The sequence below is a fragment of the Saimiri boliviensis genome, chromosome 8, assembly GCF_048565385.1.
Source record: "Saimiri boliviensis isolate mSaiBol1 chromosome 8, mSaiBol1.pri, whole genome shotgun sequence".
NCBI classification, from domain to species: Eukaryota; Metazoa; Chordata; class Mammalia; order Primates; family Cebidae; genus Saimiri; species Saimiri boliviensis.
Window position 1 is genome coordinate 48,942,525 of NC_133456.1, and position 144,179 is coordinate 49,086,703.

The 144,179-nt window shown below is 43.3% G+C and overlaps 2 protein-coding genes and 1 long non-coding RNA gene across 9 annotated transcripts in view; 1 reads left to right on the plus strand and 2 right to left on the minus strand.

Annotated features, from left to right (window-relative positions):
* Window positions 1-959: 959 nt before the first annotated feature.
* Window positions 960-33,472, minus strand: FAM3D (FAM3 metabolism regulating signaling molecule D). Its single transcript, XM_074404458.1, has 10 exons — window positions 33,096-33,472; window positions 22,150-22,200; window positions 20,293-20,400; window positions 17,259-17,279; window positions 13,496-13,613; window positions 11,689-11,747; window positions 8,196-8,246; window positions 4,398-4,482; window positions 3,252-3,378; window positions 960-1,378 (listed from the first exon to the last, which is right to left on the minus strand). Exons 2-10 carry the CDS (start codon window positions 22,160-22,162, stop codon window positions 1,289-1,291), a joined length of 672 nt encoding a protein of 223 aa, XP_074260559.1. The 5' UTR covers window positions 22,163-22,200; window positions 33,096-33,472; the 3' UTR covers window positions 960-1,288.
* Window positions 33,473-51,764: 18,292 nt separating this feature from the next.
* Window positions 51,765-73,224, plus strand: LOC141585377 (uncharacterized). Its single transcript, XR_012518795.1, has 4 exons — window positions 51,765-52,100; window positions 61,044-61,182; window positions 64,482-64,621; window positions 68,930-73,224. It is a non-coding gene; the product is annotated as an uncharacterized LOC141585377 (long non-coding RNA).
* Window positions 73,225-91,330: 18,106 nt separating this feature from the next.
* CFAP20DC (CFAP20 domain containing) overlaps window positions 91,331-144,179 on the minus strand; it is a 287,993-nt gene continuing 235,144 nt past the window's right edge. For 4 of the 7 annotated variants that reach the window (XM_074404464.1, XM_074404462.1, XM_010330936.2 and 1 more), the window contains 2 exons: window positions 104,250-104,392; window positions 91,331-93,397 (listed from right to left, as the gene is read on the minus strand). In XM_074404464.1, coding sequence (XP_074260565.1) covers window positions 93,285-93,397; window positions 104,250-104,392 — 256 coding nt within the window. In that variant the 3' untranslated portion in view covers window positions 91,331-93,284. Of the gene's footprint in view, window positions 93,398-104,249; window positions 104,393-120,614; window positions 120,676-144,179 lie in introns of all 7 variants that reach the window. The other 3 variants (XM_074404463.1, XM_074404460.1, XM_003943106.3) reach the window with 3 other exon arrangements.

The window sequence follows — 144,179 nt, forward strand, 5'->3', positions numbered from 1 at the left end:
TCTCCGGGAGGTGCAGTGCCCCCAGCACATGCTCCGGGAGGCTGAGTAGCAATGTTTTCTGCCCCCATGCCCCCCTTTCAAGACTTAGTCTAGAGCATGGGAACTGGGCCCTTCTCAGAGACCTCAGGCAGGTCTTGGCACCGTATCCCTTGGCCTTCCCATTTCAATGTGCTTCTGCGGCCTGCCAGCAGCTGGCATTGCCCTCTCTTGGCTGGGGGGTTGCTATGAAGCCACAGAGGGCCATTCTTCCCTAGGCAGGGGAGACAAGAAGCGCCTAGGAATTCACATTATCCCCAACATCAGAAGCCCTCAACAAACCACTGGTGGGAGTTGGTGTGTAAATACCCCAGCTCCCTCACTCTGGGATGGAGTGTCTCTAAGGTGCCGGGTTCCACCCTGACTCCTAGAGCTTCAGGTGGGAGTCAGCTCCAGTTCCCACTGGGATGGCTGGGTTGAAACCACACCCTTCACTGGCTGCCTTCCCCTCCTTCCCTTCCCATCTCTCTTCCCTACTTCCCTATTGGTGTTTCCCACAATCACCTCCCAAATATGCTGGCTGCCTTTGAGTCCTTGCCTCGGGGTTCACTCCTGGGGAGGAGACCACCCGGCTGCCTTCCCTGAAGCCCACAGCACAGCCCGGCTGCTCCTTCCAGTGGGGTTCAGACCCACCCCATCTCCCTCTCCTGCTCCGGACTTGCTCCAGCTCTCCTTCAGACAGCGGGTGATGACGGTACTTCTGGCGTCCTGTCCCTGAGCTCCCTCTGTTCCCGTCCATCTCACATGATGGACGTAACCGAGGATTCTCTCAGGCCCATGGGAAATCCCAAAAACACAGCTCCCACCCAGCTGCCTAAGGGGGAGCCTGAAGTTGTCACCAACCTGTCCAAACCCGTGGCCCATGTTGAGTCTGGAGCAGTTCAGTCCCAGGGAGAAACATGGCCACTTGAGTGATCAGAAAGTTCACTGAAAACCAGCAAAAATAAAATTTAATTGGGCTCAATTGTGGGCAGTCAGTCCTAGGCCGTCAGCAGTCCCTGATGACAGCACCCTGTTCTCACCACAGACAGCTGGTTCCGGAAGGACCCTCTGAGGCTGGTCTCCTAGGTGGGTTGTGCTGTGGGAGGATTCTGCTTCCGAGGAGGGGAAGCGCGACCCAGTGCACAAGGACCGACAAGACAGCGCCTTCCACGCAGCACCCTCTGCTCCTTCTCCTCGGCTCCTGCTGGGCTCTGACTCCTAAGTCAGGAGCTTCTTCAGGCCTCCAAGCACAAGAAGAGCCACAGTCACCCTAAAATGGTCTTGGGGGCACACAGCCCTCCATCTCCAGCAGCTCTGGCCATCCCTCATATTTGTTGGTGTTTGGGTTGTTCTTTAAGAACTAGAGAGAGAAGACAGAGAAATATAGATGGTGGATGAGGCCCTTTAGAACCCACACCCGCATGGGCACTGCACTCTAAACCTAAATGGTGTGCAGGATGTTATTAACCCACTTCACAGATGGGGAAACTGAGGCTCAGAGCAGGGACGCAACTTGCTCAAGGTCTCAGAGATGGGATCAGAGCCCAGTTACTGCTATCACGCCATGAAGGGTAACTAGTTGTTGGAATGATCTAGCCCTTCCTCCTAAATTCTCTGTGTCCCTCTAGGATACCTCAAATAACAATAATAATAGCAACAATAAAAAGAAGACTCCTAGCCCGTCTTGAGTGCCTGCTGTATGCCAGGAGCTGTTCTGTGGTGCCTTATGTATTTAATCTGCACAGTGGCCCCAGGGAGTGTGCACTGTTTACATCCCATTCCCCAGATGGAGAAACTGAGGCACAGAGGGTCACTGCCTGTAGTCACTGGCTGGTAAGTGGCAGAACCACAATGTGATATTAATTAATATTAATAATAAAGGGCTGGGTGCAGTGGCTCACACCTATCATCCCAGCACTTTGGGAGGCTAAGGAAGGAGGGTCACTTGAGGCCAGGATTTCAAGACCAGCCTGGGCAACATAGGGAGACCGTGTCTCTACAAACATAAAAAAATTAGCTGAGTGTGGTGGTGCATGCCTGTGGTCCCAGCTACTCAGGAGGCTGAGGCAGGAGGATCTCTTGAGCCCAGCAGGTCGAGGCTGCAGTGAGCCAAGATTGCACCATTGCATTCCAGCCTGGGTGACAGAGTGAGACCTTATCTCAAAAAATATCCATACTAGTAACAAGTATATAAGAGAATAAAATCACTTAGGATTGTGTCTAAAATGCTCAGGATTAGTTTATGAAGAAAAAAAATGTCAATGGCAAAATTTGCTGTTAGGGTCGTCGTGGCTGACTCTCAGGAATTAAAAAAGAGAGTCTAGACGCTGCCTGTCTAAAACCCAGTGTCCCAAGTGTGGGGACAGAGAACAGATTGGCTTAGTCCCATCGGGGTGCTTGGTTCATTTTGGGGTGCTGGGTCCCAGCCAGCCGGTGGCTGATGAGTGTGGGTGGTGCCGGGCTCCCTGTGCTCCAACACTCCTGCACCTCCTCTGTCTGGCCGGTTCCCCTGGGTCTGGCGTCCACACTTTGGGAGAGAACACCACCACCTGCCTATGCAGCCTCAGGCCTCTCCCTAGGGCCCTGCCCTGGCACCCCCATAGGACATTTGCCCCCCCCCGCTGGCAGTCTCCCGTGTTCTTCACTGCATTCAGGTAATTTCTAGTTACCTGAATAATTCTCTTAGAAACACGCGCATACAGACCAAGCCCACATTTTCTATCGTAGAAATCCCCATTGAGGTGCCCTCCCTGGAGCTCAGCACACAGTTCCCCACACCTGCCTGCTCCGGCCCCTCTTGTCTGATGATGGCATCGGCCCCCTCCCCACCTCTGAGTTCCCTCCTGGTATTCTCCATGCCCAGCCAGGGAGGCTGAAGGGACAGGGAAAGGCATCCTGCCCCTTTCCCCAGCTCTCCTTCCCCATCACACAGCTTCCACGTCTCCACTTCCTTCTCGCTCCTCCATGCCTCACTTACCCATCATCCCTCTGTTCTCCTTTTCCCTTTTCATTTTCTGGTACTTACCCATATACCTGGCTATCTTTATATGACCTACCTTTTACGAAATGGCAAGGCAGCTTCCTGCCAGGGGCTGGCCAATCAGACCACCCTGACCTTTGGAGTGAATGACAACCAGGGGCCTCTCCGCAGACACTCCCACTTTTAATGCCCTTGGTGGGTGACTGGGTGACTCTCCTTCCTTCACAGGGCCAGGTTGTGGCCCAGAACCCACCTGCTCAAAGGGGCTTTTATCCTTTAGGTTTTTGGCTCCTATGAAGACCCAGCTGTCCCGGAAGCCCAGCTGTTTTGCGTAGGAACTCCCCAGGTTGGTGAAGAGTTTCCTGGCTTCATCATTCATTCTGCAGAGGACCAGAGAGGATGATCAGGATGCAGGAATGGGTTGGGGGGGCATTAGGTGGTGGGATTCCCATGGGGCGGGGTTCCTACTCTTCTTCCTGTTCAGCATCTGCCCTGGAGGTGCCCAGAGAATGTGGCTGCACTCAAGAAGGACAGGTAAGAGGGGTTCAAGACTTCCTCTCTAAAAGGGCCTCAGATGGGGCTGGAGATGTGTTAAAACAGTACCGCTCTGTTTACAAATACATGTTCATCTGGAAGACATGGAGCATCACAAAGAAGTAACTGAGAGGCCAGGTGCGGTGGCTCACGCCTGTAATCCCATCACTTTGGGAGGCCGAGGCGGGTGGATCACGAGGTCAAAAGATCGAGACTATCCTGGTCAACATGGTGAAACCCCGTCTCTACTAAAAATACAAAAATTAGCTGGGCATGGTGGCGCATGCCTGTAGTCCTAGCTACTCGGGAGGCTGAGGCAGGAGAATTGCCTGAACCCAGGAGGCGGAGGTTGCGGTGAGCCGAGATGGCGCCATTGCACTCCAGCCTGGGTAACAAGAGTAAAACTCCGTCTCAAAAAAAAAAAAAAAAGAAGTAACTGAGAAATCCTGTCTCACCCCTCCTTCCCTTGACCTGATCAGTGTATCTATTTTGATATAGTGTTTTTCCCCTCACTAGCACTAGAGGGTGAGCGCGTTTTCCACATGCTTAACTACTTCCTGCCCATCGTTTTTGATGAGTCTATCTTCATCTGTGTATACATCATATCCTGTGTTACTATATGTCATAGTTTCTGTAGCCAGTCAGCCATTATTACTGGACAGGGGGAGTATTTCCAGTTCTTCACGGTGGTAATGGAGGCTGTGATGAACCACCTAGAACATTTCTTTGCATCCTTGTTTGATAATCTCCTCAAGATAAGTTACCAGAAAATGGCACTGGCGAGAGAGCAGAAGAGGGCATGCAGGGTTTGGAGGTGTTCAGCTCACATCGCTTCGCGGCCCGGCAGGTAGATTTTTCCACTTACTTGGTCCCCGGGTCGTCGTAGGAGGCCACCAGCACCAGTGCACCCTCTGGAATTTCTTTAAGGAATTTCACCAGGTGCTTAATATCTGGGGGAGGAAGGAAAAGGCGGTGCTGGTGATTTAGGGGAAATGAGCCCTGCTCATTCTCATGTTTGTCTATTGACACAGGAGCCAGCTGGGTCCTGCAGACACTGGGCTGTGCTCAGAAGCCAGGAGGAGGAACATCCCAGTGGAGCCCCCCCATAGCCCTTGTCCTAGGGGAGGGCAGAGTGAGCGGAGTGAGGGGGACTCACCCAGGTGATCTGGGGTGGCTTCTGAACACTGGAACTTAAAAGTTCCCCAGGTGACTGCAACGTGCAGCGGAGGGGGAGCACCACTGGCAGAAGGGCCCTTGTGTGCCTGCCCCTCAGGGAACCATAATCTCTCAGGTGCTCTGGGACCTTTGCATACTCCAGACCCCATTCTACACTGGACAGTGCGCAGATTATCTGTGCTGACTTTAGATGGTGTAGCACGTGGTCTCGAACAACTGAGATCCCTGGGAGAGAACTTGAGTCTACTATTAATACACCTCTCCTGCTGTGTCAAGGAGCAAGTCTCTGCATGTGTCTTTAACACCTCCCTAACTTGCCAAGCTCTCCATTTAACAGGCAGCAGCTCTAGGCTTAGCACCTGTGGGAGGCATCAGCATCCAGCTCCCTGTGAAGAGGCTAATTTGTTTCCATTGTGATTATTTTTATGGCCACCTTTCCTGCATAATGAGTGATAATGGCTTTCTACTTAAGGCAGTGATATAGTTTCAAGATCTATTTACTTAGGTAAGAAAAAAGTGACACAATTTAAAGGAATATATGAATAATGCAGATGTTATTCTAGATATGGTACAACCTGAGGGGGCTGAAGTTTGGGAACAAACAGCCTAGTGGTTAAAGTAGAGACTATATCTGTCAAATGAGGCTGAGTAATAGCCCTGCTCATAGGCTCTTCATAAAGTGCTGTGACAATAACCTTGGGGATACAGTAAGCATACTCTAGTGGAACCAAAAATTATTAGCAGGACTGGCTGCATAATTTGCCGGGCCCAGTGCAGAATGAAAATCAGGGCCTTTTAATAAAAAATTATTAAGTATTTCAAGACCACGATGGCAGAACATCAAGTCAAGGGTGAGATTCTTCCAAGCACGGCCCCTGTGTGAATGCCCTTTCTCCAGGTCACAGCTGGCCTTGATTATTAGTATTCCAGTTCAGACCCCTAGGACCTTGTGGAAGAAGCCACTGTCCCAACTAAGGCCAGCTGCCAACGAGGTCAGTAACAGTGGTTTCCAGTCAACCACCACAGTCACTCTTCTAAAGAAATGGCCCTTGACCTTTCATGAGGGAGGGAGCCCTTAAATCACCGTTAATTTGTGTTGTTAGCAGATATTATGGTCCGGCGCTTGCCTGGATGGACGGTGGATATTTGGAAAAACTAAAGTGTGCCTTCTGCTAATGATCACCTCACTTTAAAAAGCTGTCATCTCCTTTTGTTTCCTGAAGGAAAGGGCTGCTTGCTCACAGTGCTGCTGTGTCTGGACCCCCATCTGCCATGGCTACATTCAAGTTTATAACAAGACATTTTAAAGCTTAGTTTTGTCTTAAAATTTGTTTTCCTTTTCACTCTGACAGATGATGTCCTTGCTTCTGAGTCATCTGGATGGAATGAGGGAAGCGGGAAGGGAAGACGAAGAGGAGGGAAGGGAGAGGACTAAACTAGCTTGCCCGGGTCCCCCGACCAGGGAGGCTGGACACCCTTCCGCCAGTCATTTCAGCTTATCATCGAATCCTCACGTCAGTTGTATGGAGTGGAGACTGTGGCTGCCTCTATGTTACAGATGAAGAAACTGAGGATCAAGAGGCGCCACCTGCCTCAGGTCATGCCGTGGGGAGCTTCTGACTCTGGAGACTGGATCTTTTTCGTAAAACTGGCCCCAGGCCATGCTGAACATCAGCAGACCCCGGGTAGGATGTCTGGTCCTCAGCCCATGGCCTGTCCCCATCTCCTGCCACCCTGTCCCCAGCTCTATCCTGTACCAGCAGGGACCCTGTACACTGCACGTGGAAATGCCAGTGTGCCTGTCCAAGCTCCGTCCACACCACCCTCCTGTCAAGCAACGGCCACCCCCTGGTCACCCCTCCATCCTGGGGAGTGTCTGAAGCCTGGGGGTGGGGCACACCTGGGAAGAGGCCTGTGTGGGCCCTGATACAGGCTCCAGGTCAGCACATCCCTGGCTCTGTGGACTCCTCACCCATGAGCTGGCCAGAGCTGGAGGAGGGCTGGGTGGGGCCTTATGAAGCCCTGGGTCCAGGACAGGGTCCCAGCTGCCCATCTCTGAGAATGGCCCTGCAGATCATGCCCCCAGTGTTCCCCACCTCCCACCTTTCAGCCTCTTCCTTTGTTTGCAAAGCCAAGAGGGCTTCCTGCCTTCGGCTGCCTGGTAACTCTCACCCCTCCTGGACTCACGTGTGTAGGTGGGTGTAGGCACGGTGGGCTTTCCCTAGAGGTTTAGACAAGGGCAGGGGAATTCAGGAGAGAGAAAGCCCAGCTGTTTGGCAGCAGCTTGGCATCTTCTGCTCTGTGAGGGGCTCTCTGGGGTCTGTGGTCACACACGCTGTACATCCCAGGATGGCCGAGCACAGAGATGCCCTGTGGTCTCAGGGATACAGAAGGGAAATTGCATCCACCTGGGCTCTGACACCCCCTCTGATGGAAACCAGTCCCTGAAGGGCCCAGGTCTGTGCTGCCTGCTGCTTTGTCACTCCTTGTCGAGCCTCCTGTGTTGGAGGAAGGCGGGGTAAGCAGCTGGGCAGCACGGGTGGCAGGCGGCCTGAAATTGATCCTGCTACGTTTTGAAAGCTGTTGGGAATGTTGGGTCAGGGTTCCATCCTCACCCATAAGCAGCTGGTTGGTGAAGAGGCTGCTAGTGGGAACTTAGATGCCTGGGATTTCTGCACAGCTAGGTCAGTGGCCTCTCTTGCCCGGCCATGCTAAAGGCAAGGAAGGCAGTGACTTGCTAAGGGGCAGCTGTGTGCACAGAGAAACTTGCAAAGCATGTAGGTGCAGAGAGGACAGGCGTCTGCCAAAAGATGCAGAGAGCTCAGAGTCTAAGGTCCAGAAAGGAGCCCCGTCCTGTCCTTGGGTCCACAAGAGATCCCTGTGACCTTGAAATAAAGTACCTTTACCTAGCAGAGCTTGAGTGTGTATGGCCGACGGGCCACACGCCCTCATCCATAGCACTGCAGTGACATCAACAATGGCATTGCTTTGCCTCATGGTCTTCTCCAGCCTCCAGAGTTCACTTTGCCCCGAGGGCAGGCCAGAAGTGCATGCCAAGGAATTAGAGGCATGGGCACCCCGGTTCCCTCGCTTCTCTGGGAGATCTCTGGGGCATGTATTCCACACTGGCTCCAGGGTTCCAAGTTTGATTAAATGGCTCAGTAACATATTCTGCATTGGCTTTCTGCCTGTCCCTGTCTGCTCCCCACTCCCCTACCGACATTTCCTGAGTTCACCTCTTAAATAAGTATTGCTCTTGAATCCCTGTCTTAGGATCTGAAGCTGGGAGATCCCACCTGAGATGGCCAGAAGGAGTTTTGAAAGCAGCAGGAGACCCTCAATCCCCCACCGCACGTCTTTCTGGGTACCTCCTGTGGAAATGAGCACCAGGTACCTTGAGCCACCAGCTCCCTTGCCACATGAAGAGGCTCAGCCCTCTGCACTGCACCCCCCCCCACTGTGATGTCAGTTCAGCAGAGGCACCTACCTCCAGAGTACATGTCAAATGTGCTCTGACTCAGCACTGCTCCTGTGGTTCCTAGGGGTTAAGAGGAGAACGATTATCCCCTGTAACACGTGTCCTTCTGCTGAAAATGGCTAATCCGTAGTCTAAGATCCAAAAACAATAAGAATCTAATGAAATCAGGCCCTACAGAGGGCATGCAGGACTCAAGTAGGGATGGCTGGGCTCATCTGAGAGGTTCAAGAATATAATGGCTGAGGGTGTCTCTGGAATCGAATTGAGTCTACCCAGTCTGAGTCTGTGCTCTGTCCTACCACTTCCTAACGCAGGACTTAGCATTTTGACCCCAATTTTTGCATCTGTACAATGGGTTGTGGGAACAAAATGAGATACATTTGAAATATCAATAGCAGTCATACAAGATGAATTTTAGCTGCAAAATCAAAATCAAAATGACAATCGTCATCATCATTCCCACCTAAACAGAAAATCTACAACTGGAGTCCTCTAACTCTTGAAGGCAAAGGGATTTGTGTTGGGCTAAGCAGTACTCAGCTTCCCAGGGTCCAGTAACCTGGATTGCGTTGGTGAGTTTTGTGGGAGGAGGCGGCCGAAGGCCAAGCCCTCCAGGGAACCGGGTCTTATGGAGGAACGTTGCAGTTCGCGCTCTTCGTCACTAGATGGCGGTGTTGCAGAGGGGATGGCAGCGCCGAGGCTTCCGGAGGAGAGTGGGGACCGGGCCTGGGAAGTGGCGCTGTCCAGGGTTGCAGGCTCGCCTAGCAGCCCCTCCAGGATTCTAGGGAGCCACGGAGCGACCACGGAACGCTTCACCTGGGGCCCGTGGAAGGAGTCTATGAACCCATGACGCTGCTTTTATGATCGCGTGCGCTCATGTTTCTGCAATTGGAGCGTGGTGGGGGTGGGGGTCGGGGTAGCAGCCAGCATAGCTTGAAGATCCTGAGGAATCTGCCCACTAAAGGTTAAAGACTATTGGACCCTTAGCAATCCTTGTGTTGTTCTGGGTCGTGCAGATGAGGACCCTGAGCCCCTGACGTGATTTGTTGGGGTTCCCCATAGCTGGCATACACAGCACGTATGTATACAGTAGGTGCTGTATGCATGGTTGAGACGTTTCTAGTCTAGGGAGGTAGTTCAGCTGAATGACTAAGACCTGGAGTTAACTCAATCCAGGTTCAAATGTAGGTGGTTTTCTAGGCTGTGAGACCTTGCTTAACCTTTTTTTTTTTTTTTTTTTTTTTTTTTTGAGACAGGGTCTCTCTCTTGCCCAGGCTGGAGTGCAGTCGTGTAAGCTTGGCTCACTACAGCCTCGACCTCTCAGGCTCAAGCAATCCTCCCACTTCTGCCTCCTGAGTAGCTGGGACTACAGGCGTGCACCATCACACCCAGATAAATTTTAAAATTTTTTGTAGAGAAGGAGGCGGGTTGTGGGGTTCACCTTTACTCAGGCTGGTTTTGAACTCCTGAGCTCAAGCAGTCCGCCCGCCTCTGCCTCTCAAAGTGCTGGGATTACCGGCATGACCCACTGCACCCAGCCTGCTTAACCTCTTTCGGCCTTGGTTTCTTACCTGGGAAATGGGGATATTGAGCATAGCTCCATCCTGGCATGGTGATGGGCACAGTAAGGGCCCAATAAATGCTAGGGCTTATTGCCATTGATGGTTATTTTCATCCTTTTGGCTTTGTGAGAGGCAGGGAAAGAGGTCTAGTCTGGGGCCATCTCAATGGAGAATATTCAAAAAGCTTATCTCAGGTGGGGCCCATTTAGGGGAGAAACCCAGTAGATTTCATCCAGGTCAGTTGCAGCCTGGGCCGTTTCCTGCCCACTTCCACTGTGGGGTGAGGGCAGATGGGTGTGAGTCTTGATGTAAGCTGAAGCTCCTACCGTCTTCTGGGGTCTGGCACAAACACAAAAGACCAGCCTGGGCATGCCCTCCCTGCAGGAGGGAGCCGCCATCCCTGTAGCCACTTTGCTGAGGCTGGAGTGGAACAGGCCTGGGCCCTCCTCAAAACTGCAGAGGAGCGGCTCCACTCAGCCCTCCCGCCTCTCCCTGCCCCGGCCCTTCCTGGGCTCCTAGGAAGCTGGCCAGGGTGGTCCGCTGACTCCTGTCTGTCCAGGAACAGCCCCATCACTGCTCCAGGCCTCAGCTTCTCCCCCCCAGCAGGGTTTCTTGACAGAGCGGGAAAAGTCTTCCTTTGGAGCAAAGTGCAGGGGCTTGGGCCTGGCAAGGCCGGGGCTCCTATCCTACTCTGTCCATTCCTAAGCGTGCTTATGTGGTCCTGCCACACACAAGCTCAACAGGTTCCTTCCTGAGCATCCTTTACACTTTTCCCTGAGCTGCCCTGACCTTGGTCCCAGAAGTGGCCCTTACAGCCAGGGAATGGCCCTTGTTTTCTAAGAACAGAGTTCCGAGAGGAGGTCTTGGCTAGAACCAGACCACCTAGTCCTTACCTGACCCTGTTAAGTCCACTCCCTCCTGAAACATGTCCCTCCTTTAGGCTTGGCGGCCCTATGGCCTCCGGTGTAAGTGTGTGTCCTGCAGGAGATGCTGGGTTATCAAGGCCATGGAGTCCCTTGTGGTTGCCCTGCCTCCAGCCCCGTTACTCCAAGCTGGAGGGAGGATTCTGGAATGCAGGGCTGGCCCCTCGTGCCCTGTTCAAAGCAGTTCCATGGCCCCCTACTGTTCTCGGCTTCCAGTCACACTTCTTAGCAGGATTGCCAGCTCCTTATCCTCCGGCCTTTTACTCTCCCCAGCCTCACCTCTCCATGTTGACCTGCAAACTTCTCTCCCTCCCTCTCCCTTCCTCCTCCCTGCACTGTGCCGCCTCTGCCTGGAAGGAGGCTTCCTTGCTTTTCTCCTGGCCAGCACCTACAATCTTTCAGGCCTCAGCTGGCCATCGCTTACCACTGGAAGCCTCCTCTGAGCTACCCGGGGTCCGTCCCTTGCTCTGCATTCCCGTAGCTGTGCTTCCTGCTCCTATCCGAGAGGCTTACCACATTGAGATTGTTTGTGAGCTTCACAGCTGAGCCAGGGCCTGTCTTTCTAGTTCGTGGCTGACTCCAGTGTCCTGTACAGGGCCTGGCCCACAGTTGCTGCTGCCTGCATTTGTTAAGTGAATGAATGAATGAATGAACGAATGAAAGTGTATACTCAGCACGCGATCTTGCACTGTCATTGGTTGTCCCCATGTCCTCATGTGTGTTGGTTTGAGTGGGGTGGCTTTGAGGAGGGAGTCATGTTTCATTCATGTTCCATAGCAGAACGGTGTCCTCCTGAGCCAGGAGCACGTGGCAGGGGCCTGGCTAGCACTGCGTTTCTACAGTGTTGCAGATCTTTGAGACCTTCCGTTCCCCCAGGCCAGCCACGCCCCCACCGTCCTGAGCTCTACCTGCCGCGAAGTAGGAGCTGAGCCACTGTTGGTTGAATGAACATGCTGCTACCCCCTACCCTCCCCAGCGCTGCATGGGAACTGTTGTGGGGATGGATCTGCAACTCACCGTTCACCAAGGCGATGTTCAGGCCTCTGCCAATGTTGTTTTTCACAGGACTCATGATCCTGAAGACAATGAAGAAGAAATATGACACTCATTCCTGAGCGTGGAATGAACACTCTGCTTCCCGACTGGGGAACTCGGAGAGGGCCCACAAGCAATGCAGAAGCGTCGGGAAACTCATAGAATAACTGGGGCCGTCTGTTTTCTCTTGAAAACTAGTGGTGGGCTGGAGTCTCTGAAGAGTTTCTCAAGGCATGTTGGACCAGAACAGCCTTCTCAGAGAAAAGGCGAGGTTCCTGCCTGGGCTTCTGAGGTGCTGGAGGCAGGGCCAGCCCACCCCCAGGCTGTGAGGCCTGGCTGCTGGGAAGAGGCCGAACCCTGAAGGTTGCCGGCACCCTGGGGTGTCAGTCCCCATGTGGCTCAGCTGTGTTCCTGCTGGCCCAGCATCCACACCCCTGTCTACAGGTGTGCCGCAGGAGAACTGTCTTTCTCTACACACAGGCCAGGTGGTTCCTGAGATTGACCTCTCTCTCCCAGGCTTGGACAAGCAGAGCATCCTGTGTCCCCAGCTACAATGACTGGCTGATATGGTTTGGCTGTGTCCCCACTCAAATCTCATCTTGAATTCCCACATGTTGTGGGAGGGACCTGGTGGGAGGTAATTGAATCATGGGGGCAAGTCTTTCCCATGCTGTTCTTGTGATAGTAAGTCTCACGGGACTTGATGGTGAGCTCTCTCTTGCCTGCTGCCATTCATGTAAGATGTGACTTGCTCCTCCTTTGCCTTCCACCATGATTGTGAGGCTTCCCCAGCCACGTGGAACTGTGAGTCCACGAAACTCTTTTTCCTGTTTAAATTACCTAGTCTCGGGTCTTTATCAGCAGTGTGAAATCAGACTAATACACTGGGCTAGGCATGGTCATGTGAACCGGGCCAGTCAATGAAACACAGGCTTGGGACTTTTGCAGGGATAATTTAGACAGGAAGGCTCTTTTCCCATTAGGGTGCTAGGCTGGGCTAATATGTCAAACCAGCTGGTGGTCTCTCTCCTTAACCACATGGAGAAATCCGTTGCAAGTAGAAAAGAAAGCAAAGCTATTAGGCAATGGATGGTAGAGCTGAAGATGGGGTGAGAGACAGCCCTGACGACATGATTTGAATCCCTGGATCCAACTGGTCCTGAAGTCTGCCTACCACCTCTGGTCTTTTAGGTATGTGAACCCTTCAGTTCCTTGTTTTCCCTGAACAAACGGTGGTTAGGTTCAGAATCCTGGCTTAAACACCCATCTCTGAGTTCTTTCATAGAATGCACTTGGTGTCCTGGGGCCTTTACTATCTAAGTTGGATGATGGGTACACAGCCTTTCTCCCGTACTGGGGTGGAAGCCCTGGTGCCTGCTACGTCTGGGCTTTGATGCCTGGGTCAGGATCTTGAACCTTCTTTGCAGGCATCTCCTTTCACGGGAAGCCCAGCAACTTGGCTGTTAGACCTGAGGTCACATCCTGGCCCTGCCACTGGACAGGTGACCCTGTCTGCACCCCACTGCCCTCATCTTTACAATAGGGATTATAGCCCCACCTCCCGGGATGTTGGGGGAGTGAATGAGAAATACTGTGACGCACTTGGCAAGGTGCTGGCAGATGCGGGAGCTGTTTGAATTCTTGTTATTTGTGGCTCACACACCCAGAGTAAAAGGGAAGCTGTGGGCTGGTCTCACAGGCCAGCTCCTGCAGCCTCGGAATTTTAAAAATGAATAAATAAAAGAATAAAGTAAAATAAAATAAACATAGTTTCCCCTCAGGTACTTACATGTGGTTTTCAAAGCACATAGTAGGGCCCACGACGTTGGCAGCCCCGCTGCCGATTTTAAACGCAAAGTGGTTGGCTGGGCAGGGCTTGATGAGGCCACATTTGTGCTTCGCGACCTCTGGGGAGGAAACAGACCAGCCTTGGTGGGCAGCAGCTCAGGAGGTGCTTGTGCGAGGAAGAGGGGAGGGCCAGGGCTAGGGCCAGGGAGCAGCTTGGAACGAAGCTCAGAGCCTCTTTCTCGGGGAGCCTTTGCTGACTGCAAGTCTGGGAGATGTGCCCTTCTATGCTCCACAGTGCCCCCAACAGCCCCCACCAGAGCACACAGGACCAGCCCAGAATTAATTTTTGGGCTTCTCATCATAGCTCCAGCCCCAGTAGAGCACCCTGGGTAAACATAACCAGAGTAAACCTGAGTCACCATGACGAAGGGACTCTCCTGAAAACCTCTCATTTGGGCCATGGCAGCCTTCTGAGTCCCCAGAGCCCCCTGTTGAGAACTCCCAGGGGCCCTGGTGGGGTGGGTTGGAGCATATTTCTCTAGCCACGTTCCCTTGGGCAAGTCCTCAGCATCCTTGCACCTCATCTTATCTGCAAAATGGAACATCTGTGGTGCCTCCCGCACCGGGTTCTTGTGAGGAATACATGAGTGTGGTTTAATGCTCAGTACACGCTGGCTATTCTTCTTCTCATCATTCATTCATTTATCACTCATTTCCTGAGTATCTACTATGTGCCTAACGCTGGGATACAACAGAGAACAGGCAGGTGGTTCTGCTTCTCCCACTGGGAGCTTAGCATGGTGTTGGGAGCCCACTGGACACTCAGTAAATGGCACCTCTGGTGATGTTGTCTGTTTCTAAGACCTGTATCTTCTCCATGCAGCCTTCACAGGGCAAACTGGGGAGCTTCGTGACTGGGGGAGATGCTGGTGGGGCCTCAAGATGTGGCTGGGCAGCTGAGCCCTCAACGTGCTCTTTGAGAGAGGGGACGACATCCACACTTGCAGCCTGGCACGTTCTAATTCATCCTAATGTGTGCTTTTTAGCACCAGCTGACAGTTTGGAAGGCAGCATTTGGGAGGATTGGGTAAACATGGATTTGGAGAATGCTTACCTGCAAAGGGACAGCGGGGGCTGGGCAGCCTTTCCCTCCCCAGCCCCTGTGCCAGGCGTCTGGCCAAGGTCTGCCGGCGTGTGCTTTGGAGCAAAGCTGCAGGTTCCTTAAGGAAGCTCGCACACGCCAAGGCCTTGATGTATGCAGGGCACTGGGGCCAGGATCTTATGTTTATGATCTTGTTGACTCATCCCGATAACTCCTGTGCCTGGCACATAGGAGGCGCTGGATAGTCTTCACGCATCACATGTATAGCATTTGGGCCAGGATGCACCTGAAGCCGGAAGGGACCATGTGGTTTCCAGGGCCCTCCCTGGTCTACTGGAGGGGCACAACCACTGGTACCAGGCTTGGCGAGCACCTTGGAGTAGGTAAATGTGCCCTTTCTAGGAGCAAATGCAGCCCACACCAGGGAACCCTGCTGGCTTTGGTTCCCTCTGCTGAACAGGCAACCCTGAGGATCTGAGAGGAAATGCCTGTCCAGGGCTCCCCTTCCTTGTTTCAGCACATACACCTGCTGGGTGGGACTGACCTCAAACCACAACATTGTCATTCAGAGAGCGGGCAGGGGCAGAGGCATCTGTGAAGGGCTGTTCAGGAGAGAGTGGGCATCTAAGCCTGTGGCTTAGGGGAGAGAGGGCTGGGCTGGGAGTGGACCAGCTCCCCTTCTCCTCCTGGGCAGGATCCCTGTGAAGGGGCTCACCCCCACCTTGGGACTGGCTGAGGAGCAATGCTGGGGAGGGAAGCCAGGGCACGGCTCTTGGTCTCCTACAGCCTTGGGGCCCCACCTCCAGTCACATGTGCCTTTCACCCAGAGGGTCTCACCTATGCAGGGAGATCATTCCCAGCCCTGGGGACCACTTCTGGAGTTTGCCCACAGCCTAATCAATTGCAGCTAAGTCTGCTAAACCCGATGTCAACAGGCTGGCTTAAGCAGGCTTTTCCGGAATTGATTTTCTGACCATCCAGCCTTCATAGTCACGCTGCTAGATGAAGGGAGATGAGGCCAAGGAGGCCTCAGCCTCTGGGAGGCAGGAGGTTGCTCTCTGGGTTCTGGCTTAGAAGTCTGCTCCCATCAGCTGCCTCGGTCCCTGAGGCCCGACCCCTGTGGGAACCCTTCTGCTGTTGCTCAGGGCATGGAGCTGGTGTGCTACTAAGCGCGCTGGGGCAGCGGTGCATCCAGGAAACAGGCTGCTCTTTCATTTATCTGCTCTGTGGCTTGGCAGAAACTGCTCCCTTTATCTTTGCCATCTGTGAAATCAGGGAGTTGGTTTAGATCAGGGTTGTCAAACAGCTTTCCTCTTAAATGTCAATGTGGACTTCCTGTTAAAGACTTAATAATAAAGCTCTCAAGGCTGCCTATGTGGTTGGAGGGAAAGAATGCTGGGATTGATTGGTGATGTCTGCCATGGGAGCAGGCAGGGTGGAAGGCGGCATGTGTGCTTGAATTTGCCGTCCCCCTAGCAGGTGATGTCTAAGTGTTTGACAGCAACAAGATGCTGTGACACTCTGGGTCCACTTCCGAATATGACTACGGAGGCATCAGGGAGCGAGGGTAAAGGGTGTGGGGTGAATGATTTGTGCTACTTCATATTGTCTTTGCTTTCTGTCATCTCGCAGTGTACTGGGGCACCCATGCCCTTCTTAGTCAGGTAAAATCCTATTTTGGGAGCCACAGCTCTCTTCAGAGTTACCACCATGTTGAGAAGGAAATGGAGAGGGCCTGGAGGTGTTGCCTCTTGCAAACGGGTTGAGAGGGTGGGCTCTGGAATAGATGGTTGAGGGGATTTGACTCCTGCCTTACGGCTTACAGCTGTATGATCTTGGCCAAGAGATTTTGCTACTTGGTGCCTTAGTTTCCTTACCTATAAAAGGGGCTAATTATAGCACCAACATAGGGTTGTATGTAGGATTGCATGGGATGCTTGTGACGTTCTGAATCCAGTGTCTGGCAAGCAACAGGCACACAATCATCATTACTATTGCCATCACCGCAGCTCTCCCTCTGCTTCTCTGTCCCTGACTCTCTAGTCAAGGCCTTCACTGGAGCGTTCTTGCCTCTAGGCCTTTGCAGAGAGGTCACCACCTTCCCTGATCTGCCCATTGGAAGGGGCTGCCCCTCCTGGAACCAAGAGCCCTTTCTCCACTTCTCTTGGCAAGTCTGACATTTCTACCCCAACAGACAATCAGCATCCACTTCTGTTTGTCTCTGGAGTGCCTGTAGTGCCTGACATGGTCTCTGGCACTTTGTCGCAGGAACCCTGAGCCAAGCCTGGGGTCACTGCAATAGGGTTAGGGAGCACTGGCCTGGCCCTTGGGCTCCCAGCTGTGTGGGGTTGTTAGAGAGGGGAGGCAGACACAGGGTGTGGTCCAGACTGCAGCAGGGAGACTGGAGAAGGGGCAGAGTTGAACTGTGTCCCTACAGTCCAAATGGCTGAGAGGGGGCCAACCCTGCCACAGGGCTTAGGGGCTTCAGAAGGCACCATTGGGACATGGGAGGAGAGGATCAGGAAGAATCTGGAAGCCCAGGTTTCTCTGGGAAACTGCAGGACTTGGAGCAGGGGCCCTGGGCCTTCTTGCCCTAGAACAAATGGGAACAGGAGGTGAGTGGATGAGGTGGGAGGAGGTGTGGAGCTGCACAGATACTCACGGGTCTCCTTGGTGGACGAGCCTGTTGGAGAGAAGACAGAATCTGGTTAGAGGAAAAGCACTTCAGACACCCCTGCAGGATGGGGGTTGGGGGCTGGGGGCTGGGGGCTGGGGAGTGGGAAGACGGGGCTTTAAATTGGCACTATTGGAACGAACTAAAAGTCCTTTGCCACTGTCACCCCTTCGCACACATGTACATACACACAGCACACATATACACAGATACACATGTGTATATGCACACACACATGCACGCAGATATATGTGACACTCATGTATGCATACAGACACACATATGTGCACACACAGACATGAGTATACTCACACATCCTGACATGCAGACATACATACACCTGTGTGCATATATACACATACACATGTATAAGACACACACACGACTCACCCTTGGTTAAAAAGAAGCTGGGCTCTTTGAAACCCATTGGAGTTTATGTCCTAGCTCCTCATATATGGCCTCATGAGACGTTTAACCTCCCTGGGCCTCAGTTTCCTTGACGGCACATGGAGACCATCAGAGCCACCCTCACAGGGCTATGGAGGGGGCCCAGTGATATCACTCCGTGAGGGCCAAGCCCAGTGCCTGGCTCCTGGGCCCCAGTGAAGGGTAGAGCTGTCCTGCTGTGGGTGTCTGGCCCGTATCGGGGCATCTCTTTCCCGACTGCCTGCAGTGTGCACTGTCTGCACTGGCTCTAGGGCCCCCGGCTTCTTCCTGACATCTTATTCCATGCCCTGCTTGTTTCTGTGGTTCTACGTCGTATCTGCCACCACAGCAGCAGATAGAGGCGCCTGGAGGACAGGGCCTCCACAGGAAGCAGAAGTGCTAGCGGAAGAAGCTCTCCTTTTTTGGGGGAACCCCCAACACTTACACACTTTCCGTTTACTTACACACTCCGTTTATTCCAGGGCCTGTCCATCCAGGAATGTTCCCATCCCTTGCCTCCAAGGCCCCAGGAGTGGCATGAGACCCAAGCTAGGCCAATCACAGTGTTACATTCCTCTGGAGACGACCCCTTCCCCACTTCCCTATGTTGATATATAGCTGGGGGTGGAGAGAGGGAGAAAGAGAAAGAGCCAGTGGAGAAGATGAGCATCAGGGAGGAGCCATCGTGCCTGCCTTAGAGAGAAAGCTGCCCATGGAACGAGGCCCTAACCCGCTGGGGTCAAGTAGCAACAGCAGGGGATAGAGAGATGGGAGGCTGGCTCTGGGGCCCGTCTCCTTCGTGGGAGACTCCTGGATTCAGCCACACCTGAGGCCACGAGATGCCCATAGTGGACCATCAAGACATCATGTTTTGTTGAAACCAGTTAGAGTTGAGTTGGTGACTCTCACCTGAAAGAACCCTGCCTCACTTTCCAGGCACAGGGGTTCTTAATCTGGTTTCTGTGCCATGGAGCCCTTTGGTGGTTTGGAAAAGCCCATGAACTCCCCTCAGAATAAAATTATTCTCACTTCCCTTGAGACACTTATCACTTTCTACTCCAACAGACTGTGTTATTAAATGCATAAAGAAAAACAGATTGGAAACCAATTCTGCATCAATACAGTGGCAAAACCCAAAACCAAATTTGTGCTGTAGTAATATATGTGCTTCTGTATCAGTACATTAAATTATAAAACGAGGGTATGTGTGCCCAGGTTAGGAACCTCTGAGGTAAATGAAAATTACCCCCTCAGTGCTGAGACACAAGTAGCTTTTCCTGGCCATCATTCCCACTGGTTACATTTCTTGCCACTGTAAACATTTCTTGAGACTCTGCCTCATGTTAATGCACTTCCATTCTTCTACATGCTGTAATCAAGTCTGTTTGTTTCTCTGAGTCAGACCATCAGCAGGGCCATGTGTTCCTCATTTCAGGGTCCCTGGAGCCCAACACAGGGTTCAAAACCCAGTAGTCACTTGATGATGGTTGATTGGAGGTGTTGACTTGTCAAACCCCAGGTAGTTGAGTACTGAGAGAGAAATGATTACTGGAGTCTCTTTTCAATAACTGCCCCTCTCCCACCTCCGGCTGGGGCCCTCTTCTCTAGAGGACACCCCTGAGCCTCCCCTGGGTCCCTCACCTCTGAAGCCACTAGTGCAGCCACGTCACTGTCTAGTTTGTAAAAGCAGTGACCTGCTTTTACATTCATCCCTTCTCCACCAACCCACCCATCTACTCATCCCTCCATCTACCCATCCAACCATCTATTTATCTATCCACCCACCCACGCAGCCATTCTTCACTCATCCATCCATTTATCCATCTCTCCATCTACCCATCCATCCATCTACTCATTCTTCCATCCACCCACCCATTTATCCATCCATTCATCTGGTTTTTTTTCCCACTCATCAAATGTTTACTAGAGACACATTTGCTCTGTGCCAGGTGCCAGAGAGGTGGATGCACACAAAATAAAATCCTTGTCTTCAGGAAGCTCACATTCTAGGGGGTGGGGGCAGGCAATAACCAACGAAACATAAAAACGATAATGACAGATAATCATGGTGTTCTGAAGGAAAAAAGCTGACATGAGAGAAGCTAAGCTAGCAGGAAGGGGTGCAACCTTAGCTGGGCAACCTTAGCTGAGCCTCAAAGGCTGAGAAGGAGCCAGGTGGGAGGGCGGGTAGTGGGTGGGGGGATCTGCATGAAGAGATCCAGGGAGAGGGAGCAGCAGGTGCAGGTGAAGACACTCAATACCTGACTTTCTTTCTTCCTTTCCTCCCACCTCCCTTCCTTCTGTTCTTCCTCCCTCTGTCCTTCCTCCTTTCTTTCCTTCCTTCTTGGGGTCGCCTCTCCAAAGTGGTCCTTGATGTGGGCACATGTGTTGCCCAGGGCCTTGCAATGCATCTCTGCTCCCCATGGACTCCACCCTTCCTGGAAGCCTGGGGATCCCCCCCTCTCCCTGCTATGGCTGGGCTCCCAAAGGCAGGTGCACAGCTTGTCCTGGGTCGCCTAGGGATGGAGGGAAGAATATGTCTTCGGCCCCCAGGTCTGGTCTGCAGTTCCTGCCCCCAGCAGTGAGCCCCACTCACCCAGCCAGCGCGGCAGACGGATGGTTTTCATGCTGAAGCTCATGTAGTTTCGAATAATGATCCACGTGGTGACCGTGGCAAAGATGAGGGCCAGGACACGAAGCACACCTGCCAAGCAAGGGGATGCTGCCAGCAGACCACAGAGCCAGAACACATGGCAAGACCACATGTGAGTCCTTCCCGGATCCCCATGCTATGGGCTCGGACCGCATCCATGCTGGGGACCAGACCATGAGGCCATGTGGTAAGACCACGTGTGAATCTGTGCAGTGGTTAGATGGTGAGATTGTGCTGCCAGGTCATGTGGTAACATTCCCCCAAGTGGGTTTCTTGGGAGACAAAGTTAAAAATGTACCTGCGTGGGCTCCACTTAGCCCTCCAGAGAGAGAGAATGTCTAGGAATGAGGCCAGCACTCTGGACCTTTCTCTAGCCCCTTAAGGGGAGGCCTGAGAATTGCAGTGGGAGGGCAGGACTCTGGGAGGGATCCCTGGAACAGGAGTCAGGAAGGCTGTGGCCAGTGCTCAGGGCAGCTGGCAGTGCTGTGTGACTCTGAGCAGGAGCTCAGCCTCTCTGAGTTGGAGTCCCTCAGGCACAGAGGTAACGCCCTTGCCCCTGAACTTCTTGGCAGGGATGCTGTAGTTGTCAAAAGTACGCAGCCTCCAGGGTGGCTTGGGGGTGGGGCTCCCCTCCCACAGTTTCCATCAGTTCTCCCTCAAGGCCTCCACAAATAACCGTAACCTGGAGTTGCCGTGCAGCTTCTAGATAAGCCACAGCTCCCTGGCCTCTGCCCCACGGCCAGAATGCTTTCTGATTCCCTCATGTGATTACAACCCCACACATGGGATGAGCCATCTGGGGTTCCCTTTCCTTACAGGGACCAGAAAGTGGGCACCATTTCACATCCCTGCTGCTTTCTGAATCAGATCCACCCATCCTGCTCTGACCCTCGAGGCACAGGCCCAGCTGTGGCACCCCTCCCTGTGACCTTCCTGTCAGCATCTCCCCTGCTCCTCAGCCTGAATTCAGCTCTAGAGCCTTGAACTAGTCTCTGACTACTCAGGTTGGGGAGAAGGGCCGCTGGGTCCTGTGGGGTGGGATGCAGCTCTGTGGGTATCCCTGGTCTTCAATGGCACAGCATGGCTCTGGGCACCCAGAATTCTTCTTGGGTATCAGCTCATGTTCACACAACACTCAATTTTGTGCCAGGCACTGTGTGAGCAACTTTTGAATACGTCATCTTGGTTCATTCTCTGAGTAACCCTGTGTGCTGGGTACTATTGATTATTCCCATTTTACAGATGAGGAAACAGAGGCAGTCACTTCCCCACTGTCACTTGGCTAGTAAGTGTCAAAAGTGGGGTTCGAACCCAGAGAAGTAAGCTGACTTCAAAACCCTCTGCCCCTGACTCCTTACGGTGATTCTGGAATGTAAATGAGGCAGGTGCATTTCCTGTTTGCTGCCTCAGTTTCCCTATGTATACAAAGGGGCTACAGTATAAGGGTGTGGACTGGAAGGCCTTTGCCTTTCTTGTGCCCAGCACTATGCTATAAAAATTCTAGCATAGCTCTCCTTGAGGTAAATATTTTGTCTTTAATTTCCAACCAGGCCAAGTGTGTCCAAGATGGGCACTGTCAATGATCCCAGCCAGGTAGGGCCACTGTGCAAAAGTTCCTCCTGCCCTTCAGCCTAGAGACAGGAAGTCACCTCTTCTACTCTTCCGGGCTCCCCTGGATTGCTTTCCTTCTGGAATTCTGGCCTAACCATTTGAGAATAGATACAGCCAAATCACTGTGAGCCCAGGACGGGTGGACATGGCTGACAGAAAAATGACTCCAAAAGCAATTCCAGAGCCTACCTGATGCTCGCATCTTGTCCAGGTGAAGGGTGGCGTGGGGTCAGCTTTCACCTAAGGAGAGAAGAAAATCCAATTGGAAACTGGCATCAGGTCTGCAAGTGACCAAGCTTGAAGATGAGGGACAGGCACCTGTAACTATGGAGAACATAATTCTTTCAGTTGGGTTCCTCACAACCTGCCATATGGACAGGAGGGCAATTTTCCTCCTTTTCTGTCTGCCTCCACCTCTCCTTCACTCTTGCCCCTGGAATTTTATATTCAATTCACCATGTTTTTTTGAAGTGCAGAGATAAGAATGTAGAGGAAGGGGTAGTCTGTAAGCCACTGTTTTTTGGAAGATTTGATTTATTCACTTATCCATCTAGCCATTTGTTCATCCATCTGTTCACTCATCCATCCATCAGTCTGTCAGTTGATTTATCCATCCATCCATCCAGCCAGCCAGCCAGCCATTCGTCTATCCTCTATCCATTCATTTTGCCACCCATCTATCTATCCTTTATCTACCTGTCCATCTATCCTTCCACCCATCTATGTGGCCCTCCTTCCCTTCCTTCCTTCCTACAGCCAGCCAAAAGATGTTGAGCTAGGTAGCTGCAGTGAAACCATCAGGGAGCAGAAGTCCAAGCTATCTTTGCTTATTGTGTGGAAATAAACAGTAATCAGAACTCACATATTACAGGTGACTTTGTGCCAGGTGCCATCTATGCATTATCACAACCCCCATGCTAGGGAATAGTAAGCAAGACCCACCATGGCTAAGCATGGGGTTATTCAGCTTGCAGGGGTAAGAGTCAGAATTTGGATGCAGGTTTCCAGCTGCTAACACCCCCTGATACCCCTCTTCCCTTGCCCCACTGGGGTCTCAGTGCCAAGAATTTTTATCTCAGAGGAGGGTTGAAGTCCAAGTCTCCTCCCTTATTCAGTTCTGGGCAGGGCAGGGTCATCCTTCTCTCCATCTCTCCCCTGTGTCACCTCCCAGTTGCTGGGCAGTTACCAGTAATTTGCAGCTTTGAAACCCCAGGAGGTCTGTGGAGGCTTAGGGGACAGAAGGCAGGGTTGGAGGTCTTTGGTCTCAGACTTCCCACACCAGCTCCAAGGTGGCAGATAACCTTCTCTGACTGCAGTGACCTCTCCCACAATGCTTCTTGCCCCCTCTCCACCCCAGAATCTTCTTTATCCTAAAAATCCAACTCAACAGATATGATCTCCAAAGTCCAACTGCTGAAGGCTCTGACCTGAGACAAGAGACAGCGCTCATGCCTGGCACAGCCCCCAACACCCTCTTCAAGCTTGGGCAAGTCTATTCGCCTCCTCGGCCCTCCCCGTATGTACACTGAGAGGTGCTTGGGCTGGACCAGTCCTTGATGTTTAAGCAACAATAACAGCAACAGCAACAGCAAAACCACATCTCCTCTTGTGAATTGGAACAGTCCTCCCGCCGCCCTGATCTTACTCTAGAGACTACCAGTGAAAAAACCAAGCTGTCACCTGGCTCCACCCACAGAAAGATTGTGGAACTTTAACTTCCTGAAATTCCGATTACCAGCATTTTGTTTCCAGATTTAAAAAAGTATATTGTGATCATGACTGTGCTTCCGATGCGACCTACAGTCCAGGAGCCTAGGTCCCCAGATGACACTCAAAAGACATTTGGGAGGAACCCCATGTTGGAGGAGCCAGGAGAGTCAGTGGCTGGACAGGATGAAAGGGCAAGGACACGGTCAGATAGATGGGGTTGGATGGACAGACAGAGATGAATATTCACAGAGGCTGTGCACAGAGCCATTCCAGTCTGGGATAGAGATGAAGGGGGAGAGGGAGAGAGAGAGAGGGAGAGGAAGAGGGAGAGCGAGACAGAGAAGGAGAAGAGGGAGACAGAACAAGTACTTTTGATATGTGCACACAGAGATTCAGAGAGAAACACTCAGAGACAGAGATAGGGACAGAGACAGAGGATATGGGACACACACCTGGGCAAGGGGCTACCCTCTCACTGTCCTGTCTGTGCTGAGCAGGAAATCTGGCTTCAGGGCAGTGGGGTGGAGAGGAGCAGGGGCCAGCGGCCAGTCCCAGATGGGCTGTGAGGGCTCCCCAGGCTGCTCTTCCTCTGGGCTGAGTCCCTGGCTGCCCACCCAGTACCTGCAGGGCTCCTTGGTGTCCTGAGTGTCCAATCTGCTTGTCCTGGCAGCCTGTGGGTGCTCTGGAGCTGGGGTCCAGGACTGGCCTGCTGGGGTGGGGAGCGGGAAAGACACCCGGGGCAGGTGGAGCAAGAATCCCTCTGTAGCCACTCAAACCCAAAACAGTGTGTTTTCTCCTTCTTCCTGTTGGAGATTGTCCCAACCTGTTATTCAGGTTACAAAGTTGTTCAGCAAAGGAATGAGGAGAAACGTTCTATTGCCCTGGATGCCTACTTAGCCAGTGTGGGTAAGTTGGCTTCGGGTGTTGTGGCAGTGGAAGGGGAGGGGCCAGGACTGGGGACAAGGTGGGGTTGGTGAAGGCATGAGTCACTGCAAGCCACCCCATTCCTCCCATTATCTGTCCTCGCTGTCCTTGGACCTCTCCCTCTGCCCTGCCCTTCCCCACGGCTCCCTTCTCATTTCTGGCTGCAGGTCAGCCGTGTGCATGAGCCCCAAGCCTCTCTTCGATGGCAGGCCTAAAATGCAGGGCATTGAGGAAGTGCTCGATGAACATTTGGAAGCTGAATGAACTGAATTCTTGCATCATCCTGGAAGGTTAGAATGATTAAACCACCAGATAGAGAAGGAACCTGAAGTTCAGGAAGGGCAAGTAACTTGTCTAAGGCCACACAGCCAGTTGTGGAGTTCATTTCTGAAGCATTCTCTGAGCATCCCTGGGAAGATCGGGGGAGACATGGCTGTAAGCAAGACAAGCTCTGGAGCAGCCCAGGCCTCTGCACTTTCGAGTCCCTCTGTCTCAACACGGTTCTCCTACTTCTTTGTCTGGAGTACTCCTACTCGTCCTTCAGGTCTCAGTGAAGAAATCACTTCTGGGAAGGCTTCCCTGAGCCTTTCAGTCAACTTTCAACACCCACCTGTGGTCCTAGATGGGAGCACTTCCATCCATCATGGCAGCCCACCCTGTCATAAAGGGCTGGCCAATCAGAGCTTTGCAAGTTCCCTGTCGTTGGTTCAGGAGTGAGCATGTGGCCCAAGCAAGGCCAACCGGACCTTTCCCTGGAATTGATGTAAGGGAAACTGAGGAGAGCGAGGCACTCTTCTCCCTGGAGGTGCTAAGCTAGATGCGATAAGTCTGGGGCTACTGGAGTCCCGTCCTCAACCACTACGGTGCCTTCCTCCGGTGGTAGACATGTCCTGCCAGCAGATGCACACACAGGGGCAGAGCAGCTGGGGCAGTGCATGGGATCTTGGTCTTAAAATCATCAGGCAGTGAAAGGCTGTGGTATTGGGAAAAGAGGGTGGATGTTTGGATCAGACAGACCTGGATTAGCCACTTACTAGTTGTGTATTTTTTCGCACATCTCTCCAGCTTCGATTTCCTCCTTTGTGAAAGGAAGGTGATGCTATCTACCTGTCCCGGAAGGGGGTTTGCCTGCCTGGCAGCATCCACCTGTCTCTTCTCTGTTGACAGGCCCCATTCACTCTGCTGCTTCTCGCTAGCGCACCTCCAGGGCAGGATTCCTATACGGATGTTTGTTCTTTCTGCAGACCCAAAACGCCATCACAGTCTGCTGGTCTGTGACATTTCTTAAAGGCCCTACAGAAGCAGGGATGTCAGCTCTTCCTGTTGCCTGCGGCCCTCTGTACACAGAGCCTTTCATCTCAACCATGACCTGTCCGAGAGCCAGGGTGAACAGAGAAAGGGAGGCTGTCTCTCCAAGCTGGGAGGGTGGAGCGGTGCACCGTGGTGGAGAAGTAAGTGGCTTTTTTTCCTGCTTAAATCCTGGCTCCTGGCCTTTCCCTGGCTTTCTGTGAAGCTCTCTGTGAAGGCATCTTGTTAGCCTTCACAGTCAGTGCTGATGTTGAGGCCAGCTTCCCCTCCAGGCAGTGGCTTTGGAAGGCCTTCTTCATCCAAGGCCAGATGCTACCACCAAGGCACATAGTAGGTGTGCAGTAAATGTTGTTGGAAGGAAGGAAGTGGATTTCCATTTGGGAAAGAAAACTGGGAGGTAAAAAGCTACAGTAGATGCTTTTCCCTCTCTCTAAATGACTTTTTTTCATCTCATTCTTAACATTTTTCTCCAAAGTAGAAGTCTGCCCAGAAGACATGCTCAGACTTTAGAACCCAACCAGCCTTTTCTGGAAATTCGGGTCTGGCTATTTTCCTCATTATCTGGAGAAATTCTGCAGACAAGAGTGTGGTCACCAGGGGAAGAGGGGTTCTATCTGTTCTTCCATGGACTTCTTTCTGTTCCGCTCATCTCTACCAGCAACACTGCTTGAGCAAGGATTCATTGCAGAGCGAATTCTGCGTGCACGAGTGTGGAAGATGGAAACTCCACAGACGTAGTGACAGGGTCTGAGGAAGACAGACCCCACAAGAACAAGACAAGACTGAGGTAGAGAGACAAACAGAATGAAAAAAAAAAAAAAAAAAAAAACAGAGACACAGAGACTGGAAGTGACTGGCATATTAACAGACACACAGGCACACATGTAGGCATGCATGCACGTGAGCCAGGGCACCACCATGCATCCTGCCCTGCACCAGGGGGTGTGCAGCTCTGCCCAGACCCAGTTGCCCCTTGATGTGAGCCACCCATCACCCCCAAAACCCATCCGCAATTGTGGCCCAGGCCTGTGTGAAGTAATCAAAGTAACCAGAGGTTCCCTTTCATCCTCTAAATGGTCCTTCTTGTAAACGCCCAGAATTTATGGGCAACTATTGATCATGTCACCCATACAGAGGGGGAGATAAACAGCGAATAAATCCATAAACAATAAGACTGGTGGTTTGAACAGTTTGTTCTAGCGACATTTATTTTGGAAGGAAATAAGCCCGTTATTCCCATTATGCCCTGTTTTCGTCTTATTTATTGGTGTTAATGGTTTTCTCCAGCTCTGGCCAGTGGTAGAATTATTGGGCCAGTCAGAGCTGTTTGGCAGGAAATGCAAGAAGATATGAAAAGGGGCAGGATTCTGAGGGGTTTTACTCCCCAAGTTCCTGGGGTGCTTCCCAGAATGACGCAGCAAATGCCACATGCCAGATATTGCCCTGAGACTCTGACCTATTTTAACTTAATCTTACAGCAGCACAATGAAGAAGTAGGGGAAACTGAGGCACAGGGTCACATCTCATAGCTGGTGAAAGTCAGAGATAGAAAAGATTCCAGAAATAAACCCAGGCGATATGTGTCAGGAGACCATATTCTTAACCACTTTGCCCAACTCAAGCACAACTTGCAAAGGATCAGGTAATAAGTATTTTGGGCTTGGCAGGCCACGTGTTCTGTTACAACTACTCAACTCTGCCTTTGTAGGAGGAAAGCAGCCACAGACAATATGTAAGTGAATAAACGTGACTGTGTTCCAATAAAACTTTATTTATAAAAACATATGGCTGGCTGCATTTGATCTGTGGGCTGTTGTTTGCCCACCTCTTCCCTAGGTGTGGCCTGTGTGGTCTCTTTTAGCTCCAGGTGGACCCGAGCCTCAGGTGTTCCCTTTGCTGAGCTTCAGCCTGCCTGGCCTTGGCTCAGTGAAGGTGGTGGAGAGGGGAGGCTCCCATGGGATAAGAGTGAGTTTCTAAGAGTCTGTTCTTCCACGCCCATGCCTCTCACCCGCCAGTACGCCCCTCAGCGGGGTGGCTCCATGAGCTCTGCTCACTCAGCAGGGGTCAGCCACCTCTCCCCTGTCCTCAGAGAGGTTCCAGGGAGACTTTCCTTCCGTTCACCTGACAGATCATCCCCCAAAGGTGCCATGCTCAGTACCTGGCACCTAGGTCACCCTTATTAAGTGGCCACTCCAGTCACATTTGCACCCTTAGACCTTGCAGAGGCCTCGTATGGCCTGGAAATTGGGAGTCTCGATAACATGGTCCTAAGAGTGAGGGCTTTGGTGCCTATCTAGATCCTGCCATGGGATTGTGGACACAGTCCTCTCTCAGCCTCAGCTTCCTTTCACATGGCCATCACCATCTCTAATTCAGTGAAGATTAAAGGCCAGAATGCACCCAAAACCCAGCGCCTGGCACAGAGGAAGTGTGCCATAGCAACAGTTGCTAATCAAGCCGGCGTTCTCGCGCTCTCCTTTGGAGACACCCCTTGCACCCTCCGTCGCCCTTCTCAAAGAGGCAGAAAAGGCTGAAGAAGAGGGTGTCCTCCACTTGGAAAATGGGTTCCTCCAGGTCCCAGCAGGGCAGCTGGAAAGAGAGGAAGCTGTCTGGACAGGAACGCAGCCCTTTCCCTTCCCTTCAGTGTCTGAGGGGATGGGAGAAATCTCAGGATACTGGACATCTTCAGGTCCATTAGCCCCAGAGGCCAGCTTGTGCCCGCCCCAGAATTTCCCTTCACTGAGATCCTGGGTGTGCGTCTCCAGAGAGGGCTAACTGGATCGGGTGGGGCTGCGTGGAGTATCTGGGTTCACCCTCTGGGCCTGCAGGCCTGCTGCTGGCCTGTCGGAATCAAGCATGAAGCATGAAGACATTCACCTCCCGCCCAGTGGGTAATTTATTTATTTCCGTCTGAGACAGCTGGGTCTTGACCTCTTTAATTATGCAACGTGGCAGCCTCTACAACCAAGTCAGCAGTGGCTTGGGAAGCCATTAGGGGATAAGTCTTGCCTGGGGAGGGATGGGATCAGGAGATCTCACTGAAGAAGTGATAATCTTAACAATAATCACAATAATAATTCTAATAAGTATTATTAGTATTCTGCCAGTATTAAGCCCTGTGTCTTTTCATTTAATTTTTCCACCAGTCTTATTGGCAGATTCTTTTTCTTAACTCCATTTACCAGTGAGGAAGAGCTTTAGAGAGGTAAGTGGCTGGTCTAGTGTCACATAAGTAGAATGACTTATGTGGTACTGCCATCTGTGACTTTGCTAGCTGTAGTTTAATGAAGTAGGGACGGTTGGAGTCAGGGGGTGGTCGACATCTGTTCCCCCTTCTTTTGCTGACCATCCCAATTTTCCTTTGGAAATCAACCCCTCCCTCCTATGCAGTTGGTGGGGGTGACCCCCTTTTCTGGCTCCAGGAGTGACCCTGTGGTCCTAGCCTAGCAGATGTGTGTGCTGTATCTCTGGGTTGCAGAGATGGGGTCAGACATGGGCAGGTGGCCCAAGCCAAGAAGACCAGAGCCTTCCTAGTACTTTCTGTTTGTTTGTTTTTGAGATGGAATGTTTGTCTGTTTCCTTGTTCCCCAGGCTGGAGTGCAGTGGCAATCTCAGCTCCCTGCAACCTCCGCCTCCCAGGCTCAAACGATTCTCCTGTCTTAGTGTACCAAGTAGCTGGGACTACAGGCACCTGCTACCATGCCCAGCTAATTATTGTAGTTTTAGTAGGGACAGGGTTTCACCATGTTGACCAGGCTGGTCTCAAACTCCTGAGCTCAAGTGATCTGCCTGCCTCGGCCTCCTGAAGTGCTGAGATTACAGGTGTGAGCCACCATGCCCAGTCTCCTCCCAGCACTTTTGAAGGACTTTCCAGGAGTGAGGAGCTGCCTTTCGGCTGGAGTGGCTGGCTGGAGATGTTATGTATATCTTTGGGACCACATGAGGACAGGCTGTCTGAGCATAGAACAGCATGGAGAAAAGGCTACCAGAGACAGACACACAGAGCTAGGGATGTCATTTGAGCCCCTACATCTGCCTTCTTGAAGTCAGAATTACCTCTGGACTTTTCTGCTGTGTATGTAAATACACGTCCTTTATTTATTGGTCTGGTTTGAGTTGGTTTCTGTCATTTGCATACAGAAGAGTCCTATCTGATACATGATTTTCCCATTTCAAACTACAGTTACATCTGCAAAAAAGATTTGGATTACATTCCCACCCTCCTGAGGTTTGGACACTTCAGTCCTCATGGGGCCTAAAGAATCAGGACCACTCTTGGCTTTTTCTCTGTCTTCAGCAACAGCCTCCTTCCCGATGGCTTCCATACCAGAAGCCACATTGCTCCTGACGTTTCACCAGAATATTCCTCCAACACAGAGCCATTTGCACCTGCAGAACAATCCAAGGCTTTGGCCTTGTGCCTGGCTCTCAGCCTCTCCCTGGCCCTGCTGGGTGACTCCTAGCTCCTGGCTCCATGCCTCAGCTCATGGGGCTTTCTCCACCAGGGCTGCCTTCACCTCTCCTTGCCAGAGGAATCCCATACTTTGTGGAATGTGGCCTCTTTATGAAGTCCCCCTTCTGCGGCCTGTGCAGGCCTGGATCACTCTCTCTGCAATGTGTGTACATGTGGGAGGGGCAGCAGAGTGTGGTGGCCAGCAGCATGGATCCTGGAGCTGAGCATAAAGCTTCTCTCTACCACTTACAGCCTTGCCACCCTAGGCAGGTTACCTCACCTCCTTAGGCCTCAGTAGTTCATCTGCAAAATGGAGATGAGAAGACCTCCCATGCAAAGTTATCGTATTTAAACCAGCTGATCCATGGACAGCACTCAGCACCATTTTATAGACATAGTCAACTCTCCATATGCATTGCCCATTATTGGACTGCTGTTTGTACTGATCACATAGAACTTGTTCACCTGTCTTGTATAGCGCCATCCCTGACTCCCTTTACTCTCAATAGCTGATGTGACTAATTTATCCACTAGGCTTTGAACTTCCTGGGACAGTGTCTAATCATTTCTGAACGCCCAGTTCCACAAAGAGCACCCGGCATGTAGGAGGTGCACAGCTTGGACAACAGCACTGTCCTTTATTGTGCACCTACTATGTGGCAAGCATCATGGTAGGTGCTTTGCACACACTGTCTTTTTCAAAATTCACTATCAAATCCCAAGGAATTTGTTTAAGTCTGCATTCTTTTGAGATAAGGGAGGCTCAGATAAGCCCATAAGATAGGCAGCTTCCCTAAGATCACACGGCTGAAAAAGCGCAGACCTGGATTCAAACACCAAAGCGGGGTTGCTCTCCCCACAACCTCTACATCTTTGTCTCCCCGGCCATGTGCTTGGGGGAGCAAATCTCTGAGCTTCCAGAAGCAGGGAATTGGCACCAACTGTAGGAAGTGTCTGCCCTTCTCCAGGGCACCCAGCCTCTGCAGGCTGGGCAGGGGCTGCCAGTCCCCCAGGTAGGCTCTTGGCTGCCTACCTGAAGTCGTATCAGGCCTGCCAATACTAGTCAGGTGGGTCTTCTCCAAGGAGAAGTGGCTGCCCCAGCACCAGAAAATGTTGGCAAATGATGACTTTAAGCCTTCCCCCACCCCAGGGAAGTGCCAGTGAGGAAGTTAGGGCCCCTGGCTCTGGAGGCTTCAACATTCCTATGGGAATGGAGTTCCTATGGGAAACAGCAGGGTCTGCATGCAAATATGGAGTTGAACTCAGGAAGAGCTGTGCACACGATGACAGAAGCCCCTAAACCTCCAGGTGCACGAGGGCAGACAGGCATATGTGCAGACTTGGGCAGATGCTGAGCAATGGCAGATTCCTCCCCAGCCTGCACGGACCTGGGCACGACCGCCTCCCTGACCTCACTTCCCACTGCCAGCTACTATCTCTCACCTGCCTGAGCCATCCTGCCTTCCTCTTTCTTTCCTCCTATCCCCCCTTCTCAGAGATTCTCCACTGACCCAAACTTTCCCTCCCTTGCCCTTCACTCCCGAAGGACCCAGCATTCCTTAGCAAACTTAATCTCCTGGGAGAAGTCTGCCCTGATTCCCAGGCTATCTCCATGGCGTATGTCAAAACTGTTTTGAAAATGACTATCTGTGCAAGTCTTTTCTTTCTGGTTAGAAGCATATATGATACCTCATCTCGTTAATCATTGTGTCTTGTTTACCTGACACGCGGAACTGCTCAATTAATGTTCACGGGATGACTCATCAGGGAGGACACTCCTGTACCCAGGCCACCCACTTCCAGCCATGGACTTAGAACCCACTGCAGGGTAGAGTCAGTGTGGCATAGTGGGCAGAAGCATGTGCTTTGCAGCCAGATTGCCCGGGCAAGTTATTAAATCTCTCAATGCCTTTGTTCCCCATCTGCAACATGGGACTAATGATGGTGTTCTCCTTGTAGGGGTGATAGGAAGATTAAATGCGTTATTACATGGGGAGCACTTAGAACATCATACATGTTATTTTATATACTTCAGCGATTATTATCATAGTTGCCTAGACAATGAGAACTACAGGGAATGATAGGGGATATTCAGACTCTCTCTCCCATTTTACAGATGAAGAAACTGAGTCTTAGTGACAGGGACCAGCTCATCATTACATAGCTAGAAAATCTCTCAGGTCCATACACCTTCTTTTCAGAACATTACCTTATGAGAAAAGTGAGATTTGGGGCCAAAGAACAACACTCCCTTCTTCTTTCTTTCTTTTTCAAATATTTGTGTGGCCCATTGTTGATCATCAGAACGTGTTTTTGTGAATGAATTGATGAGTGAATGAAAGAATAAATGTCAAGAGACCCCTGTGCTTAAGGAAAACCCCTGCAGTGTGGGTTATCAAACCCCTGGCTGGCGTGCCCCACAACTCCTTTTTGTACCTGTGGTAGACACAGCTAATCAATCACAGCAGGCTTTTGCCCTGAGCCCAAACCCAGCCCCAGAATCCTTCTTATCACAGGCTGATTTCAATTGATTAGGCTTGGTGCCTCAGATGAAATCTATTTGCTTTCCTGAGTCTGATCTCAGTAATCGCTTGGATTATGTGGTTTACTTCTTTCTTTCCTTTCATCCTTCTGTCTCAGGCTCTTTCACTCCTTATTTCCCACCCCCCACCTCCATTTCCCCCTCTCTCAATGGTGTGTACCTGGAGGCATAGCCTTTTCCATTCTGGGGGAAACGTACCTGAAGGCTCGAGGCTCCCACTTTGCTGCTTCGGTGGAGAAGGTGAGGTGGTCCAGCCGGTGCCGTGAGTCCCTGATGCAGCCAACCGCCACCCTGGGCCAGCTGCCAAGAGTCCTACCTCCCAGTTGCTGGAGGGGTAGATGCAGCAGACCCAGAGGGTGAGATGGGGTGTTGTGGGCCACCAGCGGGCCAGCTGCTCCCGCCCTGCTCAGGCTCTGTCCTCATTCGAGGAAGTTTGCGATCAACTCTCCCTGTCCTGTTAAACAATCTCACAAGGAAGAAGTTTGATCTAAGTGCTCGCGGGGGAGGAAATGAGTCTAAAGTCTTGCCTGACTGAGGAGTGACCTAGAGCCTGTCTGGAGCCTGGGGAGAAGGGCCATGCCTGCTCCCTTCCCGCAGACCTATCCAAGCCGTGGCAAGGGAGGTTTGGGTGGGGATTCAAGCAACTTAATCAGGAGTAAGATACCATAATCCGCCTTTGAAAACAGCCAAAGAACCTTAGAAAAAACCCAACCCTGTGCCGACAACCTCCCCAGACTCTGGGAGCTGCAGGGCTGGTAGAGGAGGAATTGCAGCTGCTGGTCACCTGCTCTGAGGCTCTGGACTAGAGTTGGGGGTGCTGGAGGAACTGACTGGGAAGAGGGGAACCCAGGCAAGAAACTAGGTGACAGGAAAGAAGGAGGAGGTCAAAGGCCACTGCAAGATACTGAGCTTGGATGACGGAAAAGGGGGACCCCTTGGTCAAGAGCAAGGAAGATGGGGAAGAGAAAGTGGTTTGGGAAAAGTTTCTGGATTTGGGTTGCGGCACACTGAATTAGAGGTTAAAGCTGGAGGGGGTGGGGTGTGGAGAAAGGGAAAGAGGGAGAAAGGAAAGAAGGGCCGGTCAGTGGCAGACTTTCAGTGAAGAGGTGAACACAGCCTTTGTCTCCCTTCTCTCTCCTTAGGACCCAAAGTGCACTGAGAGAGGCTCAGCCTCCCCGTCTCTCGATCCAGCACCCCCAGGCTTTGTCACAAATCCTGGTCTCCTTCCCAAATTCCTTCCTCTTAGGAGGAGTTCTTGCCTCGGTCCCTGGCACACAGGATCCTGGCGACTTCCCTTGTTTGTTGACGCTGAATGTTTCCGTAGGCTGTGTGGCCCCCTTGGAAGTAATATTCAGGGGCATGGGGTCCAGCAGCTGGTCAGGAAATAAAGATGCATACCCAGGGAGCTGGTGCCAGGGAAGAGCAGGGAGTGGTGCAGTGAGGTGCCCGGGGTGGCACCAGTCCTGCTGTTCTGCCTGCCTATCCCCAAGTAGGCACATGGGCCCCCTCTGGATATACCCCGGGGCCAGGCAGTGTTTTCCTGCAGCCTGACGGACTTTAACACTGGCCCTGTCCTCTGTCCCATCTCCTCGCCTCTTGCTATCCCTTCCTCTGACAGGACAGTTCTGCCCATGACTGGTGCCTGGGTCTTGTTCAGACCTGACCTGCTGCCGTGTCACCTCAGGGGGGGCCTCCTGACCCTCACTTCCAACATCAATAAGCACACGAATGTAGGGGAATAAAAATGGCTTTCTCTACCCTTCTAACTTCCTTGGCTGGCCAGGAATTAAACCAACAGCGGGGAGAATAACAGGAGAAAAGGGACAGACATTTGTCACATGCATGCGGGCAACCCAGGAAAGAAAAGGGAATTGCCCAGACCCAGTGAGATTTAGAAGCCTGTATACCCTCTTCACAGGGGAGAGAGGGGTGGGGTATCAGCACTGTAGGGGAGAGGAAATGATTTCTGGGAAAGAGGAGTGAGCCCTCAGAAGGACAAGTGACAGCAGCCTGTAATTATAGACTGGACGTAGAATGCACCTTCAGACTCTGAAACAAGCCAGTCCTCTCAGCTGATGAGATTCCCTGGGAGGAGATTCCTGGGCGCTGTGTTCCCTCTTGGAGAATCTGTCTTTAGACAGAAAAGGAAAACTCAGACAGCCCCTGCCTGCAGGGACCTGCAGTGCTGTTTCCCAAGGGACCTCAGTTTCAAGTCTCAAAGTGGCGTATTTTGGGAATGTCACTTCCCAAACTCCTTCACAAGCAAATCGTTTAAAATTGAGATGTTCTATGAAGAACCCATGAAAGTGAGTCCAGGAGAACTTTCCTCGGCAGGTGGTCAGGGAAGCCTCTTTGAGGAGGGGCACTCTGAGGCGCTGCGGTAACAAACAAACCTAGACCAGCGGCTTAACAACACAGGTGTGTATCTAACAGCGCTGGAGGGCTTGATACGGGTCTCACTGGGCTGGAATCAGGGTGTTGGCAGGCTTGCATTCGTTTCTGGAGACTCCAGAGGAAAATCCATTGTTTGTCTTTTCTGGTGTCTAGAGACCACCTCCATTCCTTGGCTCATAGCCCCTTCTTCCATCTTCAAAGCCAGCAACGTTGGATCTCCATGACAATTCTTCCTTCCTTCTATCTCCCTCTTTTTTCTGCTTCCCTCTTCTACGTTTAAAGACCCAGTGATGACACTGGGTCGACTTGGATAATCCAGGTTCCTCTCCCTATTTTAAGGTCAGCTGATAGGCAACTCTAATTTCATTTGAGACCTTAATTCCCCCTTGCTCATATATATTCACATGCTCTGGGGATCAGGATGTAGATCTAATTCCATTAGGGGCCAAGAGTCCGCTAATCACAGGTGCAATTCTGTTTTATTTTCTTTATGGAACTTAACAGCCTGAAATGATATTTTCTAACTATTGTTTACTTGTCACCTGCCTTGCTCTACTGGAAAGCGGGTCCCAAAAGGGCAGGGATCTTGCAGGTGCTGCTCATTAGAACAGTGCCTGGAACTCAGCAGGTGCTCAACAAAGACTTACTGAATGAACAGATGGGTAATGGAGCATAAGCTCATTTCTGCATTAGAGTCAACACGGACAGCACTAGTCTGAGAGCCAGGAGCCGTGATTCCCAGGACCCTGTGAAGTTGTGTGACCTGTAAGCCTTCCTTCCCCATCTCTGGCTCCCGGGCATCCTCACCCCAGCACTGGGAGGAAGGGAAGGCATAAGGCAGCCACCCTGAGGTCTTCAGGTCTTGGAGGAGTTAATTGCTGTCATGAAGTCATCACTGATTTCTTTCTAATGGCAAAGTCCCGCTGAAGCAGCAGCCTAAGCAGGTATCCGAGGGACACTCGCCCCAGCGTACCATTGGACAGCAGTCAGCAGGGTCTGGCATTGATGCTGGTTCCTGGACATGCCTCTCCCTGTCCCACTATCCCCTTCCCCACCACCTTCCACCACCACCTAGCCCATGACACAGGTGGAGAACATGGGCCTGGGTCAGACAGGCCCGCTGTATGTCTTAACTCTGTTAGCGACCAGTGAGGTCACCTTGGTGAGTAATTTCCCTTCCGAAGCCTCCATTTTCTCTTCTATTAAGTAGGATAATCCCTGTATTACAGGATGGCCAAGAGAATAAAGTAAGAGAGTACGTTGGAAGGGCCTGGCTCATAGCAGATGCTCAGTAAATGCTGCCTGTCATCATCATTACTTCTTATTGGTGTAATATCACCGTGAATTAGAATTTCCTGGTGAAAGAGGGCAGAATGGCTTCTCTTCTGTCTCAGAGGGTAACACGGAGAGAGTGGGTACCAGTGTCAAGTCTAGATACAGGGCTTGGCAGAAGGTCTTGAAAATACAGTAATTGGTGATTTGTCCTTTTCCTGGTGTGTTGGTGCCAACGGCTGCTGTGGTGGCAGGGAGGAGGTGGGAAGCGCCAACAGCCCTTTCATTGCCAGTGAACTTGGACACCGCCTCTGCTGCCAGCCAAGCCGTATATACGCTTAGGGAAGTTACTGTAACACAAAAGTGTTGCAGGGAACTGACAACTCTCTTGGCCAGTAGTGGGGGGTGGGGGGGGGGTAAAATAATTTACCAAGACAGTTGTAGGTGAACAAAGGCCGATTTATTGGAGACAGTAGGAAAATACGTTGCAAGGAGGCAGCGGGCAGCCTGCGTGAGAGAAGCCAGCTGCAAAGAAACACAGGCTGGCTGGAGATTTTCTAGGATGGTGCTGACGCGGTGTGCTGAAGGGGGCTGGGGCAGCACCATGACAGGAAGGGTGCAGTGAGCTCGCCTGCAGGTGTCTGGTGACAGCTGGGCGCAGGAGGATGGTGAGTTATTTATTTGCGCGGGAGGGCTGCATCCTGGACCACGAAGGAAGGCAGACTTGTAGCTCATCTGCTTTCTCCTTTTGCTTTCCCTGGTCCCACCAGCCTGAGTCCCTTTCCCTCATCAGGACTCCACAAAAAGCATATTTCTCATTTCTCTCATTTAGTTATAAAAATAATACAGTCCAGTCCTGAAAACTTTGGCAGAAAACAAAAGTGTAAAGGAAACAAATCAGGCAAGTACAGTTTCCCTTGGGGCCAGCTGTTAGTGTCCTAGCTTATTTCCTTTCCCTGATTGTGTTGCGCTGCTCTTCCTGTGCATTCGGCTTGGTGTCCTCCTCTTTTCACCATAGTTACAGATGGGGCATCTCTCTGGTTCGTTAAAAACTTGTAGATGTGATTTCTTAATGGCTGCACATGGTCACGTGTCACAAAGCACCATCTTCACCTCCCCTCCTCAACTCCTGGGCGCTAGGTTTCTGGGTGTGTGTGTATTTACAAATACTACAATGACTCTTTACAGGTGTGTATTGTGACCTTTGTGCATCTCTCTTTCCTTCATTTTAGAAATGGCCCCTAAATCGATAAACATTTTAAAATGGGACCAATAATTCCAGTCTTGCCACCCCACAAGGTTTTATGAGGCTTAAATGAGGAAACAGATATCAAGGTGCTTTGAAAACCATGGAGAAAAGAGCCACCCAAATGCAAGGCCAGATTTTGAGCACTACCTGTTTAAGACAGGAGTGTGTGTGTGTGTGTGTGTGTGCGCGCGTGTGTGTTCCTTAATAGTTGGGAGGTAGATGAGGGTGGAACTAGGAATAACAGCCACACCAGCATTCAACATTTATAGAGCACTTACTACCTGCTGGGCACTCTATTAAACTAGACACATTCATGATCTTAATTCGTTCTAGTAACCACATCGAGGGGGAGTACCATTATTACCTAGAGCTTACAAATGGGGAAACTGAGGAACAGGGCAGTTAAGCAATTTGCTTGTGGGAACCCAGCTTTCAAGTGGGAAGTTGTGGAGGGACACACACACACACACACACACACACACACACACCCTTTCCCTGACAGCTGCAGGCGTCAGTGATGAGGGCTCCAGAACTCTGCAGTAGTAGTTTCCCTGGAGCCCCAGAGCACCCAAGATCCCCGGCGTTTCCTGAAATGATGTATTGCTCTTTATTGAGCATAGTCTGGTGTTTCTGGCAGGCAGACAAACTAATCTGAAGATTATTTCCCTAGAGCTGGGTAGTTTCTGAATGAGAATGCTTTGTTCAAAGGGAAAAGCCCAGAGGAGAAAAGTCCACCCCCGGCAAGTCTGAGACAAAATGGCAGAACAGAGTCACTGTGTGTGTATGTGAGGGTGTGTGCCTGTGGGGTGTACCAAGTGTGGGCACCCTGAGATGTGTGTCTGGGTGTACGTATGCATGTGTGTATACACAGGAGTACACAGATGTGAGTGCCTATCTAGGCTGTATAAGCTGTATTTGGCCTCCTGGGTGTCCAAAGACAGAAGAGTTGGCTCACCAATGGGATAAATGACCATGGCATTGATTTTTCTACTTCTAATCTTTGAGAGAAACTAGACCAGGCCCCAGGCAGGGATTTCTTTACATTCTCTTCAGCATCAAATCGGCAGCATTTTTCACAGCTGCTACAGACCTTGATTAATAAAAGGAAGCCAGGTGTGCTCTGAAGCTGAGGGAGAAAGGTACAAAGCATGACCGCACCAAGAGTGCCAGCAAGAAGCGACCAACAATTTACAGTTTCCCTCATCTTGGTAATTGACCAGATCCATTGTGGCCACATGTGCCTTGTGGTCTGATCGGCTTTGTAATGAAATCAGTGCCTTGGCGTGGGAGATGAAGTTGAGTATAAAATACTAATTGAGTTACAAATTTCCCTTGCAACCATCAATAATTTATTCTTCCATTCATTTCTTTGCTTTTTATTTGTTTATTTTTTATTATACTTTAAGTTCTGGGATACATGGGCAGAACGTGCAGGTTTGTTACATGGATACACACATGCCATGGTGGTTTGCTGCACCCATCAACCCATCATCTACATTAGGTATTTCTCCTAATGCTATCCCTCCCCTAGCCCCCCATCCTCTGACAGGCCCCAGTATGTGATGTTCCCCTCCCTGTATCCATGTGTTCTCATTGTTCAGTAGCCACTTGTGAGTGAGAACATGCGGCGTTTGGTTTTCTCTTCCTGTCTTAGTTTGCTGAGAATGATGGTTTCTGGCTTCATCCATGTCCCTGCAAAGGACATAAACTCATCCATTTTTATGGCCGCATAGTATTCCATGGTGTATATGTGCCACATTTTCTTTATCCAGTCTGTCATTGATGGGCATTTGGGTTGGTTCCAAGTCTTTCCTATTGTGAATAGTGCTGCAATAAACATAGGTGTGCATGTGTCTTTATAATAGAATAGTTTATAATCCCTTGGGTATATACCCTGTAATGGGATTGCTGGGTCGAATGATATTTCTGGTTCTAGATACTTAAGGAATCAACAGACTGTCTTCCACAATGGTCGAACTAATTTACACTCCCATTAATAGTGTAAAAGTGTTTCTATTTCTCCACATCCTCTCCAGCATCTGTTGTTTCCTGACTTTTTAATGATCGCCATTCTAACTGGTGTGAGATGGTACCTCATTGTGGTTTTGATTTGCATTTATCTAATGACCAGTGATAATGAGCTTTTTTTCATATGTTTGTGGGCTGCATAAATGTCTTCTTTTGAGAAGTGTCTGTTCATGTCCTTTATCCACTTTTTGAGGCAGTTGTTGTTGTTTTTTCTTGTATATTTAAGTTCTTTGTGGATTCTGCCTATTAGCCCTTTGTCAGATGGATAGACTGCAAAAATGTTCTCCCATTCTGTAGGTTGCCTGTTCACTCTGATGACAGTTTCTTTTGCTGTGCAAAAGCTCTTTAGATCCCATTTGTTAATTTTGGCTTTTGTTCCCATTGTTTTTGGTATTTTAGTCACAAAGTCTTTGCCCATACCTATGTCCTTAATGGTATTGACCAGGTTTTCTTCTAGGGTTTTTATGATTCTAGGTCTTATGTTTAAGTCTTTAATCCATCTTGAGTTAATTTTTGTATAAGGTGTAAGGAAGGGGTTTAGTTTCAGTTTTCTGCATATGGCTAGCCAGTTTCCCCAACACCACATATTAAATAGGGAATCCTTTCCCCGTTGTTTGCTTTTGTCAGGTTTGTCAAAGATCAGATGGTTGTAGATGTGTGGTGTTATTTCTGAGGCCTCTGTTCTGTTCCATTGGTCTATATATCTATTTTGGCACACCAGTACCATGCTGTTTTGGTTACTGTAGCCTTGTAGTTTAGTTTAAAGTTAGGTAGCATAATGCCTCCAGCTTTGTTCTCTTTGCTTAGGATCGTCTTTGCTAGACAGGCTCTTTTTTGGTTTCCTATGAAATTTAAAGTAGTTTTGCCTAATTCTGTGAAGAACGTCAATAGTAGCTTGATGGGAATAGCATTGAATCTATAAATTACTTTGTACAGTATGGCCATTTTCATGATATTGATTCTTCCTATCCATGAGCATGGAATGTTTTTCCATTTGTTTGCGTCTTCTCTTATTTCCTTGAACAGTGGTTTGTAGTTCTCCTTGAAGAGTTCCTTTACATGCCTTGTAAGTTGTATTCCTAGGAATTTTTTTCTCTTCGTAGCAATTGTGAATGGGAGTTCACTCATGATTTGGCTCTTTGTCTATTATTGGTGTATAGGAATGCTTGTGATTTTTGCATATTCATTTTGTATCCTGAGGCTGCTGAAGTTTCATATCAGCTTAAGGAGATTTTGGGCTGAGACAATGGGGTTTTCTAAATCTACAATCATGTCCTCTGCAAACAGAGACAACTGACTTCTTCTCTTCTTATTTGAATACCCTTTATTTCTTTCTCTTGCCTGATTGCTGTGGCCAGAGCTTCCAATACTGTGTTGAATAGGAGTGGTGAGAGAGGGCATCCTTGTCTTGTGCCAGTTTCCAAAGAGAATGCTTCCAGTTTTGCCCATCAGTATGATATTGGCTGCATGTTTGTCATAAATAGCTCTTATTATTTTGAGATATGTTCCATCAATACCTAGATTATTGAGAGTTTTTAGCATGAAGGGATGTTGAATTTTATTAAAGGCCTTTTCTGCATCTATTGAGATAATCATGTGGTTTTTGTCATTGGATTCTGTTTGTGTGATGGATTATGTTGATTGATTTGCATATGTTGAACCAGGCTTGCATCTGAGGGATCATGGTGGATAAGCTTTTTGATGTGTGGCTCAATTCAGATTGCCAGTATTTTATTGAGGATTTTTACATTGATGTTCATTGGGGATATTGGCCTGAAATTTTCTTTTATTGTTGTGTCTCTAACAGGTTTTGGTATGAGAATGATGCTGGCCTCATAAAATGACTTAGGAAGGAGTCCTTTTTCTATTCTTTGGAATAGTTTCAGAAGGAATGGTACCAAATCCTCTTGGTACCTTGGGTAGAATTCAGCTGTGAATCCATCTGGTCCTGGGATTTTTTTTTGGTTGGTAGGCTATTAATTACTGCATCAATTTTAGAATTTGTTATTGTTCTATTCAGGGATTTGACTTCTTCCTGATTTAGTCTTGAGACGGTGTATGTGTCCAGGAATTTATCCATTCCTTCTAGATTTTCTAGTTTATTTATGTAGAGGGGTTTATAGTTTTCTCTGATGGTAGTTTGTATTTCTGTGGGACCAGTGGTGATATCCCCTTTATCATTTTTATTGTGTCTATTTGATTTTTCTTTCTTCTTTATTAGTCTGGCTAGCAGTCTATCTATTTTGTCTGCTTTTCAAACAACCAGCTCCTGAATTTTTTGAAGGGTCTTTCGTGTCTCCATCTCCTGCAGTTCTGCTCTGATTTTAGTTATTTCTTGTCTCCTGCTAGCCTTTGAATTTGTTTGCTCTTGCTTCTCTGGTTTTTAAAATTGTGATGTTAAGGTGTCGATTTTAGATCTTTCTTGTTTTCTCCCATGGGCATTTTGTGCTATAAATTTCCCTCTGAACACTGCTTTGGCTGTGTGCCAGAGATTCTGGTAGGTTGTGTCTTTGTTCTCATTGCTTTTGAAGAACTTATTCATTTCTGCTCTAATATCCATATTTACCCAGTAGTCATTCAGGAGCAGGTTGTTCAGTTTCCATGTAGTTGTGCAGTTTTGAGTGAGTTTCTTAATCCTGAGTTCTAATTTGATTGCACTGTGACCTGAGAGACTGTTTGTTATGATTTCTGTTCTTTTGCATTTGCTGAGGAGTGCTTTACTCTCAATTATGTGGTTAATTTTAGAATAAGTGCAATGCGGTGCTGAGAAGAATGCGTATTCTGTTGATTTGGGGTGGGAGTTCTGTAGGTGTCTATTAGGTCCACTTGGTCCAGAGCTGAGATCAAGTCCTGAATATCCTTGTTAATTTTCTGTCTTGTAGATTTGTCTGACAGTGGGGTGTTAAAGTCTCCCACTATTACTGTGTGGGAATCTGAACCTCTTTGTAGGTCTCTAAGAACTTGCTTTATGAATCTGGGTGCTTCTGTATTGGGTAAATATATATTTAGGATAGTTAGCTCTTCTTGTTGCATTGATCCCTTTACCATTATGTAAGGCCCTTCTTTGTCTTTTTTGATCTTTGTTGGTTTAAAGTCTGTTTTATCAGAGACGAGATTGCAATCCCTGCGGTTTTTTTTTTTTTCTTTTTGCTTTCCATTTGCTTGGCAAATATTCCTTCATCCCTTTATTTTGAGCCTATGTGTTTCTTTGCACATGAGATGGGTCTCCTGAATATAGAACACCAATGGGTCTTGACTTCTTATTCCATTTGCCAGTCTGTGTCTTTTAATTGGGGCATTTAGCCCATTTACATTTAAGGTTAATATTGTTATGTGTGAATTTGATCCTGTCATTATGATGCTAGCTGATTATTTTGCCCATTATTTGATGCAGTTTCTTCACAGTGTCAATGGTCTTTATAATTTGGTATGTTTTTGCAGTGGCTGGTACTGGTTGTTCCTTTCCATGTTCAGTGCTTCCTTCAGGAGCTCTTGTAAGGCAGGCCTGGTGGTGACAAAATCTCTCAGCATTTGCTTGTCTGTAAAGTATTTTATTTCTCCTTCACTTGTGAATCTTAGTTTGGCTGGATATGAAATTCTGGGTTGAAAATTCTTTTCTTTAAGAAAAGAATATTTGCCTCCACTCTCTTCTGGCTTATAGGGTTTATGCTGAGAGATCTGCTGTTACTCTAATGGGCTTCCCTTTGTGGGTAACCTGACCTTTCTCTCTGGCTGCCCTTAACATTTTTTCTTTTATTTCAACCTCAGTGAATCTGACGATTATGTGTCTTGGGGTTGCCCTTCTTGAGGAGTATGTTCGTGGTGTTCTCTGTATTTCCTGAATTTGAACGTTGGCCTGTCTTGGTTGGGGAAGTTCTCCTGGATAATATCCTGAACTGTGTTTTCCAACTTGGTTTCATCCTCTTTGTCACTTACAGGTACACCAATCAGTCATAGGTTTGGTCTTTTCACTTAGTCCCATATTGCTTGGAGGTTTTGTTCATTTCTTTCCTTTCTTTTTTCCTCCAATCTTGTCTTCACGATTTATTTCATTAAGTTGATCTTCAATGTCTGATATCCTTTCCTTCGCTTGATTCATTCAGCCTTTGATTCTTGTGTATGCTTCATGAAGTTCTCGTGCTGTGTTTTTCAGCTCCATCAGGTCATTTATGTTCTTCTCTAAACTGGTTAGTTAGCAATTCCTCGAAGCTTTTATCAAGGTTCTCAGCTTCTTTGCATTGCGTTAGAACATGTTCCTTTAGCTTGGAGGAGTTTGTTATTACCCACCTTCTGAAACCTACTTCTGTCAATTTGTCAAGCTCATTCTTGTCCAGTTTTGTTCCCTTGCCGGTGAGGAGTTGTGTTCCTTTGGAGGAGAAGAGGTGTTCTCTTTTTTTGGAATTTTCAACTTTTTGGTGCTGATTTTTCCTCATCTTTGTGGATTTACCTAACTTTTGTCTTTGATGTTGGTGAGCTTTGAATGGATTTTCTTGTGGACATCCTTTTGGTTGATGTTGATTCTATCCTTTTCTGTTCATTCATTCTCCTTCTAGCAGTCAGGCCTCTCTGCTGCACATATGCTGGAGTTTGCTAGAGGTTCACTCCAGATCCTGTTTGTCTGTATCACCAATGGAGGATGCAGAACAGTAGATTGCTGCCTGTTTCTTCCTCTGGAAGCCTTGTCCCAGAGGGGCACCTGCCAGATGCCAGCCAGAGCTCTCCTGTATGAGGTGTCTGTTGACCCCTGCTGGGAGGTGTCGCCCAATCAGAAGTCATGGACATCAGGGATCCACTTGAGGAGGCAGTCTGTCCCTTTGCAGAGTTCGAGTTCTGTGCTGGGATATCCATTACTCTATTCAGATTCTGCAGGCAGGAATGTTTAAGTCTGCTACAGCTGTGCCCACAGCTGCCTTTTCCCCCCAGGTGTTCTGTCCCAGGGAGATGGGAATTTGATCTATAAGCCCCTGATGGGGTACCTCAGCTGGAAATGCTGCCTTTCTTTTAGAGATGCCCAGCTGAGAGAGGAGGAATCTAGAGAGAGAGGCAGTCTGGCTACAGATGGTTTGCCAAGCTGCAGTGGGTTCTGCCCAGATCCGATTTCCCTGCAGCTTTGTTTACACTTTGAGAGGAAAACTGCCTACTCAAGCCTCAGTAATGGCAGATGCCCCTCCCTCCACCAAGCTCAAGCATCCCAGGCAGACTTCAGACTACTGTGCTGGCATTGAGAATTTCAAGCCAGTGGATCTTAGCTTGCTGAACTCTGTGGGGGTGGGATCTGCTGCGCTAGATCACTTGGCTCCCTGGCTTCAGTCCTCTTTCCAGGAGAGTGAATGGTTCTGTTTTGCTTCAGCTCCAGGTGCCACTGGGGTATGACAACAAAACTCCTGCAGCTAGCTGAGTGTCTACCCAAAGGACCACCCGGTTTTGTGCTTGAAACCCAGGTCCCTGGTGGCATAGGCACTGGGGGGAAGCTCCTGGTCTGTGGGTTGTGAAGACTGTGGGAAAAGCATAGTATCTGGGATGGAGTGCACAGTTCCTCAGGGCACATTCTCTCATGGCTTCCCTTGGCTAGGGGAGGAAGTTTCCCCACCCCTTGTGCTTCCTGGGTGAGGTGATGCCCCGCCCTGCTTTGGCTCACCCTCTGTGGGCTGCACCCACTGTCTAACTAGTCCCAATGAGATGAGCCAGGAACCTGAGTTGGAAATGCAGAAATCGCCCGACTTCTGCATTGATCTCGCTGGGGACTGCGTGCAGGCTGGAGATGTTCCTATTTGGCCATCTTGCCCAGGTTCCCCCCATTCTCCCAGTTTTAAGGTGAGCTGATTAGCAACTGTGATTCCATCTTCAATTTTAATTCTCCTTTGTCATGTAACCTATTCATAATATTTGAAGTGGGAACATTGTTTCAAATGTTTTAATAATTATGAAAGTCATACTTGTTCATGGTAAAATATTCAGAACAGTGCAGAGCTATGTGAAATATCTATTTAAATGCTCATCTTTACCCACTCTTGAAGATGAACCACTGTTCATAATTTCTAAGTATTTTTCTAGAATTTTCTATGCATTCACAAGCCTATATATGCGCTTCTCTCTTGCTCGTCGTCTTTCCCTTTCTGTTTTTCTCTGTTTCTCTCTCCCTTTTTCCTTGCTAGCCAAGTAGCCATTCATCAATTGGCATGAATTTTACACTCTGCCATGGGTATCCGAAATGTCATATTTCTTTATTTTTTGAAATCAAGTTAAATTTCACTCCAAACCTCCACTTGTCAGGATGGTGAGAACTTCAGTATCTACCATAATTTAACTTCAGTGCCAACCATAAATTCTGGAGTTCCTCTCCTTCCTAAGGCTGCCAAAAAAAACAAAAAAAAAAAACCAAAAAAAACAAAAAAAAAACAGGGGTTGGGGAGCGGCTTAGTGATGTTGGGGAAACGGGATCTGATGTCTCCTTTTCTTTCCACGTAGTCACACATTTTAAAATAGTATCCCAGGAATGGTTCTGATGAAAACAATGTAAAGAAACAAACCCACGTAGAGATGAAAGACTGCAGGAGATGCAGTAAACCATCAACAACGGCTGTTCCCTGGAGGAGGAATTACGGCTATTTTAACTTTCTCCCTTTTCCGCTATTAACAGATGTCATTTTGGAATCATCGTAATAAAGTTCAGGATAAATACTCTATGTGGCTTCTCCACCTGCCTTTCCCTTCGGCTGCATGTTTGCCCGGCTTCCCAGGGGCAAGCCTCTCTCTGGCATGGGCACAGGTTTAACAACGCTGGAAATCCTCGGGATGTGAACCAGAGGCAGCTCCTCCTGTGTCACCACTGCTTTCCTAGGTTTAAGAAAGTGTCTGGGTGGGGCAAGGATTTAGAGATCCTGGAAGAAAGCCTTTATGGACACGTCATAGCATTTTTTCTTTTTTGAGACGGAGTTTCACTCTTGTTACCCAGGCTGGAGTGCCATGGCGCGATCTCGGCTCACCGCAACCTCCGCCTCCTGAGTTCAGGCAATTCTCCTGCCTCAGCCTCCTGAGTAGCTGGGATTACAGGCACGCACCACCATGCCCAGCTGATTTTTTGTATTTTCAGTAGAGACGGGGGGTCTCACCATGTTGACCAGGATGGTCTCAATCTCTCGACCTCGTGATCCACCCGCCTCGGCCTCCCAAAGTGCTGGGATTACAGGCTTGAGCCACTGCGCCCGGCCCTCATACCATTTTTTTAATTGGGGTTCACAGCTGTTGTTCTTTCATTCTAACAGGGAATACTCACCCTCCCTGGCTTCTAGGCAGTCGGGCTCGCTGGAATATACCCTCTTTCCCTGGCTTCTCCGGTGCCTTAGGGGAGGCAGAGGCTACCCAAGGTGGGTGACCTGGAATTTCCCTCCCAGGAGCCGGACTCTGAGTGGGTGGGCCAGCCAGGCATGTGGGCTGGTGCATCTTCTCCCGGGGGCAGCCTGAGGGTGGGAGCAGCTCAGAGAACGCAGACACTGAGCACCACGAGTGAGAGGAGCAGGACCGCACAATGTAGACATATTTAGAACACAGGATGGAGAGCATGCGATGGATCGGAAATGGAAGATGAGAGGAAAGTATCATGAATGACTCTTGGATTTTTACTTGAGCACTAAGTGGAGCCAGGGACTGAGACCCTGCACATCCCCCCACAACCTTCCTGTGGTGTGAAGCCTTGGTACACTGGTATCCCATAATTCACTGGTACACAGGCTCCCCACTTCTTCCACAGAAAAGCCCCGGTTCACAGCGTTTGTGGATTCCATGCTGTAAATACTCTCACCACAGCTAACTTCAAACCATAAGCCCATTCTCAAGAATCCTGAAGAGGTAGCAATCAGATCTTGTGAGCCAGCAGCCGGCAGCCAGAGCAAAACAAACCAGCACAGGGTCTCAGCACATCCTCTCCTGGGAACCATTCACCAGGTGGTGGCTTTGCGGTCCCAGAGAGCTCCTTCTCTTCCTTGTCACCTCTCTGCCTCTGTTTCTTCCTATTTTCCTGCAAGCACCTCAGGTGGCAGCCACAATGAAAAACATACCGTGTCACTGCTGACTGCTCTCAGGGAGCTGTTCCCTAGGTTTAACGACAATTGTCTAATTACGTCTTAGGAGCTCATTCCAGAAAAAGCTGATAGATAAATTAGTGCAATTAACTGGTCTTTGTAAAGTATTTAGAAAAACTCAGCCTGTCACAGAAGCCTTAATCTAGAGAGCATGTCTAGGGGAACCTGTTGTGAATGAAAAGACGTAGGGAGGAACTGCAGCCCAGGACTCAGCAGAGTCTGGACCAAGCAGCCCTGTTCACGTGGATTTCCTTGGACAATGCTCTTTTAGAACACTCTTTTAGAATCCCAGCACTTTGGGAGGTTGAGGCGGGCGGATCACCTGAGGTCAAGAGTTCGAGACCACCCTGACCAACAAGGAGAAACCCCGTCTCTACTAAAAATAGAAAATTTGCTGGGCATGGTGGCACATGCCTGTAATCCCAGCTACTCAGGAGGCTGAGTCAGGAGAATCGCTTGAACCCGGGAGGCGGAGGTTGTGGTGAGCCAAGATTACGCCATTGCACGCCAGCCTGGGCAACAAGAGAGAACTCCATCTCAAAAAAAAAAAAAAGAAGCTTGGCCTCAATGTGTTCCATGTTAGACTCATCAGCACTTCCCTTGAAACAGCTTCTCTTAGGATTTTCCCATTCCCATGGAGGACACTGCCGTTATTCTGGGCTCTCAAGCTCACAACCTGGGAGGCGAATGTGACCCAGCCCTCTCTCTCGTCCCCTGCATTCAAATCAGATTCTGATAGATTCCAAGTTGTGGCATTTCTCACACCTGCTTCTTTATAGTCATCCTCATCGTCATGCTTAGGTCTTGGAGTCTCCAGCATCTGTCACCTGGTCTATCTCCCCGTCTAACCCATTCTCTGAGACAGAGCAGCCCAGACTCCCTTCCTGGCCTGCAGGGCCCTGGCTGGCACCCACCCTTCTAACTTTATCTCATGCCACCGGCCCCCAGTGTTCTTGCTCCAGCCAGGAGAGGCATCCCCCTCCTCCAAGATGCCATGTTCTCTTTTGCTTTTTTCTTTTTGTTTTGTTTTTTTTTTTTTCCTGCAAGGAACATGCTTTCCTATTGGATCAGTTAGGATCAGGTAGGTTATCTGGTAATAACAAAATGCCCAAATCTCAGTGACTTAACACAGTATGGTTTGTGTCTCACTCTTGTGAGGTACAATGTGGATCAAGTGGGTCCTTCTTCAGGTGGCTATTTCTCCAGCCAAGGTCACTGCTGCAAAAGAAAAAAGGTTGGAGGAGGCACCTGGACCTTCACAGGATTAGCCTGGGAGTGGCACCTGTCTCCTTCATCAGCCAGAATTGGTCATGTGGTCCTATTGTAACTGTAGGGGAGGCTGGGTAATGTGGAGGAGCATGTGGAATGCTGGGTGGGTACTGCTGATCAGTGCCACATAGTTCCCCTCTTCCAACCCATCTTTCAGGTCTCTGTGAGAAGGCACTTCCTCCAGGAAGTCCTCCCAGCCCCCAGCACTGGTTTCAAGTTTTCTCCTACGTGCGTTCTGTGCACACCCTCACCCTGAAGGGTCTGGCTGGCTGCTAGTCCCCTGCTCATCCTGGGGCTCTGTGAAAGCAGGGACCAGGTTTGTCTCCTGTTCGAGGCTGCCTTCCCTTGGTACTCATAATGGTGCCTGCCACACCACAGGGCCCAGTGAAGCCTCCTTGAGAGGATGGTCGTTCTGTACCTTGGCCTTCAGGGCTCTCTAGCGTCTGGACAAACTCCACTGCTTCTCCTTGCCCCTTTGCACCCAGCTGCTCTGGATTTTAGGCATTTTATGTACAGTACGATGGGAAGCTTTTGGACTTTAGTGGGGCAGCTCCAAATATGATCACCAGTTTCGGTGTTTACTTGTTACAGGGCCCTAGGCAAGTTACTTTGCTGCATTATGCCTCAGTTTCCTCATCTATCAAATGGATTCCATTAGACCTATTTAATTGTGCAGATTCAATGAAAAAATGCTCTTAAAATGCACTATTGTAGAACATGGCAAATATCACATTTTGCCTATTCTCAAGTGCATTTTCTTTTTTTCACCTTTTAACATATCTGAAATTGGGATGCATCTTACCCTAACTATTAAAAGGGCAGAGTGTTATTGTTCAATTAATAGTTTTTATGTTTTCTCAGTGGGATATAATTGTGTCTTATATTCCATGACATATGAATTAATTACTATTATTTTGCCCATATAAATGACTTCCACCTCTGATAAATTTTAATTTGCAGACACTTCTCCTGCCTTTCCAACCTTTTTGATTGAAATGAATCTGAAAATTCAAGACCAGGATGCCTTCCTTTTCACACCTCGTAAGGGAACAGGTCTTGAAAGTTTTGCCTATGTCTCCTCATCCAAGAGACCCCCGTGCTCCTGTCTCATGCACATTTTCTCTCTTTCTTTTGAATTTCTCCCAGCATGAGCACTGACCAGAGTCTACCTGGGATATTCATAAAAAGAACTTTACTAAAATTAATCTCATCAATTTTTGAGTGCTGACGATGTTCTGGGCACTATGCTATGCCCTTACTTGTACATTTCATTCAATCCCTACCGCCTATGAGAAAAGCATTATTTCTAAGATCAGGAGACTGAGGTACAGAGAGGTTTGGTAACAGATGAAAAGACACACAGCCAGAAAATGGAGGACCTGGGATTAACTGGCCTCTTTCTGATGGGAGATCGCACTAAACAGCCTCTAGTATATGTTTTGCTTTGTCTTTGGGGTGTTTATAACACAGGGAACACCACACAGCAGGTGCTCAAAATGTCCTTGCTAGTGAATGGAAGAGGCCACTTGGTTAAGCACTGGGGTACTGTTAGCCATGGAAGTCCTCGGTTCTTATTCTCCTGCTGAATGCTGTATTACATTCCTCTGATCTTTGCCCCGAGAGAAAGATTCTATTGCTTTCTTTACAGTGCTTGCCTTTCCCAAAGCGGTCCTGTTCAAACCTTCCCACTGTTACCTTTTGAATAAATTCCCGCCCACCGCTTGTGTATGATCACGTCATATCTCAGCCACTCCACTCTGTGCAACCCATCCAGCTGTCTCAGAAGCATCTCCATGACAGCAGCTGGTGTTATTGGATGCTTGCCCAATAGCACAACAGAGGAAGAGTATGCTGTGAGTTTCTGAAAACACTGAAACACCGTTCACGGTCCCCCACTGCAACACATGCCCGTTGCTGCTTCTGAAAGTCAGACTGATGCAGCCCCCAGAACTGCTGAGAAGGCAGATTTTCTTATCTGTGACCTCTTGACATGCACATGTGAGCAAGCAGAGGGTGCTTACAGAGCTGGGGAGATGGTGCCAGATTCTTTCCTTGGGTGGCAAGGGGACCATGTGGTGGTGTTGCTGCATTTATTAAAATGTGACCTCCAATGTCAAGTCTAATGGGGGCTCAAATGAAGCCCACTCCCTTGCAAGTGGCTTTGGCTTAGTATAGAGGAGGTCTTGGGGAAGAAGGAAATAGAGGGGATGAACACTGAAAAATATCTTTGCTGTGAATTATGAGAGCAAGATGGTGAAGGTACCATAGGTGACAGTTCCAGGGCTTTAGATCACACTGGGGCTGGAGCCCTGGATGATCTGTTGCCTGGACATGCTGTGAGATTCAGCCTGTGACTCCACTGGCCAAATCTCTGGGCCTGAGCAGAGGCAGCACTGAACTCACCTTCTCTTCTGCTAGGCCTTGCGTTCCTCACCTGCTTCTTGGTCTTCCCTAGCCATTTCCACAGGCAGGTTCTGCAGAGGAAAGGTAGCTGTGGTAGGTCCTTGGAGCATTTTGTGTGTTTAGTGTTGACTGAGGCCTCCTGCTCTAGGCTGAGCCTCGTGAGTTCATAATTTAGGATTCAAGAGGGAATGTGCCTCCTACTCTCTAGGTGTTCCTGATTCCCAGAGGTGTTCCTGTGGAAGCCGGACAGACTCTGGAAGATACAGAGAGAGTTGCTGGAGCTGCTGGGGAATTGGGAGAGGATGGAGAGAATGAGATGGACTTTGGGTTCCTGCAAACTCTGACCTCCTGTTTATCCATCTGTCAATCAGTCCACCCATGGATGGTCTTTCATCAATCGGCTGTGGAGATGAGTGTTCCCTGCCTCCTCTTCCTTGCTGGGTGTTGCCTTCGGCTACTCTGATTTGCCTCCTTTACATGTGATACCATCCCTTTCTCCCATCCAAGGTAGGTTCTGTGGTTATCATTCCAGTTCTCAGAGCTTTTGTCATGTGCAGTCTGGCAAAGAGTTAGAGAGGTGGCTGGAGAAGAAAGGGAGAAGGACATAGCTGGAAAGGCTGAGTTGAAATCAGATCCAAAGGGCTGGAGGTGAGGATGGAGGCAGGAGAGAGGAAAAATTTCCTTGAGGTCAGTGGTGGAGAAGGTGGGGGCAGTGTGGTGCAGAGAAACTGCTGCTGGGTGTGACAAAATTAAGGAGAACAGAGAGGAGTCGAGGGATGTTAACTGGCTCCTTTTCATGTTTCCTGAGACACTCAAGTAAAAACTGGAATTCTTTTAAAGTTTTCTTTTAGAGATTGGACTACACTTATTTGAACATGGCTGCTGAGACTGGGCCAGGGAGGCCCCTGAATCTATCAGGATTATAAAGCATTCATTGCCTCAACCATGCCAGACTCTGTGCTAGGGACTGAGGGAACAAATAGTAAGAGGTGATTTATGCCCTAGAGGAGCTCATGGAATGCAATGATTCTGTGAGGCTGTCATTCTAAGATCGTAATATTTCAGAATTCCATTCTGCTGAAATTCTCAACTCCAACATGTGGGCTGAGAAGTAGACTTCCAGCACTTGAATTGGGTGGTGAGGGGCAGAATATCTTGGAGAAGACAGTCTGTGTCTCTTCTTCTTGATTCTCTTAGGCAGGGCCTGGTCTCTTGGTAGGTTCTAGGACCAAAGACCAGTTGCCTTTGGGAATGTCCCTATCTGCCAATTCAGAAGATACATTTTTCTGGAACAAAAAGCTTGGTGTGTTAGACCCATCGCCCTGGCTTCATTTCTGGTCTTTGTCCAGCTTTGTTCTTACTCTTGGCCAACCCCCTGCCTTTCTAAGCAAACTTGGGCACTAGAGTAGTGCTTAAAATGCGTTGCACAGGCCAACTGTGGCCTAAATCCCTGAAGAGAGCCATGTAGATTTATTGACTAGGGTCCATATTCAAAGTCTCTGTTGAAGGATAATGACTTGTTAGCTCAACTAAGCCCAAGACCTTGATAAGCAATGTTGTTCAGTGGAAATACCAATTGAGGGAATATCCCAATAAGAAAGCTTATGCATATACAATTTACTTACGTTCTCTTGAGTCTTTTTCTTGTTTGTTTGAGATAGGGTCTCATTCTTTCACCTGGGCTGTGGTGGCTGGCGTGATCACAGCTCACCGTAGCCTCGGCCTTCTGGGCTCAGGTGATCCCTCCACCTCAGACTCCTGAGTAGCTAGGACTACAGGCACCCACCACCATGACTGGTATTTTTTGTAAGGACAGGTAAGGCGGGAAAATTGGGTCCAGAGGCAGAGAACATAAGGCTGATTCATACTTCAGCTATAACAGGAAGTATCCTCTCCATAGCGGATACACCAAGTAAATGACTCTGTAACTTTACCTCATCCTCTTCATTTACATAGGGCATACCCCATGCAGAGGGCAATTTAAACTCACAGCAACTCTGTAACAGGCCTCTTGCGCCCCTGTGCTCAGGCCCGCTCCCACACTGTGGAGTGTACTTTCATTTTCAAGAAATCCCTTCATTTCTTCCTTGCTTTGTGCATTTTGTCCAATTATTTGTTCAAGGTGCCAAGAACCTGGACATCCTCCACTCTTAACACAGGGTTTTGCCATGTTGCCCAAGCTGGACTTGAATTCCTGAGCTTAAGTGATCCACCTGCCTTGGCCTTCTAAAGTGCTAGGATTACTGGAGTGAGCCACCGTGCTGACCTCTTGTGAGTCTTTATTTCTTAGGGACCAGGAAAATTGGGCGAGATCTCAGCAGATGGGTAAATAGGACCTAAATGAATGGATATACCAATTATCTCTTTTTGCTTAACATTAGCTTCTTTTATTATTCTTTAACTGTCACTCATCTGTCCGTATTTTGGTTTACCTTTTTCCTCTAATGTAGACCGTATAGATACGTATCCAACACTGGTTTGCTTTGGACTGCCATTCATTAGCATTGATGACCTCAGAACTTATAAGTGTCTTAGCCATTAATAGAAACAATAATAAAAGAGCCAGCCATGGTATCTGATTAGCACTTTGTGGTTGATATACTGTCTTCATTTCCATCTCTGTGAGGCAGGAAGCACTGTAGCCTAGTGAGTAGAAGGATAAGTATTTGGAAGAGAGACCTGGGACCAAATCTCAGCTTGACTCCTGGCCAGTCATGGGATTCAGGGAATTATTTAACTTTCTCATCAGCATTTAGGGCTGAGAACTAAATAATCTATGCTTAGCCTATGCCTGGTGCATGGTTGATGATCAATATACAGCAACGTATTAGGATCAGTATTCCCATTTTACAGACAAGGTATAGAAAAGAAGGACTTGCCGAAAGTTGCACACTTCCATTCCTGGGTTCTAGTCTTCATATGGGGCTGTCTGGCATTCTTCCATAAGGACGGGCACCAGTGTATCCTGAAGCTTGAAGTATCTCCCGTAGAAGTGAGCCCACGCCAATGTACTGGGGATTACTTTTTCATGTTCCCCAAAAGGGATGAAATACAATGTAGTGTGATGATAGAGTTTGCCTCTTCCAGCCTCTGGGCAGTAGTTAGAGCATCACCCCCACCTCCTGCCTGGCTGACCAAGGACAGTGCTTGATGGGGATCCTATCCTTTATACCATCACTGGAAATGAGTTCTTTTGCCTCCAGTTCTACTTTTGCCAAGGTGAACCCCGAAAATTTGAGACAGGTCTCAGTTAATTTAGAAAGTTTATTTTGCCAGGGTTGAAGATGAGTGCCCATGACACAGCCTCAGGAAGTCCTGAGGACATGTGCCCAAGGTGGTCAGGGTACAGCTTGGTTTTACACATTTCGGAGAGACATAAGACATCAATCAATATATGTAAGAAGTATATTGGTCTGTCCAGAAAGGCAAGGACAACTTGAAGCAAGAAGGGGACTTCCACATCACAGGTAGGTGAGAGACAAAGGTTGCATTCCTCTGAGTTTCTGATAAGCCTTTTCAAAGGAGGCAATCAGATTACGTGTCCATTTCAGTGAGCAGAAGGATGGCTTTAAATAGATTGGCAGGCAAGTTTGCCCTGAGCAGTTCCCAGCTTGACTTTTCCCTTTAGCTTAGTAATTTTAAGGCCCCAAGATTTTCCTTTCACACTTACCTCTGCCCGCACCGGCAAAACACCAGAAACAAATGTTTGCGAAGCTGCTTTTCATAGAGCCAGATGGTTTTCAGGTTATAGGGAATAATGATTGCCAAATACATTTCTGTCCTAGTTTCCTTATGCCAAGCCTGCGTTTTATTGCTGGGTGTACCTTCTCACACAGTCCACCTTTATCAGGAGTAGGTTCTTCAGCTTTTCACAAGGACTTAGCTTTCTGCCCTGCGTGCCAACATGCACCTTTGTTTATGGAGCTGAAGCAGAACTAGGTAGGAGGGAATTAGAGATGTTTGGACAAGAGGTGGGTTTCATTGTGGCTGTTTTTTAAAAGGCTGAACACTTCCTGAGGGATGGGAGGCTTCAAAGGCCTGGTGTTCTGGCTAAAAACAGTAGGGAAACTTCCAGGCTTTTCTGTGGGCTGCTGAGGAAATGCCAATGCACTAAGCTACTCCTGTCACCTCTCTCCCTCCCTCTGCCCTTCATCATTGCAGGGATCCCACCCTTGGTCTAAGGTCTCTGATGCAAACTCATTTTATTGTGTATTTGAGGGTCTGACCACCACTGATTTCTCCTCTCTAGCTAGGAAGATCCTAGATGGTGTCTTCTTCCTATAGAAGGCTGTTTCATCTACATTGAAAACCTGTTGTTTGGTGTACCCACCTTTGTCAGAGGCATGTGAACCAGAGCAACTCCATCTTAAACAGGAGCTGGGTAAAATGGGGCTGAGATCTACTGGGCTGCATTCCCAGACGGTTAAGGCATTCTAAGTCACAGGAAGACATGGGAGGTCAGCACAAAATACAGGTCATAAAGACCTTGCTAATAAAACAGGCTGCAGTAAAGGAGCCAGCCAGAACCCACCCAAACCAAAATGGCCACGAGAGTGATATCTGGTTGTCCTCACTGCTACACCCCCACCAGCGCCGTGACAGTTTACAAATGCCACGGCAACATCAGAAAGTTACCCTATATGGTCCAAAAGGGGGAGGCCTGAATAATCCACCCCTTCTTTAGAAGATCATCAAGAAATAACCATTAAAAATGGGCAAACAGCAGCCCCTGGGCTGCTCTGTCTACGGAGTAGTCATTTTTTTATTCCTTTAGTTTCTTAATAAACTTGCTTTCACTTTGCACTGCGGACTCACGCTGATTTGGGGTCTGGATCAGGACCCCTTTCATATGACATATTTCTTTGTCCTGTAACATCTTTTCTTTTCTTTTCTTTTTTTTTTTGAGATGGAATTTCGCTCTTGTTACCCAGGCTGGAGTGCAATGGTGCGATCTCGGCTCACCGCAACCTCCGCTTCCTGGGTTCAGGCAATTCTCCTGCCTCAACCTCCTGAGTAGCTGGGATTACAGGCACACACTACCATGCCCAGCTAATTTTTTGTATTTTTTTTTTAGTAGAGAGCAGGGTTCACCATGTTGACCAGGATGGTCTCCATCTCTTGATCTCGTGATCCACACGCCTCGGCCTCCCAAAGTGCTGGGATTACAGGCGTGAGCCACCGCGCCCGGCTGTAACGTCTTTTCAATAATCTCAGCTGGATCTTCTAGACAAGTCGGCGCAGCTGCTTCATCAGCACTTGCTCCTTCATTGTGTTTTTATGTTATGGAGACAGCGTCACTCCTTAAACCTCATGAATCAAACTTTGCTATATTCCAACGTTTCTCCTGCAGTTTCCTCATCTGTCTCAGCCTTCACAGAATTGAAGAGAGTTAGGGCCTTGCTCTGGATTAGGCTTTGGCTTGGGGAATGTTTTGCATCCTTTGATCTTCTATCCGGACCCCTCAAACTTTCTCCTTATCAGCAATAAAGCTGTTCTGGTATCTTATCATTCGTGTTCACTAGAGTAGCACTTTCAATTTCCTTCAAGAACTTTTACTTTGCATCTACCACTTGCCTGATGTTTGGCCCAAGGGGTCTAGCTTTTGGCCTGCCTTGGCTTTTGATATGCCTTTCTCACTAGTGTAATCATTCCTAGCTTTTGACTAAAGGTGAGAAAAGTGCAACTCTTTTTTTTTCACTTTAACACTGAGAGTCCATTGAAGGGTTCTGAATTGGCCTCATTTCAATATTGCTGTGTCTCAGGGAGTAGGGAGGCCTGAGGAGAGGGAGAGAGATGGGTGGATAACTGGTTGGTGACACAGTCAGAACACACATATTTATTAGGTTTGCTGTCTCATATATGCTTGGTTTGTGGTGTCTCAAACAATTGCAATAGTAACATCAGAGATGACGGATCACACATCATCATAACAGATAGAAGAGTCAAGAAAAAATTTTAAATATTGAGAGAATTACCAGAATGAGACACAGAGACACAGAGTGAATACATGCATTGGAACGATGGCGCTGACGGACTTGCTTGCCACAGGCTTGCCACAAAACCTTGAATTTGTAAAAAACACAGTAGCGGTGAAGTGTAATAACATGAAGTGCAATACAATGAGGTATCCCTGTGTGACTCAGCAATAAAAAGAAAGAAATGGTGGCTGCATGCACCAACTTGGATGGACCTCAGGAATATTAGACTGAGTGAAACAAAAGCCATTCTCAAAGGTTATGCATACTTACAGATATGTAACACTCTACAAACGATAGTAATATAGGCACGGAGTGCTTTGCAGGTTAGGAGTTGAGGAAGCTGAGGCTGTAAAGGGAGAGGAGGGGGCAGTTTCTTTGTGGTGACAGACCCCTTCTGGATCCTGATTGTGGTGGTGATTGCACAAATCTGTACATGTGATAACACTTCATAATTCTATATACAAAAAGCCATGTCAAAACTGATGGAACCCAAGTAAGAGTTCAGTAAGTAGTATACCATTGTGGTTTTTTGTTTTTTTGAGATAGGGTCTCACTATGTTGCCCAGGCTGGAGTATAGTGATGTGAACACGGCTCACTATAGTCTCGACCTTCCAGGTTTAAGTGATCCTCGCACCTCAGCCTCCTGAGTGGCTGGGACTACAGGCACACACCACCACGGTTGGCCAATTTTTAATTTTTTTGTAGATACAGGGTCTCACTATGTTGTTCAAGCTGGTCTCAAACTCCTGGACACAAGTGATCCTCCTACCTTGGCCTCCCAAAGTGCTGGGATTACAGGCCTCAGCTACTATGCCTGGTCCACCATTGTGAATTTTTTGATAATGTACTGTGGTTATATTAAACGTCATTTTTAGAAGAAATTGTATGAAGGGTATATGGGAACTCTTTATACTGTTTTTACAATTTCTTGTATTAAAAATTTTTTCAAAATAAACAGTAAAAACAAATAGGCCAGGCATAGTGGCTCACATCTGTAATCTCAGTACTTTGAGAGGCCCTGGTATGCAGATGATGAGGTCAAGAGACTGAGGCCATCCTGGCCAACATGGTGAAACCCCCGTCTCTACTAAAAATACAAAAATTAGCTGGGCATGATGGCACACGCCTGCAGTCACAGCTACTCAGAAGGCTGAGGCAGGAGAATTCCTTGAACTGGGGAGGCAGAGGTTGCAGTGAGCTGAGATTGTGCCAGTGAGCTCTAGCCTGGTGACAGAGTGACACTCTATCTCAAAGAACCCCCCCAAAAGCAAATAAAACTCCAAAACAAAACAAAACATGCCCCCTGCTCACCCTGTCTTCTCACTCCTCAGCTTGAGCTCTGTCTCCTTTGCACAATGCTCCTTACGTCATGCTGCAGTTTGCCGTCACGAAACCAGAGCTAAAAATAAGGAGAAACCAACATTTTGGCAAAAACAGTATTTCTCAAAGGGTGTCTTAAACACTAATTCAGCAAGATGTGTTAGGGAAGAATAAATATTCTACGTCCAAGCACATTCAGGAAATCCTGGGTTAAACAGATTTCTTTACTGAAAGACTTAGGATATGAATGTATGTTGTGGATATCTAAGAGGAGGCTAAAGAATACAGCAACTCTTTAGTTTTTTGTCCATAGAATCTTTTGTTTTCGCCTCTGGATATCGCAAGAGACTAGAGATCCAGGTGCTTGGGAAACACTGAGCTAAACACATTCATCAGAGAAGAGAAAAAGCAAGGAGCTGTGCCTCAGTTTCACTTTGGAGTTGGGTGGTGAGCTTCAGGCTCTGGCTCTGCCTAGCCTTTTGCAATGTATTTAGTGTAATAACTTATAGGAGACACATTGGAGAAAAAGAGCGTCAATCATCACGGTGTGAAAGGCCTGATTTTTAATTTTATGATTCTCCACTTTGAGCAGTGACTTTGGAGAGAGTTCTTCTTCCTTTTCTACTGTGTCTTTAGGGTTGGAGGCCCCGTTCCCCATCTGACAGTGGGCCTGGATGGATGGAGAATAATTGACTATCCACCCTGGGAGGTGAGCAGGAGATGATGGGCCTTTGGGGACACAGGTGGAGGTTCTTGAGGAAGCAGGTTTCAAGAGGAACATTCTCTGATGACTACAGGGTTGGCTGGCCGTGCAGTGAACCCCAAGTTTCTAAGACATTTGCTCATGAGGAGTGAAACCCAAGGGTGGAGGAGACAATCTGAGTAGACTGAAGAAGCTATCCCAAATCTTATCTTTCTGTGGGCTTTTAATGGTTATAACGTTTCTTGTGCATTAGTTACCTACTTTTGCATAGCAAATGACCTCTGAACATAGTAGTTTAAAAGAGCAATGCATTTTGTTTTCTCACACAGTTTCTGTTGGTCAGGAATTTGGGACTGATTTAGCTGAGTGGTTTTTGGGTTCTGGTCTCCCATGAGACTGCAGCCTTCTGGAGATTTATTTGGGGCTGGAGGATCTGATTCCAAGATGGTTCACCCACATGGATCGCACATTCATGCTGGCTGTTGGCCAAAAACCCCTCGGTTCCTCACCATGTAAACCTCAGGTAAAGCTACTTGAGTATTCTCACAACATGGCAGCTGGCCTCTTCCAGAGCAAGTGATCCAAGACAGCAAGAGCAAAGTGGAAGCTGCAATGTCTTCTGTGGTGCAGTCTTAGAAATCACACATTATCATTTCTGTGATATCCTATTGGTTACACAGATCAGCCCTGTTCATCCCTACTGAATGTGGGATGGGGATTTTACAACAGCATAAATTCCAGAATGAAAGACTCATGGGAGCCATCTCGAAAGTCTGCTACTACAAGTAACCTATAAAAGAAATTATTGAATGAACATCCTTAAGTGGGATGATATGCATTCTTAAATGGCTAAAAGCATGACCATTTTTTAGAGACCCTGTTAATCTTTTTGTTTTTTCCACAAGAAGGAGCATAATGCTAGGTCTCAGTTTGTTCATTTTTTCAACAAATATTTGTCGAGCACCTGTGTTGTACCACCAGTTTGCTTAGGATCTTTGCACTGGGAGCCCTGCTAGAGAAACATGCTGCAGGTTCACAGTCAGGAACCAGGCAGGCAAGATAAGGAAGAAGTACTGCCTTGCTTCATAATCGGGTCTGAATATTTGTCATTCATCCTAATAATTCTTTTAAGTAGGGGCCTCAAGTAATTGCACTGGCCTGAACAGCACCTCTACCCTTTGTTTGTTGGTTGGATAATGACTTCATTTCATGTGCCCTAGTAAACGGATTGACTGTCCTCTCCCACCGCTTTCTCTGATCGTAATTCTTTCTGTTCCCATTTCATTCAGAGATGGGTGCCCTCCAACCACACTCCCCACATTTATCAAAGCTAAATAGCTTCCTGATGCATTCCCCCATATTTCTAAAAGCAAGTTCCTCTTACCTTATACAGAGAGACTAAGTTGAACAGGAAACTTAATTAATACCCAATTTATCTTTTCCTTCAGGTTATTTATTTCTCAGTCAAAACTCCTGGTTGCCTGCAGGAAATGGATGCTGGCTATGTTAAGCACAAGGGCATTTACTGGAAGGACACTAGAGTCCTCAGCATTGATAGGTGACTTGGAAACTGAGCTTCGGAAAGAGGTGAGAACCAAGGGCTTTTTCTAGCACCAGGCACCAGTATGCCACCGGGGCCATTGTGATAAGGCACCTTCAATTGATCTTGTCCTTGCTTCCTACTTATAATATTCAAAGTTTTGGGAAATAACGTCCCATTGTCTTGGCCAAGGCTCTGGGTTTCACAGGTGGGGAGGGAAGTAGCAAGACCTGACTCATTTTGTTAACAATAACAGTAAGAAAAACGAGAACAAAGAAACAAAGAAAGAGAAAGAAAAAGAGTGAATGCTTTTACACATTTACTAAATGGCTCTTGCTGATTTGTTACCAAGCCATTCAGACTGAACCTTTTCATTACCCAAGAAAGAGTCAACTACTTCATACTCCTCAGGATCCACACAAGGCTTGTACTTTCAATAAACAAGCCCCCCAAATTGGCAAACACTCACAGGAAGTGCTTCAACTGGATATTCTGTTAATTTACCAATAATCATCTTTGAATGCTATTTATAACAGAAAATTAGATGAATTTAGCGTGAGCAGAAAAATATTGATTGCCGCCCTCTGAATTTTTAATATGAGTGTTTGATTTATAAATTAATCCTTCATTTTGTTAATTAGAGCAGAGAGGCAGTCTCCAAACCCAAGTTATAGTGCTGAGCATTATTGTGATTTTCATCAGCAATTTTAGGTAATAATGTCTTACTAAAGTGAATTTCTTCCTGGTTCAGGTTTTGTGTCTTGTTCTAGGAAGCAGCCTCATGCTTGCTAGGTTTGTGGGTATGTTTTTGTAATCCTTTCTTCGGTCCTTTATTCTCAACCTACTTGCCCACTTCAGCTGGGTTTATTCCAAGCGTTTTTTTGAGAGTTAACCTGGTTGACCTCTACTTTGTCCCAGGATCCTCTAGCATTGTTCAGAAAAGTGTTGGGTTTTAGATGACTCAAAGGGCCTCTCATTGTCTAAATTTCTATCCCCAAGACCTAGACTCAGCTTGGTAAGCTTGGTAGTTTTCTGTAAAAAATTTAACTTGCTGAAAAAAAGAAACTAAAGGAAGAAATAGTCCCCTTATCTACTCCATACATACTTTTTTTTTTTTGATAGAAAAATGATTGCCAATGGTTGAAAGAGTGAGAAAGTGAACAGGTCCTGTCTTAGTCTGTTTGGGCTTCTATAACAAAATACTGTAACTGGGGAGCTTATAAGCAATAGAAAATTATTCCTCACAGTTCTGGAGGCTGGGAAGTCCAAAAACAAGAGGCTGGCAGATTCAGTGTCTGGTGAGACCATATTCTGGTTGTTAGATGGCACCTTCTTGCTCTGTCCTCATACAGTGGAAGAAATCAGAGGTCTTTCTTGGGCCTGTTTTGTAAGGGTGCTAATCCCATTCATGAGGGCTCTGCCCTAATAACCTAATTACTTCCCGAAGTCCCCCTCCTCCTGCCCCTGCTGCCACCCCCCTGGCCAATATAATCACCTTGGTGGTTAGAATTTCAGAAAAACATATTCAGACCATAGCAAATGCTTTCAGTTTTTCAAAGATCTTCCACCATAAGTATCCTGCTTCATTTTGTAAATCACCCTGAGAAATGGAGAAAATATAGTCTGGTTGATTCATGCTCAGGTCCTAGAGTTAAACAGTATCCTATCTTTGCCATTAGCTAAGTGTGTGATGTGGGGCAAGTTAATTTTCCTCTCTGATCCTCTGTTTCTTTATCAATAAAATAGGAATGATAAGATTCCCTGTTTCATGGAGCTTACTTAGTGGTTGCCCTGTGCAGAGGGCAGGATCAACCTCCCCTAACCCCAAATTGGTTCAAATGTTGAAATGATGATGTCACAAGTGCACCAAAAGGGGAGGAAAATATTTTTTATTCAGTTCATGAGACTTTCTGGAAGGGGATGGGAGGCACCCAAGTTGGTTTGAAAATGGCTCTTTGGTTTTTGGTTTTCATTGTGGTTAGAAGATGGAGTTGGGGTTTGAGTTTCCACACTCACACAGGGGTTTGCATAGGTTGAATTTCCCCATTGGTGCCAAGGGAGGGAGTATTTGAGCTTTCTTACCAGCTTGCCCAGCTGTGGGGCAAAGGAAACAGGAATGGTGGAAGCATGAAAGCTGTCAGAGGTCAAACATAAAAAATAACATCCAACTCTTATAGAGTTATTATGAGAAAATATCTGCCTAAAGCACTTAGCTAAGTGTAGGGCTTTAGTAAGTAGTTAACAAATTTTTAATGTCATGATTGACTTAATCCTTTTAAGAAGCTTTTGCATCTATGACCTCATTTTCTCCATATATTAACCCAAGAAATAGAGAGATCTGATCAGAAGTAGATTTGGTATAATGAAAGCACCCAATGAATGGTAACTGCTGGCATCACTATCACCATTTTCATCATTATCATCAACTTTGTCATTATTGTCATCATAATCATCACCACCACCACCACCATCATCACCAGCTTCGTCATCATCAACATCATCAGAAACACATCACTTTTGCCACAATCATCATGAGCATCACCAGCACCATGACTGCCGTCATTACCACCAGTGTCTCACTGTTGTTACCATGATCATCATCACATTGCCCTCATCATAACCTCCACCACCATCATCACTATCATAAGATTTCTCTTAGATTATCCACTTTTTGGGTTGAAGAACTAGATATTTTTTGCATTGTGTTGGACCAAATAGAAAATTAGTTAAAAAGAGAAAAATAGGCTCATTTAACTTAAAAATAAGGAATATAGTAGCAAGAAGTCCCCGGAGGGTGGTTTTCAAAGGCTCAAGGACATCTTTAAAGACTTAGGTTCTTCTCTCTTTTCTGCACTCTTTGCATTACCTGGTCTTGACTGGTTCATGAGATAACACAGCAACATCAACATCCACACACAGAAATGTGTTTTGGTAGAAAAATGTGTTTTAGTAGAAAAGAGGACATTTTTCTCTTGAGTTTCTTTTTATCAGCAAGTAGAATTTTTTTGTTTTTGTTTTCAGACAGAATCTCACTCTGTCACCTAGGCTGGAGTGCAGTGGCATGATCTCGGCTCACTGTAACCTCCGCCTCCTGGGTTCAAGCAATTCTTCTGCCTCAGCCTCCTGAGTAGCTGGGACTACAGGTGTGTGCCACCATGCCCAGCTAATTTTTGTGTTTTTAGTAGAGACAGAGTTTCACCACATTGGCCAGGCTGGTCTTGAACTCCTGACCTCATGATCCACCCTCCTCAGCCTCCCAAAGTGCTGGGATTACAAGTATGAGCCAGCACACCTGGTTGCAAGTAGAATTTTTTACAGAAGTGTCTCCTCTTGCCTCCCACCTTAGCAGCTTCTCCTGATGTCTTACTGCCCAGAATAGTGTCATGTGGTCATGCATCAACTGATCACCAGCAAGAAACATAATCCAATTTACCTCCTTGGGCTATGGATTGGGTCTGATTCTGGCGAATTTGAAAGGGTATGCAGGTGAGTGCATGTCAATCCAGTAAGGAAGAAGGGCGGAATGATATTGTGTAGACAATCAATGGAATCTGCTGTGCAGGGCTCTTTGACTGAGCTCCTATGCCAGTGAGACAGAAACTGGAATCCTTCTAGACAGTGATGGTAGATGGTCTTTGTTCACCAAGCATCATATTTTCAGATAGAAACACTCATTCCAGTGAGTCTCCAGGGAAAAGGAAACTCGTTGGTGGAATATTGAGATATGTCACAGTCTCAGAGAGTGCAGGAACTAGGAGAGATAGGAGGATGTCCTCTTTACAGTTTCTCATCAGTGTATCTCAGCTGTCAGACATCTGGACCCTGAGGAGATTCATCTTCTCAACTTCTCTCTGTCTATATGTTTCATTCTCCTCTCTCTGCCAGCTACTGTTCTCTACTGCAGCCTGCTCAAGCCACACTAGCCCTGGCTGTCCGTTCATTATCTCAACAAAGCTGATTACAGACTCTGAGGAGAGAGAATTTCACTGGCCTATCTTGAACTGATGTGGCCCACTACTGTCCATTCCTGCAGCAATTAGCAGAGCCTGGAATGTGGGTCATGTCCCCTTCAGGCCATTTTGCCCATTCACTGTGGACTGAAAGAAAAAAAAAAAAAGCACTTCCTTTGAAACGGTGTTTGGGGAGTTTCCTTGGATGTGCTCTGGTAAGGAGGAAGTGACCATTAGAGGAAACGATGGGCCTCTCTACTATTGTTAGTGGCTAAATAAATACATTGAAATTGGCTCACAGCTGCAGTAGCCACACCTCACCTGAGGAACCTGTTGGCCACAATGGAGGCTCTGTCATATGTGTAATGCCCAGACACCCACATGGATCTGTCTCAAAAAGGTGTTGCAATGAAAAAGAACACAGCCAACACCATCCAAAGTGCTTCTACAAATAACTCAGCTCCTTTATTTGTATTATTTTGAGCACTCTGATGATGACAGTTTTCACTGATATTTTGAAATCCTGTTTTATAAGCCTGTGCTGTTCATTCATTCATGTTGGAAATGGGTTTGTAACTTCGGGAAAAATCCACACTGCGACAACAGATCAGTCAGCAAGGCTAGTTTACTTCCTGCAGAAAGGATGCAACTCGCTGGCGGTCTTGCCATGAGATCACACCTGAACAAGGACACAGGGACATTTATAACTTTCACAACCTGATGCAATCGCCCTACTACTGTGTCGTTTCCATTGGCTGGAATGGGATCTCACATTCTATGCTTGACCTGATTGGCTAAAAAAAACCCTAGAAATTTCCTGAATAGATGAGGGGAAAGAAGACGAGAAAGAAGACAGGAAAAAGAGGAAGCTAGTCGGGAGAAGGTCAGGAGGGTTTCCGAAGAAGGAATGGCATGCACCAGCGTTTGGAGCTTGCCCAGTCCTGTTCAGACATGCCAGAGTGAGTCAAGATAGCTGATTTAAGAAGTAGCTGATTTAGAGAATATATATACATGGGTATATGTTTATGCTAATAGCAGATAATGGCCATAGAGCAAGAGATTGTAACTCCTTATCATGTAGTCTAAGATATAAACTTTGAGGAAAAACTTTGCCACCTCTCACACCTCATGACCCGGTTCCCTACACCTACCTCTCTCCACATACACAAAACCAGATCCTCCTTCAGCCTCCCCTCTGACTGCCTCCTGTTATCTTGCCTTCCTTTTCCTTTTCGTTCTCCTATCACAAAAGCCAGAGAACCCATCTGGCTGGGCCAGGCCCTCCTCGGAGGGTGGAGTCAGGAAATGGGTTGTGATCTTTAATTTTATGTGTCAACTTGGCTGCCCAGATAATTGTTCAAACATTATTCTGGATAGTTCTGTGATGGTATCTTTTTGGATTAGATTTACATTTAAATTGCTGGACCTTAAGTAAAGCAGATTACCCTCTCCAATGTGGTTGGGCCTCATTGAGTCATTTGAAGGCTTTATGGAACAAAGACTGATTTTCCCTGATAAAAAAGCATTCTGCCAGCAGGATGCCTTTGGGCTTTCTGCAGCTCTTCCCTGGGCCTCCAGTCTGCGGCCTGCCCTGGAGATTTTAGGCTTACCAGGCCTCCACAACAATGTGAGCCAGATTTTGAAATTAAATCTCTCCCTCTATACATACATCCTGCTGCTTCTGCTTCTCTGGAGAGCCCTGACTAATACATGGCCTAAGCCTGAATTCTCTTTTGTGGGCAGCGGGTGAGGGAAGTCTGGGAATACATCTACAGTTAATTTTAATGACATCACAAGTGGAAAGATTCTGGAAACTGATTTTTGTTTTTTTCCTCTGCAGCTGGAGATCTTATTTTCTGCTTAGAGCAGATTCCTTCCCGGGCAGACGTTAAGCATACAGCCAGCTGCACGGTGAACAAGAGACATTGTGTCCTTTCTACTCTTGTCCTGATCCCAGTGATAACCTCTGAGGCCCCAGTCAGTGACTTTTTTTTTTTTTTTTAGATAATATTTCACTCTTTTGCCCAGGCTGGAGTGATGCAATCTCGGCTCACTGCAACTTCTGCCCCCTGGGTTCAAGCGATTTTGCTGCCTCAGCCTCCCGGGTAGCTGGGATTATAGGCGTCCACCACCATGCCCAGCTAATTTTTGTATTTTTAGTAGAGACGGCATTTTGCCATGCTGGTCAGGCTGGTCTCAAACTCCTGGCCTCAGGTGATCCACCTGCCTCGGCCTTACAAAGGGCTAGGATTACAGGCATGAGCCACCATGTCCAGCCCAATCAGCGGTTTTTAATAAAGGTGATTTTGCCCCCTTTGGGTACATTTGGAATGTCTGGAGACATTTTGATCACACCTGGGAGGTGGATGGGTGTTACCAGCATCTCGTGAGCAGAGGTCAGGGATGCTACTATACATCCTAGTACAGGACAAGCCCACTGCCACACCCTAATGAAGAATGATCTAGCTCAATATGTCAGAGGCACTTGAATAGAGTGACTCCATCTTGAATAGGCATTCAGTAAAATGAGGCTGAGATCTGCTGGATTGTATCCTTAGGAGGTTATACATTCTTAGTCACAGGATAATAGGAGATCACAAGACACAGGTCACAAAGACTCCACTGATAAAACAGGATGCAATAAAGAAGCCTGCCAAAACTCACCAAAACTAAGATGGCAGCAAAAGTGACCTCTGGTCATCCTCATGGCTTAATATATGCAAATTATAATGCATTAGCATGGTAAAAGATACTCCTACCAGCATCATGACAGTTTACAAATGCCATGGCAATGATCAGAAGTTACCTTATGTGGTCTAAAAGGAAGAGGAACCCTCCATTCTGGGAAATCCCTGTCTCTTTCCTGGGAAACTCATGAATACTCCACCCCTTGTTTAGTATGTAGTCAAGAAATAACCGTAAAATAGCCAACCAGCAGCTCTCAGGGCTGCTCTGTCTACGGAGTAGTCATTCTTTTATTCCTTTGCTTTCTTAATAAACTTGCTTTCACTGTACTGTGTGGACTTGCCCCCAATTCTTTCTTGCGTGAAATCCAAGAACTCTCTCTTTGCTCTGGATCGGGACCTCTTTGCGGTAACAAAAATATCAATAGTGTCAAGGTTGAGAAACTCTAATTAAAGCAATTAACTAATACATAAAAATGACCTTCCTTTCAATCCTACCATCCAAGAAATGCACACATACTCTCTTTCCTTCTCTTTCTCTTTCTAAGATCACTTTGTAAGCTGAGAGAATTATGGCAGAGACTGGAGAGACAGCATAAAATCTGTCCCAGCATAAAATCTGTGAGATTTAAATGTATACTATGAGATGCCTTATAAAACATACAGAATATGATTTGACAAGGCCCTTTGACAATGCCCTCTTTTGCACAAAATCTTCGGGCAGTAATTCAATTTTGAGACTTCTCTCCTATTGAAATAGGTATGTGACACTGCCCAGGCCCTGGACTGAAGCAGAGTCTTCAGCACTGGGCAGTTTTTTTTCTGGGTAATGAATTTTATTTCACCAAAAATAAGCATTAAAGAGTGTCTAAGGAGACATTATTGTGCTTATTGATTTTTTTTTGGCTTTGGAAAATGTGAACTGTTGCTGCATAATGATGATAATCATTAACTTTAGGTTTATTGTGGGGTTAATGAATTATTAGAGTACAGTGAAAAATTATTCTCCAGTAAATGTTGAATTTTATTTTTTCTGAAACTTCTCTTTTTCACATTTGGTGTTTTTGTGTTTTCCATGAAAGATGTGCAGATTTCAGATGAATGGGATTTGTCTGTGTTTTCTTTACCTGCTTCTGACTCCTTTTTTTTTTTTTTTTGAGATGGAGTTTCGATCTTGTTACCCAGGCTGGAGTGCAATGGCACCATCTCGGCTCACCGCAACTTCCGCCTCCTGAGTTCAGGCAATTCCCCTGCCTCAGCCTCCTGAGTAGCTGGGACTACAGGTGTGCGCCACCATGCCCAGCTAATTTTTCGCACCTTTAGTAGAGACGGGGTTTCACCATGTTGACCAGGATGGTCTCGATCTCTCGACCTCGTGATCCACCCACCTCGGCCTCCCAAAGTGCTGGGATTACAGGCTTGAGCCACCGCGCCCGGCTGATTCAATGTTTTTAAGAAGCATGAAAGGATCTGCTACCTTTACTCCAGGCTAGGGGTAGCAGATGACCTTAAGTCTTACAGGAGCTTTGCGCCACCCAGCCAGAGCCAATGCTAGGCCTCCCACAGGTGTCTGAGATCTGACTTTTCATTTTCAGGTTCTGGTTTTGTTCTGTGGCCAAACACAATGGGAAAAGAAAGTTGACTGGCTTTCATTGCTAGGAATGATGAAATGGTCATCAATTCATTTCCCTGGGGCAGATGTTCTATTGCCACTGAGAAGGGGTGACCTATGCTCACCCTGTGGATGTGATGTGTTATTTCTCTCAGCTCCCTGGTGGACCTGTGGGAGTCATGCCACAGGAGCCTGAGAGGCTGCGGTCTGGACAAATGGCTCTGGGCAAGCTGGCAGCTGTGATGAAGGGCAGGTTGTGCAAAGGTCGGGCATGCTGAGCTGGATAACTGTCAAAGTGCAAATCATCCCAGCAAGAAGACATAACGTCAGCCACCATAAAACGTGCAGCCTGGAAACTGCCAGGGAAGCTTGAATGAGGGAGGCATGCCTGAGGATAATAGCACAGGTAGGGGAAAACCTCTGTTAATTTCCAAAGCTTTTGGGTCCTAGGGGACGACACACTCACAAGGAGGAAGCCATTATCTACCTTATTGGTTGGATGCTGTCCTGTGAGTGGTAGAAAGGCCCAGTCCAAGGGAAAAATGTGAAGAAGGAAGGACACTGTGGACCACCTTCCTCTAGTATCTTCCAGGGTTATCTTAAATTTCAACAGGAGACTCATCGAGTTAGGGAAAAAAAGTCAAGGTCAAAGAGAAATGAGCTACAAACGTTCTCTGTTCATCAGTGTCTCTGGCCTTGGTTCCAGAAATTACCCTTCCCTCAGTGTTGTCTATGTATCAGGTGGGAAAAACGGAAGGATCCGTTAGAAATTCTGTCGTGCAGCATAAAAACAAAAAGCTGATCACGGTGCTTAAGTCAATGGAACAACGGCTCTGAACCATTATTTTTCTGCTGTGAACTTTTTTGACAGTCTGCAAAGCCTGAGGACTCCTTCTCAGACAATGTTTATATATATGCATAAAATAAAGTATACAGAATGAAGACAGCAATCAGTCATATTAAAACCATGTTCATATTTGACCGGAACTTGAGATACAGTACTATATGTGCTTTTCAATGTATGCATTAGCAACTAGATCAAGAAGTGGGTCTGATAACCAACCACTGGCACTTCAAAATAGTGACAACTAACTGTAGGTGATAAATGGAGATATTGGCAACAACTGCAATGTTAGGAAATCATCTGTGATTTCTATTGACAAAGTGTATTAAACTAGTCAGGGTTCTCCAGAGAAACAATATCTAGCTGTCTGTCTATGTCTCTATCTATCTATTGAGATTTATTATGAGAATTGGCTCATGCAATCATGGGAGCCAAGAAGTCCCACAGTCTGCCATCTGCAAGCTAAAGAACCCGCAGAGCTGGTGGTGTGATGCGGTCTGAGACTGAGGGCCTGAGAACCTGTGGGACCACTGGGGTCCAAAGGCTCAAGAACCTGGACTTGTGATGACCGAGAGATACGGAGAACATGGGATATCCCAGCTCCAGAAGAGACAGCAATTTGGCCCTTCCTCTGCCTTTTTGTTCTGTGACTTCAACGGATTGGATGCTGCCTGCCACACTGCTGAGAGTGAAATTTCTTTTACTAACACCCTCACAGACACATCCAGAAATAATGTGTTACCAGCTACCTGGGTATCTCTTAACCCAGTCATGTCGACACGTAACATTAACCATTACAAGTTCACCCCTTGTCAAGTTGGCACCCAGATGCATCTCCTTAAGCCATACTTAATCTCCAAATAACCAGGTGATAATTCTGCCTGACAGAATATGACTATCCTGTGTACAACTGAAAACATACTAATCCCTTCTTGAAAGAGTTATGTTTACTCTTCTAATGATGTCCCATAACTTAAATATATGATATACAATTAATAATGCTTAAATGCTGGTAATAAAGTCAGCACATCTTATGTTACATGATAGGGGAATAAGAGAAGAAAGAAAATGAAGATACATGCTTAATATACATATACGTAAACAAATATATAAATAAAAAACAGAAAGAAATATTCATGACAATTACAGTCTTTGTTTCTGCAACCAGTCACGTAGTCATAGCTGGTCACGTGGTTGTACCTTCTTCTACTACCTTCTTCTTCACCTACAGAGGTGTTTACCTTTGCCCTCAGTAAACACCTTATCTGGTTGTGGTTCTTTATCTGGGGTGGGGTGATCCAATCCTTCATTCCAGAAGGGGATGAGCCACTTGTAGTCCTGTCTGGATTGGGTTGTTGTAGTTTTCCATTGACCTTAATCACAGGATATGGTAATACTGAGATACCCTAAGGGTTCTCTTGTATTCCAGACATACTCTTTTCCCCTAGGTAGTCTGGATTAGTCACTCTAACACTATAACTCCCTTCTCTACCTGTTGACTCGGAGGCAAGAGAAGCCCTAAGTGGCTGGGCGGCAGTCTTAACCTTCAGTTTAATGGGATTATTGTTGTGTCTCCTACTGGAAGCATTCTTCTCTCTGGAACTAAGACCTCTAAACCAGCACAACTCAAAGTCAAGGGAACAGGAAGCAAAAATTTTGCTAGTGGGCAACTAGAGGTAGAGGTGAGTGGTGTCACTTACATTTCCATTCCTTGATTCCTGGACCCATGAATTCTGACTATGAAAGAAACCATACCATATATTGGATGCTGATTCAGAGCATATATGGTCTTCTGGAGAACTTTGCTTCAGTTCTGTGAGGTGTTACCTCCTAACTGGTGTTGTAACTGAGTCTTCAAAAGGTCATATCACTATTCTGTCAAGTTAGTTGCTTCAAGATGGTAAGAAACAAGGTAAGACAAGTGAACTCCATGAGCATGGGTTCACTGCTGCACTTCTTTGGCTGTGAAGTGAGTTTCTTGGCCAGAAGCAATGACATGGAATACAATGATGGCGGATAAGGCATTCCATAAACCCATAGATGGTAGTTTTGGTTGAAACATTGTGTGCAGGGAAGGCAAATTCACGTCCAGGGTAAGTATGTATTCCGGTTAGGACAAAACACTGCCCCTTCCATGGTGGAAGTGGTCTAATGTAATCAACCTGCCTCTAGGTGGCTGGCTGATCTGCCTGGGGAATGCTGGGCCATGTCAGGGGCTCAGTGATGGTCTCTGATTATGGCAGACTGGCACTCAGCAGTGGCCATAGCCAGGTTGGCCTTGGTGAACAAAAGTCCATGCTGCTGACCCCCTGCATAACCTCCATCCTTGCCACCATGGCCACTTTGTTTACAAGCCCATTGGGTGATGACAGGAATGGCTGGGGAAAGAGGCTGAGTGGTATCCACAGAATGGTTCATTCTAGTCACTTGGTCTTCAAAATCCTCCTCTCTTAATGTCATCCTTTGATGAGAATTCATGTGAGACACAAATATCTTCATGTCCTTTGCCTATTCAGAGAGGATTGTCCACCTACCTCTTCCTGTACATTTACTTGTTACCAAACATGTTCTTTGGAAGTCCCTGACCATTTCTCCAAACCACTGACTATAGCCCAGGAAACTAGTATATAATGGCATGTCTGGTCATTTCTCCTTCCAAGAAAAGTGCACAACCAGGTGCACTGCCAGAAGTGTTGCCCACTGGGAGGATCTCCTTTCATCCCTGTGCTTTACAGGGATGTCCCAGAGAGGAACTGTAGTACTTACAGTTGTCCCCTTTCAGGTGGTGCCTTTATATCGTGCAGGACCATCTATCTATAAACTAGGCCTGAGTTGTCAACTAATTAGGGGGACCTCTCCATGACACCATAGGTGCAGGTTGGGAGAGAGAAGGCCCTGTGGCAGGAGAGGGGATCATAGGCATTTGGGCCACTTCTTCATGTAACTTACTTGTGCCTTTAGGTTCTGCTTAAACTGGATCATGAGTACACCACTTTCATTTGGTGATGGAGTGCTGCTGTCATGCCCAACTCAATGACTTGGTCAGTGATGTGGTTTGGCTGTGTCCTCACCCAAATCTCGTCTTGAATTGTAGTTCCCATGTGTTGTGGGTTGGACCCAGGGTGGGAAGTGATTGGGTCATGGGTGAGGTTTCCCCCATGCTGCTCTGGTGATAGTGAGTGAGTTCTCATGGGATCTGATGGTTTTATAAGCATCTGGCATTTCCCCTGCTGGCAGTTCTGCCTCGTGTCACCTTGTGAAGAAGGTGCCTGCTTCCCTTTGCTTTCCGCCATGATTGTAAGTTTCCTGGGGTCTCCCTAGCAATGCAGAACTGTGAATCAGTTAAACCTCTTTTTTTCAATAAATTATCCAGTCTTGGTCAGTTCTTTATAGCAGCATGAGAATGGACTAATACAATCACATAATTTTTAACAGCCAGGTCATGACAGGCAGCTCAGATTGCATGGTAACATGGTGGCCTGTTCAAGTATTCAGTTTCTACTAAGGCCCAGTAGCAGGCCAAAGGTGGTCTCTCACAAGGTAAGTATCTGTGAATTATGGCAGGGCCTTCTTCCAAAACCCTAAAGGCCTGCACTGTGATTCTCCTAGGGGGTCTGCTAAAGGTTACAAGCAGCATTCCTATCCGCTGCTGACATTTCAGGTACCCTTAGGTTTGCTGGATCCTATGGCTCAGATGGTAAAGAAGTTTGCCACTCCTTACTGGGGAGCCTCCTCTTGTTCTGGGCCTCACTCAAAGCCAGCAGATTTTCAGGTCACTCAGGAAAAGACCAGAGTACATACCCAGACGAGATATATGTTGCCTCCAAAATCCAAATAGGCCCAATAGGCATTGCACCTCTTTCTTGGTTGGAGAAGTGGCCAGATAAAACAACTTATCCTTTGCTTTAGACCTTCTAAAGTACTCCACACCACTGGACCCCTAGAAATAAATTTCACTAAGGTGGAAGGCCCCTGAAATTTAGTCAGTTATCCCCCATCCTCTGACATGCAAATGCCTTATCAATCAGTTAAGAGTAGTTGCTACTTGTGGGTCACTAAATCCAATCAGTGTAATGCCATCAATGTAGTAAACCAGTGTGACACCTTGTGGAAGGAAAAGGCAATCAAGATGCCTGCAAACTAAATTATAACAGGGCTGGAGGGTTGATATATCCCTGAGGGTAGGACACTGAAGGTGTATTGCTGCCCTTGCCAAATGAGAGTAAATCATCACACAAAACCACATGCATCGCTGATACTACCTTGGTCTGTTGTCCACACTCATAAAGCAGGGGAATGCTAAATCTCAGTCAGAGCTTTGTGAAAATGAAGATGTAAATCTCTTCCCCCTTAAGTTCATGAAACTAAATTGTGTTCAAGGATGCTTTGGGGTCTGTAGACAAAAGATGCTTGTTTTTCTCATGCGAAATGTGTTCTGGAAACTGTGGTGCATGGTGAGTACAGATGCTCAAGGAAGAAGTGAAGACCCACACTTCCAGGTGCTTGACCTGATATCTTTAGTGTGAGTTGTGCCTTCACAGTTTCAAAATGGCTGTAGCACTTCTAGACATTGCTTCTGCATTTCAGGTAGGAGGAAAAGGGAAGAAAAAAAAAGGTACATGCATTTTTTTCTGGGTCTGTCCATTGTTCTCAGGAAAACAATGCTTTTTATGGAAGTCTCATCCTGAATACTTTGGTTGGCAACTTATTAGCCAGAACTGGTACCTTGACCATCTCCAGCTGGATGAGACTCTAGGGAGGGCGTATTCTAACTGGGTATACTGTGCCTAAACCAGAGTTGTGTTAGGAAGACGAAGGGAAGGAGAGGGAATTGGGTAGACTAACCAGTGATGGTGTCATGACTGATGTCTGGCTTCTTAATAAGTCCTCTTCTCAAAAGCTTATGATTTCTACTATTCCTATCTGGATAAGCTATGGCAAAATTCAAGTTTGGCCTCATTCATTCGTTTTATTCGTTTATACATTCATCTACGACTTACTGGAGGCCAGTTTTGTGCCTGGCCTGGTCAGGTATGGAGTCACACCATGTTGAGCAGAACAGCCAGGTTCCTTGGATCTTACAGTTGAAGGGAAGGGAGGGATCACAATGTAGTAAGTAGGATTACAATAATCACTCAAACAGCACCCAGATGGCAAAGAAAATGCCACTTCTTTTATTTCCTGTAACGGATAGATCTCAGGCTCTTATGGTTTCAACAATTTCATTTCAGTTTAAGTATCCAGTTTATTCAAAATTCACTTGCTTCTGACAAGATCGCTAATTGACTCCCAGCTAATTCCTTCTCACCCCAGAGCATGTGGAAATAGCAGGATTCCTCCATGTGACCCCGCAACAGTGGGAGGCTTGGAAAAGCTAAGACTCCAGGTCTCCCATTCTCCTGGGCTTTCCAGTCTGTATCTGTCCACTCTGGAGCACCTGGTAACTCAGGATTAGAACAGATCCTCCTGAGAGCCAATCCCACCCAGAACCATGAATATGAGGTTGACAATCCCCCTGTCCTGGGGACACTGCCAATCTGCCTAAGGCACCTCTTCATTCTGTAGCTTCGGCCTAAAGAGGGAAGCCTCACCCCAGCCTGTCCGTTTGTTTCCTTTGTTTCTCTCTACAATTGCCTGAACCTGAAGGGGTGGGTACTCCACTTCTTTCTGCCACAGTCCCAGTTCTCACTAACCTGGCATTGTGGAAATATTCTGGTCCAATTGTCCTGCTCTTGGTATGTTAAGGAAGATCTTGTTAGTTATACACTGGTCTCTTCTCTCTGCAGGCCAGGAGACTCATTGCCTTGGAGGGAGGGCTCCCAGAACATGGGGCTTTGATCAGTTTTAGCGTTCTTAGTAAGATGACAATACTGAAAGCCATGATTCCTGAAAAAATACTGTTTTGGGCCAGATGTGGTGGCTCAACCCTGTAATTCCAGCACTTTGGGAGGCCAAGGCAGGAGGATCGCTTGGGCCTAGGAGTTTGAGACCAGAGTGGGCAATGTAGGGGAGATCTTGTCTCCACAAGAAAATAAAAAATTAGCCAGGTGTGGTGGCACACACCTGTAGTCCCAGCTGCTTGGAAGGTTGAGGTAAGAGTACTGCTTGAGCTGGGGAGGTAGAGGCTTCAGTGAGCTGTGATTGTGCCACTGTACTCTAGCCTGGATGACAGAGTGAGACCCTGTCTCAATGAAAGAAAAATGCTGCTTTGTGACTCTTTCTTCAATGCAAGCTGACTTTGCCATGTGCCCCTTTATCCTGAGTGAGTAGTGTTCTAGTTTATCGAAGTTTTACTACATACACTGTCAACTCTGTGTTGGCAAGGGAGGGATGTAATTTGGGCACCAGCTTCAGTTCCTACCTGGCACGTAGAAGATGCTTTGTAATAGCATGTACATGAATGAATGAATAAAATGCACGGATTTGTGCTAGCAATTAATTTTGCAGGTATGGGAGAACCCGTGTTCTACCCAGATTTTTCAGCTACAGTTTTTTTAAGTGTCCTTTTGGGAAGTAGCTCTATCTGATAAGACAGAGTCTCACCTCAGGACTTGGATGGCCGTGATGCACAGCATCTGATGTGTGGGTTGAATGGGAAGAGATTTTCCCAGCCATTTCTCCCCTGGGGCCTCTATTCTTTTCTTAACATATTCCTTTCGTAGAACCAGGGGAGGAATCCAAAGTGGAGACCACCATGTTCTGGTCATGTTGTGGTTCATTTTATTTTCCTAAGATTGTGGCAACATGAGCTCCCACCCCACAGGCCCTTCTGTAATGTGACCTGACTACAGCCCCCTTGAACCTGGGCTGGCTTGAACTGTAACCAAGAGGACATGGTGGAAGAGAAGCTGTATGACTTCTGGGACTAGTTCTGAAAAGGTCATGAGCTTTATTTTTCTTTACCTAGCTCACTCGGAACATTTGCTCTCTGGATGCTCCTCTTGGGAGCCAGCTGCTATTCTGGAACAGGGTCAAGCCGTGTAGAGAGGCCACATGTAGACCCTCTTGTCAATGGTCCCAGCAAAAGCCCAGCCTTCAGTCACCCCAGCCCAGGCACCAGGCATGTGAGAAGCCTTCCAGTGATTCCAGCCACCAGATGTTCAGTCACTCCCACCCATTTGAGCCTTTCCAGCTGAGGCCCCAGATTTCATGAAGCTGGGTTAAGCTGTCCACAGAACCCATGCATGTACTACTATAGTTGTGGTCTTACATCATTCAAGTTTGGGGTGGTTTGTTGCGCAGTGAGAGGTAACTGGGACACATGTTAAGGGAACCATGATAAGCAATTTTGCTTAGAGCAGCAGGGTGACAGCTGAGTTACAATCAACTGAATTATGGTCAGATTGGAACTCAGAGGTTCCATTTAAAGGACTCTAATTCTCCCTTGTGTTGGAGTAGAAACCTGACACATACCCTCTTCAACTCAAAAGCCCACTTCTTCCCTTCTACTCAGGGCCAAGACAAGATAGGAAATAAACAGGTCACTCTCATAGGGAGTTCTCGTTTGCCTCTCCCCAGATGTGAAAGTTACACACTGATTGTGATTTTCCGCCCGAGTCCTTATTTAATTGTTATTTTGGGATCAGTTGCTTTTGAAAGATCCCCCAGCTGATACAGACTGCTGGTATTTTGCCAAGAGAGATAAACAGTCTCAGCTTGCACTGCAGTTGGAGTGTTAGCAAAATATAGCAGCTGCCTCCCAGCAGAACTCTCTGTGCTGGAAATACCTGGGCAGTCTGATTCAAATTCACCGATTAAATCTTTACCTTGTCAATTTTGGTAACATGCAGCTGCCACATTCGTGAGCACACAATCAGGTTTCTCAAACAGCTGAAACCTCTGAAAACCATGCTGGCAAGCAACTCATCCTGATCACCCGAAATACTCGTGATTATTCTTTTCAACCAAAATCTGGAAACAAAACCTGATGCTAAACAAATGTTCACTTTTGTGCTCTTTAAAAAAAGTTATGAATTAAATTGAAATTACTCAGCACAATAACAAATGCTTACCAAGTCTTGTTATTTTTCACATCAGGTGGTAAAACTGTAACTGTGAATAAATTGCTTATAGTAAGATTTTTTTTCCCCCTTTTAATGCTGTAGCAGCAGATGGGATAATAAATACACAACACTTTGTAACATTTGCAATTTCAGAGGGGTAAAAGTTCCCCCACCTTTCACACAAACAAAATGTACAGTCATCCAATATTATATTTTTTAATGGAAAAACTTAAGACGTGTAATGTAAATACCATTTCACGTTCAACAATTTTACTAGTTTTGCAACAGTTATAAGATGAAAAAACACATAAGATAGTATTTACGTTCTCTTTACAAGAACATTTTCTTCCTTTTTGGGTGCTTTCTGACTTTGAAAATAAAGGATTCTTGGACCAAGAAACTAAGGGGTGAGCATCAATAAGGAGCAGTTTATTATACGATTCTCTTTGCTTCTGGCCAAGTGAAATGGTTAGGAGCAGGTTGTGGTGACAGGCAGATCTCTGCTCCTCATTAGCTTGGTGGCCTTTGGCAGATCCCAATCTCTTTCTCAGGTGGGGTGTTTTTGCCTTTTTGCCTTTGTCAGGTGGGGTGTAAGTAGTAATCTTCCCCTTAGGGCTAGTAAGAGGATTAAATAATGCAAGTAATACCTGGCATGTGGCAATATTCAATGACCACTTGTTTTCATTATATTTAAGGTGACTGAGTGAGTGGCATAGGGTTTAATAAAAAGAGTTTTTTATGGGAAAGGACAAGCATGGTTAAAAATAGGTCCCTGAATTCTAACAGAAGAGGTAAGATTCCTTAGGCTCACATTTTTTATTCTAGCCCGTCTCACATGGATGGACGACATTCATTCGCTGGTCTCTGTTCTTGGGGAAGTAACAATAGATACAAATCCTTCGTTCCAGGATGTTGAGGTTTAATCCCTTTGAAAGGAGGGCACCCCACGCTGCGGAGGGGCCTGCAGAATTCTCAAGTTGGTTTGTGGGGGTCAAGCAAGTTCTTCCTTTTCCCTGCCGGGGCCAGCTTGAGGATGTGAAGCCTCTAACACCACACCTGTTGGCCTAAAGATGGTGAAGGCAAACTGGAAAATCACCATGGGGAAGAGACGCGCAAGGTGACTAAAAGCTTGGGAGCAGCAGCAGTTGGAATCTGGGGACTGGTCCCAGGAAGCAGCCAACAAATAGATGAGTGGAGCATTGTCAGGGGAGTCCCAGAAAGAGTTGAGCAACGTTTCCATGGAGGTAGTCCCATGACCACAACCAAGGAGGATTGAGCAAGTGGATTTTTATTACTTGCGAGAAGTAAGGAGGACACTGGGGATAGTTCCCCAAAGCAGTGCCTCCACAAACAAAGGTGAAACAGGGCCTTTTTTGGGCTGGTTAGCCGAGTCGTTGTGTATGGAGGTGGAGTAAGGCGGCACAGCTGCAGTCACCCACTGTGTTTCTTCAGATGTTGCATGTGTATAAAATGGGAAATTAACTCCTCCCTGGACAGGGTTTTTAGTATGTGAACGAGGAGAGTTCACCAAAGTTCAGCTCCAACTAAAGCATCTCTGGATCCATCTGTTTTTTTTTCTTTGTGGCTGAACTTCTTTCTGGAACTTTTTGGAACAAGAAGAACTCAAGGTGTAACAGTTACAAGTGAGTTCTTTTTCATGGTGTGTACCCTAAACCCTGGGACCCTGAGTTAAAAGAGTAGCACATCCCCTTGGCCAAAACAACGGGATAGCTTTGTGATTCGAGCTAAGCTGGAAAAGAGAAGCCTTCTTTCATCTTGCACCACTGTCTGGGAATGATGGATGTATAGTGCTGCCTGTTGGAGGAGACCTTGTTCATGAGACTAGGGGTTCAGGATCTGATCATTTCGATACTATGTGAGCCCCAGGATTCACTGGGTAAGGCATGTGACATATTCAGAGAAAGAACTATATAGGGTAAATCACTGGAATTTCTCCACAGATGAGATTTTTTGTTCCAACGGTGTATCAGTGAGGACTAGGTAATGCAGAAATATACAACCCTCAAATCTAAGCTCAATACAATGAAAGTTTGTCTCTTGTCCACACAGAATGCTGTCCTGGGCTGGCAGGGTCACTATACTTAATCATAATCTCTCAAGGACCCAGGCTGGCAGAATTACAGGTTTCCAAGTCAGAGGGAAGAGAGTGCTCTGGAGGACCTCTCACGGGAAAGTGAGAGACACGCTCAGCAGGAAAGCGACCCATCCCTTCCTCTCACTCCATCAGAAGAGTTGAAAATGACCCATCACTTCTACTCACACCACCAGAAGAGATGACTTGGCTCCACCTTCCACAGGGGGCCAGGAGATGCAATCCCACAAAGTTCTCATTCTGTTGCTCCTCAGTCCATTTGGTTCTCTCTTGCGGGAATTTCCCTTTACCTTTCCTTGCCCACATCTGAAATGAGCATTGGAGAATATGTCCTCCTTCAGGGCAGATCACCTTTCTCAGCCTGCTTCCTGCCTGGGGAAAGATGGAGGGCCCAGGGTTGTTTTAAATTTTGAACAGTTTGTAAACATTTCTAGTCCAGGCTCCTGATTTCTCTGGCTATACGACTCTCTCAAAATCTTAATTGGTTTCTATCTATTTGATTCTGAGCAGCTTCCTATGCCCATAGTTACACTCAGTTTTCCTTTCCTTTCCTTCTTTCTTTTCTTTTCTTTTCAGACAGAGTTTCGCTCTTGTTGCCCAGCCTGGAGTGCAATGATGTGATCTCGGCTCACTGCAACCTCTGCATCCCGTGTTCAAGCGATTCTCCTGTCTCAGCCTCCAGAGTAGCTGGGATTACAGGTGCATGCCACCATGCCCAGCTAACTTTTTAATTTTCTTAGTAGAGATGGGTTTTGGTCAGGCTGGTCTCAAACTCCTGACGTCAGGTGAGCCACTGGCCTTAGCCTCCCCAAGTGCTGGGATTACAAGCATGAGCCACTGTGCCAGCCCACTCAGTTCTTTTCAAGACACGCCTTGCTCTCTCTTGACTTGAATCTATTGGGTTTGATAGAAACGTTGTGCTTTTATCTTCTTTTTCCCAGGATCATTTCATTTTCCCCGTTCTGGGACCCAGGCTAATGGAGAAGCCAGCATTTTGAACATTACAGTTACTATGCAGAGGGGAAAATATTAAGTGGCAAAGTATGCCAGTTCTTAAATCTGTCATCTGGAAGTGACACACATCACTTCTGCTCCCATTTTATTGGCTAAAGCAAGTCATGCAGTTATACTTCACTTCAAGCGGGCAACAGAGTGCAGATAGTAGAATGCAGTCAGAGTGCATAGAAAGCTGCAATCTCTGTGGACAGCATGAGTCACCACAGCATGGCATTGCATTTTGGTGAGCATGTGCTGAACAAACAGAAAGCAGAAAGTGAGATTAAACTGTAAAAGCCACTGATTATTCTGGTAAGTGCGCTAAGTCCAAAGTAGCATGTTATTATAATTAAATAAGGTAATAATGTAATGGGCCTGCCTTGAAGGTTTTGCATAGGAAAATACCTTTGGCTGTCCCACTGTGGAGGAAATTGGAAGAGGATCAAAGTCCTCATATTAGAGAAACAGCTGACTGAATGAACAGATTTCTGAAAGTTGGTTATTCCTTAGGATTTATGTCAAAGACTAAAGAATTTTGATGTTTCTTTATGTTATCATAAATTACAATTAAAAATTACTGATATGATTTTTTAATGGTTATAGAGCTTTTAAGGTTTCCTACTAATTCTTGTATTAGCTTTGGTAAACTGTGTTGTCCCAGAAATTTAACCATTCTATCTAAAATTTCAAATGTATTTGAAATATATATCAGAAAGTTGTACAGTCTTCTCATTTTTAAAATGTGTATAGGATTATATGTGGTAATACTCACTTTTTATTGTTGATATTGGTAACTTTTGCCCTATTTTTTGTCATGAATTGTCTTTTAATGATTCTTATCAATATTTATCAGTTTCATTTTTGACAATGAACTATTAGTGTTACCAATTTTTTTATAATGTATATTTGCTTTCTAATTTGTTAATTTATTTTTCTTTCCTATTTTTACAGTTTCTACTTCTCTGGTTAAGTTCCACATCCTGTTATCTAATATTTTCACATATTATTCACAGTTAAATCTGAGGCCCAGTTCTGATAACTCCAATATCTGTGCTTCCCATCAGGACAGATTTGTTCTGTCTCTTTTTTCCTTTTGTTTATTGGTCATTTTGGCTTGTCTTCTGGTATGCATAGTATTTTTGGATTAAATTTTGGAAAAATAATAAAGGCTAATTTGAACCTTTATAATTCTGGATGTTGTTATCTTCCTACAAAAATGTAATGCCTACATTATACCACTCAAAATTAGTAAAACAGGCCGGGTGCGGTGGCTCATGCCTGTAATCCCAGCACTTTGGGAGGCTGAGGTGGGTGGATCACCTGAGATCGGGAGTCCGAGACCAACCTGACCAACATGGAGAAATCCCATCTCTACTAAAAATACAAAATTAGCTGGGCGTGGTGGTGCATGCCTGTAATCCCGGCTACTTGGGAGGCTGAGGCAGGAGAATAGCTTGAACCCTGGAGGTGGAGGTTGTGGTGAGCTGAGATCGCACCAGTTGAAATCTTCTGTAAGGTTTTCAACAGGTGACGCAACATGTTGTCATTTTAAAGCTCACTCTGGCTACTGTATTGTATTGAGGATTAGACAGAAGAAACAAGTTTTTGAAATCTATTGCATAGCGTGGTGTCTATAGTTAATGTAATGTATATTTCAAAATTGCTGAGAGTAGGTTTTAAATGTTTTCACCGCAAAAATTGGCAAGTACTGTGTGTGAGGTGATGAACATATTAATTAGTTTGATTTAATCATTCCATCACATATGCATATATCAAAACATCACATTGGACTCCATAAATACATAGAATTATTATCTGTCAATTAAAAATTAAACAAGAAAATGGATTGGAGGCAGTGGTAGAAGCAGGCAGATGAGTTAGTAGGCTGTGCAATGAGACGATAAGGGATGGTGATGGTAGTGATCCCAGGTGATAAAGGCCGGGAGGGGAGGGGAAAAGCCATCAGATTCTGAGTATATTGAGAATAAAACCAGTAGGATCTCCCGACTATCTGAAAATGGAATGTGAGATAAAAGGAGGAATCAAAACTTATTTCCAAGTTTCCTATCTCAGCAATCAGATGCATTTGCCATCAGCTGAGATGGGGTGACTGTGGCTAGAAAGAGACTGTGAAGAAAGCTAGTTTGGTGAATTTTGAATGTTTCTATTTGAAAAATTATTTTAGCTTCCCCAAGTGACAAACACATGTAACTGAGTTATTCATACAGTAACTACAGAATGTTTTTTTCAAAAGTAATTCATCATACATGGCAAGCAGTGTAGTTCAGTGATGGCACAAGTTGAAAGGTGAATGACAACTATTTTCTCTGCCAGGGGATGTTGGGTATCCCTGCGAGTGTGTATCTAGCTCTGCTTGGAGAAAACACAGATGCCGCTGTGATCAAGAGGCTCAAAAGCCTCTCTTACCTCTGCCATGACAGGCCCTAAGTCCAGAGCATATTTGTTTACTGAATGGAACAACAGTAACAAAAAAGTCTTGTCATATCCTGTTCCATAGACGAAAAAGCTAGAGGAAAAAGCCTTGTCATATCCTGTTCCACAGATGAAAAAGCTAGAGGTTTTTCAGGAGGAAAAAAATGACACTAATCTTAGAATAGATAATTGTCTGAAAGTTTCTTTTCGTGGACGTGGCTGTATCCCTCGTCAGTTATAGTCTTCACTGTGTATGCAGTAGGGGAAAGCAAAGGGCAGAAAGAGGCTCAGGTTGACTCCCAAGATCCCCGAAAACAGTTTGTTCTTTTTCTGAGTTGTGAAGCTGAAAGCTGAATCCTACACCACAATTCTTGATATTTTCACGCCTCTGAACAAGTGAGTTTAACTCAAGATAAGAAATGCTTCGGGTCCTGTTAAACTTACACACTATCTGTTGTGTTATGAATTGCAGGGCACATTTCAGAACAAGTGGAGGGCTGATTATAAATGATCCTCTAGTGCCAGCAAAAAGGTGGTAGCTGAAGATGCCAGGTTACTATAGAAACACCAGAGGAATGGGAAGAGTGACAGGGTGCCATGTGGAGAAAAAATAGATTTCTGAAATAATACCTGCATGCCACATCTAATGTTTTCCTTTCATTAAATTCATATGTAATAGGAAGAATGCTGCTAATAGACAAAAATATCAATAACCTCGAAATGTATTTAGGTACATGTGAAGGTAAATTCTCTTGGGCTTTAAAAATATATAGATTCTTTTTAAGTATACAGTACAGCAGATGAACAGATCAAAATATTTTTCAAGTTGAAATCGTGAAGCTAACACCCAAGGAGGAAGCAAGGTGCCACAATTAAAACTCTATCTATTAATAATCGATTTAGATTTTAGCCATCAATAGAATGACTGTTGGTCAAGAGTGCCACTGACAGTTAAGTCATGAGGTTTGACATCAGCTAGGTCTGATCCCTGCATCACCACTCAGGAGAATTCCTGAGACTGTTTGTGCCTCAGTTTCTTAATCTGTAGAGTTGTGAAGATTAAGTGAGAAAACATGTGCATACAGTTCAGTGCAATGCTTGGGAGCACAGCGAGAGCTCAACAAGCAGTTGTGCTGACAATAAAGATGGTGAAGACAATCATCAAGAGAGTCATTTTTACTCAGTGGTAAGAGGACAATTTTTGGGGCAGAATAAAGCATTCAGCAGAATCACGGACCAAGGTATACCCTAATAACTCATTAGGTCAAATAAAAAAATGGACAATTTCTCATTGATATAGAAACTAATGGTATTTGTCAAATTCAGCTCAGTAGAAATGCCACAGGAATACCACACAATGTATTTTAAAAAGCCATTGGGTTTTGCATAGAAACCTGAAGTAGTAATTGTTATGATAAAGTTGTATATATTGTTTATAGAATGTGATCAGATGGCAGAGTGACCAACTAAACCTCAGTTGTCCAGGATAGATCAAGAGATGCTTTCAATGACCTTTATCATTTCATGTGGATGAAATTATAACTTTCAGAAAGCATTATGATAAATTTATAGTGCACACTACTTTAGAGGCTGACATGTACAATATAATATATTTTAAAGTTCAGTATTGAAAATGGAAATAAAACCAAGTGGTGCTGGAATTAGTAGGAGAATTAAGAGAGTAAGAAGAAAAACTGCTTCTCACTCTAACAGGCTTATAACACCCAACATGGCACGAGAACAGTGGCAAAAACAGTTACTCAAGGGAATTGTAAATTTCCCCTCGCTTCTCTGTTTTCTTGCCAAAGGCAGAAACTATCTTGGGAAGAGATGGAGAACCATGGTTTCGAAGACACTGGTATTTCTGGTGAAATGTTCTGTATTTATAATTTGTGATGAAGTCTAGGATAGACATTTGGAGAGGAACATTTGCAGGGGTTGGCTGACCTTCCGAGTAGAAAATAAACGCAAAGCTGAAGAGGATTATTTCTATAACTTCTTAACATAGTCTTATCCATTCATTAGAAACACCTCATTAATTTTACCTATGGTGAAGAAAGCCAGTCTGAAATTGTAGAAATTCTTGATCACAGACTCTGTTTAAACAAACATACCTTATTTCAAATACTCGTTATATACTCTGAGGGAAAAAATGTATTAACTGATAAAGATGAGGTGATTTGGAATAATCCTACACCATACCATGAAGAATAAAACTAAAAAAAAAAAAACCCTTTAACATATATGAGCTGCTTGACCCAAAAGTGATCATTTCTGAAATCCTTGTTTTAAAATGGGGCTGTTGATTTGGTCTTGGATTTTAATTTTACTCAGGAGTAAAACTCTGAACATTTATAGTGGAGTCAATTATTTTAACCATATGAGTCAGACCTGAAGTATTACAAATACTAAATAAACATAGCTTCAAAGAATTTCTGAAGTATCTATTTTCTAATTACATGGCCCCAGGTGTTAATCTATAATCAGGGTTGCCCCTATTTCTCCAAATTCTCAGGAAATTGTTAGTTTTCTTTATGACTTTCTGCATGAAACTGGTTAAGTTTCATTTTTTTTCCGAATACTGAAAAAACATTTGTTTTAGCTTAGTCTTATAATAGGATAAAATATGAAGCTCTAACTTAAATATATGAAAGTATGTGACATGGTTTTGCTCTGTGAACCTAGCCAAATCTCATGTTGAATGGTAATCCCCAGTGTTGGGGAAGGAACCTGGTGGGAAGTGATTGGGTCGTGGGGCAGATTTCCCTCATGCTGTTCTCATGATAGTGAGTGAATTCTCACAAGATCTGGTTGTTTAAAAGTGCGTAGCACATCCCCCTTCACTCTCTCTCTTTCTCCTGCTCTGCTGTGGTGAGACATGCTTGCTTCCCTTTTGCCTTCTGCCATGATTATAAGTTTCATGAGGCCCCCAGCCGTGCTTCCTGTACATCCTGCAGAACGGTGAGTTAATTAAATCTCTTTTCTTCATGAATTACCCAGTCTCAGGCAGTTCTTTATAGCAGTGTGAGAATGGACTAATACAGTATGTATGTGCCCATACATAACTTCAGTAATGATGCTATAGCCGTTGTTCATCACCAGAGTTCCAAACCTGAAAGCCCTTTTCTGACAGGCCCAGGCATAAATAATAATCACACCAGTGAACATTTACTGAGTGCTTACCATGTGCTAAGTGCTTTTGCTTGGGTGGTCCATTTGTCAGCATCTTGGCTGTCTCCAAGTTCTTCAGCTTGCTGGGATTAAATTATCCTTTAAGGTTTTAGAAAAAAACAAATTCATGGTCTCACCTCACAAATGGGTGTCATCCCTTCTCTGCTCTGCTCTCAAAGCTCCCTGGGCAAGGGCCTATGGTCCTCCAAGTCCCCTCTAACTTGGTGATTGCCTGCCTGTCTCTTGGCCTCCACTCTTTCCTTCCCTTTCCCCTCCTGCACTCTCTTTTCTGCACCATGACACCTCACTGTGCATCCCCTGTCTCCATTCCTTCACAGCCCAAAGCACTTCTTATTCAAGGCTGTGTATAAAACAGACTTTACAAAAGGCTTACAACTTTGAGAAGGAACATGATTTAAGCAAGATTTTAAATTCCCAGTGCTCTCCCAGAGTCTCATATTTAGAAGAATGCTATACATAATGGGAACTTGAAAGCCACAGGTCTACACCTTTGCTCAGATGGAAATAAATGGCATTTTTATGTGGAAGAAAAAAAGACCTGACTCACTAGGGGCTACCATAAATGGAAAGACTCCAAAACTTCCCAATAGTGCTTAACTTAATAATACTAAGTCACAAAAGTTTGTAAACTGATGGATCCTGGAAATAAAACACACACACACAGGCACACACATACTAATTCTGTCTAGACCAGCGGCTTCCATCATTTTCACATGGTCACTTAATCACTTTATAAACCTTCCTACTTTGTTAATTTGGAAGCTGAAACCTAGCTATCTTCACACAGCATATAATCTGACACCTGGGAAGGAGAATGAGTTTTGCTTAAAATGTATACGAGAGAGTGAAGAAAGCCAAACAAAACAAAACAGGTCATGTTTTCCATTCTAGTGATCATCAACCACATAGGGTTAAGGCAAGTTGTCAGAACATTATTGGATTGCCCACAAATGAAATCCATCAAGTGATGGTCAGTTTGCAGACTGAAACTGTCAAATGTCACTGCTACCATGTGCCTTTGGGGAATTCCCAGACTGCTCATTCTGGTACCACAGGAAGTGAAGAAGAGCAATAAAGACAAGAAATGAGAACAGGACAAGCCAGAGGATCTCAGCCTTGGCACACATTAGGACCACTTGGGGAGCTTTTAAACATCATGATGTCCAGGTCACAGCTCAGGCCAGAGGAGGTAGGAATCTCCCTTAATGGGAGGGACCCAGGCAACAGCTTATCTTAGAATTCCCAGATAATGCAACGTACAGTCAATGCTGACAGCCAGTATATTAGATTGAAAGCGATAACTAGTGAAACATGGAAAAGGTTATAAAACATGTATTTAAAATGCAGCGATATCCCTTATAAAATAAGGCTATAAACATTACCAACAATAATGTATCTGCTGACCGCAGAAGATCATAAAAGGAATCTCTGGACTTACTACTTATCTGGACTTTCTGGCATCCATAGATTCTTATGCTTGGCTAAAAAATGGAGCCACCATTTTTTTTTTAAAAAACTTAAATCAAATATCTTTTGATAATGGTGATGGTCTTGAGAAATACCTGACCTGAGAAGATTAAAATCTTTTGAAACAGGTGAATTGAAAAGATATTATAAGTATACTGTCCAGACCTAGATACTGAGATGAATTTTAGACCTATACAGATATCTAAAGTCAAAGAAAAGACAAGTATTGGAGGAAAAAAGTTATTATGTTTACTAGGATTAACCCACAATAAGATGCTATTAACATTAATTTCTTTGACCAAAAAAGTTTTAAAGGAAAAAAGAAGCTCTCTTCAATTGAGTTGGTAAAAGGTTTGTAAGTTTTCAGGGTTTGAAATGTCTGAATCATTTTTGCAAGTAAGGGGAAAAAACAAATGGTGAAATCTTGATTGATTTTCTTTGAGATAATCTTTGGTTTATGAAGCCATAAAGCAAAACTGGGGATGATTTTAATCCCATGATTAATCTCATGATTTATTTATAGATTACTGAAACAGCATCATTAATAAAAATTATAATTTAGACTGGTATACTATCAGAATAAACAATGAGAGTTTTTCCCTCCTGGAATTCTTAAGTCAAATACTCTCAGATAATTTTGCTTATCTCAATTTTTAAGGTCCCAAGAGCACCTCATGCCCATGGCTTTGGAAGCATCCACTACAGCACATTAGAGCTAACTTCTCCTGATCCATGTTTTAAAATATTGACAATACTTATTACTATTAGGAGCAAGTTTATATGCTTAAATCTTGCCAGATTCAGCATAAACATTGACAATGATAAGTTGGGCTGATGAAAATCAATCAATACCATTTCCTACACATCACTTTCGTAATGCCTCACGGAATTACAGGTGATTAACTGCAGAAGAATATGTCAGCAGTAAAAATTAGTGTTATCTGTGGCCCATGTTTATTGGTCATTTAATTCTAATAAGTCAAATTATTTTGACTTAATGTGATTCTAAATTATATTAAAACCACGCAAGCCAGAACCAAAACATTCATTAAGATGTAAGACTCCAATATTCATGATGAATGAACTTTCACTTAGATTTATCCTTTGTTATAAGTTAACCGTATTACCTACAGTTATGTTTATATAATTTAAAATATAATAAAGAAAATTTCTCCAAGAGACCAAAACCTCATACTTAAGAAATGTTCAGGCTTCAGCATACCTTGTTTCGGATGAAAAGTGAGTCTAAAAAATCATCTTGTTACAGCCTGGTCAGGGGTGTGTGAAATATCTGGGCAAAGCAAAAAAACAAAAAACCAAAAACAAAAAAGCAAAGAATCACAAAAAATTCCACTAACTACCCCCCACCCCACCACCAAATCTCTCTCTCTCTCTCTCACACACACACACTCTCTCTCTCTTTCTCACACACACACACACACACACACACACACACACACACACTCTCTCTCTCTCTCTCTCTCAACCAACTAACCAAACAAGCAAGTAAACAAACAAACTGAGGATGGAGGACACATTTCTCGAGTTCTGGGGGGTCAGAGCTCCCAGCTCTGGAGGAGTTATCTACAGCAGCATTTCTCAAAGGAAATGGGTGGATAAAACCCTTGAGATATTCTACAGAAAAAGGGTTCTGTAGACAAATTCAAGAAGTGCCACTCATCCATTGGAGATTCCCTGTGCATGTTAGTCTCTTAAAGTCACTGAGAACTTCTCCAGTAAAGACAAATGACCATTTCCACTTGCCCAGTGTTTTCTAGCTTGGTTTGACTATGGACCTTTTCCCCACTCTCACTGCATTTATTTTATTTTATTATTATTATTTTTTGAGACGGAGTTTCACTCTTGTTACCCAGGCTGGAGTGCAATGGTGCGATCTCGGCTCACCGCAACCTCCGCCTCCTGGGTTCAGGCAATTCTCCTGCCTCAGCCTCCTGAGTAGCTGGGATTACAGGCACGCGCCACCATGCCCAGCTAATTTTTTGTATTTTTAGTAGAGACGGGGTTTCACCATGTTGATCAGGATGGTCTCGATCTCTTGACCTCATGATCCACCCACCTCGGCTGGGATTACAGGCTTGAGCCACCGCGTCCAGCCTATTTTCCTGTTTTAAAGAGATAGCTTCGGGCCAGGCGCGGTGGCTCACGCCTATAATCCCAGCACTTTGGGAGGCCAAGGTGGGTGGATCACGAGGTCAAGAGATCGAGACCATCTTGGTCAGCAAGGTGAAACCCCGTCTCTACTAAAAATACAAAAATTAGCCGGGCATGGTGGTGCACGCCTGTAGTCCCAGCTACTCGGGAGGCTGAAGCAGGAGAATTGCTTGAACCCAGAAGGTGGAGGTTGCGGTAAGCCAAGATCGTGCCAGTGCACTCCAGCCTGGGTAACAAGAGCGAAACTCCGTCTCAAAAAACAAAACAAAACAAAACAAAACAAAACAAAACAAAACAAAACAAAACAACAGGAAAATAAAATGTAAAAAGGGAATAATAAGACCTTGTGGTAGACACCTTTAGAATGTCTACTCAAATCACAAGGACTGAGTGGAATAACTGCTTTCCTCCTTCATCCAAAGAAGAGGATTCTGGTGGTCCCTGGAACAAATGGGCAAATTGGAATCCCAACTCTGGGATTTTTGAATTGAAATTGGGAGTTAACATTTCTGAATGGCTGGGTATACGGGCATTGGAGTGGCTGAGTGCTCTGGCAGGTGGATTGAGTAGCTGAGAAATGTATGAAAAGAGAGAAGAGAAGAGACAGAAGAGAGAGAAGACAGGAGAGATGGCAAATTCAATCAGAGACAAGCAGCAGAGCCAATGCTTCTAGACGCCCAGGATAGACATCTGTTGCTTTTGCCTGCCTGACATCCCTCCCCATTTTCTTAACAGTGCCCTCTCCTCCTTCAGCGACTATCTCACTCCTGTTCCATGTGGTCTTGGGAATAACTGATGAGTTAAGCCTGCCACCCTCTTGCTCCTTGAGCAGAGACCTGAGGCAGAAAAAGGCGGCACTGTCAATTTGGTAGCCATCATCATGAGAAACTGTTGGTTGCTGCTATCAGGATCTCTGGAGCTGCTCTGATTCCTGTGCCTCCCAGAGCCTGATTATTCAGCAAGTCTTTGAATTCTGGGATCAAGAGTGTCTGTTGCTTGCAGCTTAAGAATCCCGACAGAGATTACTACAGTCCTCTAGGTCCTAGCCCAGATCTATTCAGAGGACTTACGGCATTCTGTTTTGGGGCATTTGAGGCACTCTTATATCCTAACGTTTTTTTCCCCTTCATCTAGCTCATGTTGTTTTTGATATTTATAACTACAAGTCTTCAGGAATACAAATTTTAATTGACTCCCTTTTTATATAGATGGTCCTGAGACTATTTAAAGCAGAAACAAGGCCTTTCAAGCCTATTCCAGTATTTAAGGTCATAACCAAGAAAACCTAACATTTTAATCATTTTGCATGCTTTAGAAAGCCTAATTTATTCATTTTCATTTTGTAAGTCTGAAGATCTTGGACGGAAATTCATAACGAAGGTATACTTTGTGAACAACAGGATTAAAAGCTTATCAAACACAAATATGGTTCTAAATAATGCATGATATTTGGAACAGGAAAAAAGAGGAATATGGTTCTAAATAATGCATGATACTTGGAACAGGAAAAAATCTACTCCTATAAAAAGAGCTCTTACTTCCTCTATCAAGTGGTATTAAATGAAATTATAGTGCCACCATTAAATCCAACTGTACACCAATAACATTTCATTTCCATGGTACTATTCTTTATTTAAAAATCTTTATTAAATAACAAAATATGCCAGCTAATATAATAAGTACTTCCTTGAGCTCAATATTAATATTCCTGGCACACAATTCAAGGCTGTCTACCTGAATGCAGGAAGCACAAGACTTTTTCCTTGTGATCTAGCAAGCAGAGTTACATGGACATGAACTTAAAAATCAAAGAAAGCCTCTGGGACTTCTCCAGGCCCGTGCCACAGGAGTGGTGAGTGATGTGTGTGTGTGCAATGTGTGTGTATGTGTGTGCAGTGTGTATGTGTGTGTGGTGGTGATGGGGGTATTTCAAAGCGGTGACTTCTTGTTAAATATGGATCTATGGAGCTACATGTGAACCTATTATTAGAATTCAGAGATAATTGGCAAAATATTTTTTTTTAAAGAAAAATACAGCGCTAGGCAGCTTAAGTGATTAGCAATGCTGTGATCTTTGGCAAACTCTAGGTGAACTATAATGAAATGGAAATAGTGGGGCCAGTGCCAATAAAATGTGATCATAAAGTCTGACCAGTTTACAATGTTTCCTTTTCTAAGAGTTGAAGAGAAGGGAAGTATCACATGGGAATATTCTGGAAAACAAAGTGGAGTGAATGAAAAGAAGCAGTTTAAAAGCTATTCTTCTAACCATCATAGTTTATTTTTAATACAGATGTCATAAAATAATAGGTACCCAGGCATCTTTTAAACAAAAATACATTTTCTGTATATCAAGCCATCATTTACAGATTAACACTGCAAAAAATTTGAATAACTCTTAATTTGTTTACATAAAATTATCTGAAACAAACAAAATTATATGTAGAATGAGAACAAATAAGAACCAATTCAAAGTCCTAAAATCTTGCCTCTGTATTAATTTCTTCAGTTTCAAAATCATACTCATCTATAAAAGGAATTATTTACAAAACGAATTCATTTCTCTCAGTTACTGTTGATTTTGTGATCACCCAATACACAAGTTGTAGTGACTCCTTAAGAGACCCTGAACTGCTATCCTGCTCCAGCTGGGAGCGCCTGTTCTCTGCCCTGGAAGGAGGCATTATACCAACTCGTAGTATTTCCCAGTTTGGGGGTCAAAGTAACAGTTCAGACAAGGGTCATACAACAAAGTCAGTACTTCCTCGTCTTCTTCCACACTGAGGTCTTCTTCACCTGTGGGGAAGGGGAACCACAGACATGTTAGCTGTTGGCTTGGCCTGGAATTCCTAAACAAGGGCAGTGAAGCAGGAAGCACCATCTCTCCTGGGAGATTTCCTTTAGGCAGGCAGAAGGTTTAGGCTGTAAGGGAGGAGCACTGTGGAAGTGGTGAGACTCTACACATGTGGTGCTACGTGGAGAAGAAACACCAGTGACCAGAAGAACCAATTTCATGATAAAGGACAAGAAAAACGGAGTGTGAAGAACTGGCAGGAGGGGAAAGAAGAAAGGGAGAGGGCCAAAAGACTTAAGGGTTATGCTCATTAGAATCAGGAAGCTTGCCCGGATCCAAAACTAATTGTCACAGTTCTGAACTTCTTCATGGGCCAGAGCTGTACAAAATGCAAAACAGTGCAAACTAATAAAGTAGAAAACTTGATCCCATTCAATTATCCTAAAAAGGCTACCAAACAAATATGAATAAAAATAATAGAACTATCAGATACAGAGAACAGACAATATACACAGAAAACAAAATGTCAGGTAATTTGTAGTTTTATTAGTGGTGAGGGGAAGTCTGTTAAGTTTTTTGGGGATATGAACATGACTTGATGGTTTCTCTTGTGGCAGCCATTTAGATGGATTGGACAGAGAGACTCCTATTGTCCAAGTCATCATCAAGGCTTGCTGGCTTCCAAAAGATGGCATACAATGAAAAACAAAACAAAACAAAACAAAAAAAACTGTTTTACAAAGCTCTTTCCTGAGTACCTTTTATGTGCCCAGTGTTGTGCCAAGTACTTTCATATTTGCAAGTGAGTGCATTCTGAGTACTTCTGAAAATTCATGTAATGAGTTCAGAGGCTGAGAGGTCAAGACTTTCTCAGCCAGAGATCAGAGGGTAGGCACAGGGAGAAAGAGGTGACTAAGACAACAATCCTCTCTCTTCAGTAGCACAGGCTGTTTTTTTCTTTTCTTTTTCAGCCTTCAGCTTCACAATCAAGCACAGGCTATTAAAGACCAAACCCAAACCAAACCACACCATGAAGCTTTGGGCTATGTGCTAACCAGATTGAGCTCCACAAGAGTTTAGATGGTGGGCATGGTGCAGGGCTCACTCATAATAGAGGTTCCCTAAAAATGGAATGTTTCTTGAAGGTGTGAATAAAAGCCCATGATCTTAAGTGTCACTTTCCAGAGGAAGGGTGGTGCTGGTGGTCCTGGTGTTTCATCTGACCCAGCCAAAATCAGACCAAGCTGGTGCCTGAACATTGTCAGGGCATTGACAAACAGGAGTTAAGTCCAAGGAAGTGGTGCCTAGATAGCGGAGTTGGGATTTGAAACTGTACCACAGCCATTCCTCTGCCCATTCTTCCAACCATCCAAAAACACATTTAAAACGATCCTTCCATGAGCCGGGCACTGAGCTAGATGCTTAGGTCATGATGATACGAAACAGTCCCTATTCTCTACCTGTGTAGAGAAGCAGGTAAAATGTGAAACCAGCTGGTTCTTGTGAGTTGAGTGCAGTGCTAGCAGTCCTTAAGAGTGGAGTTCAACTGATGAATGGTTACATCTGCCTTGCTTGCTAATACCTCAACTGGTAGAGTCCTTGACAGTTTAGAAAGCATTCTCATGCAGCAGTTCATTTGGCCCTCATGACCCTGTGAAACAGGCAGGGATTATCATGCCCATATTATGGATGAGGAAACCAGGCTTCACAAAGTTGAACAGCTCATCTGAGGTTGCTTGGTGAGTGACAGGCAGAGCTGGGCACAAACTCTCAGTTTCCAGACTAAGAGTTCAGTGTTCTTTCTACTGGTCAGAGAAGTACTTTGCACCAGTCTGTTCAGTTGGACCTTGATGTTTTTGCTCAAAGAGTGGTGTAACATGTTTAATTGGGAGCTATTACATTAAAGGAATTTAGACGTGGAAAAGACTAACAAAAAATTTAAAGGTGTCCTACATTTTAATAAATCAGGTTTAAAAACAAAGAAATCTGATTTATCATAGTTCAAAAATATTGTTAAAGATGAGAGAGTCCCTGGGGTAGGGGAAAGGCAAATAATTCCACAAGCCCAAAGGAAATGAGCTTGTTAACTCCAAGAAAGTAAGTTTGATGAGGTAACAGCAGCCCTTCTGGATTCAGGCATATGAAAGGTGGCACATGAGTGAGAAGATAAGATCTGGGGTTCCAGGAGGAAGCAATAGAATCAACAGGTGGACTTAAAGGAGCCATTTCTTTTTCTTTTTCTTTTTTCTTTTGGCCTAGCGCAAGGAAAAATTTTCTAAGCATTTAAAGCTGACCAGCAAATGAAACATGTACTCTGAAAAGTGTGAAGCAGAGAGTGGTGCAACCATCGTACAGATTTTGTAGATGAACCCTGCTTAGGACAGGGGACCAGATCCAATGATCCCTGCAGTGTTTTAGATGAGCTTCTGTGACTCTGGGTGACAGCAGTTTATATCTTGGAAGTATGAAAGGGCTTTGCTAAATACCACATTAATGGTGGTAGATGACCTGAGCAACCTGCACAGCTTAAGAACAGGAACTCAGAGAAGGAAGGCTGCCTTTCCTTTATCTTCTGTTATCTTCGGAGTCCCTGAGTACTCATTAAATGGTCATTCCATTTTGAAAATGACCCCCTTCAGATCACTTTTGCAAATCAAAGGAGAGTATGTACATTCTTTACTTTCAGATAGTCAATCCATTATGCCTTTAAAGCTTGGAGCACTTGAAAGAAATGAAAATTTGTTTATCAATTAGTATCTGCTATGTGATTGAGCTGGGCACAATCTAGTTGTGAATGTGACACAAACACATGAAAAAAAAAAAAACAGCTACTAAAGATTAATGAGGTGTTAACTGGAAGGCTCTACTGCTGACCACTAAGTGAACTCAAGGGCTCTAGAATCCAGTCCACTGGGGGTGAATGGGAGTGCTGCTGTTTACTGCCTGAAAGCTGGCTACAGATCATTTCACCTTATTGGACCTTGGTTTCCTTGTCTACAAAATGGGAGTAACAATGCCTATTTGGTAGGGTTTTGAGAAAGATGAAATTAGACACCGGTAATATGCATAGCACAGCACACATAGTAGTTGTTTAATGAATGATAGTTACTATTGGGGATGATAATCAAATAAATCATGAGCCATTGGTTGTAACTTTCTTAGTAACTCAGTATGGAAGTACTGATACAGCTTAAAGTGTGAGGAAAAGGCCTCATAGAGGCAGGAAGGATGATGTTTAGACAAGGAAGTAGTCAGACAGACTCGAGTCCAAATTCCGTTTCTACCACATTACAGCTGTGGGATATTGGGAAATTCACTGCCCTGAGCCCCAGCGTCCTCATATGTAAAGTATGGATAATAATAGTACCTATCATCATTCCTGTGAGGAGTAAATAACACTCAGCACACACACAGTAAGTACTCAGTACTCAGTAAACATTGTTATCACCATCATCATGGAAAACAGGATATGTGAACCAGACACAAGAAGGGTTATGTGCATTTATACCTTTTTCTCTACCCCAAAATTGAGTCTGTTTGATAGTGTATTTGAAACATAGTGGATTTGAAAGAAATAGAAAGCCCCCCAATTAGTTTTACATAGAACATTATGATAAATTCATCTTTAAATAAAACAACAGTTCTTATACCAAAAATCATGCATGTTTCCAAAAGTAAAGCTATTTTTTTTCCATCGGGTGTAATGTTTAAATCACATATCACTGAGAAATAATGATTATGAGTCAAACTCTCAGGGACCTGTACTTTCCAAAAAAATAAATTTTAAGCTGATGCTATTAAATGAGAAAACACAATATATTTACAACCAGTCGGGCATCTTTCAAGATGAAAACACCATTGTAATGGGCCATGGGTCTTCATCACCTATTTGCAAAGGGATCGCGGTAGATCCAGTTCACTAGTAGAGGTTTTGCTACAAAATGCATACAAACTGGAGCAGTAACTGCGATGTAAAGGCATTCATTCCAATACATATCACTACAGAACGGGACCCTCATGCACTAGAACCATGGGGACTAAGATAGGTTTTGTGGTTTTTTTAGTACCAGAGCTTCGAATGGATGAATTTTAAAACTACCAACAATGACATTCATGCAAAAATTGGGTGAGATTATGTATAATTTTTTGTTGAAGTGCTTTAAACTTACATAAAAGGTTTTGTTTCATTGTAACTTAATTTTCAAAGCCCAACCTACATCATTTTGCCGTTATAGTCCCTACGTAATGAAATTATAATATCATTAAGCAATTACCACTATGATGTCAAGCACTGGGAAATGTTTTGAAAGGTAATTATCGTGCATGGGTACGGGGTAATTTTCAATTATGTTCTTGGATAGAGCTGAGTTTGTTTTTCCTCAAAATGCTAAATTGCTCTATTTAAAGATTGACTACAGAAACTCTAGAAGGACAAATTAACAAATAAAACCATTTTCTGCTACTAGACTAAGAGCATCTGGATAGGGGTCCAAATTACATTTTTACTCCTCTACACATAATAAAGCCATTTCTAGAGAAATCAAATTACCTTTCAGATAATAATCTATTTACAAACTTTCAGCCTCATCCACTTTGAAATTGGCTAACGGCAATAACGGAAGAAAAACCAGTGAAGCCAGACCAAGTACAGCAATATAGGCTGCCCTTCTCTCGGTAGATCAGCTCGGGTAAGTAAGCCCTCCGGTTCACCTCATGAAAGTCAATTAATATAAATGCTTAATTATCTATATTTAATGCACTTTAACTGTAGATAATAGAAAACCTATACACACAAGATAACTCTTCAAGCTTGAAAATAAATGATGCGGCACTAGTTTATCAGATTTAAAATCTCTGAATCAAGACATTGAACTTGATTTTCGATTTTCTGACACTGCCATCTACAATTTTTTAAAAAGTTAATGTGTTTTCTCTCCTATAGATCTTGAGAACTGATTGAATGTATTTTTATGTGCATACTAATACACTATTGTTTAAGCAATTCAACAGTGAGGGATCACCATTGGGAGCAGTCAGCCTTAGGATCAATGAAGATGACATTTTTGGTAAGATTCTGCTGAGTTCTGGGTGCTTGCAAACTCTACCACCAACATTTCTCATAGTAGGGCAAAATTAACTCACACTGAAGTCTCAGAAAGCCCACTGTAAATTGTTGAATATGGGTTCTCAGCAACATATGCCCTCAAATGGGAGAAAGATAAATAACCAACAATTGAATGAAAATGATGAAATGATACTTTCTTCCAATAAGAGGGCTATATTGTTTTTGGAAGGTAAGTAACATGGCATTATTATAGTTCAGGTGTCATTTGGGCAATAGGTACATTATCCCTTTTGTAAAAACTGGTGGCTGTATTTTACTGGGAAAATGCCATTTTAGGGAACATGTTAAAGAATTTGGATGATTAATTAGGAATTACAATTTCATTCCTTCCAGGTAGTCTCTACTTATAAATATGCAGTGATTCAGATGTGCAGTTGTAACTGTGTGGTTTACAACTCTGAACACACTTTGTTACACATGAAGGAAGGCACCTCTCCAAGGTACTGAGCTCTGAAGCCAGCAGAGTCCATAGTCTCTTAGGCGTCTGATTTTAAGCAAGGTATCAAAATTGAGCTATAGGAAAATGCATCCCAATTCCAGCAAGAAAAACTGGGACTAGCCTTTGCGGTTGCATGTGGGGGATAGGTAGGTGGGGTGGTTCTGGAATAGGGGAGAGAGCCTCAGACACCTGCAATGTGTTTCATTCTACAGAGAGTTCATGCCTAGTGGCCCTGAAAAGAAGGCATCTCTTGATACTAGTGAGGCACTGATATCCCCCTTCTCTAATCACTTCCTTCAGAGAAGACTCCCCCAGGACCCTGATAGTGACGTAAGAGAAAATATCACCCTACTCACAGGGGAAGGGGCGGGGGCTCTGCATTCAAGAATATTAGAAATACGATGAATCATTTTTATAATTTTATAATCTGAGAGTTGAGGTGGGAGTGCTAGGTCTAAGAAAAGTACCAAGGTAAATACTATTTTATCCAGAAAGCTTCGAGAACAGACAGCTTCCTAAATTAAAAATACTACAGTGGACATTTCAGTCATGTGGTTCTTATCCTAAATAGGGATTCTGTGGTCATATTCCAGTGTGGGATTTAAGGGTGTGGACTCTGGTCAGACAGGTCTGAGTCAGTGTCCTGATCCACACTCAGGGTCTGTGACCCAGGCTAGCCCATTACTTCATCTGTAAAGTGGGAACATAACATAACCCCACACTAGGCAGTGTTGGGAGGTGGTCTGAAGTAACGCACAGAAAAAATCCATACAGTGTCGGGTACACAATGATGCTTTATTAATGCTGGCTTATTGTTTTCATATAACCAATATTGCTCTTTTGGGGAAAGTCTCCTTTGCATCTGAAATAAATCTTCAAGGTACAAAAAAGATCAAAAGAATAGATCAAACCATTCTCCTAATTCCTAGGCACTGGGGGTACCGTAGTTGTTCAGCAACTTTTAGACTCAGGGTATTAAGTAAGTGTCAAAGAACTATGTGGCAGTTAATAGTAGAATAGTGAAAGAATTTCTCTGTTGGAGAAGAGTAGTCAGCCAGATACCTTTCTCTCTGGTTAGCTGTGAGAAGCCATAAAATTTCTGTAAACTCTTTATTAGCAATTTGGATATTACATCTGTAAAATAAGCATCTGTTACCTATTTATATCTCATGGGAGATTAATCAGTGCCCATATGGGAATATTCTGTGTGGCTTTGCCTTGAAAAAGGTATAAGAATATCATTTTTATAAGACTTAGGCAACTCCCAAACTCCTTCTGAATGCCTTTCTTACTCAAAATCTATGTAAACTATAAGAGAGGGCTACAGGCCTGAAGAGAGTGTCATTATTATTCCATTTTGGAGCTGGTAAGCATGAATAATTTAAAAGTCATAACTGTAAAGGAACAAATGTCAAAAACAAATTGACAACTATTCTTTGAGCAAAGTATGGTTCATTTTCAAAAGGTCAGTTTAGTAGTTTTCTCAAATAAGTTCTGAAATCTTAACTTCCCATTTTCACATTTCACACAAGCTCCAGGAAAACACATTTTAGTAAGTGTTAAGGGCACCATGCCCATGGTAATTGATATTCAGCAAGTGCGTTATTGCCCAGGAGGAGTTGTGAAGAGCTGACCATTTCCCATCCAGTTGGATGTCAGAGATCCGAACGCAATGCTCTTCCTGCTGGCTGGCTGTGCTGGAAACCAGGCTGTTCACTTGAAGGTGGCATTCATGTACTTGAGACATCCTGGCTGAGCAGAAACTAGCTGTGACACAAACTCCTACTGAAGAAAACAGGGCCAGGAACCTCTGACTCAAGGGCCAGATAGAACTCCTGCATTTACTTTTGCATGGCTTGGTTTTCTAGAATAATACATCAGTCAGACTATCTTTCCCTGCTGTTAAAAGCAGTTTTACTTCCAGTTGCACAAATGCATCTTGGCGTCTCCATCTCTGACAGAGGTATAATGGCTTGGCACACCACAGATCTGCTCTATGTCCCAGAGTGACCATGTGGAAGATGGGATAATAATAGTATCCACATCTCATAGGCTATTGTGAGAATTCAAGTGCAGATGTAGGCCAAGAACACAGGAAGATGAAATAAACACTAGCTATTATTATTTACATCATAGAAGTCCAAAGGTGGGCGATACTGTTCCCTGTGAATCAGTCCTCAGGCACCACATTCACACCCCAGTGAAATGGTTCTGTAGAAAGGGCACTGATGTGGGGGAAGCCTGGGCCCTAATCCCAGCTAGGGCTCTGATTGGGCATTTGATCTTGGGCAAGTCATTTACCTCTTTAGGCAAATTGAGGGGTTGGACCACGTTAGTGTTTTTAACTGGTTAATCAGAGCCCCAGGGCAGAACTTTGATCGCTTCCATACATGAGGATTCCATATGAGATTTCACTTGAAAGAAAAGTTGTTACTGCTTATAAATAAAGTTTAAGAGCCACAGCATAAGGTGATCTATAACTTTTTTATTGCCAAATGTATGAGTCAAAGTTCAATACTCTCATGGTTAAATTTTAGAGATATACCAAAAATACCAACAAAATTGGAATGAGGGGAAAACGGAAAGTCAGATTTCAATAAATTGCTCTATGTTTTTCCCCGAAGCTTGTAATAAAAAAAGGACAAGTTAAAGAATATTTCCCTTCCTCCTTTCCTCCCTTTATTCCTTCTTGTCTCCTTTCTAATGAGAATACAGAGAATCTAATATATGCCAGAACTTGCACAGGATACCAAGGATCCAGGAGTGAGGAAACAGACAGTCTCCTAAAAACTCAGCCTACTCAGGAGGAAAGGCAATAAACAAGTAGACAGATAAAGATTTACGAACTGTGACAAGGCATGCAGAATATGTTAGAAGGTGAAGTGAGAGAACACAGTCAGTGGCAGACTGGGCTACTTAGGTAAGACTGTCTGGGAAGGCCTTTAAGATAAGCTACAAGCAAATACCCAGGCCCGGCAGTTCCATATCCAATGATCCTGCCCTTCATTCAGCTGTTCACTCGCTTGGTCTTGCCCTGGATCTGGTCAACTGTGGCTACTGGTCATTTCTAACAAGGATGGGTGGGAGGTGGGGTGGGGGGCAGGCCCAGGGCTGACAGGTGACCAGACATATCTCTTTCTTTTGTAAAGAACTTAGCCACTGAGCCCTTAAGATATTTTAATTTCTTTTCCTGTAACTCAGAAACTCTTAATGGAAAAGTAATATTTCAATTCTTGGTTTTAGACACTATTTTTTGAGTAGGTAATCTATTTACCTAGTTCAAAACTCACAAAGGATAAAAATACAGTGGCTGGGCTCTGGAGCCAGGCTGCTTGGGTTCAAATCCTAGCTTTGTGACTTAGTAGTTGCGGGACCTTGAGCAAGTCATTAGAGAACATTGTGCCTCAGTTTCCTTAGCTGTAACACACACACACACACACACACACACACACACACACACACACAGAGTTTCCTCCTGGTAGTGGGGTGAGGGTTAAATGTAATGACTCAGTGTCTGGTATAAAGTAAGTGCTAAATGAATGGTGGCATGCAACAAGAACCCAGGAAAGGTTCTAGACTGCTCACAACCATGCTTCCCTTCCCCTTCTGATGATATAAACTGGAAACTTGAGCCCATAATTTTTCTTTGACACTTTAGCAGAACAGATGGAAATTCTATCTCAGCATACTGGTAAGTACGGATTGTCTTACACTGCCTAAAACTATGCAATTAACATGCCATTAACCAAGCAGGAAATACTGTTTTTTGATGGTGTTAATTAACTACAAACCATCCAAGCATATCAGAACAGGGGAAGATGAGTAAATAGAAAATGCTAGTTTTTGGTGGAACTTATCAACTACACACCATCCAAGCATATGAGAAAAGGGCAGGGGACAGCTGATAAAAATCTAGGGTGACAGGCAGAAGGGATGTTTGATCTGGTTAACACTGGCCCGCACATTTCTACAACGCTCTGAATTTGCCCTCAATGTAAGTTCTGTTTACTTTCAACATAATTGAGCTCCTGCTGTCAGAACTGAGCTTGGCAATGGCGACTTTAGGACATCCTTCCAGCTGCTTCTTGCTAATATATATCTTGGGTGTCTTTGTTCAAGGACCAGGCTCTCAGTTCTTGTGGCTTATTTAGGACACCTAACATAACACATTATTTGTTCCCTCACAGCAAGGTCTCCTCCTGACAGCCAAGATTCTATTTTTCTGTCATAAGTAATTATAAATGCACACCTCTAAAAAGATTCCCAATTTGAGGGGCATAATCTATTTTAGATAGTAAATCACAGAGACATCTCCATCCCTTGGGCAGCCAAGACGTACAACTCAGATGTATGAGCTCTCACTCTGAATTCTCCATACCTGAAGAAAAATGTGATGCTCTACTTTTTTCCCTGGGGCAGTTAGGGAAAAAAAAACTGGCCTTTTTGTTGGAGCAATTTATATTGGTTTCACTTCCACTTTTTTAAAGCTTCAGATACAGCATTTCCATTTTCAAAATTCAACCCAGAAAACTGTCTCAGAGAGTCCCACCCTGAGGTTATCTGTCACTCTAATTATGCACTTGAGATGACCCCATGCCTCTGCCATCTCAGCTCCTCAGTTTTCACCAGAGATTCTCCTATGTTCCTCCACCACGTACACCTGACAGTCAAGTTTCCTGCTTACAACCAGAAACAAATGGTTCATCTTTATGGCTCACGCCAACAAAATGAACACCTGGCAAATTTTCATTCCTGGTTCTTTCTGATTTTTATCTTACTAATACCTACTGTAGCTACGTGACAGCTTCTGCTTTAATGGAAAGGTTGTATCTCTTCATTCATGGAAACAGGTATCTGAGTAATGTTAAAATATTGCGTCTGCAGTATAATAATGCCAACAGCTGGTATTTGGTAGGCACTATTCTAAGTGCTTCATATACAGCACCTCATTGAATCTTCAATGGGGGGGGCACTAACTATTATTTGTATTATTTTATAGATGTAGTAATCAAAATTCATAAAGGTCACACAGTGGGAATTGGTAGTGGTGAAATTCAGATGAAGGTCAATTTGACATCCAAACCATATTCTTATACCTTAAACTATATTTTGTCCTGGAATTAACCTTTAGAAGAACAAGGGTAATTTCTCTCATCTTCTCTTTAGCTGTAAAGAACCTATTATTCTAAAAAATGAGGCTCAGGTTACCTCATTTAGGGTATGTAAGACTAAGTGATCAACATTGAATAAAAACAGTGGCATTTCAAAGTGATGGATTCTCTCTACTTACAGTAAATTATTTTTATTTTCTTACGCATAGCATTTTTCATATTCCCACCTTGAGCACTCAAACTTTCAGAGGAATCTGGACGCTGCTCAGCCGGCTGTTGACTGGGAGGAACAATTGGTGGGCTCAACAAATTTAACCAGTCCCTAAAAAGAAAACAAAGTGAATGAACATGTCTGGAATTTCATATATCGACTTTATGTTTCACACAGATTTTCAATTTCCTGGGACTTCCACAAAGAAACATTTTTTTTCCTCATTCATATCTCAGAAAGACAGATGTCCAGATAGCAATATCCAGTTTTGTAAATTGGTTAATATGAAGTCAATCACTTAACTGGCCAGTTTGAGAAATACTTCAACTAAATAAATATTCCTCTCAAAAGTTCATTATTGTTGCTATTAAATTATAGCAGAGTTCTTTTCACATAAGAAAATATTTCAATAACTCAGAGGAAATGCAGCTGAGACGAAGCTCCTTATGAGCTTTGGGTAAGAAAGCCTGACAAAGTCACATGCCACATGTCATGGATGATCACATTCCACAAGGTGACTTGGAACTGAAGTCAGTCTTGGAGTTACCATGGGCCCCCACAGTGGTAGGAGTCCCTCAGCCTTAACTTGAGGCTTTTGAGCAGTGGAGGCAAAAGAAGGTGGGGTGTGAGGGCATTTCTCCATCTCTTTACTTTCCTTCCTACGGCACACTTTCCCACTCTCCTGCTCCCTCTAGTAGATGCCTGGGGGTTATAATTCAAGCTGGCAACATCCAGAAGGCTTGAGTCACTGCATATTCTACTTCAAGCCCTTCTCATCTCTAAACTTACTGCTGAGATTCTTCAGCGGTAGGGAGCAGGCAGGAGAATGTAAAAGATTTTCCAATGTGAATTCTATTTCTTGCACTGCTATAAGTGCCTTTTATCATTTACCTTATTCTTCTCAATAGAAGCATGTCTTTGTAATTACATAATTTCCTTCTAAATTTCTGTATTTCCTATGGTCTTAATCTACAATGGGAGACAGTCATAACCAACAGCTAAGAGCACTGGCTATGCAGGCCAATCCCAGCTCCATGCTTCCTATAGTAAGAACTTTGCCAAGTCACTTAGCATGGCTATGCTTCATCTGTGAAAAGGAGATGATAATTGTGCTTCAGAGTTGAGTGTTAGGATTAAATAGAAAAAAATGGAAGACAAATACTTGGTATGAATATGGGTACAGAGTTAGCACTCAATACATTTCAGCTTTGACCTCTGCCATCTTCATTATCAATGAAGATCATGGTGTGGCCTTACCTACAATGACAAATAAACCAGGGTAGAAATGGACTTTGTTGGAATTAAACCAGTAAAAGATGGTAGAATGGTTACCAGTCTATACAGCAGAGATTTTCCTTACAAACCATTCACTCTTCCAGCATAAAAAGCATAGTAATGTCAAAATCACTTATTTCCTACTTATAATATTGTATGATACTTTCAGTCACAGCTCACCATAGCTATCACTAGATTATGGCTGGTAAAATAAATAAGGTGAGCACGCTGTGTAATTGAGTTTCATAATAACACATTAAGGACACATCAGAAAGGATATGTCAGACTTCCAAGCTAAGGGCGTTTTCTGATAAGTACTGTTTATTTAGTCTACTTAATTATAGCAGACCAAAAAAATTCCTGCATTATAGAAAATTACAAGGTCGTATATAAATTACCAGCCCTGTGACCTCATTACTCATTAAGGGTGACGAAGTGCAAGGATGAACAGGAGAAAATAATGTTATCACACGATGACACCCCCAGCTAATAATCAGAAATTCTATATAACCACAGTAGGAGCTACCCTGGGGGGAAAAGCGTAGGTGAGAGTTGTGTGAATGTTATGAAATAAGACATTCACTTCTTCGGCCAATAATTTAATCAGTGTTTTTCCTTTTCAGTAGTAGCTATGAAAAGTACAGGGTTCTTCTTTTTGTGATTAACAGAAAACTTGCAAGAAGAATACAAAGAACTACTGTATATCATTCACCCAGTTTCCCCATTGTTAACATTTTATCATATTTGCTCTCTGTCTCTTAATCTATGTATCCACTGACCTACCTATACATCTATCTAAACCGGGGCCAGTAAACTCTGGCCCACTGCCTGTTTGTGTATAGCTTGCAAACTAAGAATGGTTTTTACATTTTTAAATGGTTAAAAAATTAAAATAATGTTTCATGAAAGATGAAAATTATATAAAGTTCAAAATTCAGTGCCCATAAATAAAAATTTATGGGAATACAGCCATACTCGTTTGTTTACGTATTGTCTGTGGCTGCTTATGTGCTGCCACGGCAGAGTTAAGTAATTTATTTTCTGCTCCTTTACTGAAAACATCTGATGATCCGTGATCTATAACTGCACTCACATTGGTTCCTCTAATACTAATCCAATACCACAGGTTCATTCTCATCTTTCTTCTTTCTGTATTTGTAACCCTCTTCTAACAGTGAGGAAGCTGGCCTCCATTATCCGCAAGATATTTACTCCCTGAATTATGGAAGATACTGAAAGTAGTGTCAGAATTGCCAAGGAAAACAAACAAGAAACACCCTAAACCTACTCTCTAGAGTTCTTGATTTGCTTACAGCTATTTTTCTTCTTTGGTCAAAATACCATATTCAAAACTGACTTGAGTTCTTTTTTTCCCCATCTTTAATGTATGTTAGTCATTCGAAATACAATGAGGGTCATCTGCTTCCTTTTGTGTTACATTTTAGGCTTTTTTCTCCATTCTCGTTGATTTTTATTACTGTTGTTGCGGTTGTTGATTACATACAACATTAACAACCAAAAGTCAAAACTACAGAAGGGCACTTTTGGGGTAAGAGTCACATCCTCCTCTCTCTTCCAATTTGTTCCCATCACCTCATCACTTCTCTATTCCTACCCACCCATCTAGAGGTAATAAATTTCATTAGTTCTGGTATTGTCTTGCTGTGTTTCATTTTACAAAAACTGAATAGTTACATGTCTGTTTTTTATTCCCTTTCTTACTTATGCAAAAGGTAGCATCTTATAATACTCTTTTGTACTTTTATCTTCTCAGCTTACAATATATCCTAGAAATCATTCCAAACCTGTTCAGGGAGAGCTTCCTTGTTCTTTTTTTAGAATGGCATAATAGTCCACCATATGGATGAACAATCATTTATTTCACCTTCTATGTTTGAGCATGTTTTCAATGTTTTGCAATGATTGCAATTAACACTTCAATGAATAAGCTTGGGCATGTTTATTTTTGTATACTTAGAGGTACATTGTGAAAAGGTAAATTTCTAAAAGTGGGATTCCTGGAACAAAAGGTAAATGCATATTTGACTTTGTTAGATATTGGCAAATTCCCTTCACAAGGATTGTACCTGTTTTCATTCTCACCAGCAATGTATGAGAATGCTGATTTCCCGAGAGCAACTTTAGTGGAATATGTTGTCAAATATTTTAATGCTTTCTGATCTGAGAAGTGAGAACTGATACTTTAAAGTAGGCTTGATTTGAATTTGTTCTCATTATGTGTGGAGTTGACTGTATTTTCATATATTTAAGGGCATTTATGTAAATACATGTTGACATATATGTATGCATGTGCCATATATATGCTTGTTCACATCTTTTGACCTTTCTTCTATCAGATTTTTAATCTTTCCCTCACTTTATAATTTGTCCTTGTTTATGGTGTTTTTTCTTTGTGCCATGCAAAAGATTTTATTTTTATGTAGTCAAAGGTATGAGCAATCTGAAAAAATTGCCTTTGTAGTTTGGGTCATAGTTATAAAGCCTTTCCCTACAACTAAGTTCTGTAGAAATTCACCCGTTTTCTTCCAGTTACATGTTCTTCCAGTACATAGCTTCATTTTTTACGGTTAGATTTCTTGTCCATTTTGAGTTTACTCTGGTATATGGTGTGAGTTTATTCTGGTATCAGGTATATCTAGTTTTATCTTTTAAAAAGAATTACAGAGTTCTTTTGACAAGTGATGATATTTTAACACATAATTAGAAGATTTTATATAATTAAGAAATTTTTAATCAAAGCATCTAACTCATTTGTTTAGCTTTTTACTAAGTAAGCATTTACAAAGTAAAAGGTAAAAAGAATTGTTTTCATTTTAACTAAAATATAAACAACTTTGGGCCAAACAAAATCAACCAGGATTTTTCTTGCAGGACTTTTCAGAGCTTTTAAAACACTGTGAGTATCCCAAGAGGAGGCTAGAGTATGCAGCATTGCTCAAATTTATGTATCTAGAACTATTCAGTAACTATTCAGTACCATGTAACTATTCAGTTTTTGTTTACATCTTTTGGGACCACAGAACACACCTTGAGAAATGATGCTCCAAGTTATACCATTTCCCCACTCTGGTAGTATTTTGTCTGTTTGTTTTGTTTTTCATTTTACTTAATATATGTTTAATAATTTTATTTTTTCAAGAGCATTCTTTTTTTGGTGACTTGATAGTAGCAGAAATGTGCAGTCTAGCATCTGCATCTTACATGTTTACATTTTTATATGTGATATTTAATGCTAACCCATTGTCTTGATCCTTGTTCAACTCCTTTAAACCTCCATACTTTCCCTTACGTAAGCAGCAAACATTCAAGGAATAGGGAGTTCTAGCTGAGGCTTCTTCACCACACACCAGTCTTAGCTTTAGTTCTGAACCACTTCCCTGGCCTGCTTCTTACCCAGCTACCTGTGCTCCAGAATCTATTCTTGCTTGTTGTTCCACCATTTCCATAGTTGCCCCTTGGACTTGATACTCTGGTTGGTTTCTTCAGCTCTGACTATAATCCTTTTATGCCAAGGACTGACACTATCTCCCTGTAATGAAAAGCCTCCATTTCCTTTGGTAGATTAACATCCTTTCAGTTGCTCTCTGAGCACATGCAGGAAGGAGCCTCCTCTTCCTCCTTCCTTTTGAGGACTCAGGTATGTCTCCCACTCTTACCCTCCTCTTGAAACTGGAGGAAGAGGGCTCCCAGACACACCTGCACACGTTGAGTACTGCTGCTAGAAGAGGTGCTTTATTCAAGAGTCAAGACCATGGATTTGTATTAAATACACAGATAAAAATATTGAACAGATGAAGAATAAATAAAATCTTGTGAATTTTTATAATGACCAGATTGATTTAATACTAAAATCTTGGCCCTAAATGAATGCCACATTGTTTTCGCTCAACCTGCATGCTAGACAGTAGACATTACCTGAATACAGCTGAATCAGATACCTTTAGAACTAAGGACAAAGTCCTCAGTTAAGACAGACTATGGCTTTAGTTCCTTTGTCTAAAAATGAGGTTGTGTTTACAAGAAAATTGTACAGACATTGATTTTATTAATGTGATTCCTATAAATGTACGTATATGTACACATATATATGTCTACATATATATAGACAGCATTATATGAGAGCAAGTTAGCTTAATCATCTCTTTATATATACAGTAAGCATTTACTGAACTGCTATGTGCCAGGCCTCAGGAATTTCAGGATAAATTATTATTGGTTCCTTCCCTCAAAGAGTCATAGTCTGATGGAGGACACACTCTAGCCAGAAAGAAAAAAAAAAAAAAGAACATGAGCTGTACCCATCCATTTGTTCCTGTGAAGGAATTTGCTTGCAATAGAGCTATCTACAATCTTGCATACATTTAAATAATTATTTGGGGTAGTCATTATTTCAGAAATCTAAAACATGGCAATAATTATTATATATCTTTCATTTACAGCACTGAGCTACCTGCCATCATAAAGCTCTGGGTCAAAGAAGCCAGCTCAATAAAACATTTTCACTGGGGATCTTATATTAGGAATTTAATAATTTGCAGCAATGTCTATCCATACTTAATGATATTTATCATTTGCTATCAGTGTACATTTCTTATTCTCTGAAAGAGATTTAGATTTTAAAAATCTTTTTTGGCCTGAGAACAGACTGGGGATAGGACCAGGAGATACATTAAAAAGAATTCATAGATTCTTTTTAAAAGCTGTTGAAAACTGTTTCCCAAAAATATATACATAAATACAAAATTTTACTTCTAATTTCAGGAGGTCAGAGATAGTTTAAAGGCCATATATGAACCTCTGGGCTCCAAATAAAGAACTTCTGCATCATGGGATATCATGGAAATGGTATTTCAAGAAGTGAAAAACATGCTTGGCAAAGTTTTTCTGTAAAGGGCCATACAAAAACACAAAATGTGTTAGTTCTATGAGCCATAAGGTCTCTGTCACAACTATTTAACTCTATGGTTGTGCTGTAAAAGCAGGCATAAATAATAGGTTTATGAATGGACATGGCTGGATTCCAATAAAGCCTTATTTACAAAAGCAGGCAGTGGGCAGGATTTGGGTCTACAGGCTGTAGTTCAATGACCTATGCCTTAGTGAAAGGAACTGTAAAGTAGAAATGCTTGAGGTTCTTATGAAAATTCCTGCTGACTTTTCCTCCTAAATAGCTTTGAATCCACCTTTCTCACGATCTCCCCTTCTACCACCAAGGTCTAAGCAACTTACCTTGGCTTGTGTTATCTGTGGCAAACACTGTTACTTGATCCCTTCATATTCACTCATCCTGGCTTCATTTTTCCTCTTTTCTTCAAAATATAGCCAACATGACCTGACAGTATGATCATCTTGTTTCAAACTCTCCAGTGTCATTGGGAAGCCATCATCCTCAGGAGAAAGACCAGAACCCTTATCTTAGCCTTTGAGGCTTTGCATAGACTAGTCTCTACATATTTTTCCAACCTTATGTGGTGCAATGTTCCCTCTCACTCCGTGTGCTCTGGCCACCCTGGTCTTCTCTCAGTTCCTTGGGTGTGCTCACTACCATCACTGGGCCTTTGCCCAGGCTATGCCCCCTTGTCTAGACCATGCTTTCCTCCCCTCTTTCTACTGTCCCTTGGCCTGGTAAATTCATACCCAACTCTTGTATTTTGGCTCAAGCATCACACTCCTGGGAAATCTTCTGACATCCCCTCTTCAATCTAGTTGAGTTCCTTTCACTGGATTGAAAAACTAGTGAATCTTAGAGCAACTGTGATCTTCTCTTGGAGCAACTGTGATCTTGTTAAGAGCTCTCATCTCAGCTCATAATTACCTCATTTGTTTGATCATTTGATGAATGTCATCCCCCTCATTAGACTCTAGCTCCCAGCACAGGTCCTGGCAAAGAGTAGCTGCTCCCCCAATATTTACCAAAGTATGACTACTGAAAGAGTCTCTTTCTTAGCCAAGAATACTGAGTAGTACTTGGTATTGAAAGTTTCCAAAACAATAAATAACGCTGCTGTTGTAACCCACTCTGCATTCTTCTTCCATCTTGCTCTTTCTCTGCTTGCTAAAAGCATGCTATTTTTTCCTTACCATGTGCTCAATATACACACACAGTTCAGGGACACACACCTGCTTCTTCACAGCCAAAAAAGAAAAATTTAATTTTCTACCTCAGGAAGCAGAATGTTGATTCAGAAACATATTTACTAGCTTAAAAAACTAAGAAAATGTGTTCCTTTTTTTTAAAAAACTAAAACATACAGAAAGTGCTTTCAATAGCATTTCTTCATAGAATTCGTCTCCCACTTAAAGAATGGATCTTAAAATCTAAGTTGGAAACTCTTTTGCATATCTCTTTTTTTTTCTTATTTTTAAAACTTTTTGTAGAGACAAGGCTTTGCTATGTTTCCCAGCCTGGACTCTAACTCCTAGCTTCAAGTGATTCTCCCATCTCGGCCTCCCAAAGTGTTGGGATTATAGGTGCTGGCCACCACTCCCTCTTTCATATATCTCTTGAGATGGACTTGAATAAGTATTAAGATGCCGTTGTTTGATTTCGGTTTGTTTTCCTCAGAGATCTCTAACCAGATTCTCAGTGTTGAAGAATAACCCCGATCTATGTTCTGAAACCCTTCTACAACATTCCCACCAACTAGGTATCTAATCTGTGCTTAATTACTGTCAGAAACTGTGTACCTACTATTTCATCTTCAATAGTTCTGGCTATTCAATAGCTTTTCCTCATGTTGAGGTAAAATCTGTTTTCATTATACTTGTACCAATTTCTCCTACCATTATCCCTTATGGCTAAGGAACAATTCTAATCTTGTTTCAAGACACAGTAGGAGAGAGCTAAGGGACTGTTCAAGACTCCTTCCTCTCCCTTCTTCTTGGAATAGCCCCCTCTAACCACATGGCATTTTGATGTAGACGGGTCCAGAGTTGGACACCCAAGCTAATATCGGCCAATCGCTGCTTCCCTGAACTTCTCAAACTGGATCTGAAAAAGAGAGTCTCACAATGAAGATGGGAGCTGAAAAAGAAAAATTCAGATGCCACTGGTGATCCCATTTCCTGTCACATGGAGGAAGCCAGTCTGAAGAGAGAATGAGGAAGTTTAAAGTCTGGATTCTAGGGGAATGAAATAGAATGGGCACCACTGAGCTAACTGGAAAATGGGGAGAGGAAACCAGTTTGGGATGATGGAAGTAATTGGTTTAGCACAAGAGGGAATCTGAGGTCTTGAAAGTTTCTCCATGTGGCAAAGTGCTGGAAACATTTAAGGATCCATTATTAAGTCTTAGACTTAGCTCTTGCATATGTGTCTCCAAATCCATTGCTATTATCCTAGACTATGTTTCTATCACCTGTCCTATGTTATTCTTCTAGCCAATCTGGACTCCATATAATCCGAACCAGAATAAGATTTTCAAAATTTGTTTTTATGTTAAAATCCCAAATCACCACATTGGCAGAAAGCCTGGCATAGCCTGGTTCTATTTCCCCAGCATTTTTTGTACCTTTCCCTTACCGTCACCACCATACTCTTCTCAGGCTTCACAGGAAAGCCACATCCTTAGTCTGTATTCTCACAATGGTCTAGTTGACTCTCTTTATCATCGATATGTCTTTCTCAGTCCTCAGCTTTCAGCTCAGATATTACTTCAGAGAAGCCTTGCTTGAGTTCTAAGTCTACCACAAGTTCTCCCAGTCAACATCCCAGCAGGAAACACTAGGCATACTCATATTAGGATGATCTGGGGAGAATTTGAGGAGGGGGCTTATTACAAAGGTAAGAACAGGCAGGGGATCCAAATGGGACCATATGAATACCAGAGCTGGTGCCACCCTTAGACCTTAAGGGAGAAGGAAGGGGCAGTGACCAGACCTAGAAGGCAAAAGATGTGGATAGAGAGCCTCCTTTAGAGGAGCTGTGACCCTGGGCTGAGTTTTGCAGTGAGCCTGAGTTAGTCCTACAAGGAGGGAGCTGGGGAAGAGTGCCCCTGACTTCCTTCTCCCTCTTTCTTCGATCTTCATTAGCTGAGTGCCTTCAGAAGCCAGAGGACAAGGAAGTCCACTGATGCAGTTTATATCTATCAGCCTCTCTGGACAGAGAGCAGGATGAAGGGCGGATACGGCAGGGCTGAGAGAAGACGTCTGGACAGATTCCATGGTTACTACAAACCAGTCATCTCAGTGTGTAACAATCTGCCCATTTGTGTGACTGAGTCATGTCTGGCAGTCATGTCTGACTTCTTTACATATTGAATCCTCACTAAATGTTTGCTGAATGAATGTTCATAGGAAGGCCAAGTCTAAAAGAGAAAGACATATAGATGAGAGCAAAAAGATGGGAAAATGGATGAGTTGTCTGAGGAAGACTTTGTAGGGAGAAGGTCAGGAGAACACGCTCTGAGAGTGGTGGGAGGAATAACAGGAGCTGAAAAGGCAGCTAGTTGAGAATGACATGAGAATTATGCTTGCCAGACATTTCTTCTCCCCTCCTAAAAGTGCTATCAGAGGATGTTTACATTATTATGACATCTGGAATAGGATCACATTTCTTCTATAGCGAAAGGTGGGAAACACGATGCATAAACAAAGACTACTGTGTTTTCATCTCACATCAATCCAGGTATATATAGAGGTATGCAATAAACACTCATACAAATGGGAAATCATACTCTTTCTTCTGGTTTCTACAAAATCAACTCTCCTGCCTATGTGTTTATTAAAAAATCCACAAAACAGAGAGGATTCAGCTTCCCACAAGTGCTTGGTACTCTAAGAAATCACAGGCACCATCTTCTCTATACTCTGTTAAATATACTTTATATGTCCTCTGAAGAATATCTTCCCTGTATGCCAGTATCTTCCCTCAGGTTAAGAAAATATTAATGACATAGCATTTTGGGACTATTTTCTAGACATTGAACTATTATTACATATGGTAGATAATTTAACTCTGGAGGCACAAATCCAGGCATCAGGCATTGAATTAAACAATATGTGAATAGTAATATCCCATCTACTTAAGATAATACGGGAGAAGGCTGATCCTTTCCTTTCCTTCTATAGACTGTTATCGGCATAGCTGCTTTCTAATTTTACATTTAGTAGATGTTTATCAAGCCCCTGCAGTGTTGCAGACTTTATGCTAGGTACTGAGGAGTAAGACATGGCTCCTGCCTTTCAGAAATTTGGTCTACTGGGAACAGATCACTAGACCAACATTTATAAGAGAGTGAATTAAATGTTACATAGAGGTAAGCCCAGGGAAACTCTTACGGTTAGGAGAATAGTTCAGGGAAGGCTTTCTAGCAAAAGTCATGAAAGGGTTATTCCTGAAGGATAAAAATGAGGATGCAAGATAGTGAACAGATGGAAGAATATTCTAGAAAGAACAGCATGAACTACAGTAGAAAGGTGTGAGAGAGACCTTGGGGTACTCCTAGCAATTGTAGCCAGTGGTTGAAGAAGCAGGATGCTTGGCTGGAAAATGAAGGCATTCTTACCTTATTACGAAGACTCTGGGGATCTACTGAACAATTTTAAGATAGAAGAATCTTGGATTTGCATTTGAGAAAGTTCACAGTGGCAGTGGTAGGAGAATGAATTAGTGGAGAATAAGAGAGGGACCAGGAAGGTCAGTTAGGCGCTTGCTGCTGTATAATTTAAGCAAAATAGAAGAGTGTTATTTTGGAAATTTAGTACATAGGTGTTTGATAATACATGTGAGAAACAAAGCACCTTTCCCTTAACAATATCTACTTCCTAGTGTGTCAAAATAAGGTTATATGGGGATCAGAACATGCTACCCCCAAATATGCCATATTAGCATATTGATTTTGAGCTAAAGGTCATTGAGAAACAGTAGATGCAAGAAGAGCTCCCTGATTTTCTACTTTCTCCCTAAAAACAGGACATAAATTTCCCCTGAGAAGGACATTCTTTCTGTACCAGGAAAGAAGAACATTCTTATCACCAGAGATGGGGAGGTAACACTGATATGAATCTCTACTAGCAAATATTACTAAAATAACCCCTATATTCCATTAATTTTTACCATACATTCTTAATCACATCCTTACAGCTTACTGCCCCTAGCCCAAACCCCTTTTCCTATTGTCTTGTCACATCTCCACAATTTATCTCTCATTGTTATACTGGTATATAGTCTTCTGGGTCTAGCCCTTCTTTGACTCTTAATTTCTTTTCTATGAAGACTTCCATGCACATGTAAAAATTAAAATATTAACATCAAGTAAAATTTACACGCTTTTCCATTGTTAATTTTTCTCTTGTTAGTTTCATTCATGGACTCCAGCCACAGAACCTAAGAAGGTAGAGAAAGTCTTTCCTCTCCTTCACAATGTACAGAAATTTCCTGAGAAGAGATCTTGTTTTTGTCATTCTGTGAGAGTGAAGATCTTAAGTGATGACAGTTTGCCTGAAGGGTCTTACACTTTAATAAGGAATATTTTAGATTCTTTTTATGTGGCTCATGTACTATTTAAGTAAAATTTAGATAGTTATTGGATGTCTTTGTGCCCAACAATTTGTTGGATATGCAAGGATACTGAACAAATGCAAGTCATGGTCCCAGAAAAGTAGATACATATGTGAATGTGCAGGTCAAAAGAAAAGAAATATAAATGTCCCCAAAATACAGAAAAATGCTTGCACTTAAATATAATTATAAAAATACAAATTAAAATGATATACTATCGATATGTAGTAGCTTGGTGAAAGTTCTAATGTTTCATAGAAGAGTATAAAATTAAGAAGATGGGACACTAGGAGCATATACTGCCCGAAGTGTAAATCAGTGAACAGTTTGTTAATATCTAACAAAATTATCTTTTGACCAAGTAATTCCACTGCTAGAAATTAACTGTAAACGCATACTTGCCCAACCTTGTAAATATATGCAAATGAAGATATTTATTATAGCACTGTATACAGTAACAAAGAGCTGGAAACCACTTAGATAAACATTCATTACCAGGGAACTGGCTGAATAAATTATGGTACATTGAAACAATGAAATAATATCTAGCAGCCAAAGTAGAATGTTGTCAATCTATCTGCACAAATTCAAAAAATTTAATAAAGTTGTAGAACAGTATAGCCTTATCCTTTTTATATGGAAAAAAATATATGCATAGAAAATATATTTTCTAATATATGCATAGAAAATTTCTGAAGAATGCCCAAGAAACTGTTAACTATGATCACATCTGGCAGTAGGAACACAGGGTTGGGCATGGGAGAAGTAAGACTTATTTTTTACTTCCTAGTTTTCTACCCTGGTTGAAAATTTTTTTTAACTACTTTTTTTTTTTTTTTAAGCAGTCTCTCTCTTTTTAGGAGTTTCTAATTTTATGACATCTATACGAAAACCCTTCTGAAATACAGCTGCAAAATATCTTTAAAAAGTATTTTAGGTGTCAAGTGCTAATGAAACACAGGTGTTAGACTGGTCCCTTGACCAACTGACAAGGAGAGATAAAATGGAGTTTCTTCACACTAACTTGCATGATCTAAATTGATCCTAACAGCTTTCACCACTAAAAATATGAATTTGGCCAAGCGCAGTGTCTCATGCCTGCAATCCTAGCACTTTGGGAGGCTGAGGCTGGAAGGTCACTTTTGCCCAGAAATTTGAGACCAGCATGGGCAACATAGTGAGACCTCATCTCTACCTGCCCCATGCAAAAAAAAAAAAAAAAAAAAAAAAAAGAAAGAAAAAGAAAGTAGTCCCAGCTAATTGGGCTACTTGGGAGGCTGCAGTGGGAGGACTGCTTGAGCCTGGAGGGTCGAGGCTACAGTGAGCCATCATTGTGCCACTGCACTCCAGCTTGGGTGACTCTGTCTCAAAACAAACAAACAAATAAATAAATAAATAAATAAGTCTACTTGGGAGACTACAGTGGGAGGACGGCTTGAGCCTGGAGGGTCAAGGCTATCGTGAGCTATGATTGTGCCGCTGCACTCCAGCCTGGGTGACAGAATGAGACCATGTCTCAAAAATAAATAAATAAATAAAAAAGTAAACTCCATGATGAAAGCTAAACATTTTGGGTCTTTACAAATATTGCTAATGTTCCTGGAAATTGTCAAGCTTTCATTTGCATAAACAACAGTTGCTTTATCTAACGCTATAAATATGACTAAAACAAGTAGGTGCTAACTTTTTATTTTATTTTTTAAACACATAATTCAAGAGGCTGATTTATTAAAAGAAAATGGTTCCTGGGCTGTTATTTACAATGTCAGGTCTGTCTATTCAGTGATATAACTTGACAAATAATGGTTCTAATGGCAAAGTTGGAAGATGCTCTACAATAGAGGGGCTGCCTAGCTAAAATCTCAGAGGAAACTCATAGACATTTTCCATTTTAGGAGATCTATTTACATGAGTTTGTGAAAAGTTTGATATTATGTTTTTATTTTCATTTGAAATAATTTTTTTTTTTAGTTGCTGGAGGACAAAAGGTCTAAACCTCATGGAAAACTATATTGTGACTCACTTATCTTTTACCTTTGATTGGAGGGGAATCATATCAGGGGTGAAAATTCTCAAGGAAGTCAGTTTATCTGCTCACAACAGAAAAACTAATCAAGCATTGTCTGATTAATTACAGACACTTGAAAAAAATGTTATCAAGGACTACAGCTGTAATCAATTTAATCAACATGCAAAGAGCCAATCTTATGGTTTTCTTGATTAACAAAGTTGAATGTCAAACAGCAAAGTGTGACATTGTAATGCCACTAGCTAGAGCTACAAATTGAGCATTTTCCCTAAATATTCAAAGTCAGGTCAGGATAAAGTGAGCATTCTTTTAAACTTTATTTCTTATGATGAGGACCATGGGTATGAACATTTCAATTCTTCCCCTTGATGTTCATTCCCATGTAGGAAAAATGCATTTTATTTAAGTAGTAGAAATGGGTAGTAACTTCAGAATGCCTCCATACAGGCACACACACACACAATCAACTACCTGAAAAGATCACACAATAAAACAGAAGCACAAGAAAGTGATGTGAGATTTCTCAGTTTAGTGTCATTCTAGTTGGTTATGGGATTCATCAGGAAAAGACATACCAGACATAAAGAGATAAAATGTCCTTATTAGGTTTTTTAAGATGTGAATGTGAAATGCATCTATATAGTGTCTGATGAGAAAATCAGAAAATTCAATCTGCTTATTTTATTTGCATGAAGTCAATTTAAATGTCAAAATATCTAATACAAGATTGGTTTATTAATGGTGTGTTTCTCACTCTTAAAAATCATAGTTTTAGCTATAAAGTGATGGTTATTTTTGTGTAGCCAAACACAGTCTGGAGTTTTATCTGTTAAAACAGCAATTCTCAATCTTTTAAGGTTCTCGATTCTTTTTTTGTTCTTGAAATTTAATAAAAGCACAAATAAATACTTACTTACTAACTAGTGTAAACCTAGAATATCCGAGACAGGTCTCAGTTAACTTAGAAGGTTTATTTTGCCAAGGTTGAGGACGTGCGCCCCTGACACAGCCTCGGGAAGTCCTGAGGACATGTGCCCAAGGTGGTCGGGGCACAGCTTAGTTTTATACATTTTAGGGAGACATGAGACATCAATCAATATAAGTAAGATGTATGTTGGTTCTGTCCAGAAAGGCGAGCGATGACAACCTGAAGCAAAGAGGGGGCTTTCAGGTTACAGGTAGGTGAGACACAAATGGTTGAATTCTTTTGAGTTTCTGGTAAGCCTTTCCAAAGGAGACAATCAGAATATGCCTATATCTCCGTGAATAGAGGGATGACTGAATAGAATGAGAGGCAGGTTTTCCCTGAGTGGTTTTCAGCTTGAATTTTCCTTAGTGATTTTGGGGTCCAAGATATTTTCCTTTCACACTAGTTAGCAAGTATTTATTTGTTAACTACCTAACACAAATAGTTTCATTATGAAAGTATGTAAATAATTCACCTAAAAATAAATGGGAAGGCATTCAAGATGATCTTAATACTATTCATATTCACATATGTTTTCTTAAAGGGAAGTGGAAGGAAAGTAGAAAGAGAAGAGTATATACGGTATATAGTAGTCACTCAATAAATACTTATGAACTATTAAAGCCTACCCACTGGTAATATATTATGGCAACTATAATTCTGGTCAGTTGAACAGACTTTTCCTCTCCCTTTTCTGAGAACCTAGAACTTCTTTCCTATGGGCAACTCATTTTATGTGGTTTGAGGGGCTAAGTCTCCCTTAACTACCAATATGGGGGTGAGCATGAGACCCAAGCTAGGCAAGAGTCTACTACTGGAATTTTGGTGGGTTTATAAGCAGTGAGCAAAATGCTGTGGGACGCCAGAAAATGCCACTCCCGAATATGCCTTTTTAGCTGAAGGATTGTTGAGCTAAGGACAATTATGAAGACACAGATGCGGGAAAGCTGTCTGTCTTTTCTCTATTTGCCTAAAAGTGGGACATAGATTTATAAAGATAAAAGGTACCTTGGTCCCTCTTTTACCAGGGAGGACAAAGGTTAACCACGGACGACAACGTGAGATCCTGTTGGCCTGAAGATGGCACCAGAGGAATCAACATGAAAAAGCTTTACTCACTGGCCTTTATCTGCCATTTATTTGCCTTCCTATAATTTTTTTTTTGTCCTTAGAGAATTAAATCTTGTTCTTTTACCTTGTCACTTCTTTATAAATTTACTGTTCTTTGTTGAATAATATATAAGCTAGAATTCAAAGCCACTTCTTTGAGAACTACTCATTTCCCAGGTATCTCATATGTATTACATACATATTTGAAAAATACACATATATTTTTACATACATACAATATAATTAACTGTTTTTCTCTTGTTAATCTGCTTTATGTTACAGGGGTTCATTCCAACTAAGAACTTATGAAGATTGAGGAAAAAGCTATTCTTCCTCCCTTACAATGCAAACAGGAACTGTGTAGAGTCCTGGTTAGAAAAAAGGCAACAGAAAGAACAGCAAAGAGATGGAAAGACAGTCCCTAGCTCACCATTGGAGGTCTGGGATTCAATCTTGCCTGCAGATCAACTCCGGACTCTTCCACTGTAGGGCTGTGAAAGAAAAATAAATCTTGGGACCCCCAAATCACTAAGCGAAAGGGAAAAGCCAAGCTGAGAACTGTTTAGGGCAAACCTGCCTCCCATTCTATTCCTAAGAAAGATAGCTACTAAGGTTAAAAAAAAAAAAAGCTACATACTCCCTCACAGAGAAATTTCCTTGTGGATAAAGAGCAGACAGAACTCAAAGTCATTCCTCTGTTCACTGACATAAATGCATATCTGATTGCCTCCTTTGGAAAGGTTACTCAGAAACTCAAAAGAATGCAACCATTTGTCTCTTACCTCCCTATGACCTGGAAGCCCCCTGCCCGCTTTGAGTTGTCCTGCCTTTTGGGACGAAACCAATGTATATCTTACATGTACTGATTGAGGTCTCATGTCTCCCTAAAATGTATAAAATCAAGCTGTGCCCTGACCACCTTGGGTGTATGTTGTCAGGACTTCCTGAGGCTGTGTTGCCGGTGTGCATCATTAACTTTGGCCAAATAAATTTCCTAAATTGACTAAGGCTTGTTTCAGATATTTGGGGTTCACAGGAGCCTATAAATGTATGACTTGTAACTAATAGGGTCCTCACTCATGTCAATCAAAGTGTGCACATGTGAATGATACCTATTGAATATATTTTCTCAACAGAAAAATAAAGGTTAAAAAAACTGTATTAAGTTAAAATATTTCTCAAGAAGTCCTTTAGAATCTCTACATTTCTATAGAACAGACTTAAATATTATCTTGTCTTGGGAGTCTGATGTGGCTTCCTAATGTGGTGAAAATGTAAGTGGGAGAACCCCACTGGTCCATAATCCTGCCACAGTCTCCCATAATCCTAGCCACAGTACAGCCCGTTGACCCTTGAGGGCCCCAACACTAAGACAGTGAGGTGTCTGGAGACTGTGTGATCTGCAGTAGGATCATGCTGGATCCTACAAACACCAAGTCCTAAGGAGCTGTGGCATGGTGCCATTTTGAGAGCATTATCCTCACTAAACTGCGTCCCACTCTGCCACTGGGGCTGAGGTGGAAGCCACAAGTAGTAATCCCATACCCTGCCTCCAGCAGAGGTGTGGCTGTGCATTTTCATGTGCCCCAAGGACAAATTCCACTGCTCATGACCTGGAATGTTGCTGCTACAGGTTTCCCAGCTGCCATCCTAATGGCTACTTCCAGAGAAAGCAACCCTGGCCTGCTCAATAGTAAGGCCAAAGTGCAGCTACAGCCACCCTGGCCTGAGCATTTTGTCAGTGGCATGAGGATCACCTCCTCCTTGTTTACCACAGTCAAATACCTGCATGCATCACTGCAGAGGGCCTGAGGGCAGATCTTCCCAGCCTGGCTTTAAACTCCCTCACCCTACAACAGGTACCTGAGGAAACTGTCTAGAAGGCTGGGACTCACCCAACCCAATCCATCACTAGAGGAACCTGGGTACTCCTCCTGGGGTATGAGGTGGGACCCTCTATACCTGCTGCTACCACAATAGCTGGCACCAACTGCCATGCCATCTGCAGATATGGGGACTGACTCCTGCTCAACCCCTTGCAGCTACTACCCGTGTGGACCACTTGGGTCCCAGAGAGTTGTTCTACAACTGCTACTGCTACCACCGAAGCCACAGCTGCTGCCCAGGAACTTGAGAACCTGTACACCCACCTGATCCTCTGCTGCTATTTCTGGAACTCAAGTAAGCCACTTAGAAGCCCAAGAATTGGCCTGCCTGGACCCACTAACATAGGATCCAGTGTATGCTGCCCTGGGGCCCAAGGACAGGCATGGACAACCCACTGCTGCCACCATTAAGGTCTGGAGACTGGTTCACCTGGCATCACAGTTTGCAGCAAAACTTCACTAAGACTTCACTAATAAATACACCCTAAGCCACTGAGGAAATAATAGACAACAACGACACCATTTACAACCAAAGACATCATTCAGAGACTACACTACTGCCTGCACCCAGATTCAAAACCAAAGTGCCCTACCCAACCAACACCATAGATACATCTTCAGGAAAAATTTCTCCTCAATAAAAGCACATTCAAAAAACTGGAAGAAGTGACAGTTACCCCAGATGTACAGATAATCAATGTTAGGATCCAGGAAACATAAAAAAGTAAAGAAATATGATGATTCCATAGGAATATAATAATTATTCAGCAATACATCCCAACCAAAAAGAAATTCATAAAGTCCTGGAAACAGAATTTAAAATATTGATACTGTAGGAGTGTGAAAGAAAAATGACGCTCAGTGAGATACAAGATAATTCTGAAAAACAACACAAAAATATCAGAAAAACAATTCAGGTTATCAGTGAGAAATTTACCACGGAGACAGATATCATAAAAAGGAACCAAACACATATAGACTAAAAATAAAGGGATGGAAAAGGATATTCCAAGCAAATGGAAACCAAAGGTGAGCAGTAGTAGCTATACTTATATCACTTAGAATAGACTTTAAGTAAAACATTAAAAAGAGACAAACGAGGTCATTGTAATAATAAAAGGATCAACTCAGCTAGAGGATGTAACCATCTAAACATATATGCACCCAACATTAGAGCACACAGATATATAAAGCAAATATTATGAGATCTGAAATTCTGGAATGAAATAATTCATTGAATTAAACAGAAAATACATTTGAAACCATCAATGCACTAGATCAAGTGGAAGAATCTCAGAACTGAAAGGTAGCTATTTTGAAATAACCTAGTCTGACAAAAATAAAGACAAAAAGAACAAAAAAGAAGGAGTAACATATTCATGACTTATAGGACACCATAAAGTGATCAAATACTTGAATTGTGGGTGTCCCAGAAGGTGAAGAGAAAATGAAACGGTTAGAAAAATCTACTTAGCAAAATGATAAATGAAAAATTCCCAATTCTAGCAAGAGATGCAGACACCTAAATGCAAGTTCAGAGATCCCCAAACAGATATAATTTAAAAAGCTCTTCTCCCTGGCACATTATAGTCAAAACTGTCATAAATCAAAGACAAAGAGAGAATTGTAAAACCAGCAAGAGAAACGCATCTAGTCATTTATAATGAAACCCCTATCAGACTAACAGTGTATTTATCAGCAGAAAACTTACAGGCCAGGAGAGAATGGGATGATACATTTAAAGAGTTGAAAGATTTAAACAACTGTCAGTCAAGGATACTATACACAGCAAAATATCCTTAAATGAAAGAGAAGTAAAATCTTTCTCAAACAAATGAAAGCTGAGAAATGAATTTGTTACCAGCCCTACAAGCAATGCTTAAGGAAGTCTCACACCTGGAAGTGAAAGAACAATTTCTACTGTCATCAAAACACACAAAAATATAAAAAGCACTGGTAGGGCAAACAAACAAATAAGATTAAAAAAATGTTATGATTACAGAATATCACCAAGCCACAATGGTAAATAGTAAGAGTGAAATAAAGGAACAAAGGATATGTAAAATAACTGGAAATCAAATAATAAAATAACAGAAATAAGCCCACATGTCAGTAATAACCTTGAATGTGAATGAATTAATCTTTCCATTTAAAAGGTATAGACTGGCTGAATGAATAAAAAAACAAGATCCAACTATATGCTGCCCACAAGAATCTAATCTCACCTGTAAAGATACATATAGACTGAAAATAAAGAGATAAAAAAGGATATTCCATAGAAATGGAAATGAAAAGCAGGATTAGCTGTGCTTATATCACACAGAACAGATTTTAAGTTAAAAAACACTAAAAAGAGACAAATGAGGTTATTATGTAATGACAAAGTAAGCTAGAGGACATAACCATCTAAACATATATGCACCCAACATTAGAACACCTAGATATGTAATGCAAATATTACTAGATCTACAGGGAGAGATAGACTCCAATACAATAATAGTTGGGAATTTTGACACCCCATTGCCAGCATCAGTCAGATAATTTAGACAGAAAATTAATAAAGAAACACTGGATTTTAATGACAAATTAGACCAAATGAACCTAAGAGAAATTTACAGAACATTTCATTCAACAGCTACAAAATAGCTATTCTTCTCATCAGTACACACGACATTCTCCAGGATAGAATATATGTTAGGTCACAAAATAAGTGTCAATAATTTTTTAAACTTCAAAGTCTTATCAAGTATCTTCTCAGACAACAATAGAGTAAACGTAGAAATCAATAACAAGAGGAACTCTGGAAACTGTACAAATACACGGAAATTAAACAACATACTCCTGAATGACCATTGGGTCAAGGAAAAAATTATTGAGGAAATATAACATTTCTTGAAGCAAACAAAATAAAAACAGTATACCAAAATACACTGTACCAAAACATGCTGAAACACAGCAAAAGTGGTGCTAAGAGGGAAGTTTACAGGAACGAACACCTACATCAAAAAAGTAGCAAATAAAATAAAAGTGATTTCAAAAACACCATCTAATGATACACTGTAAGGAACCACAAAAGAAAGGACAAACCCAACTTAAAATTAATAAAAGGAAAGAAATAATAAAGATCAGAGCAGAACTAAATGAACTAGATGCTAAAAAATAATAAAAAGGATCAACCAGACAAAACATTGGTTTTTTTGAAAAGGTAAAATTGATAAACCACTTGCTAGACTAACCAAGAAAAAACAGAATACCCAAATAAAACCAGAAATGAAACAATGTATTACAACTGTTACCATGAAAATACAAAAGATCATTAGAGACTATTATGAACAACTATACACTAACAAACTAGAAAACCTAGAGGAAATGGATAAATTCTTAAACATACACAATCTATCAAAATTGAATTAAGAAGAGACAGAAACCTGAACAGAACGATAACAAGTTATGAGATTGAATCAGTAATAAAAAATCTACCCATGAACAAAAGTCCAGTACCAGATGGTTTCACTGCCAAATTCCAACAAACTTTCAAAGAACATCAGTTCTTCTTGAACTATCCCAAAAATTGGAAGAGGAGACAATTTTCCCTGACTCATTTTATGAGGCCAGCATCACCCTGATACCAAAATCAGACAATGACACAACAAAGAAAAGAAAACTAGAGAGCAATATCCCTGATGAATATAGACACAAAAATTCTCAACTGAATAAGGGCAAACTGAATCCAACAGTATATAAAAAAATTAATACAGCAAGATCAAGTGTGATTTATCCCAGGGATGCAAGGATGATTCAACATATGCAGATCAGTAAATGTGATGCCTCAGATTAACAATGAACAGATCTATGAAGAATGAAGGTTTATAATAATCTCAATAGATGAAGAAATAGCATTTGATGAAATTCAATATCCCATCTTGATAAAAACTCTTAACAAACTAGGCATAGAAATGATATATTTCAAAATAATAAAGGCCATATATGACAAACCCAGAGCTAACATCATACTGAATAGGGAAAAGCTGGAAGCTTTTCCCCTAACAACTGGAACAAGACAAGGATGCCCACTTTTACTACTCCTGTTCAACACAATACTGGAACCCCTATCCAGAGTAATCGGGTAAAAGGAAAAAACAACAGGCATCTAAATTGGAAAAGTATAAGTCAAATTTTTCTTGTTTGCTGATGATATAATCTCATATCTAGAAAAACCTAACGACTCCCCAAAATTCTTAGATCTGATAAATGCAGTAAAGTTGAAGGATACAAAGTCAACATACAAATATTAGTATCATTTTTATACACCAGTAATGACTCAGCTAAGAAATAAATCAAGAAAGCAATTCTATTTGCAAGAGCTACAAAAAATATCTCGGAATAAATTTAAACAAGGATGTGAAGAATTTCCATAAGGAAAACTACAAAAAACTGATGAAAGAAATAGAAAAGGATACAAACAAATAGAAAGGCAGCCCATGATCATGGATTATAAGAACTAATATTAAAATGACTGTAATGCCAAAAGCAATCTACAGATTCAATAAAATCTCTATCAAAAATGCCAATATCATTTTTCACAAAAAGAAAAAAAATCCTAGTATTTGTATACAGTCACAAAAAAAAAACTGAATAGCAAAAGAAATTTTGAGCAAAAAGAACAAAGCTGTGAGGCATCACACTAACCTGACTTCAAAATATACTCCAAGGCTATAGTAACCAAACAGCATGGTATTGTTATAAAAAGAGACACATAGACCAATGAAACAGAATAGAGAATCCAGAAATAAATCCATATATTTAATAGCCAACTGATTTCCAACAAAGGGGCTAAGAACATACATTCAGGAAATGGTGCTGGGAAAATTGGATATCTATATGCAGAAGAATAAAACTAGATGCCTATTTCTTATCATATACAAAAATCAACCCAGTATGGATTAAAGACTTACGTCTAAGACCTGAAAATATAAAACTGGTAGATGAAAACATAGGAAAAACACTTCAGGACACTGATACAGGCAAAAATGTTATGGCCAAGACCCCAAAAACACAAACACAAACAAAAACAAAAACAGATAACTAGGACTATATTAAATAAAAAGTTTCCACATAGCAAAACAGAAGAAAAGCCAACCAACCAAACAAACAAAAACAAGAGTGAAGAGACAACCTGCTGAATGACAGAAAATAAAACTATGTGCAAATTACTCATCTGAAAATGAAATAATATCCAGAACATACAAAGAACTCAGCAAGAAGAAACCAAATAATCCCATTAAATCAGGTGCAAAAAACATGAATAGATATTTTTCAAAAGAAGACATACAAATGGCCAACAGGTATTTGAAAAAGTACTGAACATCAGTAATTGTCAGGGAAATGTAAATCAAAACCACAATGAGATATCATTTTGCCACAGTCAGAATGGCCATTATTATAAAGACAAAGAAAAAACAAAAACCTAAAACAAAAAACAGTTGATGGCAAAGATGTGGAGAAAGGGTATTCCTTATTTTTTCCACTTTTATTTTAGATTCAGGGAATACATGTGCAGATTTTTAATGTGAGTATACCGCGTGATGCTGAGGTTTGGGGTATGAATGATCCCATTAAGCAGGTACTGAGCATAGTACCCAATAGCTTTTTAAACCCTTGCCTCCTTCCCTCCATTCCACCTCTAGGGATCCCCAGTTTCTATTGTTATCTTTTTTTTTTTTTGAGACAGGGTCTTGCTTTGTTGCCCAGACTGAAGCCGGGCAGCACGATCTTGTTGCCATCTTTATGTCCATGAGTATCCAGTGTTTAGTGCCCACTTATAAGTCAGAACATCGTGGTATTGGTTTTCTATTTCTGGGTTGATTTGCTTAGGATAATGATCTCCAGCTGCAACCATGTTGCTAAAAAGGATATTATTTCATTTTTTTTATGGCTGCACAGTATTCCATTGTGTATATGTACCATATATTCCATGGCGTATATTCCATGGTACATATACATCATGAAAGACTATGGCAACAGTAGAAACTGGGGACTACTATAGGTGGAAGGAAGGGAGGGAGGCAAGGGTTAAAAAAAACTATTGGGTACTATGCCCAGTACCTGTGTAATGGGATCATTCGTACCCTAAACCTCAGCATCACATAATATACTCATATAACAAATCTGCACATGTATTCTCTGAATTTAAAAAGCCATAAGAAGGAATAAAATAATTGTCTTTATTCAGTCCACTCTTTGTGGACACCTAGGTTGACTCCATGTATTTGCTATTGTGAATATTGCTGTGATGAACATGAGAATGCATGTGTCTTTTTGGTAGAAGGATTTGTTTTCTTTTGGATATATACCCAGTAATGGGATTGCTGGGTCAAACAGTTCTAACTAAGTTCGTTGAGAAATGTTCAAACTGCTTTCCACAGTCGCTGAACTAATTTATATTCCCACCAAAAGTATATAAGCTTTCTAAAAAGAGAACTCTCATAAACTGTTGGTAGTAACGTAAATTAGTACAGCCACTATGAAAACAGTATGAGACATTTCTCAAAAAGCTAAACACAGAATTACCATTCAATCCAGCAATCCCACTACTGGGTATTTATCCAAAGGAAAAGAATTCAGTATATCAAAGGGATACCAGCACTTACCTGTTTATTGCAGCACTATTTACAATAGCAAAGACATGGAATCAACCTAAGTGTCCACTAATGAATTAAAGGATAAAGAAAATACAGTATACATACACAATATACTGTTGTTCTCTTTTATGGCTGAATGCTATTATTCTCTTTGCAGCAGCATGCATGGAACCAGAGGTCATTATGTTATCTGAAATAATCCAGGCACAGAAAGACAAATACCACATGTTCTCCCTCATATGTTGAGAGTCTAAAAAATGCATCTCACAGAGGCAGAGAGTAGAATAATAGATGCCAGAGGCTGGGAAGGCTGTGTGGGTGGGAGGGGGATGAAGACAGGTTCATTAGTGGGTATAAACATACAATTAGATAGAAGGTATAAATTCTAAAGTTTGATAGCAGAGTAAGGTGACTATATTTAGCAAAAATGTATATGTCAAAGTAGCTAGAACTTGAAATGATACCAACACACAGAAATGATAAATATTCAGGATGGATACCCCAAATATCCTGTCTTGGTCATTACACATTCTATACATGTAACAAAATATCACATGTATTCCATAAATATGTAAAATATTATGTATCAGTTTAAAACAGAAAATAAACCCTATCTTTTTACCCAACAGAGGATACACATAGAATGAAGACTTCTCATCTCAGATAAACATAGCATCATTGAAGATGTAGGGGAAGTAACTGCCTCCCTCCCATAACAGGTTTGCTTCACATGAAGGAAACCAAAATATGTGCCCCCAAAATATGCCTCCTTGACCTAAAAATTGTTTTTGAGCCAAAGGTAATTAAGAAAAAGAAAGCAGGGTGTGGTGGTTCACAGCTGTAATCCCAGCACTTTGGAAGGCCAAGGCGGGTGGATCACCTGAGGTCGGGAGTTCGAGACCAGCCTGACCAACACGGAGAAACCATGTCTCTACTAAAAATACAAAATTAGCCAGGCATGGTGGTGGGCACCTGTAATCCCAGCTACTCAGGAGGCCCAGGCAGGAGAATTGTTTGAATCTGGGAGGCAGAGGTTGTGGTGAGCTGAGATCGCACCATTGCACTCCAGCCTGGGCAACAAGAGTAAAACTCTGTCTCAAAAATAAAAATAAAAAGAGCAAATATAGGAAAATCTCTCTCTATCTTCTCCCTTACCTGCCTAAAGACAGGATATCAAGTCTCCTTTACTGGAGATAACTCTAAACTTTTAGGAACTCAGAGGTGACAGCAGAGGAATCTGCAAGGAAACTTCACTCCATTAGTTTCGTCCCACATATTTACCTTCTCTCAGTTTCTGGCTCTTGGAAGCTGAAAACAGCTTACATTTGTCCTGCTATTTCTCCACAAATTTACTGTTCTTTGTGGAATATGTTATGTTAAGACAGAGTTCTAAGCCACTGCTTTGAGTGACTTTTCATTGAGGTTTCTCCCACAGGATATGTGCTGCAAATGTTAATAAACTTGTTTGTTTTTTTCTCACTAATCTTTCTTTTATTACAGGGTTCATCCCAACTAACAACTCACGGAGGTTGTGGAAAATTATACTTCCTCCCTGGCAATATCTTTGAAAACATTAAGAAAATTACTTGAATGCCTGCTCTATGCCACTTTATACTTGTATTCTAAGTATTCACAAGGGTGGTCTCAAAAACACAGAGTCTCTGCTCCCATGGAGCTTACAATTCAAAGGTGGAGGCAGACAGTAAATACGGTAGTCTCTCTTTGTCCTTGATTTTATTTTCTGTGGTTTCAGCTACCTGAGGTCAACCATCCAAAAATATTAAATAAAAAATTCCAGCAATAAACAATTCATAAATTGTATATCGAGTACTATTCTGAGTTTGTGAAATCTTGTGCTGTCCCTGTCTATCCTGTCCTGGACATGAATCCCTTTTCTGGTGTATCCACACCCATTAGTTTCTTGGTAGCAGTCTCAGTTATCAGATTAACCATCATAGTATCACAGTGCTTGTGTTCAAGTAACTCTTATTTTACTTAGTAATAGCCCTGAAGAGCAAGAATAGTGACGCTGGCAATTAAGAGATGCCAAGGAGAATCTGCATACTGTTTCCTTTAAGTAAAACCCACGAAAGTTCTCTACTTAATAAGGAAAGAAAAAAATAATATACTGAAGTTGCTAAAATCTATGGTAAGAAAAATCTTCTGTGAAGTTATGAACAGTATATTGTTATAATTATTTTATTTTATTATTAGTTATTCTTATTAATATCTTACTGTGTCAATTTATAAATTAAACTTTATCACAGGTATGCATATATAGAAAAAAATATAGCATATATAGGGTTTGGTACTATCTGCAGTTTCAGGCACCCACTAGAGTCTTGAAATGTACCCCCTGTAGATAAAGGGGAGCATAACTATAAATATACAAAGAAAGCATAGTATTTCAGATAGTAAACAGTGCTATAAAAGAATAAAAGTAATTTCATATAAAAGCAATTTTTAAAATAAAAAGATCTGATGAGTATTTAATATTAATAGCTCTAGCACAGAGTAAGGCTGATAGAAGATTTCATAAAAACTCCAAATCTTTGTGTAAATTAGTTCAACCCTTGTGGAATACAGTGTGGTGATTCCTCAAGGATCTAGAACCAGAAATACCATTTGACCCAGCAACTCCATTACTGGGTATATACCCAAAGGATTATAAATCATTCTACTATAAAGACACACACACACATGTTTATTGCAGCACTATTCACAATAGCAAAGACTTGGAACCAACCCAAACGCCGATCAATGATAGACTGGATAAAGAAAACGTGGCACATATACACTAAGAAATACTATGCAGCCATAAAAAAGGATGAGTTCATGTCTTTTGCAAGGGCATGGATGAAGCTGGAAACCATCATTCTCAGCAAACTAACACAGGAAAAGAAAACCAAACTGCCTGTTCTCACTCATAAGTGAGAGCTGAACAATGAGAACCCATGAACACAGGGAGGCGAACATCACATACCAGGGCCTGCTGGAGAGTGGGGGTCTAGGGGAGGGATACCATTAGGAGATAATGTAGATGACAAGTTGATGGGTGCAGCAAACCACCATGGCATGTATATACCTATGCAACAAAATTGCATGTTCTGTACATGTATCCCAGAACTTAAAATATAATTTTAAAAAAGAGGAAAAAAACACTAAAAAACAAACAAAAACTTCAACTCCTTGCACACAGACAGATCCAGGGCACACAGTGAGAAAGGGAAACCCAGCATGGTTGATTTGGGGCCATCTATTGGAGATGGATGTTTCTAATATAATGGGCCCCTCAGAGGAACAAATTAAATTCACAGTTAAACCATGTTTACCAGGGAAATCCTATTGCTGAGAATCCATAGACATTTTTGAACTTCTAATGTGACAGCACTGTATGAGGAGTAATGGGTAGTGAATGGGGAATCAAAGAGAAAAATTCCTTACCTTTAGATTATCACCTCAACTTCCAGCATGACTTTCCTAAATCCCAGCAAGACTTGGCTGGTCACAAAATGGGATGCTAACATATTCCCATGCTGCATGTCAGATGAACACGTGGCTAGGCTGGGATTGTAGCAACGGCAATGACTACCACCACCACAGTGGAAAACACCTTGATAATCCACTGTGGAACTGTATATTAGACACAAATTTAGGACACTAATTTAGTGTATAAATTGCACAGTTTTTAATCTCAGCTTAAATTTCCTTTTAGTCTTGTGACCTTTGAGCCAAACTCTGTCTCTGTTTCCATATCTTGAATATGGGAATAAGACAACTGACCCTACTGGGTTATGGCAGGGATTAAATAAACTACAGTCATCCTTCAGTAGGAGCGGGGATTAGGTTTCAGTTCGTCCTCCCCACATATACCAAAATCCTCAAGTTGGCCCTGCAGAACCCCGGTATGTGAAAAATGGGTTGGAAAAAATCTGTACCATAATCTGTAAGTGAACCCATACAGCTCAAACCCATGATGTTCAAGGGTCAACTGTAACATGAAATATGTAAATGCTTTCTGTACAGTGCCACACAGTAAAACTCACCACACAGTAATAGTGTTAGTAGTTATTACTGTTTAAAATTACAGAAAAAGGTTCATTCCCAAGCAACTTTATATAACAGCTTTTAGTTATAAGACAACTGTAGGTTAAATGCTTTGTAACTAAGTCATTAGCAAATCAAGAGCAAAAAACTTTGCAGCCTTCTCTAACTTTAACTAGAGAATAATTGCCTTAAAATTAGAATACAAAATCAAACCATCTAAATCTTTCTGTGGAATGATGGGATTTAATGATGCAGAAAGAGTTGGTGGGATTTAATTTAATGCTTGAGCTTAGCTCTCTGGGCTTCTGTAAAGAATAACTACAGGGTATCATTTTCATTACTGTGTCAGATTATCACACACCTTATTTATGTACTGATTTCCATTTTCTTTTCAAAGTTTGGTTATACCTTTCTGTTCAAGAGTCAAATAAAAAAATGATATGCTAAAAAGAAGGCTCTGTGAAGTGAATGACAATTCAATTTCCCCCAGTGTTGGCTGGTTGCATGAGAAAATAAAGAACTGGAGCAAGTTGACAGGATCTTTAGTTGACTAGATTTATTTCCCAGAATTTTCAGGGTGTGTTAATCGTGACATTTCAGTTAATAAAAAATATTGTGATAAAAAAGTGATATGGGTGATAAATGGACTTTTGAACAGATGTGATGGTAAAATGCTATTTTAAAAACAATGGGAGGAAATAATCAAAACTCTTTGGTTGACTGGGTCATTCTTGTGGGTAAATTAGGCTTCCCAGGAAGGCAACACTTTTTTCAAATCACCAGGCTACCCATAATTATTCATGGTGTTACTGAGCTGCTATTCCACTTAAATATAGTCTCATTCTATAGAAAGCTTACATAAACTATAAAAGGGCAGAAAGATACAGAAACATTAAAATATCAGAAAGAGCAAACTATTTTAGACTAAAAATTATACTAATTATTCTTATTATTTATACTAATTTTTCTTTTTATTCTTATTAATATTAAAGTACAATATAAACATAGAAAAATGCACAAATGTATGGTTCAATGAATAATCCCACAGTGGGCCACAACCACCATCCGGGTCAAGAGGTGTGTGGAAAGCTCCCCTTCCTCCTTTTGATCATTATACTCTCCTCTCCCTACAAGTGACCCTGATGACTTCTAATACCCATGGCTCAGTTTGTCTGTTTTTGAATTTCCTATGAATGGAATCGTACAATATATATTTTTCAGTTGTGTAGCTTTGATATGGACAGGATACAGGGGAAACAGTGTGGAAGAAGTGGGTGGTTCCCTGGCAAAGGCCCCACCCTCAAGCCTGGAAGGAGAATCTGAAAGTCAAGAAGAGTTTGGCTGGGGATCGTCAGAGAGGAGATCAGCCACTGGACAGCCAAACTCCAGGGGAAGATCATCATCCCAATCCATCCCCTTTTCAGCTCCCATCCATCCCATTGAGAGCCACCCCCACTACTCAATAAAACCCTGGCATCCACCATCCTTCAAGTCTGTGTGTGACTTGATTTTTTCTGGATGCTGGACAAGAACTCAGAATACAGAAAGCTGTCACACTGACCCTCTGCCCTTGCAAAAAAAAAAAACAAAACAAAAAAAACAGAGGGTCCACTGAGCTTTTTAACACTTAAGCCATGCATGCATGGATGGCAAAGCTAAAAAAGCACACTGTAACACACACCCACTTGGGTTTCAGGAGTCACGAGCACCTACCCCTAGATGCTACTGTGGGGCCACAGCCCAAAAGTGCTTGCCCTGGCTCCTGGATCTGACCATCTGCATTCCCCTCCTTCCATAAGGGGTTTGAGCATTCATAGTGGTTGAAGAAACAAGCCACACTCCATCACATGTCCTGCGAGGGGGGTCAGGGAACTTTCCCGTTTCAGCTTCTTTCCCTGAATATTACATTTGTAAAATTCATCCATGTTTTATAGTGTAACAGTATTCCACTGTGTGAATATATCACAATTTACTTATCCCTTCTACTACTGAAGGAGAATGGGTTGTTTCCAGTTTGGGGTTATCATGAATGTGTTTATGTAGGGAGGAAAACTTTTTCCTCTTCCAACTTGAGTTTAGTGGTTTGGGGGCATGAAAATCAGCTGACAATAGATATGAGAAAAGACAAATGTTATTTACAGTGCATGAAGGATTTCTTTGTAATGAGTAACTCACTGAATAGCCAGATAGAAAAGTTTATATACCAGCTTAAAAAGAACAGAGTGCTGTTTTGGGGCTTCAGTGGGAAAGTGTGGAAGGTTTTAAAGGAAAGTTCGAATACAATTTCCTTCTGCATCTTCTTTAGCTCAAATGCTTTCACTTTAAAATAATCTTTATACTAATTCTAGGGGTTGGATTGAGTCCTCACAGTTTATATATGACTTTGGATGCAACTATGCCCAGATTTTACTGGCTATACATCTAGGAGGGTAATTGTTGGGGAAAATAATATGGCATGTTCATCTTGTATAGATGCCATCCAAACAGTTTTCCATTGTTTCAACTTATACTTCCACCAGCTGTATGTGAGCAAGTTGAAATTGATATTTTGGATATACTAGATTAAACAAAATACATTGTTAAAATTAATTTTACTTGTTTTTCAGTTTTAAAAGTGGTTACTGGAAAATTTAAAATTACTTATATGGCTCGCATTCTATTTCAATTGGAGTACTGCTCTAGATGATGTTTTCTTCCTCCAGATGGAATTCTAGCAGGCAATTAAGGTAGAGTAAGAGTGCCCTTATCCAGTCAGCAAAGAGGATGATTCAAAATGTGTCTCTAATCCCCCGGAGAGCTGGTCTATTTCTGGCCCACCCTTTTATCTAAAGTGTAATATTCTAGAACTTACTATTGCTTCATCTCTTCATGTTTCCGATTTTTGTTCTTTAAGCTCAGGAGGCACCAGAGGCTATGTTCAACAACTGAGTCCTTTGGCTGCTGCTTTCTGAAGTGGCATTTTTTCTTGGGAAAAGTGACAATGTGTAAGGCTACATCTCCTGGCTTCCCTTCTCTCCTGGATCAAGGCTCTATAAATTCTCATTAAGATTTGGAAGCTCTCCAATGGCTTCAAGCAGATAATTTCCACATTTTGTTTAGCTTTTCTGGTTGTTCTCAGAGGGAAGTTTAGTGTGGAAACAACCAGAATTGCCATCACCAGAAGTAGAAATCATATTAGTTGAAAAATCATGCTTATCATCTAATGTAAGATTTTAATCACTGTTGATGTGGAGAACTGAGTCAGGGTTGTGGAGGAGCAGTCTTACTCTCACTTCATTCAAGGAAGGTTTTACAGAAAAGAGTGGGAGACTTTTAGATTAGGAGATACTAGCAAAATGATAATTCTAGGGTTAGGGAGTGTCATGTAAAGCTATGAGTAAATTCTGTTGCATACCTAGTTTATTACACACATGATGAAAAGTCTAGTTCTAAGTAGACAAACAAGTTATTAATCACATGCTAATTCTGATTAGTAGTACTGCCTGAAGTAGATTATTGAGAAGAATTTTAAGTTTATATCCATGCTCAGTGGATGAGAGAACAGTTTTCCACTAGCAATGCCTGCCATGGACAAAGAACGGGGGAGAGCTGCATGAATCATAATATCACAGGAGGAATACGCTAGCGGCTGAATTATTGTGTATAAAATGCATGACAGCAATGGATTGTTTGTAAATTGAAAGGATTTAGATTTGTCATATCACTTTATTGGCTGTTGATCAATATTAACATGGTGGAAGACCTTTAATAGAAGACCAAAGAGCTCTATCTTCAGGAATGAGCTATCTAAGGTTGTAATAAAAGTCCTGCAGAAAGTGAGCATCCTTTTCAAATTTGTGGAGACACTGGATTGAAGGATAGAATAGGCTGAATGATTAAGATTCAGAATCATCTTCAGAGTCAAGAAATATAGTTTCGATACTAATATTATTTCACAAGTTTTATTAACCAAGACCGTCAGATCCTGGCACAAAATGCAATGGTGGGCAAAAATAGAGTTCTTGCCTTCATAAATCTTACAGTATGAAGGGTGAGACAAATGTCAATTAGATAATTAGGCAAAAATAAAGTTAAGTGGTATGATGAGAACATATCAACTCCAAGGTTCTCTAGAGGAAGTGATGCCTGGGAGGAGATCTAATGCACGAATAGGTGTCAACCAGGCAAGGTAAGGGGAAAAGCACTCCAGGATGATGAAATAGAGTAAAAAGGCCCCAAGGCAGGCAGGTCTGAGAAAAGGAAAGGAGGCCAGTGTGGTGAATACCCAACTCTCCAGAGAGAAAATGGTGCAAAATAAGGATGGGCTGAAAGGCAGGGGCCAAGCCTCTCAAGCCTTGCAGGCCACTGACAGAGTTTGGTCTTTATCCTATGAGCAATGGGAAGCAATTGAAAGGTTTTACTATGGGGTGTCAGAGTCAGATCTGCATTTAGAAAGGCCACTCTGGCTACTCCATGGGAAATGGGCATAGGTAGTGGTGAAAAGAGTATGTGATACGTGGGGGCTACTTAAAAGGCTATAACAATAGTCCCAGAAAAAGATGGTGATTGTTTTAGGTGACCAAAAGCCAAATGTAAGACATTAGTGGGATATGGGAACTAAAACTATGAATGTGATTTAAGTTACACCAATATTCGCAATGTACTGTCAATGGTGTAACTGTAGTCTTAACTCTTTGGATTACATCTAGATTACATGTTCATTTTAGAGAACTGCAATTTGATACATTAAAAGGTACCCAAAAGAAGGTGATTAGGACTATGCCAGGACCAGGAATGGCAAAGTGGAGCTGGGGCTGGAATGAGAAAACGTGAGACTGGAGGAGAAAACAGAGCAATCCAGAAGTGATATTACAAAATTCAAGAGCTACTTTATGAAAAGTGATGGTTCTACTTATTGTTCTGGCAAGAGAACTAGGATCAAAGAGAAGAAGCTATAAGAAGCCTTCATCAGCTCAGTATAAGGAAGGTTTCCCATGGATGGAGATGCCCAATAATGAAATGAGCTGTCTTCTGCTGCACTGAGCCTGCTTCCCTAGCAGAGATGTGTAAAGTTTGGAGACACTAGGTTAAATCATCTCCCTGATATCATCAAACCCTTTAATTAAGATTCTCTGATTCCATTAAAGTATGATTTTGTTGGAAGAAAACATATTCCTAATATTACCATTAATATTCCTACCAATATTATCATCACTTTCTAGACACTTAAAAAATACATATGACAGGCCCTGTGCAAAGCATTGTATGAATATTATTTCATTTAATCTTTGCAATAACACTTTAAGGTGGGTATTGAAATACAATCCCTATTTTTAGATAACTTAATTGGGGCTTAGAGAGGTTAACTAATGTCGTAAAGATATAAATCCCCACCTCATGAAACCCCTTATTCTACTGTATGCCAATTAATCTAATACTGAGCTAAATGGTTTAACCAATTTTTAACATTCAAATACAAAAATATATGAAATGCCACATTTCCAGTGACAACATATATTCAATGTAACAGCTAGTAACTATGTCAGTCAGAATAAGGATATGTTATGCTTGATAGCAAAAAGTCCTCAAATCTCAGTGACTTACAAATAACAAATGTTAATTTCTTGCCTATGCTAAGTGTTTATAATAGATCATTATGGGGACTTCCTTTGTCACAGTCATTAAGTGACTGGGCTGACTGAACCACATCATCTTGAATGTTTCTAGTCACAGTGTCAGAGGAAAAGATAATCTGGAAGGTTTCACACCTGCAATTTAAATGCTCTTGCCAAGTAACAACATAGGCCTTTTTGCTCCCAATTAGTTGACGAGAGCTAGTTGGGTTAGTTGGCTCCACCCCAAAACAAGAAAACCTAGAAGTGCAATACAACCATGTATTTGAAATCTGGAGAGCTGGGAATATTTGGCTAACAATGTCAGTAACTAGTATAGACACTGTATCTTCAAAGAAGTCAGAAAACATGCAAACAACCTTTGCTACATGCATTTCAGAATTTCTACGAAGACTATTGACTATTTACATTGTTGATTTACCCCAAGTGGAGAGAACATTAGAAGAGAAGAAATGTAGAAAACATGCTGAATTCTGGTAAAGTTCTTCACTGTATAGGTAAAATATAATTTGAATCATAATGATGCCTGGGATACAAGCCCTGAACATGCCAAAGTAGTATATTTATTTGCGTTTGGCCTAGATATTTAAGTTTAGATGGCAAATGCCATATTTTACTCCAAGTTTCATCGTACCTACTTATGTAAAGCCATCATTGGTGAACTGGGAGAACAGAATACTAAACAAACCAAGCCTTACATTAGGTTTTAAATATTAAGATATTAGAATAAAAACTATTTTAATGCCTCATAAAAGTTTTATTCTGAAAATCCTTGCTAAGGCAAGTCCATCACTGTCAAATTAACTACAAATGTGCTATTAAAATCTCAATTTTATTTATATAAAAATATAAACCTCTTAAGTTTTACTTTCTGTTAAGTATTTGTAATAATACAAAATAAAATAATTCACCTATTTCTTGCAGGGACTCAGAGTACTTAGCTGAAATCTGAACTACTTTTATCTACTATGTATGGGAAAATATAGTCATTTTATTCATAAATACTCTGATCTCAACTACAAAACTAAAAATGGACAATGAAAATATAAAGACAAATCAGTGACATCTTTGAAGCATTTCATTGGAAATGGCTGTTAGAAGATAAATTCTTGTTGTAAGTAATTTAAATGCTTGAAGAAAAAGTACATGTGATGTTGGTATGCTAAAAACATAATTAAAATTTATATTACAAATGCTAGTTCATAAAAGAACTGATTTTAAAAGCCAATGATGTTTCCTGTAAAAGCATTGTTATAAATGACACCTTTTTCTATTTGAAAGCTACATATTTTAATAGAGAATGGCCCAAAATGTTTTTAAGGTCAAACTGGAAATATGTTGATGATTTACAAAAATGCAAGCCAAGTGCTTTATTATATTATACTACCAGAGTGTTATTGTAGTTTAAAAATATCATTAAATCAGCACAAACCCACACTTATCATTTCCTGCACATTTTTCACACCAAGCTGCCTTCTGACTATGAGTAATCTGTTAATCTACTCTTTGCCTCACAATCCATCAAAGTGACAGATTCATTCCTTTCCTAATACACAATATCTTCATTTACTGTATGCCTTGCTGCAACTTTCTTTTTTCCTAGCACTGAAATTTAGAAATTCACAAACAAATTTAGAGAATGTCACATGGGTGGTAGTTCTTGTTTGTTAACCATTCCTTCTGCTAGTCCAGCAGAAGAAACTAAAATTTTTGTGGACTCCTAATGTGAATTAGTAGTACATCCAAAATGAAGGCAATTTTAAGTTTCAATAAGAGTGTTGCTGAAAAGGTTGGAAGAGGGCAAATGGCAAAAACCAAAGTGCATCCTTTATCAAGTCAAACACTGATTGCAATGGAATTTTCTTCCTGTCTTTCTTTCTTTCTTTTTTCGTATTGTACTTTAGGTTCTGGGGTACATGTGCAGATTATGCAGGATTGTTGCACTGGTACACACACATGGCAATGTGGTTTGCTGCCCCCATCCCCCTGTCACCTATATCTGGCATTTCTCCCCATGTTATCCCTCCCCAACCCCCCACTCCCCTGATGTCCCTCTCTCGGTGCCCCCAACAGACCCCAGTGTGTGATGCTCCCCTCCCTGTGTTCACGTGTCAGGTTCCAGAGAATTATGGTTTCCAGATTCATCCATGTCCCTACAAAGAACACAAACTCATTTTTTATGGTTGCACAGTATTCCATGGTGTGTATGTGCCACATTTTCCTTGTCCAGTCTACCATTGATGGGCATTTGGGTTGGTTCCAGGTCTTTGCTATTGTAAACAGTGCCACTATTAACATATATGTGCATGTGTCTTTATAATAGAATGATTTGTACTCCTTTGGGTATATACCCAGTAATGGGATTGCTGGGTCAAATGGGATTGCTGGGTCAAATTTCTGTTTCTAGGTCCTTGAGGAAGCACCACATTGTCTTCTACAATGGTTGAACTAGTTTACACTCCCACTAACAGTGTAAAAGTGTTCCTATTTCTTCACATCCTCTGTAGTATCTGTTGTTTCCAGATTTTTTCATGATCGCCTTTCTAACTGGCATGAGATGGTATCTCAATGTGGTTTTGATTTGCATTTCTCTAATAATCAGTGATGATGAGCATTTTTTCATGTTTGTTGGCCTCATATATGTCTTCTTTTGAAAAGTTCATATCCTTCTGTTCATATCCTTCACCCACTTTTGAATGGTCTTGTTTGTTTTTTTTCTTGTAAATCTGTTTCAGTTCTTTGTAGATTCTGGATATTAGCCCTTTGTCAGATGGGCAGATCGCAAAATTTTTTTCCCATTCTGTTGGTTGTCAGTTCACTCTAATGATTGTTTCTTTTGCTATACTGAAGCTAAGGAGTTTAATTAGGTCCCATTTGTCTATTTTGGCTTTCATTGTCAGTGCTTTTGGTGTTTTAGTCATGAAGTCCTTGCCTATGCCAATGTCCTGAATGGTTTTGCCTAGATTTTCTTCTAGGGTTTTTATGGTGTTAGGTCTTATGTTTAAGTCTTTAATCCATCTGGAGTTAATTTTAGTGTAAGGTGTCAGGAAGGAGTCCAGTTTCTGCTTTCTGCACACTGCTAGCCAGTTTCCCCCACATCATTTATTAAACAGGGAATCCTTTCACCATTGCTGGCTTTTGTCAGGTCTGTCAAAGATCAGATGGTTATAGATGTATGGTATTGCCTCCAGGGCCTCTGATCTGTTCCATTGATCTATGTCTCTGTTTTGGTACCAGTTCCATGCTGTTTTGATTACTGTAGCCTTGTAATATAGTTTGAGATCAGGTAGCATGACACCTCCTGCTTTGTTTGTTTTGCTTAGGATTGTCTTGGCTACGTGGTCTTTCTTTTAGTTCCATATGAAGTTTAAGGTTTTTTTTTTTTTTTTTTTTTTTTTTTTTTTTTTTTTTTTTCCAGTTCTGTGAAGAAGGTCATTGGTAGCTTGATAGGGATAGCATTGAATTTACAAATCAGGTTGGGCAGTATGGCCATTTTCATGATACTGATTCTTCCTAACGAGAAGCATGTAATGTTTCTCCATCTGTTTGTGTCCTCTCTTATTTCGTTGAGCAGTGCTTTGTAGTTCTCCTTGAAGAGGTCCTTTACATCCTTTGTTAGTCGTATTCCTAGGTATTTTATTCTCTTTGTAGCAATTGCGAGTGGGAATTTGCTCATGATTTGGCTCTCTGTTAGTCTGTTATTGGTGTATAGAAATGCTTGTGATTTCTGCACACTAATTTTGTATCCTGAGACTTTGCTGAAGTTGCTTATCAGTTTAAGGAGATTTTGGGCTGAGATGATAGGGTCTTCTAAATACACAATCATGTCATCTGCAAATAGAAGCAATTTGACTTCCTCTTTTCCTAATTGAATACCCTTTATTGTTTTTTCTTGCCTAATTGCTCCGACTAGAACTTCCGATACTATATTGAATAGGAGTGGTGACAGAGGCCATCCTTGTCTAGTGCTGGATTTCAAAGGGAATGCTTCCAGTTTCTGCCCATTCAGTATGATACTGGCTGTAGGTCTGTCATAAATAGCTTTTATTGTTTTGAGATATGTTACTTTGATACCTAGTTTATTGATAGTTTTTAGCATAAAGTGCTGTTGGATTTTGTCAAAGGCCTTCTCTGCATCTATTGAGATAATCATGTGGTTTTTGTTTTTGGTTCTGTTTATGTGGTGGATTACATTTATAGACTTGTGTATGTTGAACCAGCCTTACATCTCTGGAATGAAGCCTACTTGATTGTGATGGATAAGCTTTTTGATGTGCTGTTGCAATCAGTTTGCCAGTATTTTATTGAAGATTTTTGCATCTATGTGCATCATGGATATTGGCCTGAAGTTTTCTTTTTTTGTTGAGTCTCTGCTGGGTTTTGGTATCAGGATGATTTTGGTCTCATAAAATGATTTGGGAAGAATTCCCTCTTTTTGGATTGTTTGGAATAGTTTCAGAAGGAACGGTACCAGCTCCTCTTTGTACGTCTGGTAGAATTCAGCTGTGAATGTATCTGGACCTGGACTATTTTTGGTTGGTAGGCTATTAATTGCTGCCTCAACTTCAGCCCTTGTTATTGGTCTATTCAAGGTTTCAACTTCTTCCTAGTTTAGGCTTGAGAGGATGCAAGTGTCCAGGAATTTATCCACATCTTCCAGGTTTACTGGTTTATGCGCACAGAGTTGTTTGTAGCAATCTCTGATTGAAGTCTGTATTTCTGTGGAATCAGTGGTGATATCCCCTTTATCCTTTTTTATTGCATATATTTGATTTTTCTCCCTTTTTTTTTTTATTAATCTGGCTAGTGGTCTGTCTATTTTGTTGATCGTTTCTAAAAACCAGCTCCTGGATTTATTGATTTTTTTGAAGGATTTTTTGTGTCTCTATCTTCTTCAGTTCTGCTCTGATCTTAGTTCTTTCTTTCTTTCTTTCTTTCTTTTTTTTTGAGACAAAGTCTCGCTCTGTCACCAGGCACCAGGCTGGAGTGCAGTGGCGTGATCTCGGCTCACTGCAACCTCCACCTCCCAGGTTCAAGTAATTCTCCTGCCTCAGCCTCCCAAGTAGTTGGGACTACAGGCGTGCGCCACCATGCCCAGCTAATTTTTGTATTTTTCGTAGAAACAGAGTTTCACCATTTTGGCCAGGATGGTCTCAATCTCTTGACTTCATGATCTGGCCGCACTGGCCTCCCAAAGTGCTGGGATTGCCTTGTCTGATCTTAGTTATTTCTTTTCTTCTGCTAGCTTTTGAGTTATTTTGATCTTGCTCCTCTAGCTCTTTCAATTTTGATGACAGGGTGTCGATTTTAGATCTTTCCTCACTTCTCGTGTGGGCATTTATTGCTATAAATTTCCTTCTAGACACTGCTTTAAATGTGTACCAGAGATTCTGGTATGTTGTGTCTTGGTTCTCGTTGGTTTCAAAGAACATCTTTATTTCTGCCTTCATTTCATTGTTTATCCACTCAACATTCAGGAGTCAGTTGTTCAGTTTCCATGAAGCTGTGCTGTTCTGAGTTAGTTTCTTAATTCTGAGTTCTAATTTGATTGCCCTGTGGCCTGAGAGACTGTTATGATTTCTGTTCTTTTGCATTTGCTGAGGAATGATTTACTTCCAATTACATGGTCAATTTTAGAGTAGGTCCAATGCGATGCTGAGAAGAATGTATATTCTGTGGGTTTGGGGTGGAGAGTTCTGCAGATGTCTATTAGGTCCTCTTGGTCCAGATCTGAGTTCAAGTCCTGGATATCCTTGTTAATTTTGTGTCTCATTGATCTGTCTACTATTGACAGTGGAGTGTTAAAGTC

Excerpts from the sequence above, each read along its gene's own strand:
- FAM3D (XM_074404458.1), bottom strand. Across the intron at positions 11,748-13,495 it reads ATGTGCTTTGAAAACCACAT|GATCATGAGTCCTGTGAAAA; the intron begins GTAAGTACCTGA and ends CATTGTCTTCAG. Across the intron at positions 1,379-3,251 it reads ATAAAAGCCCCTTTGAGCAG|TTCTTAAAGAACAACCCAAA; the intron begins GTGGGTTCTGGG and ends TTCTCTCTCTAG.